The 124,659-nt window shown below is 36.4% G+C and overlaps 12 protein-coding genes and 3 long non-coding RNA genes across 28 annotated transcripts; 6 read left to right on the forward strand and 9 right to left on the reverse strand.

Moving 5' to 3' along the window:
• The first annotated feature begins 3,076 nt into the window (after positions 1-3,076).
• LOC128194006 (uncharacterized) lies at positions 3,077-3,633 on the forward strand. The gene is made up of 2 exons (XR_008245240.1): positions 3,077-3,248; positions 3,524-3,633. It is a non-coding gene; the product is annotated as an uncharacterized LOC128194006 (long non-coding RNA).
• Positions 3,634-12,838: 9,205 nt separating this feature from the next.
• Positions 12,839-13,395, reverse strand: LOC128194007 (uncharacterized). The gene is made up of 2 exons (XR_008245241.1): positions 13,224-13,395; positions 12,839-12,948 (listed from the first exon to the last, which is right to left on the reverse strand). It is a non-coding gene; the product is annotated as an uncharacterized LOC128194007 (long non-coding RNA).
• Positions 13,396-17,490: 4,095 nt separating this feature from the next.
• LOC128194008 (uncharacterized) lies at positions 17,491-19,439 on the reverse strand. Of its 2 annotated transcripts, XR_008245243.1 has the most exons (3): positions 19,014-19,439; positions 17,906-17,987; positions 17,491-17,815 (listed from the first exon to the last, which is right to left on the reverse strand). It is a non-coding gene; the product is annotated as an uncharacterized LOC128194008 (long non-coding RNA). The 2 variants fall into 2 exon arrangements; XR_008245242.1 differs by lacking the exon at positions 19,014-19,439 and having other exon boundaries at positions 17,906-19,005.
• A 3,275-nt stretch (positions 19,440-22,714) lies between these two features.
• On the reverse strand, positions 22,715-24,165 carry LOC108346831 (WRKY DNA-binding transcription factor 70). The gene is made up of 3 exons (XM_017585872.2): positions 23,845-24,165; positions 23,381-23,485; positions 22,715-23,300 (listed from the first exon to the last, which is right to left on the reverse strand). Exons 1-3 carry the CDS (start codon positions 24,117-24,119, stop codon positions 22,784-22,786), a joined length of 897 nt encoding a protein of 298 aa, XP_017441361.1. The 5' UTR covers positions 24,120-24,165; the 3' UTR covers positions 22,715-22,783.
• Positions 24,166-24,579: 414 nt separating this feature from the next.
• On the forward strand, positions 24,580-27,336 carry LOC108347175 (disease resistance protein RUN1). Its single transcript, XM_017586330.2, has 4 exons — positions 24,580-25,154; positions 25,258-26,341; positions 26,491-26,776; positions 26,912-27,336. The coding sequence occupies exons 1-4, from the start codon at positions 24,634-24,636 to the stop codon at positions 26,935-26,937; spliced, it is 1,917 nt and encodes a 638-aa protein (XP_017441819.2). The 5' UTR covers positions 24,580-24,633; the 3' UTR covers positions 26,938-27,336.
• A 3,406-nt stretch (positions 27,337-30,742) lies between these two features.
• On the reverse strand, positions 30,743-47,799 carry LOC108347639 (uncharacterized). Of its 3 annotated transcripts, XM_017587023.2 has the most exons (5): positions 34,952-35,635; positions 33,744-33,904; positions 33,422-33,455; positions 32,765-32,867; positions 30,743-31,099 (listed from the first exon to the last, which is right to left on the reverse strand). In XM_017587023.2, exons 1-5 carry the CDS (start codon positions 35,234-35,236, stop codon positions 30,993-30,995), a joined length of 690 nt encoding a protein of 229 aa, XP_017442512.1. In that variant the 5' UTR covers positions 35,237-35,635; the 3' UTR covers positions 30,743-30,992. The 3 variants fall into 3 exon arrangements, 1 of the variants encoding a protein (XP_017442512.1); XR_008245245.1 differs by lacking the exons at positions 30,743-31,099; positions 32,765-32,867; positions 33,422-33,455; positions 34,952-35,635 and adding exons at positions 46,220-46,650; positions 46,876-47,799 and having other exon boundaries at positions 33,773-33,904; XR_008245244.1 differs by lacking the exons at positions 30,743-31,099; positions 32,765-32,867; positions 33,422-33,455; positions 33,744-33,904; positions 34,952-35,635 and adding exons at positions 42,011-44,274; positions 46,220-46,650; positions 46,876-47,799.
• A 2,946-nt stretch (positions 47,800-50,745) lies between these two features.
• On the reverse strand, positions 50,746-58,777 carry LOC108346833 (phospholipid-transporting ATPase 1). Of its 6 annotated transcripts, none has more exons than XR_008245247.1 (9): positions 58,655-58,777; positions 56,842-58,543; positions 55,905-56,253; positions 54,945-55,734; positions 54,674-54,797; positions 54,256-54,475; positions 53,318-53,776; positions 52,924-53,233; positions 50,746-51,161 (listed from the first exon to the last, which is right to left on the reverse strand). XR_008245247.1 is itself a non-coding variant. In XM_052868374.1 (8 exons), the coding sequence occupies exons 2-8, from the start codon at positions 58,235-58,237 to the stop codon at positions 53,035-53,037; spliced, it is 3,537 nt and encodes a 1,178-aa protein (XP_052724334.1). In that variant the 5' UTR covers positions 58,238-58,543; positions 58,650-58,777; the 3' UTR covers positions 51,394-53,034. The 6 variants fall into 6 exon arrangements, 2 of the variants coding, with proteins under 2 accessions (XP_052724334.1, XP_052724335.1); XR_008245249.1 differs by having other exon boundaries at positions 56,842-58,546; XR_008245246.1 differs by having other exon boundaries at positions 58,650-58,777.
• A 943-nt stretch (positions 58,778-59,720) lies between these two features.
• On the forward strand, positions 59,721-63,131 carry LOC108347537 (serine/threonine-protein kinase STN8, chloroplastic). Of its 3 annotated transcripts, none has more exons than XM_017586844.2 (5): positions 59,721-60,412; positions 60,824-60,997; positions 61,201-61,605; positions 61,827-62,190; positions 62,617-63,131. In XM_017586844.2, exons 1-4 carry the CDS (start codon positions 59,813-59,815, stop codon positions 62,175-62,177), a joined length of 1,530 nt encoding a protein of 509 aa, XP_017442333.1. In that variant the 5' UTR covers positions 59,721-59,812; the 3' UTR covers positions 62,178-62,190; positions 62,617-63,131. The 3 variants fall into 3 exon arrangements, with proteins under 3 accessions (XP_017442333.1, XP_017442334.1, XP_017442332.1); XM_017586845.2 differs by having other exon boundaries at positions 62,623-63,131; XM_017586843.2 differs by having other exon boundaries at positions 59,722-60,412; positions 62,620-63,131.
• Positions 63,132-63,210: 79 nt separating this feature from the next.
• On the reverse strand, positions 63,211-66,192 carry LOC108347538 (mannan endo-1,4-beta-mannosidase 6-like). 2 transcript variants are annotated; one of them, XM_017586848.2, is made up of 7 exons: positions 66,071-66,192; positions 65,418-65,471; positions 65,058-65,334; positions 64,642-64,836; positions 64,396-64,518; positions 64,068-64,279; positions 63,211-63,879 (listed from the first exon to the last, which is right to left on the reverse strand). In XM_017586848.2, the coding sequence occupies exons 1-7, from the start codon at positions 66,091-66,093 to the stop codon at positions 63,447-63,449; spliced, it is 1,317 nt and encodes a 438-aa protein (XP_017442337.1). In that variant the 5' UTR covers positions 66,094-66,192; the 3' UTR covers positions 63,211-63,446. The 2 variants fall into 2 exon arrangements, with proteins under 2 accessions (XP_017442337.1, XP_017442336.1); XM_017586847.2 differs by lacking the exon at positions 66,071-66,192 and having other exon boundaries at positions 65,418-65,629.
• Positions 66,193-82,827: 16,635 nt separating this feature from the next.
• Positions 82,828-86,481, forward strand: LOC108347241 (alpha-galactosidase 1). Its single transcript, XM_052868180.1, has 15 exons — positions 82,828-82,958; positions 83,098-83,156; positions 83,476-83,532; positions 83,658-83,692; positions 83,801-83,904; positions 83,995-84,070; positions 84,433-84,491; positions 84,595-84,660; positions 84,733-84,816; positions 84,897-84,961; positions 85,052-85,134; positions 85,352-85,442; positions 85,540-85,589; positions 86,022-86,165; positions 86,255-86,481. The coding sequence occupies exons 1-15, from the start codon at positions 82,828-82,830 to the stop codon at positions 86,345-86,347; spliced, it is 1,197 nt and encodes a 398-aa protein (XP_052724140.1). The 3' UTR covers positions 86,348-86,481.
• A 1,073-nt stretch (positions 86,482-87,554) lies between these two features.
• On the reverse strand, positions 87,555-89,921 carry LOC108346962 (transcription initiation factor TFIID subunit 11). Its single transcript, XM_017586039.2, has 4 exons — positions 89,577-89,921; positions 89,415-89,502; positions 88,035-88,134; positions 87,555-87,878 (listed from the first exon to the last, which is right to left on the reverse strand). The coding sequence occupies exons 1-4, from the start codon at positions 89,873-89,875 to the stop codon at positions 87,751-87,753; spliced, it is 615 nt and encodes a 204-aa protein (XP_017441528.1). The 5' UTR covers positions 89,876-89,921; the 3' UTR covers positions 87,555-87,750.
• A 961-nt stretch (positions 89,922-90,882) lies between these two features.
• LOC108347029 (thioredoxin H9) lies at positions 90,883-94,096 on the reverse strand. 2 transcript variants are annotated; one of them, XM_017586131.2, is made up of 5 exons: positions 93,768-94,096; positions 93,152-93,220; positions 91,944-92,066; positions 91,392-91,514; positions 90,883-91,167 (listed from the first exon to the last, which is right to left on the reverse strand). In XM_017586131.2, exons 2-5 carry the CDS (start codon positions 93,170-93,172, stop codon positions 91,015-91,017), a joined length of 420 nt encoding a protein of 139 aa, XP_017441620.1. In that variant the 5' UTR covers positions 93,173-93,220; positions 93,768-94,096; the 3' UTR covers positions 90,883-91,014. The 2 variants fall into 2 exon arrangements, with proteins under 2 accessions (XP_017441620.1, XP_052724336.1); XM_052868376.1 differs by lacking the exon at positions 93,768-94,096 and adding an exon at positions 93,404-93,743.
• Positions 94,097-96,235: 2,139 nt separating this feature from the next.
• LOC108347081 (uncharacterized) lies at positions 96,236-99,624 on the reverse strand. The gene is made up of 5 exons (XM_017586201.2): positions 99,185-99,624; positions 98,932-99,031; positions 98,239-98,356; positions 96,896-97,666; positions 96,236-96,812 (listed from the first exon to the last, which is right to left on the reverse strand). Exons 1-5 carry the CDS (start codon positions 99,285-99,287, stop codon positions 96,420-96,422), a joined length of 1,485 nt encoding a protein of 494 aa, XP_017441690.1. The 5' UTR covers positions 99,288-99,624; the 3' UTR covers positions 96,236-96,419.
• An 11,247-nt stretch (positions 99,625-110,871) lies between these two features.
• LOC108347022 (acid phosphatase 1) lies at positions 110,872-113,503 on the forward strand. Its single transcript, XM_017586114.2, has 4 exons — positions 110,872-110,895; positions 112,243-112,692; positions 112,897-113,109; positions 113,186-113,503. The coding sequence occupies exons 2-4, from the start codon at positions 112,283-112,285 to the stop codon at positions 113,361-113,363; spliced, it is 801 nt and encodes a 266-aa protein (XP_017441603.1). The 5' UTR covers positions 110,872-110,895; positions 112,243-112,282; the 3' UTR covers positions 113,364-113,503.
• A 2,563-nt stretch (positions 113,504-116,066) lies between these two features.
• On the forward strand, positions 116,067-121,119 carry LOC108346909 (uncharacterized). 2 transcript variants are annotated; one of them, XM_017585973.2, is made up of 5 exons: positions 116,067-116,136; positions 116,298-116,326; positions 118,661-118,916; positions 118,984-119,105; positions 120,283-121,119. In XM_017585973.2, exons 3-5 carry the CDS (start codon positions 118,667-118,669, stop codon positions 120,436-120,438), a joined length of 528 nt encoding a protein of 175 aa, XP_017441462.1. In that variant the 5' UTR covers positions 116,067-116,136; positions 116,298-116,326; positions 118,661-118,666; the 3' UTR covers positions 120,439-121,119. The 2 variants fall into 2 exon arrangements, with proteins under 2 accessions (XP_017441462.1, XP_017441463.1); XM_017585974.2 differs by having other exon boundaries at positions 116,077-116,193.
• The last annotated feature ends 3,540 nt before the right edge of the window (positions 121,120-124,659 follow it).

Here is a 124,659-nt window from a genome sequence, read left to right on the forward strand (position 1 = left end):
TAATGAATTTAATTATGTCATACAAAATGGTGCGTAAAAGTCAGTTTTTTTTCCAATGGTGACCTGTGTTCACCTGACTGAGTACCTGTGTTGGACTTTCTGTACAAATTCCCATTTTATCTCGGGTAATCGTTTACAGGGTTCCTGTAAAAGATTACCAGCCCCATTTTTCAGCAGTCTCACTCATTTCTTGCACAGCTTGCTCCCCCAAGTCATGAGGGGTCACCCCACCCTCCTTGGCCTCACATCACATCACCATCCACCCTCTCCCACCACTAGAACACCTGCACAAGCCTCACACAGGTCCAGATTAGCCGAAAAGTCAGTTTTTTGTCCAATGGTGACCTGTGTTACCCTGACTGAGTACCTGTGTTGGACTTTCTGTACAAATTAGCAATTTCTCTCGGGTAATCGTTTACAGGGTTCCTATAAACGATTACCAGCCCCATTTTTCAACAGTCTCACTCATTTCTTGCACACCTTACTCCTCCAAGTCATGAGGGGTCTCCACACCCTCCTTGGCCTCACATCACATCACCATCCACCCTCTCCCACCACTGGAACACCTGCACAAGCCTCACACAGGTGCAGATTAGCCGAAAAGTCAGTTTTTTGTCCAATGGTGACCTGTGTTCACCTGACTGAGTACCTGTGTTGGATTTTCTGTACAAATTGGCAATTTCTCTCGGGTAATCGTTTACAGGGTTCCTGTAAACGATTACCAGCCCCATTTTTCAGCAGTCTCACTCATTCCTTGCACAGCTTGCTCCCCCAACTCATGAGGGGTCACCCCACCCTCCTTGGCCTCACATCACATCACCATCCACCCTCTCCCACCACTAGAACACCTGCACAAGCCTCACACAGGTCCAGATTAGCCGAAAAGTCAGTTTTTTGTCCAATGGTGACCTGTGTTACCCTGACTGAGTACCTGTGTTGGACTTTCTGTACAAATTGGCAATTTCTCTCGGGTAATCGTTTACAGGGTTCCTATAAACGATTACCAGCCCCATTTTTCAACAGTCTCACTCATTTCTTGCACACCTTACTCCTCCAAGTCATGAGGGGTCTCCACACCCTCCTTGGCCTCACATCACATCACCATCCACCCTCTCCCACCACTGGAACACCTGCACAAGCCTCACACAGGTGCAGATTAGCCGAAAAGTCAGTTTTTTGTCCAATGGTGACCTGTGTTCACCTGACTGAGTACCTGTGTTGGATTTTCTGTACAAATTGGCAATTTCTCTCGGGTAATCGTTTACAGGGTTCCTGTAAACGATTACCAGCCCCATTTTTCAGCAGTCTCACTCATTCCTTGCACAGCTTGCTCCCCCAACTCATGAGGGGTCACCCCACCCTCCTTGGCCTCACATCACATCACCATCCACCCTCTCCCACCACTATAACACCTGCACAAGCCTCAGACAGGTCCAGAAGTGCCTAAAAGTCAGTTTTTTGTCCCATGGTGACCTGTGTTCACCTGACTGAGTACCTGTGTTGGACTTTCTGTACAAATTGGAAATTTCTCTCGGGTAATCGTTTACAGGGTTCCTGTAAACGATTACCAGCACCATTTTTCAGCAGTCTCACTCATTTCTTGCACACCTTACTCCTCCAAGTCATGAGGGGTCTCCACACCCTCCTTGGCCTCACATCACATCACCATCCACCCTCTCCCACCACTGGAACACCTGCACAAGCCTCACACAGGTGCAGTTTAGCCGAAAAGTCAGTTTTTTGTCCCATGGTGACCTGTGTTCACCTGACTGAGTACCTGTGTTGGACTTTCTGTACAAATTGGCAATTTCTCTCGGGTAATCGTTTACAGGGTTGCTGTAAACGCTTACCAGCCCCATTTTTCAGCAGTCTCACTCATTCCTTGCACAGCTTGCTCCCCCAACTCATGAGGGGTCACCCCACCCTCCTTGGCCTCACATCACATCACCATCCACCCTCTCCCACCACTGGAACACCTGCACAAGCCTCAGACAGGTCCAGATTAGCATAAAAGTCAGTTTTCTGTCCAATGGTGACCTGTGTTCACCTGACTGAGTACCTGTGTTGGACTTTCTGTACAAATTGACAATTTCTCTCGGGTAATCGTTTACAGGGTTGCTGTAAACGATTACCAGCCCCATTTTTCAGCAGTCTCACTCATTCCTTGCACAGCTTGCTCCCCCAACTCATGAGGGGTCACCCCACCCTCCTTGGCCTCACATCACATCACCATCCACCCTCTCCCACCACTGGAACACCTGCACAAGCCTCAGACAGGTCCAGAAGTGCCGAAAAGTCAGATTTTTGTCCAATGGTGACCTGTGTTCACCTGACTGAGTACCTGTGTTGGACTTTCTGTACAAATTGGCAATTTCTCTCGGGTAATTGTTTACAGGGTTGCTGTAAACGATTACCAGCCCCATTTTTCAGCAGTCTCACTCATTCCTTGCACACCTTGCTCCTCCAACTCATCACCTGTCACTCCACGCTTCTTACATTCACATCAATCACCTACACCCATCTCCCCACTCAGAAATTTATCAAATCCTTCGCATTAATTACCATTAATTTTAGTGAAAATGGTCTCGTACTGTTCAAATTTTAATTATAATGCTGCGTTTATTTTTCAATCGCTAATTTTGTCATTATAACAAACACAAACGCAAAGTAAAAACAATTCATTTCCAAATCCAACCACTATTCTTATTACAAACACATAGTGTACATTGTCAAATAACATTAGGTACATATTTCAACATCTTATACATGTCAAAATTGTCAAATAACATTAGGTACATATTTGAACATCTTATACATGTCAAAATTTGATAATTTCTTAGCAATCCTAGACAATGCCGTATAGATGTAGGGCTTCCATTCTGCTAATGTTCTCATTGTCCAGGTGTAAGGCCCGTAAATTTTGGGAATGGTGGGGACGTGGTGGGCACCACCTTTTCATTTATTGAGTTGCATTATTGAAGGGGCAGGGAGGAAGCAATTAGAAGTCACGAGAGTTGTCCTTTTTTTGAAGTGGGGAGCAAGAAAACGTCTGTGATTCTCTTGTGTTTGACACCATGCAAGCTTGAAAGATAAAAGGAGGTACTGGTTTCTGAAATGGAGAAGAAGCCTTGCTACCTTGCTGCCATTTTTGTGAGAGAAGGAGAAGTTCAAAGCTTGGTGGAATTGCTTGGAGCTGCAAGTTTTGGAAGAGTTAGACTCAAAGAATTCACAAAGGAAGTCTTCAAGAGGTAAGGGGAGTTAGATTTTTCGTTTTGGTTAGTTCATTTTGCTGTTTTTGGTAGAAATCTAAAAGCTTTAGAGTTAAAAATGGAGGTTTTCTGGTTTTCTGGAAAACCTGCGATTCTGCAGAATCTGCAGAATCGCGTTCGTCCAATTTGGTTTCAAATTGGACGTTCGTCCAAAACTAGGTAAATTGAACGTTCGTTCAAGTGATTTGAACGTTCGTTTTCTTTAGCCTGACGAACGTTCGCTCATGCGTTGCTCATGCGTTCATCCATTGTAGCTTGGTTTGGACGAGCGTTGACGAGCGGGGGATTTATAGTGGAAAGGTGTAATTGTGTACGTCTGTGAACGTTCGCCATTTTCCAGGTAAGGGAAGCTTATTTGATTTAATTCATGTGGTGTGCCTAGTATGAACGTTCGTTAATTTACTGCATGAAATTAATGCATGATGTATGATACGTATGAAATGTTTGAACAATCGTTATTTGCTGGATGAATATAATGCATGATGTTAATTTGCTTGAGATGCATGAACGTTCGTTAATTTGGTAAAATGAAATATATGAATTTACGTGATATAAGTCGTATGAAATGTGAAAGTTAATGATGATATGAACTGGAATGAGAATGGATTGTAAGAGAATTTCCCATAAATATGTACGTTCCTACTGCACGGTCATTGACCGTTCGGTTTTCCAGTAAGTAACAGTGAAATGTTGATTCTCTCATTTAAATAGTAATCTAGTGGAGAACGAGCGTCCTCGTGTCAAAATACTCTGATTGAGCGTTCGTCCTTTAGGGTGCTCGGTTTTTATGATGAGCGCTCGTCCTAATTGGTGTTCGGTCTTATACCGAACGTTCGCTTTAATTGGTGCTCACCTTGAGCGTTCGTCCAAAATGGCGCTCGGTTTTGAATTGAGCGTTCGTCCAAGTAGTGTTTGGTTTGAGCGTTCGTCCTAATGTGATCTGTTGAAGCTAAGCGTTCGTCCTAAAGGGTGTTCGGTTTATACTGAACGCTCGTCCCAATGGTCTCGGTTTATACTGAACGCTCGTCCCTCTTCTGCGCGTTGGCGTCCTCTGCGAGCTTGACGAGCGTCCTCTCTTGCCGACAAGCGTCTGGACGAGCGTCCCCTGCCAGCTGGGCGAGCTTTCTCCGTTGAGCGTCCACTTGCTGGACGAGCGTCCTCTGCGCGCTGGACGAGCGTCCTCTGCGCTCTGTTCGATGGCCGTTTCGTTCTCTGTTCAACGAGCGTCCGTTCGTTATGAATCAGTTTTGCGCTCGCATGTTACGAGCGTCCGCTCACTTGGCGAGCGTCCACGCATCCTTCTAAGTCGCGCCCGGCGCCCATTTTCTCGCGTGAAACTCTCGGCAGAACTGCGCCCACGAGCGTGGTCCAAGTCTTTGATGGTATCCAATCCTTATTTTTCATCAAAATAAATAACAAAAGCATCAAAAACATTTAAATAGTAAAAATTATACTTATATCAACAATTATATACTTTTCATGAGAATTAACACTAAAACTTACTCAAAAGCACAACAATTTAAGCAACAAAACAAGTAAAGTTTACACCTATCATCTACTAAGTCCTAAGTGGTTATCTACTAAGTACTAAGTGGTTATTTCAGAATGGTGTTTTGTACAACAATAAAAGTGGTTTAATTCAATCCCAATGACCATATTTCTTTGGTGCAGTAAGTGGTTATCTACTAAGTCATACGTGGTGATTTCATAAAGGTGATTTGTACAACAATAAAAGTGATTCAATTCAATAGTAATCTTATTTCTTCAAGTAATGCAGTCATAGTAATCTTATTATTCTTACCGTCAATGTAACCTCTTATATGTTTGACGTTTGTAGTTTCAAATTCATATTTTAAATACAAAAATGTTGATAAAAAATTTGTGTTTGGTTTCACTGAATACGAAACCAAATATACACATTTAATTTAATATTGTTGCAGGGAGCAATAATGACCATAATCCCTCTTTAATTTGTAGACAACACCTCAAAAACCCATGAAAAGATTGGGGAAATATATGCAACGATTTTAATAGAAAGAATGATGGTTCATAGTGTTTCTTTAATTTACAGATCAAATTCTCCCAATCTATTCAAAAAGAAGTACTTTCAAGTATAAAGTGTTTTAAAACATTGAATCAGAACGAAATTGTTCCAAGGACATAAAATTTTGGTTAATTGGGTTTAAAACAAAGGATGTATAACATTGAGTAGCCATTTGCCAGCTAAGAAGCCAAGACAATACAACAGAATTGATCGTGAAGTACACCAGCTATGATCACAGCACAATTCAGATAATGCAAAAACTAAATTACAGATTCCAATTTCATAGACTGCTAGAATTTCAAGAAGGATCAAGAACGACACTAGGTAAATCAACTCGTCCCATCTTTCCTAAACCTTGAAGTATCATATTGTATGTAGCTATATCAGTATGATAAAAAATTTCTCCCATTTCAGCCACAACAGCCCAAGCCTCAATGAAATAACCCTTTTTGACAAAAGAACTCATGATAGAATTATAACAATAACTCACTTGACTCACACCTGCATCATTGAAAATCTCAAACAATTTGCAAGCCAAGCTCAACTTTCCCTTTGCCAAAAATATAGACAACAAAGTATTCACCATATCAACATCAAAAAAGCTGGGAAGAATAGCCAGTAGAGCACATTTGGAATTCTGTTTCTTTTGACTCCTGCAGCTTCTTTTTGGAATTTTGTTTCTTGTGAATTCCAGCCAAGTGTTCCCAAGAAAATGGAACACACGAGAATCTAAGGGGAGATGCAGCACTAAGAAGTGGATCCTCAGGAAAATACAATGATTCAAAGGAGGAAGATGAGGATGAGGAATGAGTCCTGCGAGATGAAACAATTAAATGAAAATGCAAAATTGTTTTATATAGATGATACACAAGATTTGTTCTCTGATTAGAAAAGAAAAAAGTAATTATATATTAATTGAGGTTGGAGGAAAAATGTGGTTTGTGGGATGAGAAGGAAAAAGAAGAATGATACCTATAACCCCAATTGCCAATAAATGATGATGCACATCACAAAATCCAGAAAAATCAAGTGAGCACATACTAAAAAACAAAATTTTCCACCTTTCAATCTTTAGAAGGCAAGGTAAATATGCTATTCTGCAATATTCCAATATCAAGTAAACAAAGCCAATAAAAAATCCTTGCCAAAGCCAGATGGCAGAAGACACATAGAAACATGGCTACTACTTACCTCTTGAATCTCACATCCATGGAAGATAAGGTCCCTAATGGTCATAAATTTCGTTAGTTTTCGTAGCATCAGTGAAGGAAAAACTGATTTCACAAGCATTTGTTAAGGTAGTTATGTACAAATAAAATATAATAAAGTAGTTAAATTCAATATCAATTATCACATTTATTAGTGCAGTAAGTACTTATGTAGTCATGCCTAAGTGGTATTTTACTCAATTGCTTACGAACAACAAATGTTTGTGGTTTTTAAGATAGATTTTATCAAATTTATTGGTGCAGTATGTGGTTATTTACTAAGTCCTATGTGGTTATTTTTGAAAGATGTTCTCTACAACAATAAAAGTAGTTAAATTCAATAACAATAATCACATTTCTTTGGTGCAATAAATTGTTATATATTAGGTCTTATGTGGTTTTATACTCAATTGCTTATGAACAACAAATGTTGTGGTTTTTGAGGTTAGATTTCATCAAATATATTGGTGCAGTATATGATTGGTAGGAGGACACAGTCTATAAAAAAGTAGTCAAATCTTACACACCAAGTAAAATCATTAACAATAATTGTTATGCTTATAATCATATTAACAAAAACCCAGTACCAATATTCTCCAAAACTTTAATGATGACATTTGAAATTCTATATCCCATAAACTACACTAAAACCCAGAACAAAGGGCAACGTAGGCTTGCAATTCTAATGAGTACATCCACTACAAGCAACTAATCAGACTCATTATATAATAGAGACCAACAAAGTACTTTTTTTTTCATGGCCATGTGTCAACATTTTGCTTTTGTAACATAAAAAGACAATCGTGGAATATTTCAAGACATGAAAAATGAAAGAACCATATAACAGTGGAGCTTTCTCAGTCATTCTATCCGCATCCAAAACTTTATTCAAATTCACAATACATTACAACAACAATAAACTGAAGAACTCGATTAAATATGTGTGCAACTAATAATCAAAGTAAATATTAAGCACGATGAAACTGAGGCGAAAAAAAAAACTAACATTTTCCTCAAGAAGAGTGTTGGCCCCCGCACGCGGGTTTTATCATCGAAATTCTTCGATGGATACTTCGCCATCACCATGCCGACCTCGAAGACGATATCGTCGGAGGAGGAGCGGATTCCGGTGATCGACCACCACTTGAAGAATGCGCGAACCCTAATTCCGTCAAGTTCCGCAATTTACCCCTACACGATTTTCCAAGAGATGGTGTCGGAGTAGGTGGCAACGTAGTTGTCCGCCGGGAGCTTGATTTTGCACGCGCCACCGAGCTTGACGGTAAACTCCCCGCTGGTCCGGTTCACGGCATATCCCAGGACGGTGGTGGCGGGAAGAAGACTGGAGGGTAAGCCGTAGCTGACGAGTTACACGTGAGCATGCGAAAGCGTGATTTTTGCCGTTTTAGGGTTAGGTTTTTGGAACGAATTGGCCACGAGATTAAGAAGCAGAGCGAGTACGCACAAGATTTTGAGAGCGAAACCTTCACACCTATCAAAAACCTTCACAATCGCCGATTGAACAAGCTTTTTTAAAAGGAAATCGAAGGCGCCAATGAAAAACGATGGAAAACAATACGCCAGAGAAAGCAAACCTAAATGGCCTAAATGGGATGTTCGAACGAACCTCGAAAGAAAACTTACCCAAATTTTGGTCTTTCCCCTTTTACCCTTACTCAGTCTGCAAGTTTTTTTCGAAAACGCTGACGTGGAGCGTGTCAAATGAATGTAAGTGGCACGTAAGCGTGTCATTGTAAGGGTAAAAGGGGAAAGACCAAAATTTGGGTAAGTTTTCTTTCGAGGTTCGTTCGAACATCCCATTTAGGCCATTTAGGTTTGCTTTCTCTGGCGTATTGTTTTCCATCGTTTTTCATTGGCGCCTTCGATTTCCTTTTAAAAAAGCTTGTTCAATCGACGATTGTGAAGGTTTTTGATAGGTGTGAAGGTTTCGCTCTCAAAATCTTGTGCGTACTCGCTCTGCTTCTTAATCTCGTGGCCAATTCGTTCCAAAAACCTAACCCTAAAACGGCAAAAATCACGCTTTCGCATGCTCACGTGTAACTCGTCAGCTACGGCTTACCCTCCAGTCTTCTTCCCGCCACCACCGTCCTGGGATATGCCGTGAACCGGACCAGCGGGGAGTTTACCGTCAAGCTCGGTGGCGCGTGCAAAATCAAGCTCCCGGCGGACAACTACGTTGCCACCTACTCCGACACCATCTCTTGGAAAATCGTGTAGGGGTAAATTGCGGAACTTGACGGAATTAGGGTTCGCGCATTCTTCAAGTGGTGGTCGATCACCGGAATCCGCTCCTCCTCCGACGATATCGTCTTCGAGGTCGGCATGGTGATGGCGAAGTATCCATCGAAGAATTTCGATGATAAAACCCGCGTGCGGGGGCCAACACTCTTCTTGAGGAAAATGTTAGTTTTTTTTTTCGCCTCAGTTTCATCGTGCTTAATATTTACTTTGATTATTAGTTGCACACATATTTAATCGAGTTCTTCAGTTTATTGTTGTTGTAATGTATTGTGAATTTGAATAAAGTTTTGGATGCGGATAGAATGACTGAGAAAGCTCCACTGTTATATGGTTCTTTCATTTTTCATGTCTTGAAATATTCCACGATTGTCTTTTTATGTTACAAAAGCAAAATGTTGACACATGGCCATGAAAAAAAAAGTACTTTGTTGGTCTCTATTATATAATGAGTCTGATTAGTTGCTTGTAGTGGATGTACTCATTAGAATTGCAAGCCTACGTTGCCCTTTGTTCTGGGTTTTAGTGTAGTTTATGGGATATAGAATTTCAAATGTCATCATTAAAGTTTTGGAGAATATTGGTACTGGGTTTTTGTTAATATGATTATAAGCATAACAATTATTGTTAATGATTTTACTTGGTGTGTAAGATTTGACTACTTTTTTATAGACTGTGTCCTCCTACCAATCATATACTGCACCAATATATTTGATGAAATCTAACCTCAAAAACCACAACATTTGTTGTTCATAAGCAATTGAGTATAAAACCACATAAGACCTAATATATAACAATTTATTGCACCAAAGAAATGTGATTATTGTTATTGAATTTAACTACTTTTATTGTTGTAGAGAACATCTTTCAAAAATAACCACATAGGACTTAGTAAATAACCACATACTGCACCAATAAATTTGATAAAATCTATCTTAAAAACCACAAACATTTGTTGTTCGTAAGCAATTGAGTAAAATACCACTTAGGCATGACTACATAAGTACTTACTGCACTAATAAATGTGATAATTGATATTGAATTTAACTACTTTATTATATTTTATTTGTACATAACTACCTTAACAAATGCTTGTGAAATCAGTTTTTCCTTCACTGATGCTACGAAAACTAACGAAATTTATGACCATTAGGGACCTTATCTTCCATGGATGTGAGATTCAAGAGGTAAGTAGTAGCCATGTTTCTATGTGTCTTCTGCCATCTGGCTTTGGCAAGGATTTTTTATTGGCTTTGTTTACTTGATATTGGAATATTGCAGAATAGCATATTTACCTTGCCTTCTAAAGATTGAAAGGTGGAAAATTTTGTTTTTTAGTATGTGCTCACTTGATTTTTCTGGATTTTGTGATGTGCATCATCATTTATTGGCAATTGGGGTTATAGGTATCATTCTTCTTTTTCCTTCTCATCCCACAAACCACATTTTTCCTCCAACCTCAATTAATATATAATTACTTTTTTCTTTTCTAATCAGAGAACAAATCTTGTGTATCATCTATATAAAACAATTTTGCATTTTCATTTAATTGTTTCATCTCGCAGGACTCATTCCTCATCCTCATCTTCCTCCTTTGAATCATTGTATTTTCCTGAGGATCCACTTCTTAGTGCTGCATCTCCCCTTAGATTCTCGTGTGTTCCATTTTCTTGGGAACACTTGGCTGGAATTCACAAGAAACAAAATTCCAAAAAGAAGCTGCAGGAGTCAAAAGAAACAGAATTCCAAATGTGCTCTACTGGCTATTCTTCCCAGCTTTTTTGATGTTGATATGGTGAATACTTTGTTGTCTATATTTTTGGCAAAGGGAAAGTTGAGCTTGGCTTGCAAATTGTTTGAGATTTTCAATGATGCAGGTGTGAGTCAAGTGAGTTATTGTTATAATTCTATCATGAGTTCTTTTGTCAAAAAGGGTTATTTCATTGAGGCTTGGGCTGTTGTGGCTGAAATGGGAGAAATTTTTTATCATACTGATATAGCTACATACAATATGATACTTCAAGGTTTAGGAAAGATGGGACGAGTTGATTTACCTAGTGTCGTTCTTGATCCTTCTTGAAATTCTAGCAGTCTATGAAATTGGAATCTGTAATTTAGTTTTTGCATTATCTGAATTGTGCTGTGATCATAGCTGGTGTACTTCACGATCAATTCTGTTGTATTGTCTTGGCTTCTTAGCTGGCAAATGGCTACTCAATGTTATACATCCTTTGTTTTAAACCCAATTAACCAAAATTTTATGTCCTTGGAACAATTTCGTTCTGATTCAATGTTTTAAAACACTTTATACTTGAAAGTACTTCTTTTTGAATAGATTGGGAGAATTTGATCTGTAAATTAAAGAAACACTATGAACCATCATTCTTTCTATTAAAATCGTTGCATATATTTCCCCAATCTTTTCATGGGTTTTTGAGGTGTTGTCTACAAATTAAAGAGGGATTATGGTCATTATTGCTCCCTGCAACAATATTAAATTAAATGTGTATATTTGGTTTCGTATTCAGTGAAACCAAACACAAATTTTTTATCAACATTTTTGTATTTAAAATATGAATTTGAAACTACAAACGTCAAACATATAAGAGGTTACATTGACGGTAAGAATAATAAGATTACTATGACTGCATTACTTGAAGAAATAAGATTACTATTGAATTGAATCACTTTTATTGTTGTACAAATCACCTTTATGAAATCACCACGTATGACTTAGTAGATAACCACTTACTGCACCAAAGAAATATGGTCATTGGGATTGAATTAAACCACTTTTATTGTTGTACAAAACACCATTCTGAAATAACCACTTAGTACTTAGTAGATAACCACTTAGGACTTAGTAGATGATAGGTGTAAACTTTACTTGTTTTGTTGCTTAAATTGTTGTGCTTTTGAGTAAGTTTTAGTGTTAATTCTCATGAAAAGTATATAATTGTTGATATAAGTATAATTTTTACTATTTAAATGTTTTTGATGCTTTTGTTATTTATTTTGATGAAAAATAAGGATTGGATACCATCAAAGACTTGGACCACGCTCGTGGGCGCAGTTCTGCCGAGAGTTTCACGCGAGAAAATGGGCGCCGGGCGCGACTTAGAAGGATGCGTGGACGCTCGCCAAGTGAGCGGACGCTCGTAACATGCGAGCGCAAAACTGATTCATAACGAACGGACGCTCGTTGAACAGAGAACGAAACGGCCATCGAACAGAGCGCAGAGGACGCTCGTCCAGCGCGCAGAGGACGCTCGTCCAGCAAGTGGACGCTCAACGGAGAAAGCTCGCCCAGCTGGCAGGGGACGCTCGTCCAGACGCTTGTCGGCAAGAGAGGACGCTCGTCAAGCTCGCAGAGGACGCCAACGCGCAGAAGAGGGACGAGCGTTCAGTATAAACCGAGACCATTGGGACGAGCGTTCAGTATAAACCGAACACCCTTTAGGACGAACGCTTAGCTTCAACAGATCACATTAGGACGAACGCTCAAACCAAACACTACTTGGACGAACGCTCAATTCAAAACCGAGCGCCATTTTGGACGAACGCTCAAGGTGAGTACCAATTAAAGCGAACGTTCGGTATAAGACCGAACACCAATTAGGACGAGCGCTCATCATAAAAACCGAGCACCCTAAAGGACGAACGCTCAATCAGAGTATTTTGACACGAGGACGCTCGTTCTCCACTAGATTACTATTTAAATGAGAGAATCAACATTTCACTGTTACTTACTGGAAAACCGAACGGTCAATGACCGTGCAGTAGGAACGTACATATTTATGGGAAATTCTCTTACAATCCATTCTCATTCCAGTTCATATCATCATTAACTTTCACATTTCATACGACTTATATCACGTAAATTCATATATTTCATTTTACCAAATTAACGAACGTTCATGCATCTCAAGCAAATTAACATCATGCATTATATTCATCCAGCAAATAACGATCGTTCAAACATTTCATACGTATCATACATCATGCATTAATTTCATGCAGTAAATTAACGAACGTTCATACTAGGCACACCACATGAATTAAATCAAATAAGCTTCCCTTACCTGGAAAATGGCGAACGTTCACAGACGTACACAATTACACCTTTCCACTATAAATCCCCCGCTCGTCAACGCTCGTCCAAACCAAGCTACAATGGATGAACGCATGAGCAACGCATGAGCGAACGTTCGTCAGGCTAAAGAAAACGAACGTTCAAATCACTTGAACGAACGTTCAATTTACCTAGTTTTGGACGAACGTCCAATTTGAAACCAAATTGGACGAACGCGATTCTGCAGATTCTGCAGAATCGCAGGTTTTCCAGAAAACCAGAAAACCTCCATTTTTAACTCTAAAGCTTTTAGATTTCTACCAAAAACAGCAAAATGAACTAACCAAAACGAAAAATCTAACTCCCCTTACCTCTTGAAGACTTCCTTTGTGAATTCTTTGAGTCTAACTCTTCCAAAACTTGCAGCTCCAAGCAATTCCACCAAGCTTTGAACTTCTCCTTCTCTCACAAAAATGGCAGCAAGGTAGCAAGGCTTCTTCTCCATTTCAGAAACCAGTACCTCCTTTTATCTTTCAAGCTTGCATGGTGTCAAACACAAGAGAATCACGGACGTTTTCTTGCTCCCCACTTCAAAAAAAGGACAACTCTCGTGACTTCTAATTGCTTCCTCCCTGCCCCTTCAATAATGCAACTCAATAAATGAAAAGGTGGTGCCCACCACGTCCCCACCATTCCCAAAATTTACGGGCCTTACACCTGGACAATGAGAACATTAGCAGAATGGAAGCCCTACATCTATACGGCATTGTCTAGGATTGCTAAGAAATTATCAAATTTTGACATGTATAAGATGTTCAAATATGTACCTAATGTTATTTGACAATTTTGACATGTATAAGATGTTGAAATATGTACCTAATGTTATTTGACAATGTACACTATGTGTTTGTAATAAGAATAGTGGTTGGATTTGGAAATGAATTGTTTTTACTTTGCGTTTGTGTTTGTTATAATGACAAAATTAGCGATTGAAAAATAAACGCAGCATTATAATTAAAATTTGAACAGTACGAGACCATTTTCACTAAAATTAATGGTAATTAATGCGAAGGATTTGATAAATTTCTGAGTGGGGAGATGGGTGTAGGTGATTGATGTGAATGTAAGAAGCGTGGAGTGACAGGTGATGAGTTGGAGGAGCAAGGTGTGCAAGGAATGAGTGAGACTGCTGAAAAATGGGGCTGGTAATCGTTTACAGCAACCCTGTAAACAATTACCCGAGAGAAATTGCCAATTTGTACAGAAAGTCCAACACAGGTACTCAGTCAGGTGAACACAGGTCACCATTGGACAAAAATCTGACTTTTCGGCACTTCTGGACCTGTCTGAGGCTTGTGCAGGTGTTCCAGTGGTGGGAGAGGGTGGATGGTGATGTGATGTGAGGCCAAGGAGGGTGGGGTGACCCCTCATGAGTTGGGGGAGCAAGCTGTGCAAGGAATGAGTGAGACTGCTGAAAAATGGGGCTGGTAATCGTTTACAGCAACCCTGTAAACGATTACCCGAGAGAAATTGTCAATTTGTACAGAAAGTCCAACACAGGTACTCAGTCAGGTGAACACAGGTCACCATTGGACAGAAAACTGACTTTTATGCTAATCTGGACCTGTCTGAGGCTTGTGCAGGTGTTCCAGTGGTGGGAGAGGGTGGATGGTGATGTGATGTGAGGCCAAGGAGGGTGGGGTGACCCCTCATGAGTTGGGGGAGCAAGCTGTGCAAGGAATGAGTGAGACTGCTGAAAAATGGGGCTGGTAAGCGTTTACAGCAACCCTGTAAACGATTACCCGAGAGAAATTGCCAATTTGTACAGAAAGTCCAACACAGGTACTCAGTCAGGTGAACACAGGTCACCATGGGACAAAAAACTGACTTTTCGGCTAAACTGCACCTGTGTGAGGCTTGTGCAGGTGTTCCAGTGGTGGGAGAGGGTGGATGGTGATGTGATGTGAGGCCAAGGAGGGTGTGGAGACCCCTCATGACTTGGAGGAGTAAGGTGTGCAAGAAATGAGTGAGACTGCTGAAAAATGGTGCTGGTAATCGTTTACAGGAACCCTGTAAACGATTACCCGAGAGAAATTTCCAATTTGTACAGAAAGTCCAACACAGGTACTCAGTCAGGTGAACACAGGTCACCATGGGACAAAAAACTGACTTTTAGGCACTTCTGGACCTGTCTGAGGCTTGTGCAGGTGTTATAGTGGTGGGAGAGGGTGGATGGTGATGTGATGTGAGGCCAAGGAGGGTGGGGTGACCCCTCATGAGTTGGGGGAGCAAGCTGTGCAAGGAATGAGTGAGACTGCTGAAAAATGGGGCTGGTAATCGTTTACAGGAACCCTGTAAACGATTACCCGAGAGAAATTGCCAATTTGTACAGAAAATCCAACACAGGTACTCAGTCAGGTGAACACAGGTCACCATTGGACAAAAAACTGACTTTTCGGCTAATCTGCACCTGTGTGAGGCTTGTGCAGGTGTTCCAGTGGTGGGAGAGGGTGGATGGTGATGTGATGTGAGGCCAAGGAGGGTGTGGAGACCCCTCATGACTTGGAGGAGTAAGGTGTGCAAGAAATGAGTGAGACTGTTGAAAAATGGGGCTGGTAATCGTTTATAGGAACCCTGTAAACGATTACCCGAGAGAAATTGCCAATTTGTACAGAAAGTCCAACACAGGTACTCAGTCAGGGTAACACAGGTCACCATTGGACAAAAAACTGACTTTTCGGCTAATCTGGACCTGTGTGAGGCTTGTGCAGGTGTTCTAGTGGTGGGAGAGGGTGGATGGTGATGTGATGTGAGGCCAAGGAGGGTGGGGTGACCCCTCATGAGTTGGGGGAGCAAGCTGTGCAAGGAATGAGTGAGACTGCTGAAAAATGGGGCTGGTAATCGTTTACAGGAACCCTGTAAACGATTACCCGAGAGAAATTGCCAATTTGTACAGAAAATCCAACACAGGTACTCAGTCAGGTGAACACAGGTCACCATTGGACAAAAAACTGACTTTTCGGCTAATCTGCACCTGTGTGAGGCTTGTGCAGGTGTTCCAGTGGTGGGAGAGGGTGGATGGTGATGTGATGTGAGGCCAAGGAGGGTGTGGAGACCCCTCATGACTTGGAGGAGTAAGGTGTGCAAGAAATGAGTGAGACTGTTGAAAAATGGGGCTGGTAATCGTTTATAGGAACCCTGTAAACGATTACCCGAGAGAAATTGCCAATTTGTACAGAAAGTCCAACACAGGTACTCAGTCAGGGTAACACAGGTCACCATTGGACAAAAAACTGACTTTTCGGCTAATCTGGACCTGTGTGAGGCTTGTGCAGGTGTTCTAGTGGTGGGAGAGGGTGGATGGTGATGTGATGTGAGGCCAAGGAGGGTGGGGTGACCCCTCATGACTTGGGGGAGCAAGCTGTGCAAGAAATGAGTGAGACTGCTGAAAAATGGGGCTGGTAATCTTTTACAGGAACCCTGTAAACGATTACCCGAGATAAAATGGGAATTTGTACAGAAAGTCCAACACAGGTACTCAGTCAGGTGAACACAGGTCACCATTGGAAAAAAAACTGACTTTTACGCACCATTTTGTATGACATAATTAAATTCATTATAACACACCATTAATTGAGATTCAGTTACACAACATACACAACAAAATGATACATTGTACGTTTCAAATATTACAGTTATCCATGAAATAGTGTTAAAAGAGTGTTAAAAATGTGTTGTTGGAATATCGCGGTCGTTCAGTAATTAACCGAATAAAGTTGTCCATATATCCAGTTACTGCATCAAAGATGTCCATATATCGAGTTAACCAGTAATATTGTTGTACAAAATAAAATTCAGAAATAACCACAAAGGTCTAACAACATAACCATTTATTGTAACCAAATCAGCGCCTATGCATTTAGTGAACGAGCGCTCTCTACACGTGACCGAGCGTTCGTTCTGTACAGCTGACCGAGCGTCCAGCGTTTTCGCCCATTTATTGTAACCAAATCAGCGCCTATGCATTTAGTGAACGAGCGCTCTCTACACGTGACCCAGCGTTCGTTCTGGACAGCTGACCGAGCGTCCAGCGTTTTCGCACATCACCCTGTCGCCCAGGACGGTCGTCACATAGCGAGCGCACGAACATTTCATAGCAAGCTGACGCTCGTCGCCCCCTGCACGCACAAGAGGACGGTCGTCCACAGAAGATCAAGTCCACGCTCGATAAGCTAGTGGACGCTCGTCCATACGTCAGTCGCTGGCACATGGACGGTCGTTTATAGGTCGTGCAGACGCTGGACCAGATGGACGCTCGTCCAGACGCTCATCCAGAAGGACGGTCGTCCACATGTGGACGCTCGTCCAGACGCTCATCCAGAAGGACGCTCGTCCAGAAGATCGTACAGAAGTGGACGCTCGTCCATAAAATTGGACGCTCCTCCAGAAAATTGGACGGTCGTTTATAAAATAGGACGCTCGTGGTGGTGTACAAAACCAAATTGCATAAATAACCACTTGTATTGTTGTAGAAAACCAATTCAATAAATAACCGAATAAAGTTGTCCATAAAGTTAAACACTTTTAATTTTCACGAAATGAACTTCATATAAAACTTATAACATAACGAACATTACATAAGCACTTAATGCAACAACAAATTGATCAACATAAGTTAAGTAGTTCACAAATTTTTCTAAATAACACATCCATGTGACCACGCACAATATTCGACAACAAACAACAACGATAAATCTGAAATACAGGCAAGGAAATTATGAAAGTTTTAACATAGGCCATTTATATTGTTCTTCTTTCATCCAGTGCCTTGAGGTTTGTGAAGAGGTGGAATCAATTTCGATAGAATGTCATCAACGGAGCGTGTTGGAGGCTTGTTGGTATCAATTGGTATTGATAGACGTACTAGGTCATCAGTTGGGCCCCCAATATCACTTCCAAAAACCTGCACAATCCGAGAGTATCATTTAAAGTCCTAGAAAAGTTTACAACATATATAATAGTACAATAGAAAATTGTTCACCAAAATCTTTACCTTGACAATATTCCTCAGAGTTATGTCATAGGGTAATACATGCAAAACAATTAATTTCGTAAGAGCTGATTCCACAAGGACACTAGAAACAGAAAAAATGGAGAAAGAAACTTTTGGTGTTAATCAAGCACTTAGCTCTATGAAAGAATAATCTATATTTAAATTCATAAATTAGATGAAACTATTCTCTACATAAAATCCAAGGAGTTATAAATAACAGTGGCCAAACACCATATACAAACCACAAACAACATAATCACGCAATATATCTAGGGGCAAACAGGGCACAATGCAAAATGCTAATACAACTGACCAAGAAAGGGCAACCTAGTAGTGATAGAAATAAAATATATGTGATGGATTCCAAAGCAAATTTATCACTGAGTAAAAAACAGTGGATGCAGGTAAATAACATATACAATACATAAATTAAAAATAAAATGGTGCCAGAAGCAAATGTATGAAAAATTCAGGACACCTTAAACTGATGTTCAACTCTCATGACAATATTTCCCTTTTTCTAACTCAAAAAAAATATCATCAAACAGATAATAATGAAGGAACACAGAGGGAGCCAATGCAGCATGGACAGGGAGTTTTCGGACTATAACAAAAAGGGGAATCATTTCAATCAGTTCATGGGAAGTAGCTCCAGCATTGGCGCGAAGACAGTTAGAAACGTTTGCGTTGCATTTCGTGCTGCTGCTGAGCAGAATAACCGTGCTGGGTGGGTGCCATTTTGCAAACTATTCCAATCACTATTCCCTCTGATTTCGTGGAACTTTTTCACTCTCTAGCTCTCCATCGACACTACCCTTTTTCCATTTCTTGTAATCATCTCACACTTTATCCATTTATTGCAATATTCCCTTTTGCAAATAAGCAAACCAAGCCCAAAAACACTAAGGACAGTAAATAATCCTACAGGTTTGCCCAATCCAGAATTTTATCTCTCACGACATTTCCCCCTTTAGTCTAGGGTTTCCGATAAAATACCAAAAATAAAAACAAAGATAGACAAATTCTGAGAAAAGAACAAAGGAACAACAGTATCATACTTTATATTATTCAAACGGTACAAAGGGGAGAAATAAGAAAGGGGACAAACCTTCCGCGCTCCACATCGATCACGTCCGGTACGAACTTTGCCTTCGGCTACACCTTCGCTGGTACAAACTTTTCCTATCACGTCCAGCCTCCGGTGGCAGCAATGGAGTAGGGTTTGTGTTTTCTCCCTCGATCTCTCTGGTTCTCTCGTTCTCTCTCAATCCTAACCCTAGCTCGAAATTTCGAAATTTGAAATCCCACACACGATCCTAAGCCAGCAAGTTAACTCGAGCGTTTCGAAATTTGAAATCCCACACACAGATCCTAAGCCACACAGTGAAACGCAACGTTTCATTTAACTTTTTTACCTGCCAACTCAGCACCAGCCCATAATGTCAAATGACCAAGCTATCCTTCATGATGTTGACAGTTTTCGGGGCCCACAGCGTGTCAAATGAATGTAATTTGCTTTAACCGTGTCAAAGAATCATTTTTGTTAGTTTTTAGGTAGTTTAGGTGTAGTATAAGAAACTCACGGTCTGGGAGGAGGCTTCTGCCTCTTCCTTTCCTTTTCCAGTACCAAGTTGTTTCAATTCTATTTTCAAATAGTGTATGAATTTTATTTCTGAAGAAGCGTGTGGTTCATTTGATCATTTGATCTTCATTTTATTTGAAGTTTTGAATTTTAATTTAAATGTTGAATCTTTGATGAATTTCATTTTCAGTAAAGTGATTTTAATTTTATTGTCTCTTTATTTTACCTTTTAATATTTTTCTGCACCGTTAAATTCTGTCATTGTGTTTTACTGGTCATGTTATTTTCAAGAGTCATTTTTACGGTTTATTTTCACTGAAGTTTTTATTTTTGCGTTTAATTTTACCGTTTCTGCATATTTACTGTTCTGTTTTTACCGTTTAATTTTATTTACCGCATTCAAACAAAATCACAAAAACACCCCCCACTTCGTGTCAAATATGAGACTTAACCACACAAATTGGTCTTTGAGAGACGACCTAGGAGTCATTTCCTAGTCTATACTGCATTATAATTCGTGCAATCAAATTTGTATGACCGCGACAGTCGTATCAACCGGTGACTCAGGGCCCCCCCGGAAGACCCAACCGCCTCCTCCAGAAAATAAGAAGAAACCGAGCTAGGAGAATCGCCGCTGTCGCCCCGCGCCGACCCCTCCCGGACTCCGCCCGACGACCCAGAACCTGACTCGATGGACACAGATGCCATTTATTACCTGAGGGAAAAAGAATCTTGAACTTTCGAGTGATGAAGATAAGTGAAAATGACATCGTCTAATCCGCTATTTATAGGAAAAAGTTAGTAACCGTTGGGTATATCCTGGCCGTCTAGATTTAGCACGACCAACGCTCCGGATTTGGCGACGCTTGACCTTCCGTCAATGGGAACGCGCCACGTGTTCTCCAGCCTAAAATCCAAATTCAAAAAGCCCACTGGATAAAGCCCAATTGCGGGTTCCTGACCCAAAGCGCGCCGTATCCAAAATCCTACGTTCACTACGTGCACTAGGACTTGGGGGGCTTGTGTACCAGGGAGAACCGGGCGCCGTACGAAGGACGCCCATGAGGCGACGGGCGCCGCCCAAAGGACGCCCATGTCACACCCACCACAGACGAATGCTCGACCGCCCAAGTAGGTACGGATTGAACCTAGACCGTACAAACTCTCCTACACCAGCTAATGTCCGGCGTCGCACGTATGGACGCCCACTAATGAGGTCGTCAGACCATCCCGATGCCTACGCCGACCACCTGGGTAGAACCTCTGTCTCTAAGAGAAACTTTGAAGAACTCACAAGGAATTCCATCACCACGAGACACCGCCACACTCTCCATGCTCACAAAAACTGTTCTACAGGATGACGCCGAGAGACGAACGTTTGGTATCATGAAGTGCCGGGCGACCGCATAGAAGATCGTCCGCCCAAAGAAGTGCCGGGCGACCGCATAAAAGATCGTTCGCCCAACGAAGTGTCGGGCGACCGCATAGAAGATCGTCCGCCCAACGAAGTGTCGGGCGACCGCATAGAAGATCGTCCGTCCAACGAAGTGTCGGGCGACCGCATAGAAGATCGTCCGCCCAACGAAGTGCCGGGCGACCGCGTAGAGGATCGTCCGCCCAATGTAATGCCCGAGTCGTCCATAGGAAAGACGAACGCCCGTATCACTTGGGCGGACGCCCATATCACACTGACCGGCCAAATCACTAATCACTGTGGCTCAAGTAAATTGACCTGGTTTAGAGGTAAGTAGAAATTAGGAGCTATTGGGCTGATTGGGCCATGATTAACCTTTCACTAATCCCAAAGCCCATAGCGAAAACTATAAATACAGGTTCACGGTGAGTGGTAGATAAGTTAGATTGAATGCATATTTATTGCTATCCCTTGAGAAAAGCCATTGCTCTGAAACTGACTTTGGCATCGGAGAATCTTTTGTAGGTCTCCACCCCTCCGGATCAAGAGGAAAGATAAAGTTCAAGAAGAAGATCCGCCGCTGAGACAAGATCGAAGGAGAACTGAAAGGTTTAGAACCACACAGCCCTACATATCCGAAACAACAAACATCATATTCTAGAAGTAGATAAGATCGGCTTGTTTACACTTTAGTAAACACGTAGGGTTGAATTAAAGTGTTGGAGATGATGCATCCACTAGAAATAAAATTAACTTATAATTTATAATTAATGGAGATAATTCTCATAAGTAATTTTTTTATGAAAAAAAAAGGTAGATAAAAATCCAATTTGTGCAGAAAGCACTAGTTTTTTAGCAGCCTAAGTAGTAAATTGAAATGGTTTGATGGTGATGGGGTTGTTGGTGCATCGCTTTACATCATCATGTTTATATCTTTATCTTTAAAAAGTACCCTCTTTTCATGACTCTTTCTTCTTTCATTTTATTGGTTTTTTCTGTGTATTTATATTTGGTGATAGATACGCATAGTACCATGAAGATCTTCTTTTCAAAGTTCTAAACTCATGCAAATTGTTCAAACATTGTCTATAAGTGGAAAAGAAAGTCCATTCTGGTCAAATTAATTTACTCCATAAATGTGCATGTGTATGATAACGACATATATTTAACAATTGTAGAAGTTTCCTAGATTTCACTTTCACCACAAATTAGTTAATTGATAAAAGATTCTATGTGATGTTAATCTTGCCTTCAAAGGTACATATTTTCAAGGTATATACTCAGAGCTCTCGTTCACATTGTCTTTTGCATAACTTTATGTTGCTTTCATTGGACTTTAATCATGGAGAATACCTAGTTGGGAATAAAATTCAAGCAAAATTTATGGCAACCGAGAATATTTTGATGGATGACTAGTTGTAAATTTTATATTGATTAGATTACACAAGTCTATATTACATAAATAAATGTAAATTTAATTTTATAAATCAATTTTATAAGATTAAGTTAAATTAAAGATAATAAGAGACTCTTTCAAAACTTATTCTAACAAGAGAATAATATGTTGGAAATCTTATATATTGTAGTAGATATATATATATTGCAACAAGAAGAGAATAGTATGTTGGAGATGTTATATATTATTATAGATATATATATCTCAGGCAATATGTTGGGGACCTTATTGTTAAAAATAAGATAAACTTGTAATATATAAATTTCATATTTTAACACAAGGGACAATTTAATGAAAACAAAACCAGTATAGTTGAAAATGTACGGTTAATCAAAGATATGTACGACAATGGAGCTAGCTTAACAAAACTCTCCCAACTTTCAAGAAAAGCATGAAGCAACATTTATCTAATTGATCTTTCACACTTTACATATAAAAAACACTAGTTTCAAAATGATCTAAGAAATTTGGCAACCCAATCAATTCGGAATCCAATAACAAACGTTTGATTTCTTCAATATCAGAATCACACAAGGTAGAAGGCATATCATCCCAGTGATCGAGTGGTGGAGTGACATTATTGTGCATTGAATAATCATCGAAAGTGGGTTCTGGGGGTAGCATGTAATCATAACATGATGGAAATATCTCCTCTGTGATCAGTGATGGTGAGGGATTGATAGATGATGATGATGATGAGGAGGATGATAAAAAGGGACATTCTTGCTTGGTTGGAGGGAAGCTGTTGTTAAAACTTATCAGTATGGAAGTGTCAGAAGGAGAATCATTGGAATCAAGTATGATTTCAGAACTTAGCAAGTCATTGCATGTGTGTTGGCCAAAATATGTGGTCTTGTACAAGGGAGGATTCTCTTGAATTCTTTGCACTTGTTTTGTTGCTTGACAATTCTGATCATACTTGTGAGTGCACCTGTAATAGTTCCTGCACAGGTTACAACACATTATTAGTTAAGGAAAAAGATGCAATTTATGTGAATGAAATTATAAGTTTGCTATACCTACCTTGAGTATTTGGCTTTGAGGATCTCTTTTTGGCCATACTTTCTCCACTGATGGCCATCAACTGGTGGAGCTTCTGAAATCTTCTCCCATTCTTGTGTATGTCTTCTGCATAGACAACAAATAATGCTGATTAATTTACACTAAAACTTGACAATAAGCTAGAAAAACCAAAAGGGTAAAAACTACAAACAATCAAAGACAAAAACAACCTTATATAGTATCAGAATAGTAATGCTAAACAATTTGATGGGGACCATCAAACAACCACCTTAGACAGAAGAACAATGACCATATTTAGGTTCCAAAGGGACAGTTATATGTTATCTTGGAGATCCAAAAATGTTGAAACTCAAATTAACAAAGTGAAATTCAAACCTAGCTCATGCACACAAACCGAGTCTAAGAATCAATTCTGTGTCACTAAAATGGAAGAGAAGCATTGCAGAAAAAGAAGAAATGATTACTTTCTCTTGTAGCAGCCTCTTCTGTTATTGAAACTGGTGAAAGTCTTGGAACTTTCTTGGGAGTCCTGAGATTTGGTGGGAGAGAGAAGATGAGAGAGATGATGGTGATGAGAGTTCAAGAGGAAGAGGGTGTTGGTGAAGGATCTAAGCACGTTCTTGGCAAGACATTGAAGGGTTCTTATTTCTGACTCATCTTTTTCATTCATCACTACTCGAAGTTTAGTAGCAGATTCATAACCTCTCAGAAGCTCCTCCAACACCTTTCTTTGATCCATTTTCTTCTTCTTCTTCTCTTAAACTATCTTAATTGCTTTCCTCCAAATATTCTTCTTCTTGCCTCTTACATTCATATATATATATATATATATATATATATATATATATATATATATATATATATGTATTGGTAGCTTTTGTTTTTTTTTAGATAGGTACAAGTTTGTTTATGCAAAAATGAAAACCAAAATGCAACAATGGAGGAGAATGAAAACAAAATGAGAGGAACATTTTCGGAAGCCAAATTCATTGTTAATTTTAACGAAAAAAAATATTTTAAATAATCCAATAGCTTTTTGATACGGAACGTTGTAAATTTTTGGTCAAAATTGCGTTGTTATTAGAATATCGCGATCCAATGAAGTATGCATACCGAGATGGGTTCAGGAGGAAAAATATAAAATATAAATGGTATTTGACTATGGGTGAGTGATAACACACATCGAGACTACATCTAAAACATATCTTTAACATTATCGCTTTATCTTTGAAGAGTTGACTTCAATTCCTTCGATGGAGTTTGCATCTTCTTCTTTATCATCATCATCTTCATCCTTCTTAACATCAGAACCCCATTTCATACACGATGTGTTCATCAACTTTGGTGGAGAAGAAATCGGTCGAAGGTTTGTTTCTCATCTCCACTCTGTCCTTTTACAAGCTCAAGTCAAAACTTTTATTAGCCAGGAGAATCTGCATGACGGAATGAAGCTGGAAGAGCACATGCGAGCAATAGGACACACTAAGATTACGATAATCGTTTTCTCCAAATCATACACTGAATCTGCTTGCTGTCTTCTTGAGCTTGAAAAAATCATTGAATGCCACGAAACATTTGGCCAAATAGTTCTGCCCGTCTTTTACGAGATTGACCCATTGGATGTACGTCATCAGAAGGATGATTTTGGAAAAGCGTTGGAAGACACTGCATACAGAACCTATTCGGGAGAACAACTGCAACATGCGCGGTCCAGGTGGAGCAGTGCACTCAATAGAGTTGCAGGTATGACTGGTTGGGATGACAGAGATTTCAGGTAAACAAATGAATCCTTCCTACTTTCTTTGGTTTGAGAGTGAATGAAGCATATGTTATGGTTTTGTTTTAATTTTGGTAACACATTATGATTCATCTTGAAGGTATGATGCTGAACTTGTAGAGCGAATTGTTAGCCGCGTTAATACATTACTGGATTATAAAGACTTGTTTATTACCGAATATCCTGTTGGATTAGAGTCCCGCGTGGAAGACGTGATTAAATGTATTGAAAATCAATCCACCAAAGTGTGTATGATAGGAATATGGGGAATGGGAGGATCAGGTAAAACAACCATAGCCAAAGCCATCTACAATCGAATTTATCGTGAATTCATTGGTAAGAGTTTTATTGAGAATATTCGTTATGAAGGGTATGTTGCTTTGCAAGAAAATCTTCTTTCTGATGTCCTAAAATCCAACTTGAAGGTGAAAACCGATGGGAGGGGAAGAACTATGATCGAGAATGGATTTTCTCGAAAAAAGTTGCTCATTGTGCTTGATGACGTGAATCACATTGGCCAATTTGAAAACCTATGCGGGAGTCTTGAATGGTTCGGTCAAGGAACTGTGATAATCATTACAACTAGAGATATTAGCCTGCTGAACCAATTCAGTGATAATTATGTTTATAAAATGGATCTTTTAAACGAAAATGAGTCACTTGAGCTTTTTAGTTGGCATGCCTTTAGAGAAGCAAAACCAAGAAAAGAAAGGAGTGAACTCGCAAGAAACGTCGTTGTTTATTGTGAAGGACTACCTCTAGCTCTTCAGTTCCTTGGTTCCTGTTTATGTGATAGGAGAATAGAAGTGTGGGAAAGTGTATTGTTGAAACTACAAAGAATTCCCCCGAATGAACAACTTCTGAACGTATTAAAAATAAGTTTTGATAATTTACGTGATACGGAAAAGGATATATTTCTGGATGTATGTTGTTTCTTTATTGGCAAAGAAAAAGACTATGTGACAGAGATATTAAATGGCTGTGGACTACATGCTGATATTGGAATAACAGTTCTCATAGAGCGTGGTCTCATAAAAGTTGAAAGGAACAACAAACTTCAAATGTGTTCTTTGTTACAAGATATGGGAAGAGAAATTACTTGTCAAGAATGCCCAGAGAAACCGGGCAAAAGGAGTCGATTGTGGATGCAGGGTGACGTAAAATATGTACTGAAAGAGAATACTGTAAGAACATTATTTTTATGATTTTGAAAGTGTTTTCCTTTTTAGTGTAATCCATGTGTTGTTAACTTGTTAAACTCAACATTAAGTCTCAATAATCAATAATTACTCAGGGATTTCTAAATTGTTTCTCTTTGCTATACTCATCACAGGGGACAGAAGCTATATTGTCCCTGAAACTTGATTCCAGCATTAGAGATTGCTTTGAAGCTCATGCTTTCAAGGAAATGCAGAGACTAAGACTGCTACAACTTGATCATGTACAACTTAGTGGAGATTGTGAGCACATTTCTAAACAACTGAGATGGATTTGTTGGCGAGGGTTTCCATATAAATGCATTCCAAAGAACTTTCATTTGGAAAATGTAATTGCAATGGATTTAAAGCATAAGTCATCTTCAACTCGTCTGGAAACAACCACTCTGGAAACAATCCCAGGTATTCTTTACGCCCTTTTCTTTTAAACTCATAGGTTAATTAAGATATAAATAGTATTATTGGTTCCACTTCTACCTATGGCATTCTGTTTTTCCTTTACTTCCCTAATCTTTTGTCTAAAAACTATGCTTTCAGATTTTAGAGCGGTTAAAATTCCTTAATCTTAGTCACTCCAAGTACTTAAGAGAAACACCAGACTTTTCCAGACTACCAAGTCTTGAACAGCTCATTCTAAAAGATTGTCCAAGTTTGATCAAGGTACACCAATCCATTGGTGATCTGTCCAATATAGTAGTGATAAATTTGAAGGACTGTACAAGTCTAAGCTATCTCCCAAAAGAGATATATGAGTTAAGATCTTTAAAAACTCTCATCCTATCTGGTTGTTCGATGCTTAGGCCATTGGAAAAAGATATGATGCAGGAGGAATCCTTTTCAACTATAATTACTGAGAATAGAACACTGAAACAAGCATCCTTTTAAATTGTAAGCTAACAAATTATCAGATATAAATCCCTACGTTGAATTTGAAGGATTATTGGTAAATACTTGCTTTTATACTCCACTTGTCATCTCTATTTTCTTTATTTTTTTGTTTTAGTTGTTGAATAAAGTTTTTTAGTCAAAATAAATGTTCCTAAACTTCGGCAGAATAATAACGGTAAATTAGTTTGCGAGAATCTCAATTAGCTTTTTTTTGTTACTGCAAGTATTGTAAGTAATTGACCGTGCATATTGAAAATAATAACTATCACTTTTATTTCGACTCGTATATTCTATCTCTTTCAGAATTTTATTTCCTCTGTTTTGTTTTGCTACCTAATATTATTCTGTAAAACTGCAATTGGTATCTTAAGAACTCAACGTTATTCAGAATGAGATCAACCAATATAATTACTATTGAATGATTTAACTTTTTCGCTACACGTACATTACTTTTAAATATGTTTTCTTTAAGCTTGAAAAATTATGTTTAGTTTCTTAACTAAATTATAAAATATTTAGTTATGTATCATAAAACATCATTGGTGGAAGTTATTATATTTTAGCAACCTCGGAACTTCCTTTGTCATGTGTGAAACCCTCCAAGTATAATTTAGTTTATTGAAAATAACTTTCTTAAAGGATAGGACTAAAATTTTATAATTTAATTTAAAATCAAACACAATTTTTCATTATTACTAGTTTTAAATTCATGTATGCACACAAGTTGATAGCTAAAAATCAAACATATTCATATATACGTGAAAGAAACCTTACTGATATCCATGTGAATAAATTGTGAGTGATGAATAATTTATTGTCCTTGGTTAATGTGACATTGCACAACGAATGTTTAAAGGATAGGTTCAATATTTTGCCAAGACATTAAAAAAAGTAGTCTCAGCAAACATAGATATGTTAGAAAATAGAACGCCATGAAACAACAAAACAAAGTAACGGATTTTGAACTTAGGAGTGTAAGGAAGGAAAGATGAGTAGTCCTGAATGATTAAGAGCATATGCTTTGTGTAGACTAATTATGTGTCAAGTGTTCATCTTTGGTCTGCACATTAGAAGGCGAGGAAAGCATTATGGCAAATTTTTCTTTAATGAATTTGAGTTAGGGACAAACAACCACTTTGAATTTGATTGAAATATCATGTTTAAACCTTGTTTTGGAAAAACACACCGAGCCTCAAAAATGTTTATATTACCTTCTTCACTGAAGAAAGAATTATCAAATAAAGATTGGAAAAAGTACAACAAAAATTCTTGAAATTTTTTTATGGAATTTTAGAAACGAAAATAAACTCATCAATAAATTTGAATTATTGACAGATTTTATTGTTGAATTTTAAAATTTTAATTATTGACCAACTTATTATCGACAAATTTTACATATAAATGTTTTTTTTATAATACATATTTCAATTGACAACAAATAATTTCAAAGGTATTTGTCTATAACTTTAAACCTTAAGGTTTTTGACATAGACTGATGTTGATTTCTTATATAGTTAGACTCATATCTCATTTGTATTGTGTCTCTCCGATGAACCCTCTCTTCGAAAGAGCTAACACAAAATACACTTAACATCCATCCACATTCATTAAACACAAAACACACGCCCTAACTTAAACATGTCTACTTGTCTCAAAGTACCATACTCATCTAATCCTATTAGATGAATTCATCTCGTCTAGTCCTCCATTAAATAACTTCATTCTCTTAGTCCTTTAGGTGGAGCCAACCATGAATAATTCAACATTTTATACTCTTCTTCACGAATGCTTCATGTTTAACGAGTATGAGGCATTCTAATTTTCTTACTCTTCCTCGTATATACTTACTCTTTCTTGAATTTAGCTAATAATTGTCTAGTATCCTTAAAATGACTAAAATAATTTCACAAAACTAATACCATCTCTTTCATTCATGTTTTTCTTCTATTATTCCAAATGCACTTTCTTTAAATATTCTCTCATAATCCCTCCTCTAATATATGAACCTTAAATATTATAGAATCTTATCTTATTTATAACACTTTAATAAGTTTTTACTAAGATAAACTTAAATTAAATGTCTGATTTTTCTTAATACATTATTAATACTTCATCGTATTACTTATTATTAACAACATCATTTCAAATAACATCCCTAAGATAAATGAATCAATTATAGTGGTTAGTATTTTTACCAACTTTCTTATCATTTAATTACACTATTCTAAGAAAATTTTATTCAAACAAACCTAATCTCGGTTCATTCATATAATATAGTCTACTGATATATTTTATAACTGAACTATTATTCTTCTACAAACTTTTTGTTTCTAGTTTTTTCGTTTCATATTTTACCATCAACTCTTTGTTGCTGTGTATCTTAATAATTCGTTAGATTTCTAAGAGAATGATAACGTGTAAAAAATGTTTAAAAACTAAAACTAAAACTATCATTTTATCACTATTCTTTTCATAGACGTTATCATTTTTACTTTACTTTGTTTTTCCTACTATGTTTTATTATATGTCCTTACTTCATTAGACTTTTAATATGCGAAAATTAAACAAATTGATAATAAAATTTGTCAAAAAAAAAATCGTAAGGTAATGATAATTGAGTGATGAGGTATACCATTAAACCTATGAGGATCCTGTTTGTTTATATTTATTTATTTAAAAAAGGTTTGTTTAACAAAATAAACAAATTTGTTTTCTAGATTATATGTTCCGAAAATTTTCAAAATAAGTTTTCTAAAATTTCTTTGAAAAGAATTTTAGAATAAAATTTTCTAAACGAATGATTTGCATTCTAAAATAAGATTGCTGGAATAAATTTTCCAAAATACATATAATACTACTAAACAAATTTTCGGAATATGAAATACATTTTAGAAAGTTTTAAGAAATAAGCTTTTTCTTCTTTTTTTCAGACTTTTTTCTTCTTCCTCAAACGTTCTCCTTTTTTCTTCTTCCTCTGCAATAGTGAAGATGATGAAAGGGACAACGGTGAAAATGTGGAAGTGATAGTGTTGTACAATGATAAAGGGTAATTTAGTCTTTGTCGACTAGTGTGAGGGTGCAAGAAGCAATAGTCATTTATGTTTTTGTATAGTTTTCAACCCATGTGACCCAATCCAAGATCACTCTTGTCAATAGAGTGGGTACTCTGTACAACAGCAATAGAGAAAAATGAAAATCAGAGAAAAAGTATTGTATAAATTGTTATCAGTTGTATGAATGATACAACTCTTATTATCACTAATAGACTGAACTAACAGTTATTAGAAAAAAAGATGCATTAACTAAATTATAAAATTTAAGGTGCAGACTAAACCATAAAAAGTAAATAATCACCACCATCACCAGGAAGAGGATTGTGAAGTATGCACGTTTTATCAATTAAGCCAACAGAGAGGTGTGCAAAAAGAAAATATATACAGATTAAATGAGTTTATCAGATAAAAAATTTCACCAGGTTCATTTCATGCTACTTCCAATTTTCTATAACCTTCTTAGAGTCAAAACTTTGAGACACAGAAGTGCAGGGTAAATGTCAGTGCATTAATACATTACATCTGTTCAGAGCACAACTCCTACATGAGCTTTAAACCAAAAAAAAAAACGTTTTCCTCACTGTAAACACTTCCTGGCACTAGTTATATTGGCAGCATCATATATAGCATTGAGTTAGTGGGAGAAAAACTACACTATCCCTTACAATATTGTTCTTTCAACGCCTTTCTGTTTGGCTAAAATATCGATCAGTATCTAGCGGTTGGTTCCAACGGTTAGAATCATGAGAGTCAGGAACAGATCCTCCATGCATGGGTCCAAATGCTGCCATGAAGTAGATAGTGATACATGATAAGTGAAGTATATATGTATAAAGAGAAAAGTACTGAAAATTGAATCTAACAACCAACAGAACACAATTTGCAACTTAAGCAGAAGATAGTTTGCTGGAGATTTTTCACACATCACACGGTCATTTCTAGCGATAGTTAAAATACGTTATTTGAAAGAATAATTTCTTCGTTACCAATTGCTAGATTTAAATTTTGATGACTGAGGATTTACAGCACATATAAAAGGGTGAAATAGGCTTGTAAAACACACTGACATCACTGCTATGTACAAACATAAGAATATATTGGATAGTGGTATTCACTTAAATTGCTCCTCCAGCACAAAATTTGAAGCACAAATGATATGATTGTTTCAGGAAAAGAATTATATAGAAAACTATTTTTGGTCTCTAAATTGCTATTGACAATTAGAATACCAAGAAAGAGATTTAAGCACATTCATAGAGATGATTTTTCTCATATTGACCAGCTTCTCTTAAATTAAAAATAAAGCCTAAGTGGTGAGCATCAACCAAGGAACTGGGACCTTAAAGCGCTAAGGACTTGGTAGACCAATGACGAGGGAAAAAGTACTAAGAAAGCAAATAAATCCACATTGGTTCAAATTCACATATAGAAGAATTGAAGTCCAAATTGGTCAACTACTTAATTAAACTTGAGGAATAAAGATGATGAATGGATTGATTTGCAGGACAGCCCATTTTCTATTTTTCCTTTCAAATTTTGTATGTAATTATTTCATGACTTTTGGTATGTTTTGGGTCAGCTTTTTTTTTTTTCTTTTTTTCCACATGCTTCATGAGCCATTATAATAGTTAGTGGGGTTTTATTCTAGTGGATAATTAATTCCCACTAAATTAAATATCTAATAGGAACTAATTCCCACTATCCACCAGAATAAAAGCCCCACTGAACACTATTACATTGGAATAAATAAATAAAACTGACCCAAAACACATCAAGATCCATATGAAGCTATTACATTGGAATAAATAAAAATGCAAAGCAAAAATAGAAAACGGGTCTTGTCTTGTAAATCAGTCCATCCATCATCATTATTCCTCAAATTGAATTAAGTAGTTGACCAATTTGGGCTTCAAGTCTTTCATATGTGAATTTGAACCAATTCGGGCTTCATTGGTTTTCTTAGCGCTTGCTTTTGTCATTGGTTCACCAAGTCCTTGTTGTGCTTCAAAGTCCGTGTTCCTTGGTTGATCCTCGTCAGAAGGAGAACAAAACATAAAACAACTATCAGACAAAAAGCCTAAAGCTCAATTTACAGGCTGGTAAACAAGAGTTGAGTTGTTTGAGATACTTCTGTCTTCTACTAGATTCCGTTAAGGATTGGCACTAACTTGATTTATGGCACATTTAGCAAAACATCCCCATTAAACTCAACCCACTGACTGAGCTAGCTGAAAACTCACATACAGAGTATACTCAGGCACACTGGCTAGTTAGTCTCTCAGCATGTTCAACATTAAAAAATCAAGAAATAGAATGGTTATGCACCATGATGAGGTAAAAGATACCGGTGCTACTGTATAATGCGTTTTCCATTTTAAGGAATTTCACAAAAACATTTCATTGAGGATTACTAGACTTCAGAATGGTGTGTAACCGTCTAGAAACTAACCTTTTTCTCTCATTCTTCTCTCTCGGTCATACTCAAATTTATCCCGAAGAACGCTAACTTTCTCCAAGTTATCAGGTTGTCTGTTTCTTCCAAAAGTCTGGTCCTGAATGAGAATCCAATAATCAGAGAGACAGTATCATAAACGTATACTAAACATTTCAATCTTAATGATTACGGCTATCTCAAACAAATAGATCTAAAATGGGAGATTGAGTTAGAGTCAACTAAAAGCAAAGTGAAAATCAAATGATGCAGAAGATAATAACAGTGTTTTAATATCACAGGGGAACTTGTCCCAGTTAACACAAAAAAGGATGGCCTGTGTATCATTCCTTAAAAACTGGATACCAACAAGAACAAATTTATAATTTATATAATTCTTTTCCCATCATGGATTATGTTAAATAAGATCCCTCAACTCTCATGCAGGGCTTTTTGAGTTGAAATTCCAACAGTCAAAGCCTAATAATCGGCAAACTTCAATATAGGCAAAAGAATTTCTTTTTTATGTAATACAAAATGGCAACATGCAATTTATTTCTGATGGCACTTTATTCTGCATAGCTCACTAATGGTGGAACAATATCCTTAGAATCAAAGATATATACAAAAGCAAGACAAAAAGGCAACTTCTATACTATATTTATATCATTGTACCTTATAATCCATCTGAGGCTGAGGTCTTCTACTCCTGAAATGCCATATAGCAGAAAACACTAATATTAGACAGCATCTCCCTCGCCCCCCACAAAATTTTGAAACAGAAAATTCAGAACCATAATAATATAGCTAACACAAAAATAGAATCTTCAGAATCTTCAAAGAATAATTGTTTGAATAAAACTGTGCAAGATGACCAGTTCCGTCCTCAACTTCATGCAAGTGACAGTTCAAGAAAAATATCATTTTCCCAAGACAAAAGCAGTCATAGGTCTTGGCAAGAAAGGAAAAGAGGAAAGAATCAATAATGGAGGCAAACCTGTATGGGGAGAAATCCCTATCATCATCTTCAGCAGACTCATAGTTCGCATGATCCTGAGCAAGCTTTTTGGAGTAACCCTCATCCCAATAAAGCCTCTCCCAGTTTTCTCTAAGTTCATTATACAGTTCCATGTACCTTTTACACCAAGGATCATGCTCCTTTCAATACAACGCAAGCAAGTTAGACAACAATCATGATTTTGAATTTTACATTTCTTGTTCATAAAAAAAGCATAAACTGACAACAACTACCAAGTCAACAATGCAACAGAATTATAATATCCATCACATTTTCGCTCATATTAAGCAAGGCAATAACCATGTAATGCAACTTCTTATTAGAAAAATTCAAATTGAAAAACACAAAAATACAAATGGGATAACAATGTCTTAGGTTTAAATACGTTGATGGTCAGTGAAAATATCACAATATCTTGTTTCAATACCTATAAAAAAAATTATTCATTTTCAGTCACTACATTTAACAAAATGAAATGATTTTTTTATTTCATTACACAAGTTTTTAACCCTTCATATGGAAACTAAGGGTTTGTTTGATTCATTTCTCACCTGTTGATTTTAAAAACTACTTTTCCAAAATAATGTCAGACAACTTGGCAATCAATCTCTCATCCAAAATCTGTTAAGCTTTGCACATTGCTTCCAAAAAGAACAAAAACAAGTGTTCAGAAAAAAAAAAAACAATAGAATCAGCTAAGAAATATTCTCTCACTTTTGGTCTAATTTCATCGAATTCAACCTCTCCCTCGATTCCACTCCTGCTTTGTGTCTTGCACCACCCTCCACTAACTATCTAGCAACTTGTTTAGTAGCATTTGAAAAATTACAAACAGTTTCCGGAAGTAAAACTCAAATACACTCTAAACCTACATTTTAAAACAACTGACTTGGGTTGCAACATCAAGGATTCTGAAGTCTCCACAACCACAATATCTATCCACAATGACAAAATTGCAACCAGAATTGAGACTAATATTTAAAACCATGAGGGTAAGAACTAAAAACCTTGTAAAGACCAAAACACAAAAAAGTAGCAAAACCTTGGTCTTAATCTCTACATGGAGTAACACACTCTGCAAATATCCTAATGCTGCACAATCCTTCTCAACAAAACTATTTTATCCTAAACAAAATATAATTATAAAATAAATAACACAAAATCGAGAGAAAGCGTAAAGGACTAACGGATTCCTTAAGAACGAGGCGTGTTCGGCGCATGAATTGTTCTCTGAGCTGCTTGCGGCGCTTGTTGGGGATGTTTTCTCGAGGGATCACGAAGCGCTCACGTAGCGGCACGTGATCGCCGATCTCGTGCATTTCGCCGTCGACCGCCCACCACTCCGACCGCTCCTCCGTCTTCCTCAGTGCCACCGGTGGCGACTTTGGTCGCGTTCGAGCGTACCGGAGCTGCCCGAGGAGAAACGGCGTCGTCAGTGGCCGAAGCTGAAACCGTTTCGCGACAGAGAGCATCGAAACAAAACCAAAAAGAGCAAAGAAAAAAATAAGGTTTATCAGTGGCTTTCCTTCTAGTGTTGTTATTTAGTTCGGTTCAGTGCAGGAGAAAGCCGCGCGTCAGTGGTTTGACTGGAGATCTCGAGGGGCCGCGACAGTGCTTCGCCGGAACGAACGAGAAGGTTTCTCTCCCGTGAAGAGAAGGAGGGAAGAAGCTTGGGGCGTCCTGGTTTACGGCTGGCGGCGGTCGCTTTGATGGTGACTCCGGTGGCGAACGACGGTGAGCGAGAGTGCTTGCACCGCGACCTGCGATGACCGGCTGATTCGGTGGTTGCAGCGGCGGGCATACCCATGGGAGGCAAATATTTCCCTGGATCGTGTGCTTCTGAAGAAGAGGAAACCCTACTCTGATTTGAAAAAGAGTTTGGGCCTAAGCCCAAAGGAGCTGGACCAAATGAATTTCCTTTACATCCCCGGTTTTTTTCTCTGCATCCCTACTCTTTTGGACTGTTTTTGTTTTATCTTATTTTGTTTCTTTTTATTTCTTTTAGTATTTGTTTGATTATTAGGTCTTTATTGCATGTAATCCCTTGTATGATAATCCCACATCCTTTTGGTTTATTTATATCTATTGGATTTGTTTGTTTTGTTTTTACATAAAAAACACAAAATAAAAAAAAGGGATAAAATTATAAAAAACAAAAATATCGTTCGTAGTGTTTTTTGTATTTGTTTTCTTTTTTTGTTAATAACTAAATAAAGTTTTTTTATTTCATTAAATTTATCATATTTTCTATCCCAATTTTATCCTATCTTTTTCACATTTTTAGGTCATCGATATTTCAACTCACATCTTTTTCTTAATGAAAAAATTATGAAAAAAATAAAAAATGATATAAATATCGGTATGAATACTTGTGCGATCATACGCATCAGCCTAGTACTCATTACCTAAAATATAAAATAAACAAAAAAAACTGTGTGAGTGCTCGTGCGATCGTACGCATCAGCCTAGTGCTTATTACACAAAATAATAAAAATAAACAAAAAAAGTCGTGTGAGTGCTCATGCGATCGTATGCATCAGCCTAGTGCTCATTACGCAAAACAATAAAAAATAAGAAAAAAGCCGTGTGAGTGCTCCTGCGATCGTACGCATCAGCCTAGTGCTCATTACGCAGAACAATAAAAATAAACAAAAAAGTCGTGTGAGTGCTCGTGCGATCGTACGCATCAGCCTAGTGCTCATTACGCAAAACAATAAAAAATAAGGAAAAAGCTGTGTGAGTGCTCGTGCGATCGTACGCATCAGCATAGTGCTCAGGAGTAAGAGGGTCTAGAGAAAGGGGTCTTTCTAGAACTGGAGCCTCCCCGGGATATCACAGGTCCACCAACCCTAAGTGGTTGGTTCTGCTGTCTCTGCGGTCCCTCTGGTTCTCCCTTAGTCTCTTCCATATCATGGGCCATCTCTACCAAAGCGGAGAATTCTCTAATGCGCAATCCTTTCACCAGTAACTTTATATCCTTTCTCAAGCCATTCTCAAACTTGCGACACTGCCAATCTTCATTTATTGACATGGTGTTGAAGCGAAGTAGGTGTTTAAAATGATCTGCATACTGCGATACTGATCTATTGCCCTGAGTCAACTCAAGAAACTCTACCTCCTTAGCAAACCTGACACTATCTGGGAAGTATTCAATGTAGAATTTAGTTCTGAACAACTCCCAAGTGATAGGAGTCTCGTTCCTCTCCAAGATCGTCTTCACACTGTTCCACCAATGTCCAGCTTCTCCTGTCAGCAAGTACTGGGTGTAGGCCAGCTTCTTCTCATCCGGACTCCCTTTGGCTTCATAGATTCGTTCCATATCTTGGAACCAATGATCGGCCTCATCCGGACTACACTTGCAAGTAAACCTGTCGGGATGATGTTGGAGAAAACTCTCCAAACTCCACTCCTTAACTAGAATGGCAATAGGGGCAAAAACACCAAGAGTAGGTCTTCCATTAGCCATCATTTCCATGATGTACTTCTGAGTGTCTTCAGCTGACACTCTTGCAGCTTCTAGGTTTTGAAGAGCGATGGTGTTTTGTTCCACCAAGGCAGCATTCTGAAGTTGCATAGCCTCAAGTACAACCTCTAGTCTTATGGTGTTCTCAGAAGGCTCGGGCTGAGAAGGAGGAGGAGGTGGTGGTCTAGGTGCCATTTTCTGCTCATACAGAGAAAACACCATTAATCCAACCCAAGGAAACAAGGACAACCATCCAACACAAGACTAAGAGTACACAGCACAAGCAGGGCACACACATACCCTACAAGATCCTCTAAGGACAGAAACTGCTCTGATACCATTAATGTAACATCCCAATTATATACGTCATGCATATATAATAAAGACGTCATCATGCATAATATAGGAAAGTAGTCAAGAGTTAATTAAGGATTACAGTCATCCTTAGAATAGTGCGGAATTTCCGACTAGAGTATTAGAATTTCTCCCTAGAAATTACGGAGAATTTAAAACTTTAAATACACAAAAGTTCTTCGGACATAATACGAAGTCATGGAATAAGAACGAGCAATTCTAAGCTGCAGCACTGCCATCTCCATCAAGAGTTGATCCCAAAGTATCCTTTCTCTCTAAGGAAACACTCGTTTCATCTCCTCCGATCATTATTCCGGTATCATAGAAGGACTCACGGCGTCAAGGGCTTCCAGAGAAACCGTTCGGTTTGTGAAGCTGGAATGGTAAGTCTTTCCCTTCATGCTGTCGATTGTTTTCCTAAACATGCAAACTCAGTTCTGAGTTCGTACGTTGATCACTATTCTTAAAATGAGGGGATCTGATAGTGTCGGGTATCACTTGTGTAGTTTGGTTTAACGAGCGGAGGATTTGTAGTGGAGAAGTGTATTTCTGCGTCTGGGAACGTTTGGTCACCTTTAGAGGTAAGGGAAGATTATTTGATTTAATTCGTATGTTGTGTTTTGTATGAACGTTCGTTATTTGATTACATGAGTATAATGCATGATGTTTGATGTGATTGAATTGCATGAACGTTGGTTGATTATTGAGTGGGAATGAAATACATGAATTTACATGATATGGATTGTATGAAATGTGGAAGTTGATGTTGATATGAACGAATGGAACTAGGAAGTTGTATGATGAGAAATAAACTGGAACGTAAATGAAATTGAATGTGAACCTTCCCAATGATAAAGTACGTTCGTTGCTGAACGGTCCTTGACCGTTCGGTTTTCCTGGTGAACATAGTTAAAATGAGATTCTTTCATTTGGATAGAACCCTAGTTGAGGATGAGCGTCCTCATATTATAATACTATGCTTGAGCGTTCGGCCAAGCACAGTTGTATCTGGGTGTCCTTTGATAAATTCCATTCTTTTATATATATATGTAATAGCATATTTTCTCTGTTCGTAAACACTACTTCGACAGTCTCTTAGAACTTCCCGGAAGGTCACCCATCCCAGAATTGTTCCAGGCTAAGCACGCTTAACCATGGAGTTCTTATGAGTCAGGCTACCGAAAAGCAAATGCATTTTGGTAGCCTGACTCATAAGAACTCCATGGTTAAGCGTGCTTAGCCTGGAGCAATTCTGGGATGGGTGACCTTCCGGGAAGTTTTCCCGAAAAGTGTGCGAGTGAGGACAAAGCACACTGGAAAGCCTGGTGGTGATCTGTGGGGGCAGTCGATGGTCCCTGTGAGTTGCCGGGACGTTACAGATGGTATCAGAGCCTAGCCTCTCCCAGTACGGTGTGGTTCGAGGACGAACCAGAGCAAAAACTGGTGGGCATGTGACACCCGGGCACGGAGACGAGGGCGGGGAGTGACGCCGGTGCAAGAAGCATGGTGCAGGGGGCACAAACAAGGAGCGGCTCCTGGCAGCTTCGGGTGGAAGGGGTACATGGATGAATCGAACATACACCGGAATGAGAGGGATCTGGAGACTGTATAGGTATGGGACTATACGGTTGAAGGATAGCTTAAAGGAATTGATTTGACTACTCATATCACCAAAATGCATTTGCTTTTCGGAAGCCTGACTCATAAGAACTCCATAGTTAAGCGTGCTTAGCTTGGAGTAATTCTGGGATGGGTGACCTTTTGGGAAGTTTTCCCGGAAAGTGTGCGAGTGAGGACAAAGCACACTGGAAAGCCTGGTGGTGATCTGTGGGGGCAGTCGATGGTCCCTGTGAGTTGCCGGGACGTTACAGATGGTATCAGAGCCTAGCCTCTCCCAGTACGGTGTGGTTCGAGGACGAACCAGAGCAAAAGCTGGTGGGCATGTGACACCCGGGCACGGAGACGAGGGCGGGGAGTGACGCCGGTGCAAGAAGCATGGTGCAGGGGGCACAGACAAGGAGCGGCTCCTGGCAGCTTCGGGTGGAAGGGGTACATGGATGAATCAAACATACACCGGAATGAGAGGGATCTGGAGACTGTATAGGTATGGGACTATACGGTTGAAGGATAGCTTAAAGGAATTGATTTGACTACTCATATCACCAAAAATGCATTTCCTTTTCGGTAGCCTAGTCCATATGAACTCCATGGTTAAGCGTGCTTAGCTTGGAGCAATTCTGGGATGGGTGACCTTCTGGGAAGTTTTCCCGGAAAGTGTGGGAGTGAGGACAAAGCACACTGGAAAGCCTGGTGGTGATCTGTGGGGGCAGTCGATGGTCCCTGTGAGTTGCCGGGACGTGCGCTCGTACTAAGAAGTGCTCGGTCTTATACCAAGCGCTCGCGCTCATTCTTGTAAAATCAGTCTTAACAAAATAGCGTTCGTCCGACTTCAGTATGGGTTTGAATTCCCGAGAGTCAGTTCATTCAACTGATTCACGTGGTAAATAACGTTCGTCCTATGGAATATGATATTACTCGGTTATTCCCAAACCTAATCGTGACTCTGTCGGTCGTATTCTGATCTGGAACGGGCGTCTTCTCAGTCCCGTCCATGGTGTTCGTCTTCGTTCTCACATAGAGGGGGTACGTCATGTGTGGGAACGACAGGAGGTCCTAGTCCTGGTGGTTAATTTGGACAGATAGGACTAACCTCGGGTGGCAGCTGATGAGGATTCCAGTTACTACATCACCCGGGTGCACGAACTTCGAAGCTACACAGAATTCATACAGTCCGGACGGTCGATCTAGTGATAGGCTTGGTGTAATGCGTACGTTGAAATGTGCATGTGTGATGAATTGTTTACATGAAGTTGTGTGTTGATGCATGAATTAAATTACATAAGTTTACCCTGCGTTTTTCCTTGTGTTGTCTCGTTTTGTACGTTCATCTTGTCGTTGCAATGATCATCCGTGTGGATGTGAGCAGAAGGAGACGAGCGGCTGGAAGATGCGCTGGAAGAAGAGAATTTGGTAGAAATTGAGGTGAAGACCGAACAGTAGGACGTTCGGCTAGTGGTATAGGTGTTTGATAGAGTGGTCGTTCGACCACCTTATCTGTTTCTTTTGTTATGATCGACCGTTCGATATTTTCTCCTGTAAACCGTTCGGTCAGGTACTACTTATGTTCGGCTTAAATTTTGTAACTCTTATGTAAGGACGTTCGTCTTTGTGTGTTCGTTCATTAGTGAAAAGACTGTACTGAATTATTATTAAATGTGATTATTCTATTATATAGTTGATGACTGTATATTTGGGATGTCACACCCTGCATTGTAATCTTGAGCCAATCGAAAATGTAACATCCCAATTATATAATAACCAAGATCATAAGGACATCAACATCCAAATAAAGAGAACAGTCAGATTATGACGCGTAATTAAGTGCGGAATTACAGTCATTCAAATAAAAGACGAAATTTTAAACTTTAAACAATTTAAAGTATTTGAACACTACAAGCATTCAAATAGGAAAATTCCTAAGTAGACTACACCGCAACATCAGCATCCTCTAGCTCTTGCTCCAAGGGAATCTCCACAACAACATCTACTCCCATCCAAGTAGATGATCATTGGCACGCGGGTCGCACCGCGTACAAATTCGATGCACGAAAATAATGCAGTATAGCTAGGAAGTGACTCCTAGGTCGTCTCTCAAGGACCAATATTGTGGTTCAGTCTCAGATCACACACGAAGTAGGGGGGGTTAGAAATGGTTGTTTTTGCGATGAAAATTAAATTACGGTGAAAATTAAACTAAAACAGTAAAACAAAATTTAAATAGTAAAAATTAAACTGCTACAGTAAAAAAAAACGAAATTACAGTAAAATAAAACATTAAAATTAATTCTGGAACAGAAAACTAAAATACAGAAAATGAAAATACAGTAAATAATAAATACAGAAAACAGTAAAAACAATAAAAACACTAAAACAGTAAATTTTAGAAAACAGTAAAAAAAACGAAAATACAGTAACATGAAACAGTAAAAATTAAATCTGGAACAGTAAAAACGAAAATACAGTAAAATAGAAAATACAGAAAACAGTAAAAACAGTAAAACAGTAAAACAAAAAAAAATGAAATTACAGCAGTAAATAATAATAGTAAAAACAGCAATTACAGAATTTCAAAATCAGTAAAACAGTAACAGAAAAATACAGAAAACGTAAATACAGAAAACAGTAAAAATGAAAATACAGTAAAAAGTAAAAACATAAAACAGTAAAATTCAAATCTGAAAACAACATCAACATTACGGCGGCAAAACATTTAGATCAAAACTACAGCTAATAATTTAACGTGCAATATTCAACAACGTAGTGCAAACAACGGTAAAAATTAGACGACAGGTAAACAACACAGGAATTAAATTGCTACATAATTAAAATTACAGCAACAAATAAAACAGAGACAGTAAAATGGAATTGGCATTTGAGTATCAGGAAATTAAATCACATTTTGCATTGAATGTAAATTCATTACAACTAAAAACATAAAATTGGAACCTAGGAGCGTGTACACCAAAATCAGTTATTGTGCGCATCAACAGTAGCAGTCCTTCACATCGGTTCCAGCCTCTACTGTTGCAGCCAGCTTCTGCCGTGTCCTCCTCTGCTGGACAGGTCCAGCTTCTTCTTCCAATGGTCTCCCACACGGCTCTCTCTACCAAAACTCTTTACATCACTCTACATTCCATACTATTATGTATTTCTAAGAGGGGAAGACTCCCCCAGACCGTCAACCCCCTGCAGAACCGGGACTCCTCCTTTTATTCTTGGAGGTCTTTTCTCCCATGGCTGGAAGTGCAAATGCAGGCTGGAAGTGAGTGTATCTCCCTCTGTCAGTTCCACCTTGGTCTCCCATTAACTTCTATTATATTCATTTCTTGCATTATCCATTATGTGAAGAATAAAATAAGGTGGGGCCTTCCATTTTTTAACTTCTGCATGCTCTGCACCGAGACTGAGAACATTGCCACTCCACCTAGTCTTCTCTTTGTTGAATTGCTGGACCCGTGATGCTCCTGGACGTGGCTGGGAACGTGAAGACTCCTCTGCTGAACCGTGAAGGCCTCCCTCTCGGTATGCTTCTTCTTCATCTCAGCTAGACTGGACGGTCTCTGCTGTAGCTACTCCAAAACCGTGTGAATCAGCAAGCAAAAGGGACCCTCCTTCCATCAAGGCCATGCCTTTCTCCATACTGGATACTCAGAGTTGGCTGATCGTGTTGCCATCTTCTGGTACTGGATTTACTACTGCAATGGAGAACGTGAGCTTCTCCATCCTCTGCTGCTGGATGTGCTCCTTCAACTCTGAATCACCACATCTCAACGCTCCTCTTTTCTTCTCTCTTTCATGCTTCTTTCTTCATTTCCAGCAATGAGTGAGCTCTACTGGACATGCATCTCTGCTGCCAACGTGAGCTTCCTTTCCAGCCAGCCGTGGTTCTTCACTTAGCTGGAATGTAACTCTGGTCCGTGTCTTCCTTTAATGTGTGCCACCTCCAGCTACTTCCCTTAGTTTCTTGCTGCAATCGCATTCTCCAAGCAACCTCCTAGACGCTGGATGCTTCATATGTGCACACCTAAGGTTGGATGGTAATGCTAGCTGGAGCTGCTGGACCGTGATGAGTGCCTTTCATTCTAGCTGCTTCAACTCTTGCTTGCTTCTTTCCAACCGAGAATCCCCCATGGCAGTCACTCTTCTTGCCTCACACGTTGCAGCTGCACCTCCATTCTTCATCATCAATCACCGTGTTCTAGTACCAGGAAGTGTGTTTCTTTCTCTCCATGCTGGACCGTGACTTCACTACTGCTGCTGTTTCCATTTCCAGCAACTCTCCAATGGTGACTGCCTCCTTGCTTGCTCCAGCCGTGACTTATTCCCATCCGTGATGAACTCCATGTAATCTCCCATGGCAGTCACTTTGCTGGACATCAAATTGAATCAACACCTTTCTTCTTCATGCACACAAAATACCAAAATGAAATCACTTGCTGCTTTGGTCGTGACAACCTCTAGCTTTCTTCTTCTCATTCATCATCAAGCCATGAGCTTCCTTGAGCTTCACTTCTCTAGGTGGCTACTGCACCTTCATTCTTTGCTGCCATGGTGGACGTGTGAGAGTGCTGGAAGTGGAAAACCGAGACACCTTCTCCCCAACGTGCTGGACTGCTTGGACGTGAAGCTGCTGGATCAGTATGCTGCTATTCTCCCTCTGAAATGATCGCTTCAGCTTGTGCATACCACTACTCCTTGCGGCTTCATTCTCTGTTGCTTCTTTTCCAGCAATCCGTGCAACATTTGCTCCATCAATTCTTCATACATCAACTAAGGTGGCGGGTGAATGGTCCTTGAGGCAGCTGCTATCTTCAAGTTTACTGGGTGCTTCTGGAATCAACACACCGTGCAGCTGGAATTAACTCTTTCTTTTGAAACTCTCCATTCCAGCACGTCACCAAGTGCTCTCTGTAACGAACGTGTGTAGCTGGCTTTCTTTTTCTCATTACAACACACTTTTCTTATTCTCCTGTGCGCATCTTCTCCAAGAAGAATATCACACTTTTATTTCTTTTGTACTGGACACGGGACGTGATGTTTCAAAGCCCATGCTACTCTTGCACTCTTTGTCTCCTAAGAAAACAAAAGTGAATATAATATAGATGTGGCAGCAAGTAACGTGCATGGGTGCACTTTATTTTTCAGCTTATTAAACTTTTGAGCTAAAACTTCCACCAACGTAAACATCACTCTCCAAGTGAATCCACTTCATTTTGAATTTTCTTCCAACTAAACCGTGAATGGCCGTGAGATGCTCTGAGTTTAATTTCCATTTTTCATTAAACCTTCAAATGTCACAAATTGTAATTCCACAATTTTCCTGCAATTACTAATGCAAATAATTCTCTCAAATAATTCAAATTAATTAAAATTAGAATTAATGATCAAATTAAACACAATTAGTAAAAACAGGAAAATACCGGACATTTAAGCACAATTTCCTGATTAATTCTAGCACAATAAACAAAGTGAAGTGAGAAAATATTGATTCATCAATCATCGCCAAAGAAACATACCCAAACAGCACACAACAAACAATGCAAGGGTGAGCTAGATATAAAAAGCATGTTATACATATAGTACAGTTAATTCAGCTGTATAACTGTCGAACTATCAGTCGTCTTTGCACTTGCATAGTTCAGCTGGCACTCCCCAACACTAGCAAGGTAAATCCCCCACTTGTCTATGTCTACCATCAAAGACTATGGACGAGGACCTCCCTCTACTCTCACCACTTACACTGTTCTTCTCTATGTGAGCATGAACAATGCTTTGAGTGTACGCATAGACAGAACGAATCCAAAGTTCAATCCAAAGTTCACTACAGTTATACAGAACAACCACAACACCCCAGATATCACTTTCATCCATCTCACCCTAAGATGTCCAATTCATACTCAAATTCATCATTTAAATTTGCAGCCATATCATCACAGTAATTTAACATATCACATGCATTTACATACTTTCACATAAATCACATCACAGTATACATTCCAAACATTTTTCACACTTAATCCAACCCAGTACAAGAGCAAACGAAACTTAGAACCGAACACTATTTGCCGAGCACTATTTGGCCGAGCACTATTTGGCCGAACACAATTTGCCGAACGCTATTAGACGAACACCATTTGGCCGAACACTATTTATTGCACTATTAGGTCGAACGCTATTTTGGTCGAACGTAAAGAGATCAAACGCTATCAATCGAACACTGTGAGGTCGAACACTATTTGAACGAACAGTGTGAGATCAAACAATACTAGGCCGAACGCTCAAAACCGAACACCATATTAGATTGAACACAATTGGCCGAACACTAAAACCAAACATCATAATGGATCGCATATTGTTTGGACGAACGCTCAAAGATCAAGCCTCATCAAGACCGAACGCTACCTATGACAAGTACTACCTGAGGACAACCATCATCGAAAACGATCACTAACTGAGAATAAACCTCATCAAGACCGAACGTTCAATAACTGAGAATAAACATCATCAAGACCGAACGTTATCCATCACCAATACACCAAGACCGAACGCTAACGATCATTAGCACATAATAAGACCGAACGCTATCAACCGAACACTATTAACCGAACACTATCAGGTCGAATACTGTTTGTGCGAATGCTTATATATCAAATACTTTTGGACGAACGCTTACTGACCGAACACTCTCAGGTCGAATACTGTTTAGACCGAACACTATCAGATCGATTACTGTTTGAACGGACGTTTACAGACTGAACCCTATCAGGTGGAATATTTTTTTGGCGAACGTTTACCTATTTAAATTACCATTTGGAACGAACGTTTACATATTTAAATTACTATTTGGACGAACGTCACTTTCGAATTCTGTAGAATTTTGCAGAATCACAACCACGTTTCCAGAGCCCCTTTTTCATTCCCCTTTTTCCCAGATTTTCATCAAAGAACAGAATATCACAGATCTCAAACACAGTTTAATATTTCTACAATCTATGGAAACAAATCTTGCTCCCCTTACCTCTTGAAGACTTCCTTTGCAAACCTTGAATCAATCTCTACATTGTGTTTCTCCTCTACCGTTCCAGCCCTCTGTTACAGTGTCTAACTTATTCTTTCTCTCTCCTCTTCACCTCTCTCAGATTTTGCAGCAAGGCTTCCACTCCCACAAATACAGAACCCAATTTCTCCTTTCAACCCATGGGCTCTTCCCTTAAAGGGAAAGAAAAACCGTGCACTGGTGCCAGCTGGACGAACCTCAGCCGTCCCCTTCCATTCCTCAGTGCAGTGTCCATTAAGAAGATGATGATGATATTTCCTGGTGGTTGGAGCACTTCAAAGTGGAATGACCCACCACCCACCAGCTGCTGTTGCCACTTCTTTGTTGGACATGAAGCCCCTTCCCCCACCACTTTCTTTTAAGAAAAAAGACGAACGGTCCTTACAGAAAACCTCATCCAAAAAAATTACGAACGTTATAATTCTTTCTCAATTCATGTTCAAAACATGGAAAATAACGCAAAAATTTATGATATAATCACTTACGAAATCCTGGATTGCAATTTCAAAACTTAAAAAAATTGCCATCATTCATTATCAGCTTAGAAAAAAATCAATGCAAAAACACCAGGGCAAAAAGTAAAAGTAAAACCTTTACAAAGAAACTTTAATACGCACCTCCCAGAATTTCTCCAGATCGAATCCCAGATCAAAGTATACAGCTGCTGCGACGGACTCTACGATATCCGAAAGGACCTTGGGGCCCCCCACGGATCCACCGTGTATCCCAACGAGGTATTTCTCTAGGGTGACAACTTTCTCAAATTGTTCGATCTCATCCCTGAGCATAGATGAGAAGCTTTGGCAGATGAAACGGTGGAGGCCGCGATGGATGACAACTCGTGCCAGCTTCTCTTTGCTGACGTTGGCATCAAGTAGGTCAGATAGTTGGCCAGGATCGAGCTGGGGGTAGGCGAGAAAGAGGTGTTTGCTGATGGCTAGCCCTATAATGTGATCTCCCACGAACTCAAGTCGCTCATAAGAAACACCTGTGGAAGATGAATGGGTGAGAGCTTCTTCTAGAAGCTTCCGATCTATGAATCCGTAGCTCAAGATTCTCTCTACCTCAATCACAGATGCTTCCATCTCTCTCTGATCTCTTTCAACCCGTTTTCTCTGCTAAGGATAACTCAGAATCTTATTCTTTCTAGACTTTTTCTCCCTACACCTCACCGGTCTCACCCTGCACCTCCTTATTTTTCTATTATTCTAACCGTGCCCCTGTGAGAAGCACAGACAAAGGTCGAAGTCTTAATTGTAATGGTTGAGAGGACTCCGGACTAGGTTGAATGCATTTCTGGGTTGGATAAGATGAAGGTTGAGACGTAGTGATTGAGAACACGCAGGCGGAAGAGCAGTTGCATAGGTTGTCACACTTGAAGTGTGAGCTCGCTAGAAATACCGTAAACACAAGCGTTTCATATTGTGTCGCAGTTGGAAGCGCGATTCAGACCGCACCGTAGTTGGAATTGCGGTAGCCGCTCTAGTGCGACTCATTTTGGCCGTAGGTTGAATTGCGGTGAAGAGATTTTGTATTCTTTTTCTTTAATTTATCATTACAGTATAATACACACAAAGTCTTCTTTCTTTGCCTTTTTTCCCTTTGAGATATATTTAAGTATACTATAATCAATTTTTCTTTACTCCTGTAATACCAATCACTATAAGATAATCACATCAATGACAACAAAACATGCTTTTTGATTCAATAAAGCTCTGATACCAATTGTTGGAACAATCGGTACCGTTATAGAGTTGCGCAGCGGAATAAAATATTCGGAAAGCGTGTTACGGTCACAAATCAAGTTTTGATGGTTCGTTTTAGAAAAACAATTTTCTTAGAGAAAATTAATCAAACAGTTAACATGCGTAAAAGGTAAAGAGTATAGAGAGTAGAAAAATTGATACACTGGATTTTTATCCTGGTTCGAATCAAAAGATTCTACGTCCAGTCGTTAATCACTATAAATAGTGATTAACCTTTTTCACTAAAAATGGTTTCACAGATTACAACTAATAGTGAATAAAGCAGATAAATAAACCTTCCTTCGACGAACGAACAGGAAGAAGAACACTCTGCCAACTCGAAGAGAAACGCTCCGAATATCGACAAACGAAACGCGAGCTTCTCCTATTCACGAGACCAGGCAGAGCACCTTGCTAACTCGAAGAGAGCTTGCTTCGACTATCGACACACGACACACGAGCCTCTCCTGTTCACGAGACCAAGCAAGGGAACTTGAACTATAGCTTCTGATAACTTCCTCTAACAAACAGTATTCTACAAGAGCTTCTGTTCAACAACGTTATTATTGATCTTCACAGAAACCCAATATATTGCTAGCTGTTATGAATATCTAAGGTTAAGTCTCAACTGCCACGAATAATCGATTATTGTAAGTGATAATCGATTATTTAAGTCCGTTACAGGGTTTTCAAAATGTGATAATCGATTATATGAAGTGATAATCGATTATTCCTGTATGACTCTGTGATAATCGATTATTGTCATTCCATAATCGATTATTGCAGTTAAAAATGCAAGTTTACAAGGTTTACAAGAATTTCCTACTACATTTAATTTCTACAAATTGCTTTTAACTAATTCTAATATCTTCTTCAACTAAAACTTCTTGTAGCATCATCAAAACAAATTTCTTCAAGATTTACCAATACTCCTTATTGGTAACATAGGTGTGGTGGAACTCGTGTTGGTGTTTCATGGTGGTTTACGTTTCAAAATGGTGAAGTTCAGGTTATTGGAATTCGGAGTCCGGAATATGTGTTTCCGGATTGATGTTTCACGAAGTGTTAGAGGAATATTCCAGATAAAAAAGAAAATCTAGAATAGTGATGTTATCTTGTACATTCTGAAAACAACATCCTGAAGTATATGTTCAATGTTCAATTTCTTCTTCCAAGAACCAATCCAGAATACGGAATACCCATCCCGAAAATTAATAAAAAAAAATTGGAGCCACGTCAGCCATCAAGAAGATTGTCTCTGATGGTGTCAATGCAGAGATGGAGGAGAAGGAGCAGATGAAGAAAAACGAACAAACGAAAGGAGAAGTGGAGAACCGGAACGGCTGTGCAAGGAAGAGAGAAAAGAAAAAAGTAAAATTATTATATTAAAGTAATTAGATACATTATTCAGATTATTCAAGGGGTGCTGGGCACTGCAAGTTTTGAAGGAAGAGACATATCCAGATATATTGGGTTGACACTCATTTGATAAGATGGCCTGATTTCTAAAGTATTTATGAACATCGAGTAAGCACGCTTAGTAAACGCATTGGAGTGATAACAGTAAAGATTGTAGAGGTGTACTGTGATTGATAAACTTCTAACATATTCAAGTATCTTTGGTTTATATAGCGTCTTATATTAATTATACTGTGTGTTAAGTTTCTCGATCTAGGACTGGTTAATATAGTTTGTTACACTAGCTCTCATGCATTATGTCTTATAAAACTCAATAAATTTTCTTCTTTTCTCTTTTTCAATCTTTGTTTCTTATCTTTTGCAATATGCGGGATAAAAATTGAATATAATATTGTAAAAATATCTTGTTTCTAAACATTGACATTATTTTTTCTTCCCGAAAGTGTCGTTTCAGTTTTCTTCCGCAAGTGGAGGTTGCTTCTCTTCTTGCAAGGCTGAGAATTGAGTTGGCTGTTGCGTTCTTCCTTAAGTTACAAGATTTCTCCTTAATCAGTGGGAATCGTGGCTCCCTTTAGCTATATAAGTAGTGCATTTTATTCACTCCAAGGAATACACAAAAAAAAGAACTCTCTCATCTCTCATTCTCTCATTTCTCTCATTTATCTTTCTTTCTAGTAAAATCTCGAATTTTTCTTATACCCCTTTAGAGTTTCTATGAGATTCTAAAATATTTTTAAGAAGTTTTTGTTGTATCGTACAAACTTGTACAACACACACCATATAAGTTGTTAAGAATAGTAATTTACACATCTCAACAAATTATATTCGTGATTTTATTAGTGTTTCGGATGTTTTGGTCCAGGAGGATCCTGTTAAAACACAAACTTACTTGTCGAAGGCGGGCGGGCGATCACGAACGACAAAGGCGGACGGGGGACGACGAAACTGCTACGGACCGGGCGGACGCTTTGTCAATCTTCGTTTTAGAACCATATCTGTACATACTTCTCTTCTAGATCTATAAGTAAACATTTATTATAAAGTTTAAGTTAGTTTTGTTAGAAGTGTTGCACAAGAATGTAAACAGAATAAATGAATTTGCTTGGTGTTTTCAGTGTAGCTCAGTTCCAGAACAAAGAGTGAGACTTGATTTCTCATGTGCCTCTTGCAGTCTTAGTGAAGCATTTTGCAGGGTTGTCTGTTGGTTTGACTATAAACTGGAAAAAGGGACTGTACGGATTGCAGAAAATTGCATTATTTTATTTTATCTTTTGTTGAGACAGTTTATCTTTTTTCTTTTCCGTTTCAAAAAGGGGATTATAAGGATAATACAAGCTTGATTTTTACATGACTTTTGTACATCTGGTTGCTCTGTACAGTAACCATTCTCTCAAACAAGTGGATCATGATCATGATGCCCATGCCCCATTTTTTAGATTTCACCCACAATCAACTGCTGAGTATCTATTTAACAAGTCATTAAGTAAATTTTTATACTTTTAGAAGAACAAAGAGAGTAAAAAAATTAGGAAAAGTAGTGTGAAATTAATGTAAAAAATTTGTGGGTGAAAGTATCATTTCTCCTCTTTAACTCTCTTTCATTCTTCCTCTCCCTTTTCCCTTCATTATGTGATGCATTTACTAAGCTTGGCTTCATATGTGATTCCCCACGACATACTTGATTACTGTGCAGGATGAGCACCTATTTTGAGTTGTTGCAATTTGCTGATGCTACTCACCTGAAGAATTGACCTCACAAAAGATTAGGGCCAAGTACAAACGGACCTAAACACTTGACAAGAGTGCTTATTTTATTTCTGTAAAAGAAGGGGTCAGCACAACATTTTTCCATCTTCATCCATGTACATATGCATGCATATATATATATATATATATATATATATATATATATATATATATATATATATATATATATATATTCTGGTACAATAACCATAAAAGTCACTCGAAAATAACACAGTAGAAAATAGCAATTGGTGACATTCAATGCTGAGCTTTTAACTCGTTTGTCAGTTACAAAACATAAACTGAATACATGTTTCCTCAACTGTTTGCTAAACCCATGACCATCCAAGGAGTTGGCAAATGTAAACAAAAACCATCTCAGAAAGCGTCCAATAAAAACCATTCTTAACCAAAATAGCTTAAATAACTGTCCAAATTTCATTGCCACAGGATATTTTAGCAGTAAACAATGCAGACAGTGTGGATAAGCATTGCAGAGTCGCATACATCGAGCATAAATTTGGGATTTATGTTGTCAAAGAACTCAAAATGCCAAAGTTTGGTTTTTCTAGTGCGGGGAGAACTCCGTGCCATGGGAGATTCCTCTATAAGATTGACCAACAGTACAGAACCCAAAGCAAGCCAGATTTTTAGTTAACAAATTAATAAATTCTCGTATTGCAGAGAGGAATCCTTGTTGCTGCCAAATGATATCCATTCTCCCTTCAGAAATTATATAATTGAATATTTTAAATTTGAAGATTCATTTTGATGAGAGAGAACCACCCATCAAATCCATCGTTGTTTTTTCATGCAAAACTATTCCCAAGGCAATTATAATATACTCATCTGACTGTTGCCCAAATCAAAGGCTCATGGTGCCATTTGATAGATAGGCTGAGTTGAATGAAGTTGCAACATGCAACAAGAGCTTTTAAACCTTTATAGAAACAAAAAGAAATAAAAAATACTACTTGAATATCAAAAAGTAAAAGAGAGACAATGTAACTGAATTTTAACAATTGCAACTGAAAGTGTAACTGAATTATTACATCTTAAGCATCTTACAAAGAGAGGAATATATAGCTGACTAAAAAACAGAGAGGTTCAGCATACTATCTGATACCAATGATTATTGAAGGCCAAGTCCCAAAAAAAAGACAGACAGCAAAGTACAGAGTTTTGTATAAAGAATATCTAAATATAATGCTACAAATAAATATTATAGAGAGCTCTCATTTTACCCCTAAAACTCCAAAATAATATCTCCCTTATCTATGTTGAATATTTGTCCAAATTTTGACGAAAAAAATCAAATCGTAAATTCAATATTTAACGAAGATTTTGGTCCTCAATTTCCATAAATATGATTTTTGGTCACACCTATAGATGCTATTATTGGTAATTATTGGTCCTTATATTTTGACACCGTTGAGTATTAGCTACTCAAGGACCAGTACCTAAAAGCCTATAAGATACAATTTCTAAATTCTATAAAATCTGAGTAACAGCATTGCTATTTCGTCATTAGGGATAAAGCGCTATCATAAACCATTGAGAGATCTCCGTCTCTCTTAACTACTTATTCTAAGATAGCTTTGGACTATTAGTAATACATATCTAAAACTATTAAATTCACTCTCCGTTTTTGAAAACCACTGCGTTCAATGAAATTAAATAAAATATCAATAGATAACTATAAAAGAACACCATTCAAAATATGTTTTGGATTAAACAGAGAAAGCATACACTTGCCTGGTCACTTGTACAGCCAACTTCCACAAGAATGCAATGTGATGGAAAAATTACAGTGGAAACCATTCCAATGAGATTCTCTAGTTTCTACAAGATTGATAATAACTCGAGTTATTTGGAAACTGGACACTTTGGTTGCAAATTATCATGCTGTTTTGTCATTGTCTCAGCTTCTCTGGCTATCTGGATATCTGAAGGACAAAAGGCTTGATAAAAGGCTTTGCAAGAAAAGCGAGGTAGCAATGCCACGATTATTATAAGAAAAATTGTCATCCAATATGTAGGGGAACTTGCCAAATGATAAATAGTCCTGAAATTATTAGAGGCACATTAGCTATATATCCCACAGTACTAATCTAAAATATAGTATGCTAATAGGAAGACTTTGACTAACCCGTAATTGGGAAAGACAGGTATAGAATCCAATATCACCACGCAGCCATATGTAACGATTATTGATCCCCATACAGCAACATGACTAACCAGTGCCCACTGGTTAATGTCCATAGCCAGGTGTACATTTACAAGGATAACAACTGAAATTGTCCATAAACTGCCCATGCTCCATATATCAATTGTGCTGTCCTTATAGATGAATACGGGAATGTAGAAGAGAGCAAGACTCTGCCATAACGTGTCAATCATTGTAATCCAAAATAATTGCAAATTGTAAGCCTCATGCCTGTGACCTGTACCATATAATTTTGGATACAGCAAGAGTGTACTATGACTCAAGTCTTTGTCCAACACACCAACAATGATAGTGGGGATAGATGTGTATATAACAGAATAAAATACACTACTCCACTCTGTCAATGCAGAAGTTGTAGAAAAAGCAGTGCATAATATATACCTACGGACAAGGAAGACACCGTGATAGAATCAATAAAAGTTTTATAAAATCTCATTATGTAAAACTAAATTACTTCTACCACCAAGCCAAAGAATTGGCAATACATCCTCCAACATATTACAAATTTGAACATGGATAGCATAGCATACAGCCAGAAGCAGACTATTCTTAATGGGGAACTTCACTGACAAGTGTTAACATACAAACTTGGATAAATTCCTTTTCCCAGTTGATGTAGGAAAAATAATGAAAAGGAAAATTTTCAAGTTCAAGTTCAAGCCTACAAATATTTAAAGAACAAATAACAAAATATATATATATATATATATATATATATATATATGTACATATGTATATGTATGTACATATGTGTATATATGCTGAGCACAGGAATGAATCAACAAGTTAAAAGAAAGACTAATTATATTGAATAAATAGGTGGAAGTCAACCAGCAGTATGAAAAGAAAGCTATACATACCAGAATAGCATCAACACAAAGACAGCATTGCGGTAAAAGTTGTACAGAACAAGATAACCAACACGCTGATAATTCCAGTGTCCGTGAACCAGAAGCAATTTTTTCAAGAACTGGAATTGTGCCATGGCAAAATCTGATGCCATCACAGCTTGGCGCCCTTCCTGCCCACATATTCCAACACCAACATCTGCCATTTGGATCATCGACACATCATTTGCCCCTGTCCAAAGTAGTAAAACACAAACAGAAGAGGTCATAAGTTAGACACTGAAAATCTTCGTTTTAAATGCATCTGATCATACAAATAACAAGTTACATGCAAAAGAATCTTGATGACCTCAACTATTAGCCAGATTCGGGCACCCAAAAAAGTACAAATGTAAAGTATACTAATTTCATATCATTATGAAGAACTTACCATCACCAATAGCTAATGTCAGATCATCTGTGCGGCTTTTTATCAGATCAACAATTCCTGCTTTCTGCAAGGGTGCAACACGGCAGCATAGCACAACGGTACAGGAAGTTGCAAGTTTGAAAAGCTGTAGAAAGGAAAATGGAAAACAGTAAATATTTGCCATGAAATTATTGATACCAACATAAACAGCACTTAAATAAATTAAGCTTCAGTTTTCCAATATATGTAAATATTCCTAATGAAAATTTCAAGTGAGCAAGGTTAATCTTGCCTCTGACTCCAGTTCCTTCTCCAAAATATAAACTAAACTGGTTCCATCAATTATGAGTGCCAATGGAGCAGTAGTTCCTTCTTTTTTCCCTGCATTTGACTTGGGCAAGCCCAATGATTTTGTATTATCGTGAATATCAGGGCAATCATGTCTAGAATCAGTTTTGCACTTCAGATTCTGATGTTCTCTACTTGAAGATTTCAATCCATACTTTGCTATAGCATCAGTCAAGAGCTTTCTGCACTCAACCTCTGAAGTGCCATTTATAATGATCTGCTGCATATCTCTACTCAGAAGTTTACAAGAAAGACCAATTGAAATTGCAGTCTCCTGCTTATCACCAGTAAGAACCCAGACCTTGATTCCAGCTTGCCGCATGGACTCAATGGCTTCTGGCACACCCTCCTGCAGCTTGTCCTCAATTCCAGTTGCTCCGAGAAGCTTTAGGTTGCATTCTATCAGAGCCGCTGTTTGACGTAGTTTTGCAGCTCGATCAGTCAATGAAGTGCTTGCATCTTCATACATGTTTTGCCACTCCTCAAATTCAGCATCTGAAAGATCCCTGGAACCAACTACAAGAGTTCGTAAACCTTCCATAGAATATTCACTTAAATGACTCTGAGTTTCATGCTGTATTCCGTTGTTTCCTTCTTTGTCAGGAGCTAAAATGCTAAACATTGAACTGTCAGCGCCTTTAACCAACACCTTAACAACATTATCAGGAAACCGGAGAATAACTGACATCCTCTTTCGCACACTATCAAACTCATGCAGGCCCAATACGTCCAACCTACAATAATGCACACAGAAATGATTAATTGAATATAAACCACACAAAACATAAAAGGCTGCATTTCTAAATGCTATGTAAATAAAAGTCAATTTCATTAAATACAAAAGCCCAAAAACATTTGGAAAGCAAAACATATAGTTTCGCGCCAAATGGAAGTCGCTATTTACCTGAGTTTCTCACCATTGACATCAAGAACAACATTTCCAGATGTTCGCTCAAATAGAGTATATCCATATGCAGATGCAGCTGAAACTAGAGCTTGTTCATCAGGAGACTCTCCCTGGTAATCAATACCTTCTATTTCATGATTTGATTCATCTTTTCCACAACTGGAAACTTTACCACTACTGATAATGGGGATCACAGTATTACAAGCAGCCAATGTGAGGAAAAACTCATGAGCAGCAATTCTTTCATCTAAATTTGAGTCTTTCCGCAACAATGCCATTAGTTCAGAATCAACAGGAGTTTCAGATTTGAGTTTCCATTTTCGTTTACTGTTATTGGCTGCTGCTTCTGCAAAACATTACCAAAATTCGGTTTGTGATACACATATTCACCATCAAATTTTCATTGCATCATAAGCTTATAGATGATTCTAAAGAGAAATCAAGTAGTCATTCAGCTCAAACATACAACATAATCAAATGGTGGATGATAGAAAAACTTATTGAAGGGTACGGACATTTCATCAGACAAGTCTAAGATGAGGCGGAAATTTCGAGACAGAAAGTCAGTCCTACATATATACAGATCTATAGATATGAATGAAACATATTCCACAGGTCAATCCCAGGATTTATTTAGGTAAACAAACAGAAAATGAAAGCCCAAGAGAACATCGTGCTACTGGGAAATGGTGGTGTATTTTACGGGCACCAGTAAAGCACTCATTGTCATATACCAAAAATATCAAAACTAGCGCACCACTGAAACTTCCATGAAAACCAAAATTTTTCTAATGATCTCAGTGCAACACACAAAGCTTTTCAGCAAATTTCAAACTATATCAGCATGACAGAGATCAACGCATCGTTCCACACCTTTAAGCAAACTGGAATTACATAATGACCTCAAGTGAAGCTCAAATAAAGAAAAAAATACCTGTACTTTCATCATCTGTATGCAAGGAGCTCCCGTAGCTCTTTCCATGAATACTGGCTCTCTGAAACTCCATTTTGTTTTCTGTTAGAGTTCCTGTCTTGTCAGAAAACACGTAGCGTATTTGACCCAAATCTTCATTTATATTTAATGATCTACACTGGAACCTTGATCCAGATTTAGAATCGTACATATCCTTGTCCTCTATCATGAAGTATGACTGGCCCAATCGAACTAACTCCATTGTGATATATAGAGATATTGGTATCATTATCTGAAACACAATAATAGAGCTCAAAAAGGAGAAGAAAGTTTCCATTGTTATCCCATAGTACCTGTATTTCCTTCCCTCATTTGGCCCTTTGTTGAAGAATTTTTTTCTGTAGTAAGGCAAGGTATCAAGCTCATGCTCATGGCGTACCAGCCAGAGACCCATCCCTAGGGAAACAACTGCGCACATGATAAAAAGAAAAACTGACAACCACAAAGTTTCTCTATTCATGTAACTTTCCAGTTTGCTTCTCTTGGAAGGGGAAGCTGCACTGTTCAACATTGCTTTTGTTTGCTGTCCTGCATAGACCACAACACCAATTATCCAATCCGTGTTCTTCAGCATGCAACCACGCAGAACAATGTTTGACTGGTTAAGGGGAATCTTATGGCCATTTAACTCCATGGTGGCAGTGAACTCATAGATATTCCGATTAGGTGGTTCACATCTAATAACTCCAGAGACAGCACAAGCATCTTGCAAAAACGCTGAAACTGTTTCTTGCTTGGCAAACCGTGTCTTCAAATTCGATTCACCATCCAGATTCATTGTTTGAATATAAGCAACCCCACTAGGATCGCTTGTCCCCAGCAAGACCATGTCAGCAGGAATCATCTCATCGGCTAAGATTTTAATCACATCACCAGCCTGCACATTTTTCCATCTCTTAGAACGGAACTGAGCCGATTGAAGAACCAGACACTCACGATTGTTTTCATAGCAATCTGACCTGTGCCTGCGCCAATCCTCGTAGGCATCCTTGATAGCAGTGACGCAAAGCACAAACAATAGGGGGAAAAGGGACACGGTTCGGCCGAAAACAGCTAGTGGAGGAAGCTGATTCAGGGCAGCAATGGCAAGGAAATAGAGATAAGCGACCCGGTGGAACTGAATGAACAGATTCTTGGGCAAGAAGTTGAGAAGAGTGTATCTGCTGGTTCGGATGTCATTCCCACAAAACTCATACTTTTCATTAGTCTTGGTGGGATCATTAACATAGATGACGTTGCCATTGTCATAATGAAAGAGGGTATTATCATCAAATTGGACGCTGCTTTTGGGACGAACCCTGTTGCGGCGAGGATGGGAAGTTTCAGAGGGGGGAATGTTTGGAGCATTACGTTCCATAGCACTCCACGATCCCCCCCTGACGCGGTGCACTCAAATTCAAAACTTGTTCAGTACATTGGCAAGCCAATCCCTGAACAAGGCTATACAATTCCAACCAGATTCAAAATAGAATAATATCAACAACAAACCCTCTTCTTGTCTCTTCTTGTATTGCTTGCAATCTAAAAATCAACCAAATAGCAAAAAGGTAAACAAATGATGCAACGTGATGGGCCTTTAAGCCCACATTGGTAGAAAAATAATGTCATTTCATTGCACCGCATATTGCATCCATGTTGGCGATTGTTCCTCCCCCTCCCCCTCCTGCTGCAACAACAACAAACCATTCAATTGAAGGATGACAACAACAATCATACAATAAGCAAATGAACGAAGAAATGTAGAAACCAAAACAGAAAGGAACCCTAACCTGACCTTGAAGAAACAAACACAGTGTGCTATTGAGGAGAAGAGGAAAGGGATTGGATCGAGGTGAAAATGCAAATGCAAATGAAATGGTAACGCAGAGAGAATTTCCCCGCGGAATGGAACGGAACGGCTAAAGAAAACCGTTAGTTGGAAGACAATAACTTAAAAAACGAATAGTATAAAAATGTAATAACAAATTAACAAATAACAATAATGATAATAATAATTAATAATGATATAATAATACAATAATGTAATAATTAAAATGATAATATTAAATAAATTGTAAGATTAAAGTTTGGCAATTGAGAAAGAATCGGAGAACCACCAATTCCGTTTCCCACCAAACCTTATTTTTAATTATTCAAGAAAATATTTTTTTAATTATTCATTATTTTAAAATGATATTGAAAAATAATTTTTGTTACATTTTTATAAACAATATATATAGTAAGACATGTTCCATGTAAGAAAAATACAAGCAAGAATACAACATCTATGTGATGAGTATGATGGTGTTTGAAACATTAATAAAATTAAAATGAATTATTTATTTATGTTTATATTATTATAAAGAATTTTAATTAAAGTGAAGATCGGCCTTCATACTTAAATTCTAAAAAAGTATTACTTTTAACCTTAAAGAAAGAGAAAAGGAAATAATAAATGATGTTTTTTGTCACTCAATTTTTTTTATGGTCGGCAAATATATTTTGTTGTGTAGAATTTAAGATCACGGGGTATTCATAGTTAAAGAAAAAAAAACATCAAAGATAATATTTAAAGAGAAATGATAAAATATAAGAATAATTGTAAGCAAAATATAGAGGAACTAAACGCATTTTACTTTAAAATATTATAAATTTCAGACTGAATTTAAACAAATGTATGTATATTATTTTTTACAAATATATTGTTAAATTGAGCATATTTTATGATGAATTAAGATCATAAATTGTATTAAAATAAGTTTAAAAAATTTATTTTCCATAATCTAAAGAAAGTGTTACACGTGTTTAATATTTTTCTGTGGCTCCAAGTACGATGGATGAGGCATTAAATTTGGACCAAGAGAAAGAATGGATGAATAGGAAGAAGAAGAAGAAGAAGAAGAAGAAGAAGTGGCAAAAGTGGTGCCTCTGATCTGAGAAGCATCATCATCCAATGGCTTCTCTGCTCCCTCCAACTCCAACTGCTACTTCCACGCTCAAACACAGCCAAATGGCCTCTTCCATGAAGCTCACAACTCCAAACAATGCTTCTTTCTTGCAAAACTCAAACCACCGTTTGAAGAGCAACTCTGCAAAGTGCCATGCAGTGTTTGGTGATGTGGCCAAAGGGTTGGTGGAGAACAGTGTTGGCATGGACCAGTTTCAAAGTATCCAATCGGGAATAGTGCAGTTTGAAAGAGTGACTGAAGGGTTATCTGACATGCAGAGGTGGGCGGTTCTCGTGTTTGGTGGGTTGACGTGGATTTACCTGACTGCGAGGCCAGGTGTGCTTGTTGGTGCCATTGATGCATACCTTTTGGCCCCTCTTCAACTGGGGTTGGACAATTTGGTTGGAAGGAGGAACTTGAAGAGGAGTGACTTTGTGGTTGGAGAAAAGCTTGGTGAAGGGTCTTTTGGTGTTGTCTATTCGGGTGTTTTGGTTCCGAAGAATGGGAATGGGAATAGTGGGAGTGTTGATTTGGTGCAGAAGAGGGGAAGAGGCAAGACAACGCAGGTGGAACCCAAGTCTAAGGATAAAGTCATTCTTAAAAAGGTACTATTGTAGGAACTTCTTTAAGGAAGGAAAGAACAGTGATCTTATGTTGGTGTTTGTTTGTTCTATGCACAAACTTAGATAGAGTTTTACCTTTGGTAAATTTACTGATTCTCAACACATCCCTTTATTATGCAGAATATTGAGTTGAAATTCCAATTCTGATTGGATAGGAATGCTTAAAGAACTATATCTGAACTTTTTTACTAAACCTTTGATGATTAGGATTCTCATTCATTCTGTCTTTTTTCTCTATTATAAACTCTTGTTTTCTGATCAAGAGAAGGAAGATGTATAATTCAAATGTTTAAACCAGTAAATTGGATACTTGATTTGCTGAATATCCATTTTCTACTTTTAGACTATGTAGTCTAAAAAAGGTATTTTGCATCTGATTAATGGGATGTGCAGGTTAAGGTGGAAATTCAAGGTGCTGCGGAGTTTGGTGATTATGAGGAGTGGTTCAATTACAGGCTATCTAGAGCAGCTCCCGAAACATGTGCCGACTTCCTTGGAAGTTTTGTAGCGGATAAAACAAATTCACAGTTTACAAAAGGTGGAAAATGGCTTGTTTGGAAGTTTGAGGTGCTCTAGCTTGTATTTCTATTGCATCAACAATAGCCATAGATGAACTAATCATGCCTATTTAACTGTCAGTCAGGAGTTTTATAAAAAAAGTATTTTTCATGGTGTTGAATGCCATCTTGTAAATATAAATTAAATTTTCCATCTTAGTCTCGTTTAGTTCTCCATTTATTTAACTAATTGGAAGGTTGCTTGTGTCACAGGGGGATCGCACTCTTGCTGATTACATGAAGGATCGAAACTTTCCTTCAAACTTAGAACCTGTGATGTTTGGACGTGTTCTGCAAGGTGTTGACTCTTCAAAACGAAATGCATTGATCATCAAACAAATACTGCGCCAGATCATTACATCTCTGAGGAAAATTCATGATAATGGCATTGTTCACAGGGATGTAAAGCCAGCCAACTTAGTGGTTACTAAACGAGGGCAGATTAAACTCATTGATTTTGGTGCAGCAACAGACTTGCGGATTGGAAAGAATTATATTCCCAACCGTACCCTTTTGGATCCTGACTATTGCCCCCCAGAATTATATGTACTCCCAGAAGAAACACCAAGTCCACCACCAGAACCAATTGCTGCTTTCCTTTCTCCAATCCTTTGGCAGGTATACTACTTCACTCCATTCATGCAGCATGTTGGCGAAGATCAGTTCACAAAAATAGGATTGTTCTTTAAATTAAAATTTGAGGACTCAGTTAAGAATCTTCCGACTTAGTTAAGATATTAACTAAAAGATTTGTTTATATCTTAGTCGCGTACTGTTTATTCCACACATTTGTTTTTTTGAGGAAGTGCTAAAGTGGAGTTATGTGATTATTGTTGCAGTTAAACAGCCCTGATTTGTTTGATATGTATTCAGCTGGGATTGTACTTCTTCAAATGGCTATTCCATCCTTGAGGTCTTCTGCTGCTTTGAAGAATTTCAACTTGGAACTAAAAAACTGTGGATATGATCTGAAAAAATGGAGGGACTATACTCGCAACAGGCCTGACTTCCAAATTCTAGATGGTGAATCTGGTAGAGGGTGGGACTTAGCTACAAGGCTTGTATCTGAGAGAGGTTCCCTACGAAGAGGACGTTTATCTGCTGCTGCAGCTCTGAGACATCCTTATTTTCTTCTGGGTGGTGATCAGGCAGCTGCAGTACTTTCAAAACTAAGCTTAAGCAGAAAGTGAGCTGCATAGCAATGTGGGTATACTGTTTCATTTTTTAAATCTTTCATTTTTTTAATCATTGGTTATCTATCAGATTTGTATAGTCAAGTTTGATCTGATAACATTTCTATTTCCTCATGCTGGTGCCCATGTTTTCTTCTGAAACTGTATCTAGAGTTATCTACTGTTTCCTTGGAAAGAAACCAAGCAAGATAGTTTAGAATTAAAGAAAATCACTTTTGTGTGTAACCTGTACCTGTGCATTCTCTTTTTCTTCACAAGGTGATGTAAAAATTACTGGTTAACCTGAAAGGTAGTTTCTCACTGTACAAATGACAGATTTCTTTAGTTTTTGGGTTACTGGTGACAGTTCACTCATTTGTTTGTTATTTTGTTGTTAAGAACTATGAATCATATCACTTTTTATTGAAGTCCTCTAAGGTAATATTGTTTTTATCAGCAGCAGCAGGAGGAGGAGGAGGAGGCATTTGAATTCAAAGGTGTTCCACAGCCAGCCAGCCAGCCAGCCAAACATGTGAATTGAGTACCATCAAATATAAGATTTTTTTCAGTTTCTTTCTTTCTTTTTTTTTGTGTCTGGGTTTTCCTCCCCAAGTTTAAATCAAGGGGAAATTTTCTACTCAATTTCAGTCATTCGATAAGCCTGAGGATATCAAAGCATACAGAGGGAAAAATTATTGCTACAGTATACATTTATGTCTTTCATGTTACGTATATGACAAAAATTTCAAACAGGATCACATAGTGCTTGTGCGAGCTTAATCAGTTATCTCCTATGGTTTCTTTCTACAAAAGGTGAATTCTTGAAGATCGGTTGAACCTTATCTCTAAGACCGTAACTTTGAGTTATATGCTTGAAACAGAACTTACAGCCAAGTAGTGCTGCATTCTATTGACACTTACCAGATGAAGTTACTTACTTACATCCAGGATGATATTATGTATTTAGTTCCATTCCGTATAGTTCTATCATCTGAATAGTATTCTTGTACGAAATTGTGCTTCTTGTTGCTTACAAGAGTTGACACTGATATAATAACATAGTTCTTCACACCAAAATTACTAGCTTATTTTACAAATTGCCACACAACTGTCAGAACATACAAAGTATAACTATTGGCATCAATACAATGGTATGCTGCATACCCATATTTATCTCTTCTCTTCACTTTTCTCTGTAGTATCATTTTCATACTGAAGCTATTATCTTGGATGCACCAGATACATGTTTTTTACATAGCAGAAGTTTGCAACTTTCCTCATATGGTATTAGAGTTCGTCATGATAGAGTGCTGTTTCCAACACATTTCGCTTCTTACAACCCCAACGACATTTTGTAGAGCACAAGGAATTGAAGAGGGCTAGCCTTGTGGATTGAAGGGATATAATGCTTGATGTGGAAGGTGATTTTGAGAGAACAATTGCATACCCATCATCCATGTAATCCGTTCCATCAGGAAAGAGCTGCCACACAAGGCTTCCAGCTCCACTGCCTCCTTTCTTGGTAGAGTTTAGGATTGTCTTGTACACAGTGTTTATAAGGTTGTCTCTGTATGATGAATTGAAGCCAGGAGCTTTTGCAGACACACCAAACTCACCAAAAACAACAGGCATTCCGAGATACTTTTCAGCATCCTCTATGTGCGCTTCCATCCAAGACTTTATAAATGGGAGGTGTGAATCAGCAATTGATTGTGAAATCCTTTGGCAAGGTAGTCAAATAATAGTTAGAAACTCTCACAATCATTTTGGATTTCAGATAATCAGATGAATGGTAAAAGCAGAGAAGACACTTATGGCATAGTACATTAATGTATCAGCAGTAGTTCATTTTTATGATACTGTACATACTATTGCAAATGTCATCATTGAATAAACATAGTAACTTACCATGAGTCTGGATATATGTGAACAGAAGCGAAGTCAACACCTAGAACCTGGTGGTTCCTGATAAAATCAGTTCCGACCTGGTGAGCATATGCATTTGGGTTTAACTGATATCTCTGAGGTGTCGAGGGGCCATAAAATCCTTCCAGTCCAATCTCCACCAGATGTTTTGTATCAATGCTTTTCACATAGAATGCCATTTCTTTTATCCAATCCTATAATGTATTCAGTTGGACACAAGATGTGATATCATGGAAGGAACTGATTAATTGAATGCAATGATTTTATGCATTACAAACTGAAAGAATAGTTCCACAGGACCTGGGCAAACCTGTAACACATCACCTGTAGAGTCTGAGTTGCACCGAGGCTCATTCATCAGTTCCCAAGCAAAAATGGTTGGATCTTCCTTGTAAGTGATATTTGTGAATGTATTAACTCTATTGAGCACAGTCTACACAATTAAAAATAGTACTAAATCCAATTAGTTTTTAGGTTGTTAAGCATTGCAGCAAATAACAAAACAGGCTTTACAAAAGGTGGTATTTTATCTACTGGATTGCAAGAAACTACATGCCTTAACATGAGCCTTGTAATAGCTTCTGAGAGTTGGATGTGAAAAAAAGGCATCATCAGAGGTCAGGTTGAGGCCAGCTGCATTGCCCCACTTTACATACTGTGCTTTGCCACCGTAAGCCTCCCAGTTGTTAACCAGTGATAATATAAGCCTTATTTTGTATTTATTTGCTTCACTTACCACGAAATCCAACGCCTATGGTTCAAACAATGAAATGGAATTGCATGAGGATTGATATTTAACTGCACATACAACTAGAAAATTGGCAGTATCATCACTTAAAACATTAATAACTACTAACCATAATACAACAGTGAAGAAAAAATTGACTATACAAGAGAAGTAATCGTGATACTGTTTTCAGTAGAACATAAAAAGTGCTGAAAATAACAAGCAGATAAATCAGAAGCACTGACCTTGAACACGTCTTCATCATAAACTGATGGAGATTTCTGAAGAGCACGCCATTGGCCATCATTGAAGGCCCAAGTCCTACAAACTGTCATGCCCACAGAGGATGCATGTTTGAACACCTCAGTGACCTTTCCTCTGGTGGACTCATCCGCAGCAAATACCATCAACCAGTAAGTGTTGAATCCATTGACATAGAAAGGTTGGTCGTTCACCACAAATTGGTTTGCTTTAGTTTGCACCATCTGCCATTCGTTTTCTTCCATGTCTTCCATTTCATTTCTTAACCCCAACAAATATAGTTAAGTACCAAAAGTTAAAAAGGACAGAAATAAGAATTAACAAAAGGGTTTTCTAATACATACCCAAAACTTAAGATAAAATCTGCTATATCAACGCTTTCCCCATCTTCATATTCACTGACATCAAATGCAGTTGAGCTTAAACTTGTAGTAAGAGTCAGAAAAAGGACCAAGGAAATTGTACGTAATCCAAATCTCACGTGTGTTTCCATAGAGTTGGTTACCTAGGCACGATGTCTTATGATGTTTTGGACCAAATTATATAAGTGATCATCTTAAATTTTCTTACATAGAAGTGGATCAAAGACAGAAGAGTGGTGTGCAAGTAGATACCGTGTCATGTCACTGCTCTAGCTTTAAAGCCAAGAAAAGCTTCTATTCTATTATATTATCTTCCATTGCTTAGCAATGTATGGCAAAGTCAGGTAGGAGTAAAGCAGCAAAAAATGTGTGTCCTAACTCCCAAGGTACGCTCATGTGAAGTGGGCTCCACAAACCATAATACAAGAAGTTTTGTTTGATTTTAACTTTAAAGAAATCAAAGTTAAGGAATCCTAATACAGTCACTTCTCAACACAAATATATCAAAGTATAACACCGGGAACTTTGTTCTAATTGTATCTTCTTAAGGTTTTCAGAATCGATTCTGTCAGATAGGTATATAATGACCAGAAGAATTATTTCAAAAGAAAAATTAAAAAGAAAATCATATATACCTATTTCTGTGTGTGGAGTCCATGTACCTGCTATTGATCCCTTGATAGGGAGAAAAATAGAAAAGATAGATGGAGATGAGAGAGGCAATTGGCAAAAGAAGAAGAGGGTATCGGTTGGAACTGACACTTCTAGCATTGTTTGTGATATTTGTACTTTACCAACAACGTATGATGTTTATGTTTTATGAGAATGGCAATTAGATATATTAATGCCTGTCTCCAAAGTCAACCATCATCTTTTTCGGACTGGTGTTTGAGCTTGTTAATTGTTCTTGTTCCATACAATTTATGTTTGCTTCTGTATACCAAGGCCTGCTCATATATGATTCTTGTTAAGTCCTTTATTTATGTCCTTACCGAAAAAATGGAGTGAATCTTATAAAAAATAGAGTGAATCTTATAAGGTGGAGAGGTTGGTGCTTCAAGGTGCCGAGTTGATAAGAGTTGCTAGTAAGATCCTAGTGTTAATGTATTTGATTATGTCTTTAGATTATTATTTTTCACCTTTGATATATTGCTGTTAAATAGGAAATTTTGTATAATACTTCCCTTTATTTGCATATCTCTTGCAATTTCCATGCTACCTATTTAAGAGAAGAGGACTCGAGAATACAAGCAAACAATTCTAAACAAAGAAATCTCTCGTATGCTCTTTCTTGTTTTGATATTTTGACATGGTATTGGAGCTTGGTCTTAGAACCGTGGTCTTCTCTTGATTCTAGTGTTATTTCTTGTGGGTATCTTGGAGTTGGAATAAACACTCCTAAATCATGGTCTTTTATTAGGTTTTAGTGTTGTTTATTATAGGTATCTTGGAGTTGAAGTAACCACCTCTTGTGGATGATCAAGATCTTCTGTCGTCATCTGTTTTTTGTCTTGATCCAAAAAGTTTTGTGAATTCGCTATGTCGTCTGCATACAAAAAATCCGCGCCCGCAGATATTTGCAGATAAAATCCGCGACGGATAATTGATACCCGCGGATATTTATTACTCGCAACCCACGGGTAGCGGATATTTTAATACCCGCTTATAAACAGATCGGGTGTGGGTATTATACTATCCGTACCCGCGGATACCCGCTACCCGCAAAAAATAAAAATAAAAATTTAATTTATATTTTATTAAGTTAAATTTAATCAAAATTAACATTAATTTATATTTTACAAGATTAAATTTAATTAAAATTGAATTTAAATTTAAATTTAATTTAATTTATATTATATTTTATATATTTTTTGTAATTCTATTTAAATTATTTTAATCATTTATTAAAATATATATTTTTTAAAATATTTGCGGGTATCCGCAGATATCCGCGGGTTTTAAAATACACACGGATATTTTTTAAGCGGATATCCGTGCGGGTAGCGGGTGGATTTTTTTTGTCGGGTCGGGTTGCGGGTAGGCACTATCCATGCCCGATCCGACCCGTTGTCATCCCTATACGAAGCACACATGTTTGTGAGGTGTCTACTAGGCTTGTCAAGCTCCTTTAAGGAAAACCAAGCTCCTAGCCAACAGACGGAGCTCCTTCAAGGAAACCGGAGCTCCTACCTGATAATCCGAGCCCGAGCCCAATAGTTTGAGGTTCTACCTTGCAAGATGAGCTTTTATCTTGATAGGTCATGCTTCAACCCAGAATCTCGGTAGGCTGAGCTTCAACCCGACAGCACACAATTTTTCTCTCTTCTTTCATAATCTCTTATGATAAATCTGAATCATATCTTATTCGTTTTAATGACAAAAATATGTTGCTTGAAACTTCCAATTTAACCTTTTTGTTAAAGGAAAATAATTATGCAAAGACGAAGAGATTCATCTTTATACTCTCCGTACAACCCATGTAAGGACCGCATATTCTTTTAGAAAAGAAAATGTGGTGGAGGTGGGCCTCATGTGGACAGCTGAGCATGTGAAGTGGTGGGGACGTCCTTTGATGATTGGTATGGTAGGGAAGGGCTTCACGGGGGAACATGATTTGCAAATGGTTTGAGAGAAACATTCTTGCTGCTACAGAGCAAAACTCACGGCTGCCACATTTGCTTGGAATTCTTCAAGAAAGAAGATCAAATGGAGAAGAGTGGCTGTGACATCTCGGCATGGCGGCAGTGGCATTGAGGGAGGAGAAGCTACCGAGAGATAGAGAGTGAACAACAGCCGCCACTTGCCACTTATTTTGGAGAATGATGGGGATGTGTTGAAGCAGCTCCAGCAGAGTACAGAGAGGGTCATGGATGAAGGCAGCAGAAAGCATGTCCAGCAAGCAGAGAACTGGGACGTTTGGGACCAACTGCAACGTGATTGCACGGTGAAGCAAGGAAGATGAAGTGGTGTCATGATAGAAACTTGACAAATGAAGCTACGGTGGTGATGAATGGGAGAAGATGGCACGTTGATTCTGGACCGGAGCTGCACCTAGCCGAGAAGGGAAGCACCGTGATAAGAATGGAGGGCCCCCCTCCATGTACAATGTGGTGATTAATTAATTGAATGAAGTCACTAGAGACAAAACTGTATTGAAGCTGAGTACATTTTATTAAAATATTGGAGCATGGAATGCGGGAAAAGAATGTATCAGAGCATGACCCACACACACATTCTCGTTCCAGTGGGCAACAAAGAAGGAGCGTTGATTGAAGAAAATGTGCTGAAGATAAATGAAGGAGAGGTCACGGGAAGCAATTAGGAAGTCGCGAGAGTTGTCTTTTTGGAAGTGGGGAGCAAGAAAACGTCCGTGATACTCTTGTGTTTGGCACCATGCAAGCTTGAAAGATAAAAGGAGGTACTGGTTTCTGAAATGGAGAAGAAGCCTTGCTACCTTGCTGCCATTTTTGTGAGAGAAGGAGAAGTTCAAAGCTTAGTGGAATTACTTGGAGCTGCAAGTTTTGGAAGAGTTAGACTCAAAGAATTCGCAAAGGAAGTCTTCAAGAGGTAAGGGGAGATAGATTTTTCGTTTTGGTTAGTTCATTTTGCTGTTTTTGGTAGAAATCTAAAAGCTTTAGAGTTAAAAATGGAGGTTTTCTGGTTTTCTGGAAAATCAGTGATTCTGCAAAATCTGCAGAATCGCGTTCGTCCAATTTGGTTTCAAATTGGACGTTCGTCCAAAACTTGACAAATTGAACGTTCGTCCACGTTGTTTTGAGCGCTCGTCTCTTTTTCTCTGTCGAGCGTTCGTTTCTGAACGTTCGTTCGTCTTAGTAACGAGCGCTCGTCCAAACAGTGTTGTCGAGCGTTCGTCCTTAAGTTACATGTTGAGCGTTCGTTCTTAAATATTCTGAACGTTCGTCCTAACAGTATATGACCAAATATAGGTGGGTTTCTGAGCGTTCGTTCATATATAGTGGATTAACGAGCGTTGGTGATAAGGATTTGAGTAGAAAGCGTCTGTGTGCGCCTGTGAACGTTCGTTCATTCCAGGTAAGGGAAGCTTACTTAATTTAACTGTTTTTGATGTATGTTATTTGTAAACGTTCGTTATTTTGACTGTATGAAGTTGTTATGATTGGGTTATGTGAACGTTCGTTTTTATGGAATGAAAATGATATATGACTATGTTACATGTGATGCATGAGATGTTGGGTGGAATAGAATATATGAAATCTGAGATTTTGGGTTGATATGAAAGAATGAAAGTATGTGATTTCAATGAGATTTTGAACTGGAATGTATATGGAATGAAATAATAAAACACTCCCCTGTAATTACGTACGTTCATTGCTGAACGGTCTCTGACCGTTCGGTTTTTCTGATGAAAATAACAGAAGTGGGATTCGTTCATTTGGATCGATCCCTTGTTGAGGACGAGCGTCCTCGTGTCTAAAGTCTACTAGCGTTCGGTTTCACACTGAGCGTTCGTCCTAGTGCTCGTTTTCATATAGAGCGTTCGTCCTGGTGCTCGCTTGAAATATAGAGCGTTCGTCCAAATGATGCTCGGTTTTGAACTGAGTGTTCGTCCAAATGATGCTCAGTTGTCAACACTCAATTTCGTCCGGGTTGATTAATAATTTTATTTTCATAATAATATAAAAATAATAATAAAAAATAAAAATAATAATAAAAATAAAATTAAAAATAATAATAAAAAAAAAAAAAGAGGTATCAGACGTTCGTCCCAGTTTTACCGTTCGGTTTTTGTATGTAAGCGTTCGGTTTTCAACGCTCGTCCTATGCACTGTTCAGCCGTTCGGTCATAATATTTTGATGAACGCTCGGTCTCCATGAAGATTGTGTTCAGCGAGCGTTCGGTTTTGAGCGCTCGTGCGAACGTTCGTCCTCTCCCTTACGCGACCGTTCGTCCTTTTTCACTATTCGACCGTTCGGTTAGTATTCAAGCTTGCGAGCGTTCGTCCTCTTTTGAACGTTCGTCCAAACAGTGACCAAAGTAACCGTTCGTCCTTTCCTTTTGTTGTTCAACCGTTCGTCCTTTCCCACTGTGGCCGCTCGTCCAAACAGTGAGCGTTCGTCCTTCTCCACTGTTGCTGAGGCCGTTCGTCCAAATTGTTCAACCGTTCGTCCAAACTGTTCAAGCGTTCGTCTTTCTTCACTGTTTCTGAAAGCGTTCGTCCTTCCCTTTGTTGCTGTGACCGTTCGTCTTTCCCAACTGTTGTGACCGTTCGTCCTTTCCCACTGTGGCCGCTCGTCCAAACAGTGAGCGTTCGTCCTTCTCTTCCCCACTGTTGAACCGAACCGTTCGTCCTTCCCCATTGTTCAGCGTTCGTCCTTCCCCACTCTTGTTCAACCGTTCGTCCTTCTCCACTGTTGAACCGTTCGTCCTTGCTCACTGTTGAACCGTTCGTCCTCGCCCTCAACCTCTCATGTTCACCGTTCGGACATTGTGTTTTTTAAGCGTTCGGTTTATATTGTTTATTGAGCGTTCGGTTTTTATTGTTTAAGGAGCGTTCGGTCATCACTTGGACGCTCGGTTTCTCTTTTGAACGTTCGGTCTCCTCCAGCGTTCGTTTTCCCTGCATTCGGTTTTGAGCGCTCGTCCTTTGCGCGACCGCTCGCCGAATTCGTTCCCCCTCATCTACGCTCGTTTTTCTGACGCTCGTCCTTATCACTCCCTTTCAACCGCTCGTCCATCACCTCCCCTTTTCTACCACTTGTCCATCACGTTACTTTTGCCACACATGTGATATTATTGAAGAAAGAGAGGTGCTAGGCCAACTTTGGAAAGCAGCTGCCATTGTCCAGCAAGCTCCAACACGTTCAACTCCAGACGTAGCGTCCAACAACCGTCCAGCACGCACGGACAGCAGCTCCAGCTTCAATCAACTCATCTACACCAGTTCACGGTCGTTCAACAGAAGCGCATCTCCAAAATTGCAACCGCAGCTCACGCTTCCAGCAGTTTGGGAAGCATTTTCGGTCCACCATCCAGCAGCTGTGAAGCTCACGGCCTGCAGCAATAACTCCAGAAGCAGCAGCTTGGCAGCAAAGCAATAAGCATGGGCAGTAACACGTGGAGATGGGAAGAAGCAGCATTGATTTAGTCTGAGTGGTGTAATGAAGAAGTGGGTTGTCTCACACACTCACTAGGCAGCAGCACATGGATAAGACGAGCAGCCATCTACATGGGAATTTATTTTTAAATGGATAAAAGAAGAGCGCTAACGGCTGTCCCAACTACATAAGAATTTATTCTGAATTTGAATTGATTAGCTGTTGCCACATACATGAAGGAGAAGTACATGTGTTTCATTGTTTTAAAATGTATAAAAATGCTGAAGAGTGCAGCACCACACGCACCTAGTCAGGGAATAGTTTTTTTTTCATTAAAGAGGTGGGAAGCATCATGTCCCACATGCATATGTCTCAGCAAAATTCAGAGAAAGGGAGTGAAAGTCACGGCTGCAGTGAAAGTCACGGCTACAGCAGGTCATCCTTGTTTAAATTTTAAAGGAAATGTGTGCTCATTTTACTTTGACAGAAGGAAGAACCCGAAAACAGAAGCAATAGGCATCCAGAAGCTTAGATTGGCTGCACGTCTTGGAGGCATTCTCGGTCCAACACAGCTAAGGTGTGCAATTAACAGCTGCTCACGGCCTGCACCACAGAGCTACTATTTCCAGAAGATTCAACAAAGGTGCAACAGTAGAGAAAAGAGAAGCAAGATGAGATATCTGGTGGGTAGTAGGGTCAGTCATTCTTGAGTGCTCTGACCATTAATCTTAAGTGCTCCAACCATCCAACCTCCAGTGCTCCACTCATCACCACCAACAACTTCCACCATCCCACTGAAACTGCCCACCAACAATTTCACCAATCAAACTTACCGACACTAGTCTCTTTCTGACAATAAAAACCATCCGACACCACCTCCAATGGGGGATTTTTTTTCATTATCTTCATCCATATACCATTTCGAATATCATCATCTTCACCTAAAAAACGGCCAACATCTATCTCTTCCCGACAGCTCACGGTCAGATCAATATCCTCCTAATACCACCTCCAGGATTCATCTTCAACCTATCCTCACCCTCCAATACCTCACGGCCAACACCTGTAACCTCAACAAACCACTTCCTTTTCACTCCCAACTTCATTGCCTTCAACCCTTCATCCATTACTTTCAGCTCCTTACACCGTCTGCAACACCTATAATCTTCATCCCATCTCTTCCTCATCACTCACAGCCAACCTCATCACTTTCATCTCCAACATTGTTCCACCATTGAGCCTTTAACCCTTATACACATCAATACCATTATCTTCATCCTGAGACGAGGAGGATCGTTTTTTTTTTTTTGGAACAAGAAAGATCAATCCAAGAAAAGAAGAAGAAGAAGAATTTTCGTTTGAAGCTGAAAAGGTAAGTTATTGTTTACCTAAGCTCTTTGGTCATGCTCCTCATAGACATGTTTTCCTTATGCACGCGTAGAGATGAATGATTGATGTCCAAGCAATGTATATGGTTAAATTTGTTTGCCTTTTCTCTGTTAATCAAAACTGCACCCATAAAGCACGCAAAGAAATGCAAATAGAAGCAAACTAGAATAGCAGACTCTTTTGTCATAAAGCAAGCATTTTCATGAAGCAAAACGGACCCCAATCTCACTTCCCTCTGCATGACTCCATCATCTCCTCAAACTGCTTCCACCATCTTTATATTCACTTCATCACCTTCAACTGCCGCAAGCCGCCGTGAGCGAGGCAAACCGTTGCCACCGGCTTCATCACGCTCACCAGCAACCACTACATCATTCATGCATCCCCCCCTGCAAACAATAAATCCAGGAATCCCATTCACCCATTCACTCTCTGATCATCAACCTCATCACTGTGAACGTAGAAAAGCCACCACCGAGACCACCGCCATGTGAAGCTCGCCCCTCTTTCTTTTCCGCAAATGGTGAAACTCTCGTTGCTGCCGCGTTCCAAACCTCACCCTCGACGCGCTTCTCTTCCCTCACCGTTCCCTATACAAACCGCAGATCCATCTTCTCCTCCACGCCATTAACCAACCAGCTCACTGCTTCTCAACCAAACCCGACACCATCCACCTTATTCGACCAAGCCTAACGCGTGTCTCGGCCCGTTTCTGACATGAAGAAGAGTTTGGGCCCTGGCACGTTCATTTTCATAAAATAAAAATCAAAAATAATCTTTAAAGCTTTGATATTGTTTTAATTTTGTAAATATTGTCTTTCTTAAATAAAAAATTCATAAAAATAGTTTTCTTAAATTTTATTGACATGTTTGCTTTTATAATATAATTTTTCTTAAAATCACAAAAATAAACAAAAGTACCCAAAAAAATATGTTTTAAAGGTTTAGGCACATGTGTGATCGCACGCATCGTCCTTGTGCCAAAAACCTTTTCTCTTTCTTCAAAAATACCCAAAAAATATGTTTTAAAGGTTTAGGCACATGTGTGATCGCACGCATCGTCCTTGTGCCAAAAACCTTTTCTCTTTCTTCAAAATACCAAAAATACGTTTTAAAGGTTTAGGCACATGTGTGATCGCACGCATCGTCCTAGTGCCAAAAACCTTTTCTCTTTCTTCAAAAATACCAAAAATACGTTTTAAAGGTTTAGGCACATGTGTGATCGCACGCATCGTCCTTGTGCCAAAAACCTTTTCCCTTTCTTCAAAAATACCAAAAAATATAAAAATCCTCAAAAAAAACCAAAAACATCTACTTTTCAAACTTAAACAATATCGCCTTCCAGAACTACGTGATCCTTGATTCTCCATCAAAAGTGAAGATACGTAGGAGCAAGGCCAGTCCTTGTCAGGCTCATTCTCCCAAAAATCCAAATCATTATCCATAACAAGTTTTCAAACAATTTTCCAAACAAATTTCTCAAACAGTTTCTAAAAGAACTACGTAACCCTGATTTCTCATTCTGCATGAGAATACGTAGGAGCAAGGTCAATCCTTGTCGGGCCCAAAAAACTAAAAAAATATTGTTTGTTTCTTTAGAGTTTTATTTCAAGGGAATGTTAAACACTTTGAAAAATCACATCCACATTCGCGCATTTAGTTAAAGGTACTGCCTTAGGGCAGGCGTTGTAGGGTGCTAATACCTTCCCTACACGTAACCGACTCCCTGATGAGTCAATATTTGGTTCACTACATTTAGTCTATTGTACCGGATTTAATCAGGAAATTGTTCTTAATTGTCCAATATTTTCCTGTTTTTCATAATTGTGTTTAATTTAACCAGTAATTTTTATTTTAATTATTTTGAATTATTTTAAGTTAATTATTTGTATTAGGAAATTATTGGAATTACAAATTGGGATATTTTGGAAATTCATTTAGTATGCATTGGAGATGTCTTGATTCATTGGGTCAAAAAAATGCCACGGCCTACACCTCTAATACGTCAAGTGATGATTCATTTTTTTTTATGGTTTGGAATTTTTTTTACTTTTAGTGATTGAAGCAAATTTGCTAAGGACAAGACGTATGACACATACGGTCAGCACATGGTTTGGGAAACATGTCATGGTGGGGGCTGAAAGCTTCAACATCTTCACGGCCAGGAGCAACCAACCAGCAGCTCATCCGCGTTCCACCATCCAAGCTCCATCTTCATCCGCAACCAACCAGCAGCTGCCGCGCTCCAACAATCCAGCTCCAGCGCCGGCAGTCCACGTTCCAGGTCCAAAGCCAACATGTTGAGAAGGAAGAAGGCTGCAGCTGAAAGGAGTTCACGGCCTAGGAGGAATGGAGAGCTCCTTGCTTACTTTTGGCATATCCAGTAGTGATTAATGGTGGACAAAATATGGAAAGTTGGCTGGAAAAGGAAGGGAAGAAGGTGCTGTCACAGCTGGAACAAAATGCAGCAGTGTAAGGAAATAGCATCCAACTTGGATTCACTGTCTAGCAATTTCCAACCAGTAAACATGGAGAACATCCAGCATGGAAGACAAAATGGTGATGTCCAGCCCATGAATTCACTAAGTGTTGCTGACCATATTTCTGAGCAACAGTAAAGGCATGGGAGAAATACATTCTTAAATTGTAAAGAAAAGAAAGTGAGTGCCAAAATATTGGAATATTACACGGCCAGAAATTGGGAGTGAGAGAATGCAGCTCCATGATTTTCTAACTTTAGTGAGTGCTGACATGTAAAGCATTGGATGGAAAAGAGGGTCAGCAGAGAGTTTGGTGGTGTGCGGCTGGAAAACAAAAAGGGGAGCTGATTCACAAAAGCAACACTTAAAAAATGCACACGGTCAGGAAGGGAGAAAATAAAGTATTAAATTTGGGAAGTGGATGTGGAGTTCACGGCTGTATGTGCACATTTAACAAACTTAATTGAAAGACATTCACGCTCCACTTAGAAAATAAGACAAGCACATCAGCATCTTGGTCTAGTAAGGGCAGCAGAAAAAGAGAAGCACATGGAAGGAAAGCAAATCTTATGTTCCACCTTTAGTGCAGATTCAATATAGAAGAAAGTAGATGCACAAGTCTGAACTAGTATCTTGGATGGAAGCATAACAACAACACGAAGACCTCACGGTCCACATAAGAGGTGAAGAGTCCACGACAATGAAGAAGTGGTTAAACAGGATTTAGTGAAGATTCACGTTTGTAATAGGAATATGATGGTCCATCATGTTGAGCTCTCAGACAACCACTCCTTGATGGGAAGTGGGAACCACACACATGGAACTCACGGATTCTTTGAAGTAGCTCACGGACATCCATTCTTCACGAGCTCTACACCGTCCAGAAGTAATCACACATGGAGTACGTGATGACAAAATTTCAATCATCTTTTGAAAGTGAAGTGGTGGAACCAGAAACGGAGGGGCCTTACATTTTGTTTTGGATCATCAAAGAGCACACAGATACGGCTCTTACCACAATATAAAAGGAGAGCTTTGGCAGAAGAAACGGTAGTAGGAGTAGGAGTAGGGGTAGGAGGCAGATTCCAGTAGCGTAGGAGTAGTGTAGTCTGGCTTTCAATTTTTCCCCCTCCCCCTTGGGGAGGTTTTGGGTTTGTTGTTCTCTGTCAGTGTTGAATGTAATTTACAGTTTCTGATTTTTGTTGTTGAATTTTATGTTCATTTGCATTACTTCTTGTCTTCAATCAAGTTTCATGTTTAATTTCTGAAAGCAATTATTGTCATCTTCTTTTCTGCTGCGAACATCATCTCTGCTTAATTTCTCTGTTTAATTCAAATACTCCAGTTTCTAATTGTTGCAAATTTGAAGTCTTGTACTGAATCTTAATTTTCCAGTCTGCGTTTTTCAGTGTTGTTGATGTTTATTTCCAGTGTTAATGTAATTTCCAGTCTGCGTTTTTCAGTTGATGTTTAATTTTCATTTTCATCTCCGTCAATTATAATTCTGTTTTTGAAGTTTAAATCTTTATTCTCATCACTGCCATTTTCCAATTCACTTCAAATTGTTGTATTTCACATTTCTGCTCAACTCATTTCATCAAGATGTTTCCTATTTTGAAGTTTGATCCTGTCAGTTTTCATTTCCAATTTACAGTTTTCATTTCCAATTTACATTTTCAACTGCAATTTAAGTTTCTCTGTTTATTTTTTACTGCCCAGTGATTTTCGTTTTCCTGTAATGTTTACAAAAGTCAAATTTCGTTTTTACCATTTTCGGAATTTATTGCTTTTAGTTTTTACTGTATTTTGTATTTTTGAGGATTTACTATATTTATGTTTTCTGCACCATTTTAAATTTCGTTTTTACAGTATGTTGATTTTATTTCAGCTTTTAATTTCTGAAAACTGTTTTTAAATTTTGATTTTAATTTAAATTTAAATTTTCTGCAAATAAAAAATAATCAAACCCCCCACTTCGTGTTAAGATCTAAAACTGAACCACACATAAATTGATCCTTGAGAGACGACCTAGGAGTCAAATCCTAGTTATACTGTACTGCATTAATATCTGCAATCAACTTTTGATGGGCCGCGACAGCCTTCATCACTCCCGAACCACGAATCTGGTTCAATTTGACCATGCTTTATCATTTTATGGTTTTTCCGTAGTTTTCCAGAATAAACTATGGTGGCGACTCCAAAATCTCTTTTTCCAAATATTTTTATATCTTTATTCTTTCTTTTATTGGATCGTCGTCCCGTCGCGATTCCGGTTGCGACATCAGTTTTGAACTGAGTGTTCGTCCAAATGATGATCCGTTCGAAATGAGCGTTTGTCCTAATAGTGCTCGGTTTTGAGCTGAGCGTTCGTCCTAATAGTGCTCGGTTTTGAGCTGAGCGTTCGTCCTAATAGTGCTCGGTTTTGAGCTGAGCGTTCGTCCTAATAGTGCTCGGTATTATTTTGAGCGCTCGTTCTCTGAACGTAACTGTTTCTCTGCCGTTCGTACTTTAATACGAACGAGCGTTCTTTTGGTCTCGCTGACAGCGTTCGTCCAGTGAACAGTACCTGACTTGCATTTTTCTGAACATAAACCGTTCGTTCTTCGATTCGAACGAGCGTCTTTCGGTCTCACTTTTGGCGTTCGTTCTTTGATCCGACGAGCGTTCTTTTGGCCTCGCGGATAGCGTTCGTCCTCGTTCTCCTTGTGATGGAACGTTCGGTATTTAAATGATGAATAGTTCATGATGAACAGTAAATGATGAATAGTAAAATGACAAATATTAAATGATGAAGATTGCATGAGATGAATGGAAATATTGTGACTTTTGAAAGAACGTTCTTTTTTAATGGCTTCCTTATGAATGATGAAAATGATTATGGAATGATGACTAGTGAATTATGAATATATGATCAAAAGTGAATGATGAACTATATATGAGATGAAATAAAAGTATGGACGATTAAGTGAGCGTTCCAAGGAGGAACGACTCAGAATTTGATTATTGAGATTTGTAAAGTATGAATGTGGTAAGCTTAGCCGGTTGTTCATCCTGATGTTCCGTGAGTACTCGTCCTCATGTAGAGGGGATACGTCATGTGTGGGAACGGCAGGAGGTCCTAGTCCTGATGATTATTGGACAGATAGGATTAACCTCGGGTGGCAGCTGATGAGAGTTCCAGTTACTACATCACCCGGGTGCACGAACACCGAAGCTACACAGAATTCATACAGTCCGGACAGTCAGTCGTGTTGAGTTTAATTTGTGAATACGTTAATGTGGGTTGTTGTTTAATGAATGTGTATGTTGAAATATGCATGTATGTTGAATTGTTTACCTAAATTTATATGTTGATGCATGAGTTAAATTACGTAAGCTTACCCTTTCGTTTTCCTTGTATTGTCAATTGTCCTTGTACGTCCGTCTTGTCATTGCAATGATCATCCGTGTGGATGTGAGCAGATGGAGACGAGCGTTTGGAAGATGCGTTGAATGAAGAGAACCTAGTGGATGCTGAAGTGAAGATCGAGCAGTGAGACCGCTCGGCCTGTATTGTATTTAGTTGAATTGAATGGTCGTTCGACCATCTCTCGTTTTCATTTAAGTTTATTTTGGACCGTTCGGTAAACGTTTTCTGTAAACCGTTCGGTCAGGTTTTTATTTGTGCGTTCGACTTCAGATTGTGATTCGTGTTGTAAGGTGTACGGCTTGGCTTTTGTTTTTAGTGAAAAACTGTACTGAATTATTATTAAATGTGACTTTCTGAATTTATTGTTATGACTGTATTTTTGGGATGTCACAGGAAGCAATTAGGAAGTCACGAGAGTTGTCTTTTTGGAAGTGGGGAGCAAGAAAACGTCCGTGATACTCTTGTGTTTGGCACCATGCAAGCTTGAAAGATAAAAGGAGGTACTGGTTTCTGAAATGGAGAAGAAGCCTTGCTACCTTGCTGCCATTTTTGTGAGAGAAGGAGAAGTTCAAAGCTTGGTGGAATTACTTGGAGCTGCAAGTTTTGGAAGAGTTAGACTCAAAGAATTCACAAAGGAAGTCTTCAAGAGGTAAGGGGAGATAGATTTTTCGTTTTGGTTAGTTCATTTTGCTGTTTTTGGTAGAAATCTAAAAGCTTTAGAGTTAAAAATGGAGGTTTTCTGGTTTTCTGGAAAATCAGTGATTCTGCAAAATCTGCAGAATCGCGTTCGTCTAATTTGGTTTCAAATTGGACGTTCGTCCAAAACTTGACAAATTGAACGTTCGTCCACGTTGTTTTGAGCGCTCGTCTCTTTTTCTCTGTCGAGCGTTCGTTTCTGAACGTTCGTTCGTCTTAGTAACGAGCGCTCGTCCAAACAGTGTTGTCGAGCGTTCGTCCTTAAGTTACATGTTGAGCGTTCGTTCTTAAATATTCTGAACGTTCGTCCTAACAGTATATGACCAAATATAGGTGGGTTTCTGAGCGTTCGTTCATATATAGTGGATTAACGAGCGTTGGTGATAAGGATTTGAGTAGAAAGCGTCTGTGTGCGCCTGTGAACGTTCGTTCATTCCAGGTAAGGGAAGCTTACTTAATTTAACTGTTTTTGATGTATGTTATTTGTAAACGTTCGTTATTTTGACTGTATGAAGTTGTTATGATTGGGTTATGTGAACGTTCGTTTTTATGGAATGAAAATGATATATGACTATGTTACATGTGATGCATGAGATGTTGGGTGGAATAGAATATATGAAATCTGAGATTTTGGGTTGATATGAAAGAATGAAAGTATGTGATTTCAATGAGATTTTGAACTGGAATGTATATGGAATGAAATAATAAAACACTCCCCTGTAATTGCGTACGTTCATTGCTGAACGGTCTCTGACCGTTCGGTTTTTCTGATGAAAATAACACAAGTGGGATTCGTTCATTTGGATCGATCCCTTGTTGAGGACGAGCGTCCTCATGTCTAAAGTCTACTAGCGTTCGGTTTCACACTGAGCGTTCGTCCTAGTGCTCGTTTTCATATAGAGCGTTCGTCCTGGTGCTCGCTTGAAATATAGAGCGTTCGTCCAAATGATGCTCGGTTTTGAACTGAGTGTTCGTCCAAATGATGCTCAGTTTTGAACTGAGTGTTCGTCCAAATGATGATCCGTTCGAAATGAGCGTTCGTCCTTTCGTGTGCTCGGGTTGAATATGAGCGTTTGTTCAAATTGGAGTTCGGTCTCATACCGAACGTTCGTTCAAATTGGAGTTCGGTCTCGTACCGAACGTTCGTCAAAATTGGCGTTCGGTCTCAGATTGAGCGCTCGATCTAATTGGTGCTCGGTCTCACACTGAGTGTTCGTCCAAATGATGATCCGTTCGAAATGAGCGTTTGTCCTAATAGTGCTCGGTTTTGAGCTGAGCGTTCGTCCTAATAGTGCTCGGTTTTGAGCTGAGCGTTCGTCCTAATAGTGCTCGGTTTTGAGCTGAGCGTTCGTCCTAATAGTGCTCGGTATTATTTTGAGCGCTCGTTCTCTGAACGTAACTGTTTCTCTGCCGTTCGTACTTTAATACGAACGAGCGTTCTTTTGGTCTCGCTGACAGCGTTCGTCCAGTGAACAGTACCTGACTTGCATTTTTCTGAACATAAACCGTTCGTTCTTCGATTCGAACGAGCGTCTTTCGGTCTCACTTTTGGCGTTCGTTCTTTGATCCGACGAGCGTTCTTTTGGCCTCGCGGATAGCGTTCGTCCTCGTTCTCCTTGTGATGGAACGTTCGGTATTTAAATGATGAATAGTTCATGATGAACAGTAAATGATGAATAGTAAAATGACAAATATTAAATGATGAAGATTGCATGAGATGAATGGAAATATTGTGACTTTTGAAAGAACGTTCTTTTTTAATGGCTTCCTTATGAATGATGAAAATGATTATGGAATGATGACTAGTGAATTATGAATATATGATCAAAAGTGAATGATGAACTATATATGAGATGAAATAAAAGTATGGACGATTAAGTGAGCGTTCCAAGGAGGAACGACTCAGAATTTGATTATTGAGATTTGTAAAGTATGAATGTGGTAAGCTTAGCCGGTTGTTCATCCTGATGTTCCGTGAGTACTCGTCCTCATGTAGAGGGGATACGTCATGTGTGGGAACGGCAGGAGGTCCTAGTCCTGATGATTATTGGACAGATAGGATTAACCTCGGGTGGCAGCTGATGAGAGTTCCAGTTACTACATCACCCGGGTGCACGAACACCGAAGCTACACAGAATTCATACAGTCCGGACAGTCAGTCGTGTTGAGTTTAATTTGTGAATACGTTAATGTGGGTTGTTGTTTAATGAATGTGTATGTTGAAATATACATGTATGTTGAATAGTTTACCTAAATTTATATGTTGATGCATGAGTTAAATTACGTAAGCTTACCCTTTCGTTTTCCTTGTGTTGTCAATTGTTCTTGTACGTCCGTCTTGTCATTGCAATGATCATCCGTGTGGATGTGAGCAGATGGAGACGAGCGTTTGGAAGATGCGTTGAATGAAGAGAACCTAGTGGATGTTGAAGTGAAGATCGAGCAGTGAGACCACTCGGCCTGTATTGTATTTAGTTGAATTGAATGGTCGTTCGACCATCTCTCGTTTTCATTTAAGTTTATTTTGGACCGTTCGGTAAACGTTTTCTGTAAACCGTTCAGTCAGGTTTTTATTTGTGCGTTCGACTTCAGATTGTGATTCGTGTTGTAAGGTGTACGGCTTGGCTTTTGTTTTTAGTGAAAAACTGTACTGAATTATTATTAAATGTGACTTTCTGAATTTATAGTTATGACTGTATTTTTGGGATGTCACAACCCAAATTATAGAAGTATAGACAAAAAAACATAATAATTAATAACCACCATTATTATTATACAAGTATAAAAGTCAACCAAAAAAAAAAGTCCATGCTTTATACACCTCCCCTTTTTACCATACAACTTAATTCATAATAGTTTTTCATCCCACATCAAAAGTGGTCCCCACATATCCACCACTCTCTCTCCTTATTGTTAATTTACTTTCGTCACATGCCAAATACCATGTATCTCACTAGCCATCACATAATTGCTTCCGTAAATTCATATATACATATATAATATACCATAATTACTCCTAAGTCCATGCATCATATTTTCATGGAAATAAACCCTTACGTGAACTACCATATAAATCCCACCCTAATATATATAAACCATAATATATTATTATACAAAACTTTTCCAGTGCAACCCATGCCAATAAATTTCTTTCATTCACGTTCACTGCATGAAACATTTATTACATAATTTCCTCCTCCTTTCTCTCACATCCCAATGCCATAATACTCCTATACCATTTAGTTTCACGCGGGCCCAAGCGCACTTAATATATTCAAACTCAACTCATACACTTATTTTCCCTCATCACCAGTAAATTGATAGAATGAAGAGAGGAAAAATGTTGGTGTTTGTTGTGCTGACACTATTGTTTTGCTCTTTATGTGATTCTTCAAGGTTGATGAAGAATGTTGAAAGCCAAAATAGGAGAAATCTTCTTGCGAATGGCCTTGGTCTCACTCCTCCAATGGGGTATGAAATCTATGTATATGCAATTATTAAGTTCTTTTATCCACTTGCTACAATTATCACATCACATACAAAAAACATCACAACATACAATAAATTACTACTGATTGATGCATTCAAACATTTATGATTTGTGATTCAGGTGGAATAGCTGGAATCATTATCACGAGAATATAAATGAAACCATCATCCGAAAAGCAGGTATCTAATTTTAGCAGATGATAAAAGAATCACTAATAATTATTATCTCAATAAAGCATGTTACTTCCAGGTACCATAAACACAACATTTGTTCATCTGGGACAAACATTATAGCAACTTTAAAACTTTAAAGAAAGGATTTTTAGTGGAATCAGATGGCCCATTGAGTTCATAATTTTTTATTTATTTTTACCTGTAACCTTTTTACTGAAGACAGTAAAGAATTGTGGTTCAATGTAGTATGCATGAGTACTGTATATCTAGAATATTCAATTCAACATCACAGTCTAATTGCAAAATTGTTCATATTGTTTTGCAGCTGATGTCCTTGTTTCTTCTGGTCTTTCTGAGCTTGGGTACATTTACGTTAACATAGGTAAATGAAAAAACATTTTTTTTCCAGTGTTGATAGCCAGCTTTATTTTTATTTCACTTCATTTTAGTTTGCAAAATGACATAAGAACTGCAAGTAACCTTGATCAACAATTCTTTACATTACAGATGATGGCTGGGGTGAAATGACTCGAGATATCGATGTATGGATTGTATTGATAGTATACGTTTTGTTTCTTCATCTCTTTAAACCTAATTAAAATGATTTCATTGAAATTAATAAAGTATTTCATCCAAATTGTCTGTTACAGGATAATTTGGTACCTGATAAAAAACATTTTCCTTTTGGCATCAAAGCCCTAGCAGATTATGTTCATGAGAGGGGTCTGAAGCTTGGCATTTATGCAGATGCAGGGTACAAGATATAATAAAAAAAATACATATGTTGTTCAACTCTTTCATTGTTTAGGTTTATGTAGAACTGTGTTTGAGGGTAATTTTGCAGGTACTATACTTGTGAAAAACGTATGCCTGGTTCACTTGGCTATGAAGAGCAAGATGCCAAGACTTTCGCATCATGGGTATATTATATACACACATATTTATGACCCTGATTATCAATTAACGATGAATGTCAACAACACTTTTTTCTATAATTAGCTAAAGTTTATTAGAAATTAGAAATTTTGGCATGTTCTGCTAATCACTTAGCAATTCCCCTCTTGATTTAGCAGTAAAGAGTGATAGAAAGAATGTTGTTAATGGTCATTAGTGTGTCATGTTTTGTAATGATTAGCAGACTTGAAGGCTTGAAGATGAAAAGCCAAAATTGAGACTTATAGTGTTTGATTTATTACAACAAGTGTATGACAAGTATTTGAATATAGAAAGACTTGCTGTCAATTGAACAAACTTTTATTAATATCATTGTTTCTTCTTGCAGGGTGTTGATTATCTCAAGTATGATAATTGTAACAATGGTGGAATAAAGCCTCTTCAAAGGTAGCAGAAGCTAGTTACATATTTAATAGCACTTTTATGGTTATTTTTCAATCTTATCTTGGTACTCAAAAGTGAAAATTGTTGTGTTCTTTTGATATCTTAGATATCCTATTATGACTCGAGCTTTGATGAAGGCAGGCCGTCCAATCTACTTCTCATTATGTGAATGGTAATTTTGTTTACTTTTAGAATGTTGATTGTTTCAAATTTTTCCCTCTGATTACATGTTCTTTGTTCTTAGGGGAGACATGCACCCTGCATTATGGGGTTTTCCAGTGGGAAATAGCTGGAGAACTAGTGATGACATTGATGATAACTGGGAAAGGTAAGCAAGAAATTGTAACAAAGTTTGGTTTATGCTTAGTGATTGTAGAAAATATATGTAAAATTGTTCACTTTTGGCAGAATGGTTTCAAGAATAGACAGAAATGATGTTTATGCTGATTTTGCAAAACCTGGTGGTTGGAATGGTATGAATTTCACTGATAACTCATGAGAGAGTATCTCTTTTGTATTCATCTTACTGTGCACCATTCTTTAATAATCCTTAAAATCAATAGATCCTGACATGCTGGAGGTAGGAAATGGAAAGATGAAGAAACATGAATACGTTGTTCACTTCAGTTTATGGGCCATTTCCAAGGTACCATCCATCTTAAACATTGTCTTGTCATGCTTGTATGTAACTTCTATGAAGAGACATATACTTCAGATTAGATTGTTCATGCACTGAATTGCAAGTCGTGTGAATATTGTCTTCTAATTAGAAATAGATACAAGTTTTGTAAGAGCTATTTAAAAGCCATGCTTAAACACTGCACTTTGTAGATTCTGTTTTTTCATGCAAAGACTTATTGCAGGCTCCTCTTCTTATTGGCTGTGATCTTGGAAAAATGGACGATGACACTCTAGAGATACTATCAAATGCAGAGGTTATTGCAGTTAACCAAGGTGGAGAGATACTATACTATCAGTTCTGCATTATACATTAAGCTATAATGACCTTTTATGTGTGTGGTTTTTTAACATGTTTTTGTTCCAATTTCAGATCCACTTGGTGTACAAGCTAAAAGGGTTAGGATGGAAGGAGCACTCGAGGTAAATTTCACTTAGAAATAATCCAAACGTGAGTTTAAGTCTTGTCGATAGAAATGACAGTGAAATATCATATAAAAAAAGACTCAGAAGTTCATTGTCTTGAACTTTTGAGTTAAAAGTAGTGTTGATGTTTTATGTGGATTAGACTCAACCTCACATATTTATAATCTCTTCCTAATTTAAAAAAAACTCATCAATGGTATCAGATTTTCAGGTCCATTGAACCCCTTTGGCAACAAATTTCACCATGTAATGTACACACCTTGGACTCAATCCTAAAACAACACCACAAATTCAACCTAAACACTACTGTTCAACTTCAAATAACACCACACAGTTGAAGGTGCATGAGAGCAATGATTCCATGCATGCATGCGGTTGAATGAGAAAGAAAAGAAACAAGTATGTAATGAAAATCTGATTTTTGATCAGGTTTGGGCAGGTCCTCTTTCAGAATACAGGGTGGCTGTTCTCTTACTGAATAAATGCAGTGATCGCCTTTCAGAGATGACTGCAGAATGGGAAGATATCGGCCTTGACCCTTCAACTGTTGTTCAAGCAAGAGATCTTTGGGAGGTAATACAACAATTTAGTCACAAATTCTACGTTGTTTTTCAATGGATACTGATGCTATAATGACACATGTTCTTTTCTGATGTATGCAGCACGAGACATTGGAAAGACAGTTCGTGGGCAAAATGACTGTCACTGTTGAACCGCATTCTTGCAAGATGTATGTGTTGAAGCCAATAGCTTGAATTTCAGAACATGTTCTTCTCAACTTTTTATTCATAGAGACATCATTCTACCTTTTTCTTACTTTATGCAATGCTATTCTTAGTTATATTTATGTTGTTTTGTCAGTGTCAGTGTTTCTTTAATATCTTGAGTGCTCATGGTTAGGATAATCCATACTTAACCATATAACTATTCTTCTATGAGAATCGGAGAGAGAGAAAAATAACTATAATCATTTGATAACTATATATAATATTTGAAACATGGATATTATATATAATCAAATCATAATTCGTTTTGGTGTGATAAAACTGGTTTTATTTGTATTTTTTTTAAATTAGTCACGTAACCTATTATAACCAAAATGTGTTATACCAATTATAATACTCAGAATTGATTCTGAAAATAAATAATTTTGTTTTGAAAATTGATTTTATGGTTATTATTACACCTTAACAACCTATTTTACTTTTTATTTAAAAAAGAAAAAAAAAACGACAAATATAAACATGTTTTATGCTTGAATAGTTGAAACATATTTAAATAAAACTGATTTTAAAGGTTAAAAGTATTTCTAAGGACTAAAATCAATTATTGATCTAAAATATTTAACTGTCAAATTAATACTTGTGGAGAACCGATTATGGTTTAGTTATAAGATTCACATATCAAATATGATTAATATTTATAATCGGATTCTTCTTTTTCCTTACACAAAGAAAAAAAGGTCCATAATAATAATTTTATTATAAAACAAATACACATGTGCCTATTACATATATTTTTTTTATTAATAATTACTAGTGAAAACATGTGAATGTATCTTTCTTTTTTGTTATAAATAACAATTAATCTAATTTTAAAAACAATTAAATTCAAGTAAATAACCATTTAAAAGGATAAAAAGAACAAGTTAATTATCATTTTAGTTTTAAAAAAAGTTATTTAAAAAGAGAAAATCCTCTTTATCATTGATAATTATCATCAAACCATTTTAAAAACTTGAATACCTATTTAGTTTTAAAAGTGATACAAATGTATTACCTCAATAAAGATGAATAATAAACCGTGGGACAATAAAAAGAAAATTGATTTGGTAAGTTAAGGGAATTAGTTAAGTTTATGTAATGAAAACAATGCGCCATTATTGGAAGTAATGTGATTTTTCTTTAGATTGTAAATCATAGCGAGATACTGCAAAATTGAATCTGTTGCAAAGGAGTGATATCATATACAGTATTCATATTTACCACAGATCATGTACAACATTCACATTGAAAATATTTCTGTAATATCTTTTCATTTAAATTAGTGTTTAAAATTAAAAATGTCTTTGGATACAACTTCCTCCATATATCATATCTTTCATATTTTCAAAACATATTTTGAAAACTCTCAAAATCTAAACACATATTTGGTCCATCTACCGGAAGAGCCTTGAGGCTGATCTCTTAAAGACTTTTCCTTCAAGTTTTAGCCGTCTATATGCTTCTCTCAGATGACAAGGCCGAATTGGTCCAGATTCCTTCCTTTCTTTCATAACTATTCTAGCTGCAAAATATAGTACAATTCATTAACATAAAAAACTGGAATTATGCAAAATGTGTGCTTGCACTGAATAAAACACAGCAACATCGTTAAAATCTGTAGAAGTAGATACTGTGATTTTAGAAGTGTATCAAACTTACAAAGAAGAACTAGCCTTACCTGTTTCAACAACTTCACCAACAAACATTTTTGCAATGCCTGATACTACAATCGTCATTGGCACTGAAATCTTCTGGGTCCCCGTGATACTAGCCAATAACTGATAGGGGAGGGAGAGGAGAAAATTTCAGCAATACCGACGCAAATTTGGATATAGAGAATGATAATCCATAAACACGCAAAATCATGAGTTGAATCCAAAAGGAGCAGCATGCACACACCCAGCCAATCATCAAGGAGAAAATGCAAATGTTGCCTCAATCAGTTAAAAGCAGGACAAAGTCCAGCAAATAATTTGACAACTTTAACTTTTTACATTTGACAATGTCTTGTGTCTAAGGTGGTGGTGTAATCTAATCCTCTATGAGTGTTGACATTAATTCTCAATCAAGAAACAAACAAGCCTACCCGGCTAAACCATAAAGCTTCAATTCTGATACATGATCAATTTCAGTATTTACAGCAGCGTATTGATCTCTTTATGATTGTTTGATGCAATGATATTGATGCCCTTATTCTTTTTCTCCCATCATATTTTCATTGCACCTATTAATTTCCCGTGGAAAATTTCCTTAACATCAACAAACCACCAATCCAAAACCATACTTGTTCTTTATTTCCAGAGTAAATTACACAACCCTAAGATTTTATCAAATCTACCCTCTCCCTTTCTAATCCCTACCCTACACCAACTCCTCTTGTTTATAATTGTTTAAAATACATTACGGTCACTTCCTCTATACAATACCAATAAAGCACATTAGACAAACAAACGTTAAACACATCATCGACCTAATACTCAGGAGGAAACACATTACAAGGTGCAGCTCTGTAGGAAAGATCACTAAGGAACAATTACACGATGCAACACTGCAAGAAAGGTTACTGTAAACGTTGAAAAAAAGAAGGAAAGAGGGCTCATGTACAATATCAAACAAGAAACCTCAGTATTGTCAATGTAATTTGCTCTTGGTTCAATCTTCTATCAAAACAAACGAAATTCAGATCCAAAAAGTACGTTAACAGTAAAAATCAGTATAATGTTTTTTATCTAACACAAAAACCATTGAAGTTGCTTCAACTCGAAATTCATCCATGTCACAGTTCCTCAATGCAAAGTCAAACAAGTGTACATTTTCCTATAATATCAAATTAACTGGATTAACTCAAACAGGTGAATATACACCTAAGATGATATTAATTGACGTTAAATCAAACATGTGAATACATATATAGCTGAAATCAAATTAAGTGGTATTTCAACGTGAATACAAACACGCTTCTTGGAAAGTGAGTAACCCAAAACAACAGCAGCTGTTAATTAAAGCAAAGCAACGAAACACAAATGGAATAATACAAGAAGAGAAGAAGGGCACATACCCTTTTCATGTTAGCTCTCTGAAACCCAGCCCTCCGGAAGGACTCGTATCTACTCATCTGCTCTTCGCTGAACTGAAATAAAATTGTCCTGAAGAAGAAAAAGGGGAGAAATTGGTAAATGTGAAAAAAGGTAACGAATTTGAAGTGAAGTGATTTACGAACTGCATCTTGGCCATTTTGTGAGGGTCGCCGGTGGAAGGGAGCTTGGAAAGCTCAACGTCCATGTTGTCTTCTTCTTCCTCCTCTTCATCGTCCTTGTCTTTGTCTTTGTTCTTGACCACCGTACTCGCCTTCTGCGGAGGCCCTGGGTTGAGGGGTAGAACAGAAGGAGAAGGAATAGGGTTTTGGTTATGATTATGGTTATGGCTATGGTTATGGATTGTGTCCGCCTCTATCTCCGTCGGAGATTCTGGCGGCGATTCCTCGAACGCTGCTTCGAACGGATCCTTCGATTGCTTCATTCCGAACACACTAAGGTTTTGTTTGAATCTGATGTCTCAAACGCTATATATATATATATATATATATATATATATATATAGTTACAACGATCTCTTTATTTTTTATTTTTCAACACATTTTCCCCAAAAATATTTAAACATTTTAAGAAAAAAACTATTCGTTATTAGGAGAATCTTATTTTAATGTGCATATCTGTTATCTATTTCAATGTTACCAATATAACTCATTTTACAATAAGTAATATTATCCTAAGATAATCTATAATTATAACATTATAAAAATTAATAAAAATATTTACTTTATAATAACTCCTATGATATCTAATTTTTCAATTTATTATTAAGGGTAAAATATGGTACACAAACGTCTGTTTCCGTTGGTATTGTAGAAGTTTTTTTACATTATTAATCAATTAAATTATTATAGTATGAGTGTTAAGCCAATGGAAAAAAAGTTGACAAACTTTATATATTTACACTATCAATAAATTCACAAAAGTAAGATATTATCTCCTTTAAATCAAGTTCTCACATTTGTTTTTAGTAGTATTTTAAAAAATTCTTAAAAAAAAATCTTATATATATATATATATATATAAATTTATGTTTATATCTTATTTTAAGCAACATGGAACTTTGTTTATATTTTAACATATTTTTCCCAGTTTTTAGTTATTGGATATAGTTCTATCTTTATGGCAACCTGCATAGTCCCAAACTCAAAGAAGAGCAAGAAAACTAATTTGGATTCTCTGCAGGATTGTTTAATGTTGTTCCTCTGCTCTCCTTTCAAAATACACTGATAGAACTAATTTTGATGTTTTAAAATATATCAAAAAGAATTTCAATATACCAACAATATAATATCAGTGTATTTTTAATGTTCAGCAAAAGACAATACCAAAAAATCCAACAGAGAATCCTGTGACTCCTGAAACATAGTTGGATAGTTTTAGGAAAGTGATGGAGAATTGTGACATGTGAAAGGGGGTTCTGGTAACAGTATATCAATATTCTGTAAAGCATAAAGCACACATATATTTACATTGAAGAAAAATACAATGACAATGTCACATGAAAACATGTTCTGAAGAGAGAAGGGAAGAGCACAGGTTCTACAAATTGACATGAAACAACAATCACTGTAGATGATGAGGAACTCCACCAGTAATCGCAGCAATCCTCTTCTCCAGCTCTGGCTTGTTGGCTCCTACAAGTTTGTCAAACTCTTTTCCATTTTTAAGAAAGAAGAAAGTGGGTGTGGCTTTGATGTCCAAGGAAGTGCTGAAGTCCTGCAACATAACCATGTTCATTACTGTCACACAACTACAAGACAATAATTTAGTCCCATAACATCCCAGATATTTTCATCTTTGATTATTAATTTTCCATACAATTTAATCACTGGAAGAACTTCTAAATGTTTTATGTTCATATAAGGGCAGTACTAGTCAATATATTTTTGATTCACTTCCAGATAAATAATAATAATAGTATATGCAACTTCTCTACTTACAGTCATTTCATCCACGTCCACTAATAAGAACATGATAGAGGAGTGCTTCTCGGACAAGTTGCAGAAATATGGAGCAATCATCTTACAAGGACCACACCATGTTGCACTGAAATTTGCAACAACCTGTTAAACATGAAGCTTTAGAATTAGATACTGCACCCAAATGATATAAAGTATACTCATGAAGAAAAGGGGGTCTTGAGATGCAATAAAGTTAGAGTGAAAATACAAGCTTATAAATCCTTTAGCAGAGTTTAAGAATAAATTATAGGATCTGCCCATGATATTCAATGCCTCCATACTCCCACTTTTCTACCCAAAAAGTTTCTAATCATCAAAGAAGCATGATAGTAACTAAAGAAATTGAAAAGAAAAACTAGGTGGAAAATTCAGTTTCTGTAGTGGATTGAATGAGAACTTTTTCCTAATGTTACTGATAAAAAGGTTCACAAAAGGATTAGGGAGGCTTTGCTGTCAAGAACTGGATACAAAGTTTTACTCGCTACACACAGTTATAATTATTGTGCTATGAATTAAATAAGTAGAACTTACAATTTTACTATCCCTATTTGCTTGTTCCAAATGTTGGTCCCAAGATTCTTTGGTAGTAATAAGTTGCACATTCCCAGAAACAAAATCCACATGATGATCAGAATCATCATCACTATGATAACCCTGCAAACGTTAGAAACATGAAACTAAAGTCAGTCTAAGTATTAATGAACGATATACAAAATTGTTTTAGAAACATTGAGGTGCCATGAGGCTTGCAGAACTATTACAGAAATTAAAAAGTTTCCCTTCCACTGAGGAGGAAAGAAAAGTTAGGAAGATACTATGCTGAAAGAAGGACAAACCTTCAGGCTACAGTTCAAGTAAAATTGCATTCAAGGAAAAAAAAACTGCAATCTCAGAGATCTTTTGAGTAAAGATGAGAGCCCTTCAGTAACATTACAAGCGTATGGAATTCAAGAAAAGCAAAAAGACAGAAAAGCACGAAAAACAGAAAGAAACAAGCCAACATTGTATGGATAAGCTATTAGTAAAGGCAGCTTAATAGACCAAGATTAGATTAATTAGAATATTACTGCCTGATAGCATTGGTTAATGATATTCCATCATCAATAAAACATAGATTGCATTAGAAATGCAAAATTATTTCTAGGCTTCTACCAAAAAGCTTAAGCTCTAAGCAAAGTAGGTCTGCTACATATTATTAGAGCCTCTATAGCCAGATGCACAAAAGTTCAAACCTTGTCACCTCCATTCTTCTACATTAAGTTGAATATCACCAGTATAAGAATTGCACAAACTTAAACTACAATGGGATTTTACATGAAAATGTACTAGAATCTAAAACCATTCAGGGTATCTACCTAATAGCTTTAACTTTTAAAAATATAAGTTGGATTTAGACAAGACGTAACAAATCATCTTTTAAATAAACACGTTATTTATTGTTAATCCCATTGTAGCTTGTTACCTCATGTTAATATCGTTTTCATTCTTGTAGCTATCCATATTCACAAGTTATGTCAATTTGACATAGATTGGCTAAATAAACCACAAATTTATGACTTCACTGCGAGGAGCTTTGGTTAAGTTACATTCCAAAATATAACCTACGCTGGAAGTGTATATGATCTGTTTTAAGATAACACTTCAAAAGAGAACAGCATGAAAACCTTGCTTGGGCTTTCAAGTTCTTATGGAAACAAATAACTAAAAAAATTCCAATAGAAGCATTCAATTATTCTCACCTTATGCATACAATTGCCCATGTAATTGTTTCAAAGCCACGACACTCCAAATCTTCAATAAAATGAACCCTGCAAACAGAATTTCGGCACAACAAACCTCAAAATCCATAAAACTCGAAGAAAGGACAACAAACAACAGTAAAGTCAAAGACTAAACAAGGAAATTGGTCTGGCAATTACGGAAGAGTAAAAATGACAATAAAAAGAGGAGGGGATACAATATGAGAATTACAATGCCTATTTAGACTCTACCTTCCTACTTAAAATTCTAAAAATGGTTCCAAGCATTCATTAGCAAAACGAGGAAATTAAATGACTAAAATGATATGATGATGATGGTGACGGTGATGACGATGCAAGTGGGGTCCCATCATTCGGTCAGAGAACTGATTTAGAAGCTGAAAACACAAGATTTATTGCCTCCAATAGCACAACTTCTATATCTGGGAATAAAAGCAACCAACTTTCAATCCATTCACAAGCAGAAAAAGAAACCCAATGAAAAATTAACCAAAACTGAAGGGACAAATTGTGGAATTGGATCACGAGTCTGATTGAAAGAAACCCCACAAATTCAATTTCAGAGAAACAAACAGAATAAAAATAAAAAACAGACCTTTGGGGAAAAAAAACCTAATTTGCAGATTGGGGGCAAAAGCAACCGCTCCTTCAATTGAATCCGTGAATTGGGACAGTGAGTTGAGGTATTAGCTAAGAGAAGATAAAGCGTTTCGATGCTTGCCAGGTTAATAAATGAAAGTCTTTTTGGTTCCCAACACAGAAGGTTTCTATTTCATTTTCAGACATGAGCTTTTATTTACAGTAATTACTTAATTATTGATAACTAACTCCGACTAATCAATTCATTCTATAAACAATTACGACAAAGACTTTGAAAAGTTTCGAAATTTCGCTTTTCTCATGTGTGAAATGCTAATTATTAATCATTAAAACCGATTGGTTCCTTAAAGAGAAGTAAAGGAAATAAGGTATGAAAATGGAATATGAAATATGAATGCGGTGATTCAATTTTGACCTTGACCTTTGAAGACGACTCAATACCAAGTTTTCCACGTTATCCATTTTCATAAGTGTGTATTGTCCTTTATTTTATTTTATTTTATTTATTATTGTATTTTTCCTTTTTTAAAAAATTAATTTTATGGTATTGTTTTTATGAAATATCTTTTCTTAGATATTTTAGAATAATTCTTTTACAAAATTGACTGTAGTATTTTATATTTAAAATAGCTAATGTGCTTGACTAAATATTTATTAAAAGTTGGATCAATTACTTTAATTCTCAAAATGAAATAGAAATTAAAAGTCTTGCACTAATTTTATTCTCATTGTTTCAAGAAGTAAAATAGTTGACATGTTATTTGCTCATGAGAGTGGCTCCCTTCGTCATTCCAAATATTTCGTACACCTCTCTATTATTCTTTTTATTTCAAAAATACTCTACGTTAATTTAATTTTTATCATCTAACTTTATTTACCTTTTTTAAAACTCTAAATCTTCCGACACCTCCTTCATTTTATCTTTATTTGATTGCACACAACCTATTTTCTCTTTCCGTGAAAAACTAGATTCTGCTCCTTTTAAATCCTCCCTTATTGTAGCATAGACAGAAAAGAGAAGAAATCAATTGGTGAACTTGAGCAGGAATTTCTTCGGACACTACAAGTATGGCCCCACAAGTTCTGAGTTTGTTTATGTTTTATTGGTTATTATATGTTTTTACATGTGATCAGCGATGATTGTACAGAAAACAGGAATTACCTTTTCGTGTATGTGAATTAAATTTTTTATTAGTTTCGTTTTCTGTATTCGATAGGCATTATATTACGAGGAAAAGGCTATATCATGTCTAATGAAGAATTTGATAATCTTAAGGAAGAACTCATGTGGGAAGGGAGCAGCGTTGTCATGCTAAGTATGAGACAACTTCGACCATAATAGTTGAAGCTGATGTTATCATTGAATTTGTGTTAACACGGGAACTCTATTTTGAAGTGTCTTTATTTGTTGATTGTAGGTATTGATGAGCAAAAGTTCTTGGAAGCTTTTATGGACTATGTGTCTGGAAATCCAATTATGACTGACAAAGAGTTTGATGAGTTGAAACTGAGGCTAAAGGTTTGCCATTTTTTTCATCGATCAAAATTTGAAAGTCTTTTTATATATAGCAGATGGTGCATCTATGAGAATGTATAAAATCATCATCATCTCCCTGATAATTTAAGGTAAAAAGAAGTAAAAGTGTATCATCCAGGTCATATCAATGGTTAAGAACTTTGGGTTGATACTATAACACAAATTCGAAAAAAGGAGAACTAGTACAGCAGTTCATGAAATTTTGTCACGTGGGTTTCATTTTGGTAAGTTTTCACATGAAATGAAATTGATCATTGAAATTAGGGAATGCAATTGGAATGAGTTTGTTCTTCAACGGATGTCAACATCCATTAACGGATATCGACATCCATTTGTCCTTCAACGATATCCGTTTAAGAATCTAACGTATATTCATATCCGTTTAAATAATATTGAAGGATAAAAGAAAAATAAAGAGGTGCAAGGAGCACTGTGTGGTGGTGGAGGGAGTAACTCTCCTTGCTCATTCCCAGTGCAAGCCCATTTCTGTTGGGCCAACACGTTCGAATGTTCTTTTTGCACCTCCGTTATGTCATTTTTAATACAAATATTGTCCTCTATGAATCCTATAATACATGCATAATATATTATGAATTACATAATCTAAAAATTCAAAAATGTATCTTAAAAATGCATTCTGGATTAAGGAATATGAAAATCCATAAATATATTCTACATTGCATAATTTAGAAATCTAAAATGTTATTTAAGATTATGTAATTTAAAATATATTTTCAAATTACACATCTAAAATACATTTTTAGAATCCATAAGTATAGTATGGATTGAATAATCCTCATTTCTATTATCTAAATTTTTTTCTAACTAAGATAATTTGGAGTTTTCCTTAATATATATACACACACTATAAAATATATACACATACACTACAAAATATATTTTAATCTAAGTTTTATGTTTGTTTTATTTCATAATTTGACTATGCATAAGATGAATATTGATAATTTTTTGCATGGTATTCACTTGTATTGTAAGATCGAAGTTAATCCATGCATTTCATATGCACCATGTTCACTTCCCCAGCTCTGAGACACGATAATGAAGAAGTAAATAGCATATTACAAATTACAGTGAGAAGAAGAAAGAATGCTAGCAGAGTCCAAAGGGTTCTGGCAGAGACTCAAATCCATTGTCAAAGATATCACATTTTTCATCAACACTATGCAGCAGCCAATTTGTGTTGTTCAAATCTTCTTTAAGCAACAGTGAATCATAAGGATAACTCTCATACAAATCTACCACTGCATTCAATTTTCCCAAGCACTGTTTTTGCCTTTCACCTTTCTCTCTGCCATTTTTCCTGTTAGTGTTGTTTCCATTGTTTCTGCTTTGGAGGCTTCCATTAATGTTCATTGAAGATGGAACACTCAAACCTCGAGTGTGGTGTGTCTTGTTGGGAGTTGAAGAAGTTCGAATACTCTGAGGGTAGAGTGTGGCACTTGAAAGTGAACGAAGAGTTCCTGAACCGTTCCTCACAACATCCTGAACGAAAAGGGTTCATTGCACCATTATGATACAAAATGGTTAAGTTAAGGAGCAAACTGTGATTGCAGAAATGGACTTACCATGTGTCTGATAGCCATATCCAGTGATTTCTTTGAAATGGTTCTTCCCAGACCATTGTTGTCTGTGGCAGGAGTCGAAGACTTCACAGATTTCCTTGCAGATACCTCAGAGGGGTCACCAGCATTTGCGTGGCCACGGCTTTTTGATGTGAACTCAGAGAGCCTCCCCCTGTTGGGAATAGGAGACTGCTGTCTCCTTGACATGGTAGTAACAACTGGGGTTTGCATTTCAGAGTTTGGTTTCAAAGGAAGAGTAACAGCAGCACCAGGACGAGACCTTCCTGCAGAAACAGGTCTATCAGAAGGCAGTGTTGTTCTGAGGTTTGGTGGTGTTTCAAGAGGAAAATCAGGTGGAACTATTGGCTTGCGTGCAACACGCGTGGGTGAAGGTAATTGAGATGGCAGAGAATGGCGGCGAGAGGGAGTAGAGGGCCGTGAAGGAGACCTTGAAGTGGCAGCAATGGTTGGCCTTGGAATTGAGCTTGGAGTGGATGGCCTTGAGCCTTGTGATGTTCTAGTTCTGTTGGTGTCAGATGATGGTGATGAGTTGGTAGAACTGGGAAGTGAGCGTGGTAAAAGTGTTCTTGGTGTTGTAGTTTGGCGTGAGGTTGGAGTGGAAGGCCTTGCTGCAGATGGACAGCGAGTTATGGGAGAAGATGGCCTTGTGTTAAGTATGGAGGAGGATCTGCTTGGACTGCGAGTCACTGAACCACTTCTTGCTGGTCTTGAGTGAGAGTGATTGTTGCTGTTCTCTGATAGTGAGACTGAAAGCTGAAACACATGAACTGTTATAAGAATTTATGCATAAAACTCTGGCTGAGTTATTCTTTTGTGCTGTGTTCATATAATGTTAGAATACCAAATTGTGTTTCAAAGCTGTAGAAAGAAACAGTAAGTGGATATAGAATTCAGAAGGAGCCAACTTTACTTTCTTATCTTCTATAAATGTTTGTTGGAAGGGTTATGCAAAAAAGTCTGAGTAATTATCACAAATGATGCACCATCTAGTTCTTTTGAGAGATTGAGTGTGCTTGAATTTAATTTTTATGAGTTGAAAGCAAACATAAATTCAATGATAGCACATTGGAGTGCAGTTGAAGTTACTCAAAGGGACCGCTGAAAGGCATGTACAGAAGCTGCACTAAGTAATAAGCATCACTCTAAGAAAAAGCCAATGCTTAAGCTTGGGATCTAGTATCTTGCTGCAATTGCAATTACTTCATTTTATTGATAAAGCACTAACAAATTTTGAAGCAAGAAAAAAGAGCACTGAAATAACTGTGAGCATCGGTGTGCTTGTGCCTATGGAACGTTTGGAAATGAGAATTTATTACAGGACATACCCTTGAGGCATGAGTGTTTGACATTGGTCTACCCAAACTGCTTCTTGGAGGCACCAAAGCTGGTTGGTGTAAACCTTCTGATGATGGTAAATGGGGGGTCTCCGGGGGAGTAAGGAGCCTACAACACACAATAGCAATGGTTACAAATCCAGTAGAAAAGATTACAAATGCATGTGCCAACATTGGGAACTATTTGAAGTTGCAGTGTGTCATTTCAAAAAGTGAGAAAACATGAAGCCAACCATGTTGGAAGTCTAAATCGACTAAAGATGAGACGAGTTAATTAAGCTTAAAGTCCATTTCTTAATAAACCATAAACCAAACAATGTGTGAGTTGAGTTGATATGACATTGAAAGTGTGTGCGTTGTTGTACTAGTTTGTTTTACTAATGCGGGAAGCAAGATTCAGGACAATTGAGTATCAAGCTTTGGTTTTTGGTATGCTTGTAATTATTGATCTGTGACATTGAATTGCAACTCACAGTAATCTGAGTCTAACATGAGACTGAATGAGAATGTGATTTTGTTGATCTATCACAGTAATTAATCAGTGCTCGCTTATGGTATTGGTAAACAATCTCATACAATAAAAATAACATACAAGTTACAACCAAAAAGGCTAATTAACTGATTACACACATCTAAATGAATATTATCCAATGTCTGGTATGATAAACAGTGACAGAATGTTACCAATCATAGTCATGCTTTCCTCCTTCGGTGGATGACAATAGATCATCAATCTCACTTGTAGCCAGTTTTGCTGATTCAAACGAAATTTTCCCCGGTTTCCCTATCAAGAAATAGCTAAAGCAGTGATAAATGACACTAAATTGCAAAGTCATACAGTGATTAAACTCAGGAAAGTTGAGTTTATCAGTGCAAGAAACAAAAACATGATAAATGGAAGAGAAAGTGTTGAGTAGTGAATGAGGATAATAAGGACCTTGGGAATAATTTGTGTTGGAGAAGGGATGGATGTTGGCAAAGCCATTGAAGCTGTGACCTCTTCTGTGATGATGGTGATTCACATTCCTGGTGTTGTTCATGATGCCAAAAACTCAAGTATGCATTTCATTCATCCCTCAAACTCACATGTGTTGATATAATAATATGGTATGAGAATTTGAGCTTAGATATGATGAGTTGTGCTGGTTGGAATGGATTGAGAGAGTGCATTGCAGTGTTGTAGATGGCAAGCAAAAGCATTCACTTGTTTGTACGTCAACACACAAAACTGAAACACAAACAGAGAGTGAAGGAGGGTACAATTCAATTCAATGCTCTAACTTTGTGATTCAGTTTCTTGCTTTGTTTCATCACACTTCATTCAGTGCTTCTTTCTCAAGTTTAGTTGGCTTCTGTTGTCCATTGGGTGGGATGAGGTGTGTCAGAAAATGTTCAATGACAGATCATGATCAATTTCTGGACATTGTCACGTGGCCACTTCCTACTGGCCCACGTGTCCACTTCTTTGTTTCATCCTTCTCACTTCATTCACTCATGGCAGCTTTGAAGTTGAGTTTGAGACAAACAAATTGGGGTTTACATGTGCCCCAATTGCACATGGTATCATATAATTAAAGGGCTTCTTTTTGGAGTTTGTTTTGGACCTTCTCCTTATGCTCATTCATTGCTCAAGAATCAATCTTCAAGTACTTTTCACATACCTTGCAATTTACATTCTTAGGTTTAGATTAAATAATTTATTTTTTTGTTGATGATCTCATTTCTCCCATAAATAATTCAAAATTTATAATTTATAAGTGAATATAAATTTTAATTTACAATTTAATTTTATAAGATTGAATTAAATTTAAAATCTATCTTTTTTAAATTATAATATGAAATTTGTCTAATAATATTTGTTGTTTATTAAATATATTAAATATTATTAATATCTAATTTCATATATATATATATATATTAATTAATATAAGAAATATATTGAAAATTTCATCAACTAGAAAAATTTACCATAGTGAAAATTAAATGTTTCAAATTAATTTTATAAAATTGAGTTAGTTTAACAAATAATATCATTTTTCTTTAATAATAAAAATATGTAATTGTAATAATATATACTTTGAATCACATGTAAACTTTATATATCAAGACATTTTTTTATCATTTTCATATTAAATTAAAAAATAAATTATAACAATAGAAGAAAAATAATTACTAGCTCTAAATTTTAACCATAATATGTAATAGAGAATGAGTTAAAAGTTTAGTATATTACTCATTGCACATGATTCTAACTATGCTTTCTTTAAGTCAAGTATTTGGTTATGTAAAGTGAAGGAGACTCTTAACACACTTCCAAGGCATTGTGTTATTATTATTATTATTATCATTGTTTGGGGTTATGTCAGTTCCTTAAGATTGGGTATTAATTGATGAAGCAACCATGAAAGCTTTCAACCTCGGTTACATCCTCTCTCTACCATTCAAACATTATTACATGATCTCATGCTCATAAAATTTGTTTTAGTTCCACCCAAAAAAGTTAACTTTAAATTTTCGTGATACTTTTTTTTTCTTTATCGTAATCTTAAAACTTAATGTATAAAACAAAGTATTTAATTTGATAAATGAATAACAACTGGAAATTTAAATCAAATTAAATTTAAATAATAGTGTTTATTAGAATGAAAAATATTATAATTACAAGATAAAATTATGATCAATATAAAAATATCATGCGAAAAAATAGAATAAAACTGAAAAGTTTTATCTTATTTTTAAGAGGAAAATATAAATCTATAGTATAAAATTAAATTAGACCGAAATTCCAATATACTATAAGAGTATATATATTAATTTCGCGAATTTAAGAGGTTATTTTTTTTATTATCTCTATCATATATAACTATATGAGTTTGTTTTATATACGAGTTCGTTTAATTTTTGGGTGTGTTTGTTGAATTTAGAGTTAAATATATTTTTAATTTTTAAATTATTGTAACATAAATTATGTTTTATCTTTAAACTAAATTATATAATATTTGATCTTCTTATGTTATGTTATGAAAGTTATATAAAACATTTTTTTTAATAAATTAAGGTGATTTAGTGGAAAAGTTATAAAGAGTGTGTGAGTTCAATTTCTTTAACTAATATGTGAGAGTTATAAGATTGATTTAAAGAATTTAAAATAGATTGTGAAAAAAAAGTTGTGGGTTAAAAAATATATATTAAGTATTTTTTATATGACATCCAAATTTTACAATACATTATAATATAACATATATATAATTTTCACAAAGTATAAGTATAAAATACTTTATAATCTAATATAAAAATGAAATATATATTTTTATAATAGTTTAAGAACGAAAAGTATATTTAATAGTTAAATTTATATATGCATGGTTTTCAATTAAATAAGGCAAAATTGTTCTTTAAAATTTATATTTATTTTTTTGTGGGCACAAAAAGGTGTTGGCCTAACACCATCATCAACCTTCAATGGTTGAAGTTAAGGTGGAAAGAAACAATTATGGAAGAAAGCACATTATTAAAAGTGGTGCACCATAATGGAACAAGAATCTAAGACCTTATTGAAAGTGAAGTTATGTGTGTATGTATACTTGGAACCTAGACACTTTTGACATTAGGCAATGCCATGGATTTATACCAAAAAAATCAAGAATAATTCAAATGGTTGTGTCTAAACAGATAATGGAATAGATTCTTTGAAAAGAAAGAAAAAATCCAACAAGATTTAGGCATAAAACCTTCAACCCTAATGTCAAATCACTATTTGAAATAAAAACATTGAAGTTCAATTTAATTAAGACATATGATAAATAGAAATCAACAATGATAACCACGTATCCAAATGTTAGTGGGGGCATTTAAATACTTAGATTACAAGAGGTATGGAAAAAATTGGTTTTTTGATATCCACCATAATATAAAATAGTATTTTTGTTGGATATTTCATGTGAACAACTTATGATATGTGAGTTAGAGATGAAGATCCTAGACCACTATAAATTAGATAATTTGATTTTATGTATTTATAAATTTTATATAAATTATGAAGTTAAAATTACTTATATAGGTATTAAAATTATCCAAGTTTATATTTTGCAATGCTTATTTTTCTAATATTTTATTTTATTAATTTGTATTGATATTTGGTAATATTTTTTTTTAATTTACATTTAAGATAAAATACAGATATCATTAAAGCATAAAATTGACATACAATTAAAAGGGTTTTCTTTATTACATCATGAGGGTTACTACATACACGTTAAACTGTTAAAATCAAATACTTATAAAATAGATATCAATTTTAAAAATGACGAAAGATAACAAAAACTATTAAAATGTAAGATAAAAAATATTTTGCATCTAACATTGTCTTCATGTGAAGGGGTTATAAACAACATTACTTAGAGAAATATTTTGAAGATATATTTCTTCACGTAATTGTTTATGGTTGTAGTTATAACACGTGTCTTGTTATATACAAAATGTTTTAATGATGTAATTTTAAATGAGTATCTAATATTTGTAAGAAGCGTTTAATACATCATTTTTAATTATTTCTTACATATTATATATATATATATATATATATATATATATATATTATAGATAAATATTGTTTTTAAATATGTTTGATATATTGTAAGTTTTTAAAAAGTTAACATTGATATATTAGAGCAACAAATATTTCATCTAGTTTTTTATTATCCTTCTAGATCTTATATCATCATCTTATTCCTTGTATTGATGATATCATCATCCCATCCATTGTATTGATGATGTTAATCAGTTGTTGATGGTAAAATTACGACTTAAATCCAATCTTACTTTTATTAAAAGAATTCACTCTAGTCCATATAACAAGGGTAAATTTCTAGAAAAGATTAGTCACCAAGCCAAAATTGTTGAAGTCACAGCAATAACAACCTCATTGATAATCTTCATCCAATCAATCAAACAAAAAATTCTCTAAATGTCATGTATTAGCTACTTCTATTATTGAGCATTCGTTCACTTATGGAATCACCTCTCAAATAGTTGATCTTGCATAACAATTTCAAAATCTCTAACTACTCAATCACGTGTAATGTCAACCTTTTCCTTGAACTTGTCTTCACATCTACTTTGTCCACTTTAGATGTTTACTATTGTTAAAATTGAAGCCCCTATGTCTCAATTCCAAGAAGGGGTGAATTGAATTTGAACCAGTTTTTGAAATTCTTTAAAAAACTTTAAGTTTTTAGAATTTGTTTTCAAATAATTTTCTAATCAATAAAGGAAAATGCAGAAACTAAAAAAAGGGACACCACAATTTTATATTGGTTCTTCTCAATCGAGTCTAAAATTAAATAGATTTTTTTAGTATCGTTAAGAAATTCTACAAACTTCATGGTAAAAACACATATTTGGAAAGAAAGTTTTGTTACTTAACCGAACTTCCATTAAAAGTTAGATTGGATTGTAATGATGATAGTTAGAATTCGCTACTTTTAAATGAAGGCAACATTACCTTATTCTAATTTGACACGATCAATGATAGAGACGAGTTCGCTCGACCACTTCCGTGCATACTTAGTTATGAGTGGGTGACTCACGTAGTCGATTAGTGAGTATCTTGTTTTGTAAGTGTCATTGCGAGAAGTCTTGTTAATAATCAAACTTCTCTTATTATTTTCTTTGGCACTACGACTTGCGTACACTCTCGCACGAAGGAGACAAAACAACTTTTTTGACTGTGAGAGCAACTGAGAGAAAAAGTTGTGCATCTTGAGAAACATTAGGATAAATAAATTAAAACAAGAGATAAGTTTTTGCTTCTAAGTATACATGGATAAACTCACCTACGGTGGCAGTTTTCAAGGTACCATAGCCATCACTCACATTTTTAGTTACGATAATGACAATGATACCTATTCTATCCCCAACAAAAAAGAGGTTAGTCTTCTTAGGAGAAACTACTAGATTCTTCTGATATATTCCACCTTTTATTTTTATAATAAACCTTCTGGCACTAGGAGCACCTTGTATTGCTTAAGAGATTGTAATGAAATTTCCACTTCTATCTGAAGGTACTACTAAATCTTAGCTAAGTCCTGACAAGGTTTATTCGTCTTGCAACAACTCCCGTTTCCACTTTGGCAGATTAAACGCATGGGCTACGATGAGGGATGTGACCAAGATTATGAATGAGTTCTTCATTTTAGGCTTAATAGATGTTACTTTGTAGATTTACATAAAAACAAACACATATAAATAGAAAGTACAAAATGATCTAACAATCAGCATGTGAAGAACTAGCCTAAGAATTAAGCAAACGTTAAAGTATGTTTTGAATAACTTAACGTAATTCTAAAATTAAATTGATTTTTTGCGTATCGTTAAGAAATTCTGCAAAACTTCATGGTAGAAACACATTTTTCGAAAGAGAAGTTTCGTTAGTTAAGCGAACTTCCTTTAAAAGTTAGATTGGATTGTAAATATGGTAGTTAGAATTCTTTGCTTTTACATGAAGGCAACATTACTTTATTCTAATTTGGCACGATCGATGACAGAGACGAGTTCGCTCGACCACTTTCGTGCATACTTGGTTATGAGTGGGTGACTCACGAAATCGATGAATGAGTATCTTGGTTTGTAAGTGTCAGTGCGGGAAGTCTTGTTAATAAGCAAACTTCTCTTATTATTTTTTTTGGCACTGAGACCTACTCACACTCTCGCTCAAAGGAGACAAAATACCTTTTTCGACCGTAGGAGCAACCAAGAGGCAAAAGTTGTGCATTTTGAGAAACATTAGGATAAATAAATTAAAACAAGAGATAAGTTATAACTTCTAAGAAGACATGGATAAACTCACCTACGGTGGCAATTTCCAAGGTACCATAACCATCACACACATTTTTAGTTGCGGTAATGACAATGATGCCTTTTCCATCCCCAACAAAAAAGAGGTTAGTCTTCTTAGGAGGAACTACTAGATTCTGCTGATATATTCCACCTTTTATTTTTATATTATACCTTTTGGCACTCAATGTAGGAGAACCTTGTATTGCTTCAGAGATTGTAATGAAATTTCCACTTCTATTTGAAGGTACTACTATATCGTAGCTAAGTCCCGACAAGGTTTGTTCGTCCTACAACAACCCCCGTTTCCACTTTGGCAGATTAAACGCATGGGCTACGAAGAGGGATGTGACCAAGATTATGAATGAGCTCTTTATGTTAGGCTTAGTATGTGTTACTTTGTAGATTTACATAAAAACAAACACATAAACAGAAGATATAAAATGATCTAACAATCAACATTTGAAGAACTAGCCTAAGATTTAAGCAAACATTAAAGTATATTTTGAATAACCTAAATGTAATTCTAAAATTAAATAGATTTTTTGAGTATCGTTAAGAAATTCTGCAAAACTTCATTATAAAAACACATTTTTGGAAAGAGAAGTTTCGTTACTTAACTGAACTTCCATTAAAAGTTAGATTGGATTTTAACTATGGTAGTTAGAATTCTCTACTTTTACATGAAGGCAACATTATTTTATTCTAATTCGACACGATCGATGACAAAGACGAGTTCGCTCGACCACTTCCATGCATACTTGGTAATGAGTGGGTGGCTCACGTAGTCGATGAGTGAGTATCATTGGGTTTTAAGTGTCATTATGGGAAGTCTTATTAACAATCAAACTTCTCTTATTATTTTCTTTGGCATTGAGACCTGTGCACACTCTCGCACGAAGGAGACAAAACAACTTTTTTGACCGTGGGAGCAATCAAGAGGCAAAAGTTGTGCATCTTAAGAAACATTAGGATAAATAAATTAAAACAAGAGATAAGTTGTAGCTCCTAAGTAGACATGGATAAACTCACCTTCGGTAGCAATAACCAAGGTACAATAACCATCATGTGCGCATTTTTAGGTGCGATAATGACAATGATGCCTCTTCCATCCCCAACAAAAAAGAGGTTAGTCTTCTTAGGAGGAACTACTAAATTCTCTTGATATATTCCACCTTTTCATTTTATAATAAACCTTCTAGAAGTCAATGCAGGAGCACTTTGTATTGCTTCAGAGATTATAATGAAATTTCCACTTCTATCTGAAGGTACTATACTGTATCGTAGGTATGTCCTGACAAGGTTTGTTCATCCTACAACTACCCCTGCTTCCATTTTTCCATATTAAAGGCATGGGCTACGATGAGGAATGTGACAAAGATTATAAATGGGTTCTTCATGTTAAGTTTAGTAAATGTTACTTTGTAGATTTACATAAAAATAAACACATATAAGTAGGAAGGATAAAACGATATAACAATCAACATGTGAAGAATTAGCCCGAGAATTAAGCAAACATTAAAGTATATTTTGAATAACTTAAACGTAATTATAAAATTAAATCGATTTTTTGAGTATCCTTAAGAAATTATGCAAAACTTCATGGTAGATACACATTTTTGGAAAGAGAAGTTTCATTAGTTAATCAAACTTCCATTAAAAGTTGGATTAGATTGTAACTATGTTAGTTAGAATTCACTACTTTTACAGGAAGACAACTTTACTTTATTCTAATTTCACATGATCGACGATACATACAAGTGCACTTGACCACTTTTGTGCATATCTGATTATGAGTGGGTGGCACACGTAGTCAAAGAGTGAGTATCTTGGTTTGTAAGTGTCATTGCGGGAAGTCTTGTTAATAATCAAATTTATTTGATTATTTTGTTTAGCATTGAGACCTGCACACACTCTCGCACACACACGCAACACAGACATACATGAACACACACACTCATATACAACACACAAACACATACACACAAACACACACACACACACACACACACACACACACACACACACACACACACACACACACACACACACACACACACATATATATATATATATATATATATATATATATATATATATATATATATATATATATATATATATATAAGTGATCAACCCATGGTGAGCCGGGTCGGGTTGAGTTGGGTTACCCGTTTTGACCGCTCTAATTTTTTTTTATGCATGGGTATCATCTATTGATGGTCATAGTCGTTATTACATGATTTATCTTATGAAACATCATTTTAAGTATTTTTTATATATATTTTTATGTTTTGTACTAAGCTTAAACCTTAAAATAATATTGTTATTGAATGTTTTCAAAGTAATTTGGGTGTTGAGTACACTTTTAATAGACTTTGTGAATTACTTGTCAACTCTTCATCTTACTTATATTAATACTCTTAAAAAAAGAATGAAGTTGTTGAAAGAAAACATTTTCACATTCTTGAAAATTGGACAAAACCAAATGAACTTTCTACTTTTTTAGATTGTTGTGTGAAAATTGAATTTTTTTTATTAGTAAGAATTAAACATGTCTAAAAAATATAGAATAGTAAAAACTAGTTCATGCTTCGTGCTCAATTAAGTAAATCAGATCTATTGATTAACTTGCTAACTAATATATAATCTACCTTTAAATATAGTAGCTAGTGAGTTAAATATATTGATTAGTTTTTCATTATTGCTTGAGAATTTTGATTATGAAAGTTGAAAACTCTAATTAGTTTAATTTGTTTTTGGAATATGATTAGGTGATTAGTGATTTTGATTAACTATTCATTGATTACCCTATTATCAAATAACAATATATGTCAAAAATTAGACAATAATAGGTATTGAATTATTTTATGGATTGAAATGAATCCCTTTCATAAATTAAAACAATTGTTTGATGAAATGTTTAAACACTCATCACACTCAGATGGAGGTTGTGGTTGCTTTTGACCTTGTATTGTGATATGCTTACATAAACCTTTCGTATTAAAAATAAGAAAGAATTGGGTGGAATCCAAGAAGATGGTGCCACACAACATGTTTAAATGTCAAACACTTTCTTTCTTAGGAACTTTTTAGGTGTCGTGTCCCTCCATAATCATTGGCATAGAGTGAATCCGTTACCCACTAGTAATATAAATCTCTACCATTTTTATTCTAAACCAATGTCAAAGCTTCCAAATAGACCACTAATATTCCAATACCGACTTTAGTTGGTTGTTGAAGATCATACGAAAAAGAAGACAAGGACTTTTCTCATTGATTACAACCTATTTGGGATATACGCATGATCTTTATAATTTGGTCATCATTCGCGATAATCTTCATCACATGAAAATTCATTTCTATTGGTTCTTTCTTTTCATTTCTTTCTTATCTTAGTCAACTATAACCATTCACTTTTTTTACCATAAGTTGTTGGTTCAAATAAGGTACTTAAACTTGGATAAATTCATCAAACAAACTACATAAACATTTGTTAACCATGTTAATAATATGGGACGAGTAAGAGGTGTTGGAAGTTCCATTATCTAGTGCAAACTTCACTTTACATTTAATTTTGAGGTTGAATAAAGATAAATTTCACTTCTTAACAAGAGAATAACACAGTAGAGTTGGCATGATGCATTGCCCATGTGGCTTCTGACGCTATATCCACTGTCTAAACCAATGGTTAATATAACAAAATATGTTAACCTTACATATATGGAATACGATAAAGACATTACTATGGTGGGTTCTAGGAAGCCAAACGACATGTCTGGGGTGGTTGTTGACAAAGTCCATTGTCCCAAGCATTGAAATTCGCTTGTTTTCTGTTATTTACAGCCAGATACATGTCACTACATTCAATAACGCACTATTGTGTGGGAAAGAAAAAAGGACATGGAAAATGTGCAGAGAAGGTGCATTTCTGAGTCCATTTTTTCCACTGCCATAGGATTCTTTCATATTCCAACTCTGCTATTGCCTCCTTGCACATAAATTTCACAACCATATCAAATCACGAAACCAGCCCTTAACCACAGACACCAAGCAAATAAAATTTTAAAAATTAGTGAACAATGAATGTGTGTGATGACATTAAAAATATTATATCAAAGTGCACGTAATGTCATGCCATTAGGAAAGAAAATAGCACATTAAAATTAGTATCTGTGTTTTGAGTGCTTCTGTAATGTCCACCCACTGACTAATTTAAAATGTTATTTACTAGAATCATTATGATTTAAGGTACACTTAACTGTTTACTGAAAAACTATGTTGTGTTCTTTTTTTCTAAAAAAAAGACAGAAATATGTTATATATCTTTCAACAATCGAAACCTCTGTTATGTGGGTGTAGCTGTCAAATATATACCTGGTGCTTCAAGGTGTTTGATAATTTTGAAAAAGAGAGTGAAAAGTTAATTGCACGTTGCTGATTTAAAGGTAACAAAACTGTGTTTGCTATATGAGTTGAAGACCTAATCACTGATTGAGTTAGTAAAATAAAAGTAAAGAAGGAAAAATGATGAATGGGTATGTTAGTAGAATATATATATTAATGATGGTAGCTGTGGTTGAAGTCAATGGATTTGATGGTGTGATATGGATGAAGAAAAAAAGGCAAAAGACTTGGTCAGATGACACTTTTTTTCTCCGTATTGTCTGGTCAACGTCCATGCAGGCAAAATCCATAAAGAAAGCTTCCTCTTGATTTACTTTTCGTCTTGGTGACATCCAAGAACAAACAAACGACAGAGATATCCACCACCACTTTTGCTGGACTTGTCCTCGTCAATGCAAAACTCTTGCAACACCTCCTCTTAATGTTTAATCATTAGTCATTGAAGACCTTTAACAAAATGACTTGCTAAACTGCAAAGGGTGATCAGTAACAGTCCACAATATCAGAAGGAATCAGTCTTTCTAAGTTGAAACGACTCCTCCTCTTCGATATTCCTTCAGCCAGCAAGAATGGCACATAAACTTCACAATAGCTCGGTTGTTTCCTCAATATAGTATACGATTTGAAGAACAACACCCACAAAGCGGTGTTGATGCCAACAGACATCAATAGTGCGGACACGATCATGTTTTCAAGGAAATCTCAGAAATCAAGACAATGGTAAATAAGCTACTGCAGGAAACACAAACAATGAAAACAAATAATAAAATCTTTTTCAGATTTGAGTTAATGGTGCACAAAACACAACACGACAAAGAACAAGAAACAAACTTCGTAAGTAAACTAATTAAGGTTAAAAAACCCTTTTGGCTCATCACTTTATTTCTTAAATAATCTCTGTTAAGCCAGGTTAATTATCCCACTAGTTTAATTACCATGCTATCTTAGTCAAGTTGGTAACAAAAAATGAAAATTTTCACATCAGTCAAAGTTATCAGGGTTATGCAACAAAGAGAGCAAGTTCACGCCACCCTTGTACCTGTTGGTAGCTCTTCTGAAACGCCTTTACCAGCCCCACACCGGCGACACATTCTTGGTGAGAAGCAACTCCCGGAAATGCCGACGCCACCGCTGGAGTCGGAATACGATGAAGACATTAGTATAGTGGGTTGTAGGAACCTAAACCCAACATTTTCCTTTTCCTTCTCCACCATGGTGAAGAAGAGTTTTGCTCTCTGACGCCAACCCCACCCAATGAAAAGGAAACATATGTTAGTGGAAATTGCATATGCATGCATAATACTTTTCTACGCTTCTCTTCCCATACTCTTTGTCCTTTCTATATAAACACGTAAGATAGGTTTATCTTTGGTATCAAAATGGAGAATTTTGTCACACTTTGCAATTGTAAGAATCTTTACCTTTCTTTCTCCTTTTCTTATCACTGTCTGCTATAGCTCGCTCCCTTGCTTTTCACTCTGGTGTGGCTCATATTTGGCCACACACTTCCATTCTGTTTTCAACTCATTTCTTTAATTCCAAATGCAAACTGTCTATTGTTTTCTTCCTTGCTTTCAACTTGAATCATATATCTATTTTTTAGAAATATAAATCTGAATTTAAGTTTCGTGTTATACTACGCAAAAAGTTAATATAAAGACCAATAAATTCATTTATTTAATGTTTTGGGTTACAACGATGTCAATCACAGTGTTCTCTATAGTTAATCTCTTTGAAAAAGAAATCATATAATTTTTTTTTAATTATTATGTAAAAATGAAGTTTATATAATCTTATTACGAATTGAAGAATTAATTATAAGTGATTATTTGGTTGGATAAACGGGATAAAAAATTGATAAAGCAAATAAAGAATGGCTACAATATTTTTACACATCTTAATCAATTATATTGTTTTTTTTTTGTCATTGTCATGAGATTTTATTTATTTTTTTGAGTTTTTATATAATAACTAAATAATAAAATAAATATAATGATAATATATTTTTATCGTTCATTTTATCAACTAAATAATTTTCAACTAAACTACGAAGAAATCTCTTACCAACTTAATGCATGTTAATTGTCCAAGAATATATCTATCTTATTCAATGATGATCCTTTCTTTCTCTTTATGTTTCCATAAAAACTTCTTATTCCAAAATTATAAACAAAAAAGTTAATTTTTAAGATTGTTTCAATATGTAATATGACTAGTGTAGTAAAACATTAAAAATTCCATTTAAAAATCCAAACTTTACACTTTTACAACCTTACCCTGTCTTTTCAATAAACCATATTATTATTATTATTATTTTTTTTTTTTGAAGAAAAATATGATGTTCCTTGCACTTGTCCCACAACCTCAAATTCGGGGTCACATTGCATCTATGTGCATGTATTAATGTGTGTATCATCTTGAACTTCTCCCTTCACCTAATGTTGGAATCCTGACACACTTGTTCTATACCTAGTGAAATTCCCCCTCCCAACACCAAACAATCTAATTTTATTTCTTCAAGATACGGCCATGTTTGCTGAAATGACATGGCATATATTCTCTTATAAAAAATAATCTCATAACATAAACAAGTAATTCATTATTTTGAAGTGTTCTAAAAAAAGGAACTTCTATATATGTATATATATGGTATTGGTGGTGCTTCTACTGCAAGCCATTATCATGAATAATATTATATTGAGTGTGCACAAGAGATGTTTGTGGAAAAGCTGAGAAGTGTGTTGAAAGTTCCAGGTATAGTGTGACAGAGGAAAAAACACAGTGAGGTGGGTGAATGGCCGAGAGAGCAATGAGAGAGTTGTTGAGGGTGGTGATGGTGTTGATGTTACTGATGTTGGCAGCAGAGACAGAGGCAATGAGCAGCAGAAGAGGCAACAAAAGGGGTAAAGAAGAGTCATCTAGGTCTGGTGAAGGGGATTCAATGAGCTTTTGTCTGAGTTGGAGATTGGCAGTGGAAGCAAACAATGTGGTTGCATGGCCAACAGTGCCACCACAGTGTTCCCAATATGTGGAGACTTACATGATGAATGGACAATACGAAAGGGACCTGGATTTGATAGTGGAGGAAATATTGGGATATGTCAACCAAACATTGCTCCCTCCAGATGCCATAGATGCTTGGATTTTGGATGTTGATGACACTTGCCTCTCCAACATCTTCTATTACAAAAGCAAAAACTATGGGTATGTGCAGCGATTCTTCAATTAGTTTCATTCAAATTTGTGTTTCTAGCATACCTTTTTGTTTTCTTGCAAACCAGATATTGGTCTGTCTGAGAAACTAGATAAATTATTTCCTTTTGTCTTAACTTTGTAACCATCCATCAGTCAAAGCATGGATTTTTATTGATTCAAGGCTGGTAAAACAAGAAGTGGGTGTCTGTGCAGGTGTGATCCGTATGACCCATCTGCCTTTAGGAAGTGGGCCATGACAGGAAGGTCCCCTGCAATTTCTTCTGTGCTGAGATTGTTTAGCATTTTAGTAGACAGAGGGTTCAAAGTGTTTTTACTCACTGGAAGAGATGAAGAGAGTCTTGGTGAAGTTACCAAGAACAACTTGCAGAATCAGGGATTTGTTGGCTATGAACGGCTTATTTTGAGGTAAGAGAAATTGAATTTGCATGCATGCATTTGAGAATGTTGAGGCTAACTGAGAAGGTTGTGAAAAAAATTGCAGGAGTGCAGCATACAGAGGGAAAAGTGCAGTGAAATACAAATCTGATGTAAGAAAGCAGTTGGAAGAGGAAGGTTACAGGATATGGGGGAATGTGGGAGATCAGTGGAGTGATATTAAGGGAGACTATTTGGGGAACCGTACTTTCAAGCTACCAAATCCAATGTACTTTGTTCCATAATCTTACCATAATTAATTTTTGCATGTTTGAAGATGCCTAATGTTAAGACCACCCTCTTTGTTCATCTTTGTGATTACATCAAGTCTTATGTATAAGTTAGTAATTAGTATCTATGGAACCAAGTGTTCATTATGATTTTTTTTTTCTAGTTTTTCGCACTTATCTTTGATATTCATCTTCTGCTCATCACCAACTAATATGCCTTCAAAGGATCTACAAAGTTCAAAATCTTGAATGCAGAGTTAAAAGCATGGTGAATGAGACAGTGAAGTTATTTATACATTTTGGCACGTTATTGCTTTAATGTCAACTATTTTTAAGTTTTTAGACCAAAATAATTAAAGTTTCCAAATTTTAATTTTAATTTTGCATTTTAGATTAAAATTAAAATATTAAAAACATATTTAACTCGTTAATAAATTTATTTTTCATATATATGATATGCGTAATATTCCAAAATATAATATTAAACTATACATGAGTCATCACAAATTTAATAAAATAGAATCGTCAACAAGACAGAAAAATATAAAGTTAATTATAGTCATCTAAAATAACAATTTGAAACTATATACATTTCCACACAGTCTAAAAAGACCAAACATTTGTTGGTCCTCCCTCTAGACCCTGCTCTAATAACATCTCATCACTCTTTACTCATACCCACCGAAACTATATACATCCACACCGTCTAAAAAGACTAAACGTCTGGTGGTCCTCCCTCTAGAGTTTGCTTTACTAACACCCCATCACCCTTTGCTCACACCCACGTGATGATCATAACTAAATTAGAATAAGGAAACATAATAACAAAAACAAACAAAAGGGTAAGCCATATACAAAACAATTCATATATATTACATTTTAAACATTTCATACATAAATCATATATATCATAAATTAAACCAAATATCTTATCATGCAATGACCAAGACTGGACTATCTGGATTTAGTATGAATGCTAAGCTATGACAGGTTGTGCACTTGTGGTGGCCTTTATTGCTTTGCAAAGCCGTTGCCAATGGATTTCACCCTACCACACTCATAAGGTTAGTCTATATTGTGTCTTAGGTCATACGGGAAGCACCTCAACTAAGACCTCATGTTATTCTCACCACATGTGTCAATATTATACTTGAGAATGAATGATTAGTAGAGTGTTAGGATAACCCCCAAGACTAAGCTACATGCATTCATACTCACAATACTTGAAACCATCCAATAATAGGTTCCTCGTTAAAACCCATTTCCATGACTTTTCCATTCAATAAACAAGTAAACATACCACTTCATATATCATCATAACACTCCTAATAAAATATCACACATGCATCATACAAACCAAATCAATGCATCACAAAACACAAAACAGTCCAAAAATGAAAAACCCAAAAACTGGCTAAAGGGCGCTTAGCTCCCAAAAAGGGGCACCCAGGCACTGAACTCACTGGAATAGGGTGTTTGGGGGCGCTTAGGGCTAAACCTTGCGCAAAATTGGCGCCCAGTGCTACACCATGTTCTAAAATACTTTTATTTTGACTTTGGTGGCCCCTACACAAGTTTAAATGGTTCTTACAACCTCTTAGGCACTGAGAAACATCTAAAACTAGACATCTAACTCAATTTGACCACTCCAAACCCAAATTAGCCATTCTAAATTACCTAAACTCACTTCTACCACTTCCTACACCAATTTCAGCAAACTAAAGGCCTAGACAAGTCCTAAATGACTCAACTACAAACCACAAACTCTCATCTTCAACACAGAACTTCTACTTCACAATCTCACTACTCCAAACCTAAAATTTTATACTTTAAACAACCCAAAACACCATCAATGAACTACCCTTAGTTCTAGATCAGCTTTCAATCCATTCCCACTTCTAGTAAGTCTCAAATGACTCCGTAACAAACCTAAAACAGTTGTTTTCTTACAAACATGCCTATTTCACCAGCATAACATAAATACTAAAATGAGTACTTAATCAAATTAATACACATACAATCCCTAAACTTACATGACAATTATAAGTAAGGAATAAACGTCTAGGTTCCCTTACCTTAAAAGAATGCTATCGAGCTCCAAGAACACCTTGTTGATTGCTTGAAACATAGAATTTCTAGAAACACATACGAAACACCGAATTGGAAACGAAATGAGTCCTTAGAACCTCAAATTACAAGAGAATTAGGAAGGGAAACAAAAAGACGCATGTGGCGAAGAATCGCTTAGCAGAATTTCAAATTTGGAATGAAAAAGAAAAATGAGTCGAAACTTACTTGTTTATTCTAGAAATTGATCGGATAGATGTGAAGATTAGGAGTTAGAATTTTTAGAGAGAAGTGAGAGGAAGTTAAGAGAAAGAGTTGTAGAGAGATAATTAATGTTTTAAGTAATGAATAAGGTTAAAAAAATTTATTTATTTTATTGAATTATTTTAACTTAAAACATTTAGTCTTATTATTTTGAATCAATTATCCCTTCTAATACTTCATTTTCCAAGTTTTTACAATATTTTAAGACAACATAATATAATAATATATACAAATTTTCTTTAAATGCCCAATTTTCACTAAATATCGTAAATTAATTTTAATAATTTACTTTTTTTTTATAATTTATAAAATTATATATATATATATATTAAGCTTATAGTTTAATTTTAATATTCTAGTAAAGAATATAATTGAAATGAATAGATTGTGCAGTTCTAAGTTCTACAGAACAATAAAAATAAAAAGGAAGGCGAAACAAACAGTCCTTTACCTACAGGCAACAATTCTCTTGTTATTTCCTTCTTCCATCTTCTTCGCATTATTAGCATTCACAGTTATAATTTCAGTTACCCATTTTCTTCTTCAGTATCATTCTGCTATTTTTGTGTTTGTTCTTTTTGCTGTAACCATTTCGTCAATTTGATTATTGCACTGCAGCTACCTGATTCGCCACCCTAAACCACCAGGTAAATTCCTTTCATAAGCAATTTTGGTTTCGCTTTGCTATTGTAGGATGCTAAGCGAACCGTGAAACAAATCAAACGTGTAACTCTCTGTTCCTTCTAAATTCCAATGTCATGAATCTGTCGTTTTAATGTTACTTTCGTACTTCTCCCGTTCTGTACCGGTTCCACCTTCCGTTGCTTTCACTACCTCATTTATCACTTTTTTGTTTACTCTTAGAATGATAATTTGGCTGCCCATAAACTGTTTGATTAAATGCCAGCTTGGTTGACTGATTCAATGTAGTTGTTTTCTGCTCATAGTTTCCGGGTTTTTAGATTTTTTAGATATTTGCCATTTGTTTGGTGCTGTAATGTCAGGGCAGTTTTGTTAATTGTTCACTTGTTCCTCTGGTTATTATTACTTGGTGACTGTTTTCTGTTTTCTGTTTTCATACAAGTCCTCGTAACGCATATGCAACTTATTTTTTATTTGGTTGTTATTCTTTCTCTTTTTTTTTACACCAGTATATCACGTGTGTTTTATTTGTAAGTAGTATCCAGTTATTGTGAAAGCTGAAAATCTAGCTGTTTGGTTCTTTCATTAACTCGAGCAAATGGGCATCATCTCACAAAGCTATTCGTTTCCGAGTTCTATCCGAAGCTGTGTACCTGAACCTTTGTCTTGCACCCATGAAAGTTGAAGACATTTTCCATATTATTTGACTTATGATGAATAATTCTAACACTTAAACAAATTTGGTACATGCACATATTTTCGAGAGAGGAAATGTTTCTGTTATTTGGTATTGTTGTCTGTGATAGCCAAATGTAATGGAAATTTTCGAAACTATGATTGTGTGGTGTGAAATTATTGCATGGTCATTGACTCGTGCAGATGTTCTGAGCAGCATTTTCATGCACACTCTCGATAGCGCTGAATTTTTAATGATATTTATTGATCCATATAGCTTCCTTTCTATTTAACTTGAATATGGATGAATTTGGGAGATAACTGTCAGAGTTCTCTTTATTGTTTTTGGTGCACACTTTTCTTAATGGAGCTCAATTTCTTTCCCTTTCTTGCCATGGTTGCTATAATGTGGTGTACAATTTTACTCTAGGAAATGGAACTAGTGGTTATATATGATTCAATCTTTTATGTTTATGGTATGTTGTTGCGATAGTTTAAGGTGTTTCTAGTTGTGCTAAGGAATACGTAAGGTTTTGCATTAATCATCCTGGGAGTAAGTTTATGAATTGATCTTAGAAAGTAGATCTAGGCCTAATTTAACCTTACAAAACTAACTTGTAAAGTGAGGTTAACATTCATTTATATCTTATAATTTAGGCATATTTCTAGTCAGTGTGAGATCTCCAACACTCTTTTACATCAAAGTTTTGATATCTTGAGCATGGAACCAGATAATTGTAAGTGGTCCAATAGTGGTTGACATGATAGAGCCAACAAATTTTGTTAGGATAGATTATGATATCATCTTAGAAAGTGAATTTAGGCCTAACATAACCTAGTAAAACCAATTTGTTAGGTAAAGTTTGCATTCACTTATGTATTGAAATTAGACTATATATGTAATTGATATGAATCTCCAAAAGTAAACTTAGAACAATTTAGTGGTAATAATGCCAATCCATTTCCTTCTGGAGATCACTTTACATGTCACTAAAAAATAATTACAACCTTTAGAAAGGAGAAAAGATGAATTTGCTATTACTTGCTCCCAGCTGCCATTTCATGTATGCTTAACAATTCAATAATCTGCTACTATCATTGGAATTTGACTGCAATTGTTGGTCATTGCTGATAGCAGCACATAATTACAAGGAAATGTATCATTTCCTTTTCATACCCTTCCATATATGTTTTCTGCAACATAGACTTTCACAATCATATTATTTTCCACTGAACGAGCATCACTCAGTATCCCTTTGTGTTATTGTCAGTTATTCTAATTGGACATAAAATGTATTTATAGTTTGATGCGTCATGTTGAACACTTAAAAAGCATTGTAATTATTCTAAATTGGTCTTAAATAGTTTTGGTGCAACATTATATTTTTCGATTGCACTATGAAATTAGCATGTTTAATGCTGAAATTTTGCATTGTTGTATTTGTGTTGTTTACTATCCTGTAAAATTTCACTAAAATTCTGAGTATAGCTAGCAAAGATCTTGTTTTCTCGAATTATGATTGCAGTCTGCATCTCTGATAACTCAGAAGTTCACTATCTGGTGCTTTCTATGGATAGATTTATTTGAAGCGTGTATTATTAAGAAGAAAAGTACATGGGTTTCTTTGCTCTGCACGTGAATTAATCCTTTCTATTAAATGCAGAGAGAAATGGGAATTGCAGGAGTGCTAAGGAACATTGTTCGCCCTCTATCACTTGCATCATCAAGAACCTTGACCTCTCGAATGTGCAACAATGCTTCGATGGCCTTGTTTTGTCCTGTTTCGCCATCTCCCTGCAAACCTCCCCAGTGGACTCTTCCCCTTTTGAATCACTTCCATAGCTTGACAGACACTCGCTTCCCAAAGAGACGACCCTCTGATAAACCTCGTCGAAAGAGGGCCAGCCTGAGACCGTCTGGTGTGTGCATTTTTATGCTTTTGATTTTGAATTTGATTCAAATTTTGAGACAATTTATGTGGTTCAGGGCCTTACGCTTGGGTTCAACATACACCTGGCGAACCCATACTTCCAAATAAGCCCAATGAGGGGAGTGTCAAAAGGAGAAATGAGAAGAAACGCATAAGGCTGCGCCGTGCTTTTATATTGGTGCGCTCTCCCCTTACCTTGTGCAAATTGAATTTTGGAGACTTCATGAATGTTGAGTGTGTTTTTTGTTTACATTTGAAGAAAATGAAAACTCTTTTCTAAACGTAATAATGCACTGAAAAGAGGGAGGGGGATGGGCAATTGGAAATGAAGCTGGATGACACAGGATAGGAAAATTCATGGTACTTGCTGATTGTGTTAGAAATTTGTTATTTTGAATTAGTTTCATTTCATGTTGTAGGAGTCATCTTGTTTAATGATGAAGAGAATAAACCTAGTTGGATAAAGCTACTCTGTTTGTTGCTATGAGAGTCATCTTATTTAATGGTGAAGAGGACTGTTCAATATTCAATAAGTTCTATGGGATTTCTAGCAACGTAATTTTTAAATGTCTGTGTTAGAACTTCGTGAATGTGTATAGTATTGTTAGGTGAGTGAACAATTATGGGAGATATACAGGATCTAGTCATTTGTCACTAAAGCTCAAACAAGTCCATGTGAATCCAGTAATTCTTAGCCCTTGAAATTACTAACTTTTAGCCCTTGAAAGCATCTGTCTTTTTTTTTTTTTAATTCATGGACAGCACATTTTTTTAACTATATCCCTTTAGTTCTTTTGAGGACTCCATTCTGTCATTTAATCTTTTAACCTTCACGAACATGGGATATGAAAGGTACTATTATATTGTGCTAGAGTAGACTGTGTGCAAGTCTTAAGTACAACTATATTTGGTGGCAAGTTTATTGCTATTGAATGTCAAACAGAGTTCCATGGACAAAAACTATAGCCATAATAATCACCATTTGGAAATTCAAATTTTGTAAATGAGGTGAACTTTTGTCTGTTTAACTGTATTAGACCATCATGTGCTTATTCATTGAAAATAACTCTGGAATTTATCGGGATTCTTTGGCAAATAATTTACTATCAAGTGTCAATCAAAGTTCTAAATTTGTTAACGCTAACTGGAGTTGGTTATGATCGTTTTTATCTGTCAGTAGGTGCTTATTTTTAGCTATTAAGGAGGTTTGAGCGGTTTTTTTTCAGAACTTACCAAAATACCGGTGTTGTGTTTGAATTGATTTTTTGTTTTGTAAACTAGAAGTTTCTCTAGCTATGCTATCAGTCCAAATATTTGTATTGGAATAAATGTTGAATGTGAACTCTTGCATACAGGCGGAGAGGAAGAAAAGGAAAGCTCAGCTGCAAGAGGCTAATAGGAAGAAAAATATTCAGAGGGTAGAACGTAAAATGGCTGCAGTTGCAAGGGAAAGGGAGTGGGCAGAAAGACTGGCTGAGTTGCAGCGACTTGAGGCACAGAAGACAATCTAATGGAATTTGTTAGGACCTATCTGCATTTGGTAACACTGGTTGTGCACTCTATACACTATTTCTATATTTTCATTATGTTCAGAAACATGAAAGTCTGAATCCCCACATTTTGTTGTTGAAAGTGAGGCTGACATTTTTTTCTTGAAACAAAGATGAGAAAAATAAAAGAAACCTGGTGTGGGTAGATCAGTGTGCACATGCTAATAAATTTAGAGTCTACAACATTAGGGTGGAAATATCTGTTGGGAAGAATAATGAGAAGGAGCGAGGAAAGTAGAACTGGATTTGGTGTGATGAAGGGCATCCAAAGGAAGGTGGATGGAAGGGGAGGGCTTATCCAGAATGTATTATCCATTTTGGCATATACCTGGACCAAGTCTCTCCTCGTGATTTCATTTAGGTCTGCTCAGACCAACCACCATAAAAGATTGAAAGGAATACAAAGAGAGATTCAGAGCGAATATTCAAAGGAAAGGAATAGAAATAGAAACAGATTTTGAGTTCCAAGGTTGAAATTATTTAGATGAAGGGAAAGAAAGTAGAAAATAAAAATTTAAAAAGTAACAAAAAAAATTCATACATGCATTTAATATCTGTATGAAACTAAATTCCATCGGTCTCTTACACTGTAGCAGCTTTACATTTTCCAAATTGGAATAGAAATCTTTGAAGGATAATCAATTACTATAATTATTGAAAATAATAAAAGAATAACTTACTAATAACCAGAAATCAAACTTTTCTTTCTTGTGGATTGGATTCTTTTTTTTAACAATCATTTTTTTTTCTTCACAGGAAAACTAAAACATGAATTCAATAATTAATGATAACGTGTGCGATCAATTCTAGACAGACAATTGTTATTATTATTATTATAACTAATAATTGACTAATTATTGTGAGTCATGAGCTTAATGTTGTTTATCTCTGCCCATCTGAGTTTTCTATTTTAGTGCCTCATTTTCTTACGGATTTGTGTTTCTATTTTATTATTATTTTAAAGTTGAAGATAAGATTAATTGATTTTTTTCTCATTTGTACTATTATTAGTTACAAATACAAAAAAAAATTGAAAATTAATAAATATTATTAAAGTGTTTTTTTATTATTACATTTCTTTCTTTATCCATAAGAACCGTAAACTCATCTAAAAAAAGAATTAGTAATTGATTATTGAATACATGGTTGATTGTTTTTAAGATTTTCCCATAAGATTTTCTTTTCATAACCAAAGTCTGAGAATTTATCATAAGAGGACGGACTTCTAACATTATCACTTATATTAATATGAATAATTAATTTAATAGTTGGTAGAGACTAAACTTTTAAAATTATGTTCTCATTAATCATGTGTAAAAACACAAATATTTTGAATATTTAATAGACACAAAGAAGGAAAATAAATTTAAAATTATATAGATTATAAAATGTATTATAAAGAAAAAGACTAATATCATTAGTCTTATAAAATATGAGTCAACTAAAGCATTGTAATTAAGTGATTAATTTTTAGTTTTAATCGAATATTATATTCCTATAAGCTAATTTATTTAAAAGAAAAGAAAGGAAAAGGATAAAGATAGAGAGATTGGGAGAAGTGGAAAAATAGAAGTATAGTCTTGTCTTCAACAGTTAGGTATTTTCCATTATTATAATGAAAGTTAAGCAAATTCTTCTTCTCATTTTCTACAAAAAGAATACTTTAGTGGAAAGATTAAGAAATGTAAGAGATTAATAATTATGCATTAATAAGTTTTACTTTAAAAATATGTTGTGTATTATATAATCATTGAGATTTACTTTTTCAAAAAAGTTTATTTTACCTTATATATATAAGTTGATTTAAACAAAAACTTATAAAAAGGTCGTGGAAATAAACTTATTGAGTTGAAATTTGTCACAAAAAATTGGTAATACTATTTTACATTGACAGATACTTAAAATTATTTTAATTTATGATGCTTCAATATTTTTTCTAGCAATTAGGTGCCATATGAATGATGATTCATAGTTGTTTAATTTTAAGTATTTAAAATAATGAATATGAAAATAATTTTTTATAAAAATTAAAAGTAGTTATTAACGCTCCATTTGTTTCTGCAGATAGCAACGAAAGCACACAAATCAAGATAGAATAAACACAAATAAAAAAAACTTTCTATCCAAAATCAATAAGAAGCATATTTCTCTCGTGTTCTCCGACCAAAATTTTATATTGTATACATATGTTTGTAGCATTTGCCATTAAAACATTTATTTTTTGATGAATTTGATTTTTGTTTTGTTTTAATAATCTAAGTGTGACTGCTAAATCAAATTTTGCATTTTGACCAAGTCCAATGCCAAAAATTGCTTATATTTAATCATATTTTTTTTAGAACTAATGTGTAATTAAATGTCATAAATGTGTAGTGAACAAAGAAATTATTGAAAATAAAGTTAAATTGGTATGACATAGAAGATGCTATTTTAATCCTTAAATTAGTATTGAGTAATTTACTTTTACTTTTACAATCTTAAGAACTAGAAACCTAGTTTTGGCAATGTGAAAAGTAAAGCAATAATAATATTCTACTGGGATAAGAGAAACTTCTTTAGACACAAAATACTGATAGCAAAAATTCTATTTATATGACAAAATGAAGTGATGATTTTAAGAGAGATTATGATAAATTGAGAGATAAAATACATCTTAAGTTTTGTCATATAAGTTTTAACATACTTTTCCAAATTATATACATCAAAATAAATATTAAGTTCGGATTTAGAATTCAGATCAACGGTTTATTGTTATATGAGTTGTTAGTTATTCAAATGCTCATCTTCATGTTATCATTTATAGTTGTCGTTTATCCGTTATGCTTTGAGGTTACTTGGAGAAGATACTCCAATACCAAAGTTAATAAAGATTCGACCGTTTAAGCTATTAATGCATATTAAATGTCATCATCCACTTCTTTATCTCAAGTGTATTTATAAACTTCAGGTGAGTTTTGGACTAATGACAACATAATAATGGTCCAATTGGTAATAAATTATACTTTGTCTTAAATTGATCAATATTAAAGGTAATTTCTCTATAGGTTGATTGTTTGGCTTTTGGTCACAGTCACACAGTTTTAGGAGTAGTGTGTGGTCATGTTTATGGCATGACTGACCGTTTGGACCATTAGGTCCAAAGGTCACACAGTCATATTGTACAATAACGGTTTAATAACAGTTAATAGTATAGATTCAATAAATAACAATAAAATAAATGTTTAATGATTATAATATCATATTAAGAAATAAATTTTGAAATATAATATAATTTTATAAAACTGATTTATAAATTAAGATTCGCATAACATAACGAGAGATTAAGCTTATACAGATTGTTTCGGGGGGTCCTTGACTGGACGAGTTGTGTTGTAGACTGAATGAGTTGTGTTGTAGACTAGACAGGTTGAGTCACTCATCGAGTTGTTTCTACCACTTGGTTTCCATGATGTCCACAACACTCAGTTTGCATGTTGTCTACATTGCTTGGTTTCCATGTCCATAGTGCTCGGTTTCCACACTACCCATAGTCCATGATTTCTAGGTCCATAATCTGCTCGAATGGTACCTGTAGAAGGTACTTCGATGTTAAAGTCAGTAGATGATTTTTTTTTAGCAATTGATGCATATTTTATTCACATAATGTTAAAGTCATACTTGAGACCTTTATATATAGTATTTGCGATGAATCTTTACCTTTAGTAGACGATCCAATCATACATTAATCTACATTATGAACATGCTCTGATTAGTTGGCCATGTTGTTTAATTATGATCATGCTAAGACTGGTTGGCCATGTTGTGACCAGTCGATCTAGAGTGAGGCTTTTTCTGGAAGTGATTAGTCTTTGAGATTAGCTATAGGAGAGCTCAGTCTTGGAGATTAGCTAGGAGAGCTTGGTCTTGGAACTGTGTTGAAGTTTAGGTGGAGGAGGAGCTCAGTCTTGAAAGAGCTCGATCTGAGAAAAACAATTTGGAAAGCTTGATCCAGAGAGCTCAGCTTGAGGAGGTCAACCTATAGAGATAGACCTAAAAAAAGATAGTCTAGAAAACTCAATCTAAGAAAATCCACTTGAAAAACTCAACCTAAAAGAAAACGACTTAATCATATCAATATGAAAAAATCGATCCAAAGAGGTCAGTCTTAAAAGTCAACTAAGTGAACTTGGATAAACTCTCAAT

This window comes from Vigna angularis, chromosome 9 (assembly GCF_016808095.1).
Source record: "Vigna angularis cultivar LongXiaoDou No.4 chromosome 9, ASM1680809v1, whole genome shotgun sequence".
In the NCBI taxonomy this organism is placed as follows: Eukaryota; Viridiplantae; Streptophyta; class Magnoliopsida; order Fabales; family Fabaceae; genus Vigna; species Vigna angularis.

Excerpts from the sequence above, each read along its gene's own strand:
- LOC108346831 (XM_017585872.2), bottom strand. The coding sequence starts at position 24,119 with ATGGATCAAAGAAAGGTGTTGGAGGAGCTTCTGAGAGGTTATGAATCT. Across the intron at positions 23,486-23,844 it reads AGAGGCTGCTACAAGAGAAA|AAGACATACACAAGAATGGG; the intron begins GTAATCATTTCT and ends TTGTCTATGCAG. Across the intron at positions 23,301-23,380 it reads CTCAAAGCCAAATACTCAAG|GAACTATTACAGGTGCACTC; the intron begins GTAGGTATAGCA and ends TAACCTGTGCAG.
- LOC108347175 (XM_017586330.2), top strand. The coding sequence starts at position 24,634 with ATGGAGTTTGCATCTTCTTCTTTATCATCATCATCTTCATCCTTCTTA. Across the intron at positions 25,155-25,257 it reads TGGGATGACAGAGATTTCAG|GTATGATGCTGAACTTGTAG; the intron begins GTAAACAAATGA and ends TTCATCTTGAAG. Across the intron at positions 26,342-26,490 it reads ATGTACTGAAAGAGAATACT|GGGACAGAAGCTATATTGTC; the intron begins GTAAGAACATTA and ends TACTCATCACAG.
- LOC108347639 (XM_017587023.2), bottom strand. The coding sequence starts at position 35,236 with ATGCTCTCTGTCGCGAAACGGTTTCAGCTTCGGCCACTGACGACGCCG. Across the intron at positions 33,456-33,743 it reads AGGGATTTCTCCCCATACAG|GAGTAGAAGACCTCAGCCTC; the intron begins GTTTGCCTCCAT and ends ATGGCATTTCAG. Across the intron at positions 32,868-33,421 it reads AGCCTCAGATGGATTATAAG|GACCAGACTTTTGGAAGAAA; the intron begins GTACAATGATAT and ends ATTCTCATTCAG.
- LOC108346833 (XM_052868374.1), bottom strand. The coding sequence starts at position 58,237 with ATGGAACGTAATGCTCCAAACATTCCCCCCTCTGAAACTTCCCATCCT. Across the intron at positions 56,254-56,841 it reads TACAGATGATGAAAGTACAG|AAGCAGCAGCCAATAACAGT; the intron begins GTATTTTTTTCT and ends AATGTTTTGCAG. Across the intron at positions 53,777-54,255 it reads TTTGTGTTGATGCTATTCTG|GTATATATTATGCACTGCTT; the intron begins GTATGTATAGCT and ends CCTTGTCCGTAG.
- LOC108347537 (XM_017586844.2), top strand. The coding sequence starts at position 59,813 with ATGGCTTCTCTGCTCCCTCCAACTCCAACTGCTACTTCCACGCTCAAA. Across the intron at positions 60,413-60,823 it reads ATAAAGTCATTCTTAAAAAG|GTTAAGGTGGAAATTCAAGG; the intron begins GTACTATTGTAG and ends TGGGATGTGCAG. Across the intron at positions 61,606-61,826 it reads TTTCTCCAATCCTTTGGCAG|TTAAACAGCCCTGATTTGTT; the intron begins GTATACTACTTC and ends TTATTGTTGCAG.
- LOC108347538 (XM_017586847.2), bottom strand. The coding sequence starts at position 65,566 with ATGGAAACACACGTGAGATTTGGATTACGTACAATTTCCTTGGTCCTT. Across the intron at positions 65,335-65,417 it reads GATTTTATCTTAAGTTTTGG|AAATGAAATGGAAGACATGG; the intron begins GTATGTATTAGA and ends GTTGGGGTTAAG. Across the intron at positions 63,880-64,067 it reads CACATATATCCAGACTCATG|GATTTCACAATCAATTGCTG; the intron begins GTAAGTTACTAT and ends ACCTTGCCAAAG.
- LOC108347241 (XM_052868180.1), top strand. The coding sequence starts at position 82,828 with ATGTTGGTGTTTGTTGTGCTGACACTATTGTTTTGCTCTTTATGTGAT. Across the intron at positions 84,962-85,051 it reads AAAACCTGGTGGTTGGAATG|ATCCTGACATGCTGGAGGTA; the intron begins GTATGAATTTCA and ends TAAAATCAATAG. Across the intron at positions 86,166-86,254 it reads AAGCAAGAGATCTTTGGGAG|CACGAGACATTGGAAAGACA; the intron begins GTAATACAACAA and ends TGATGTATGCAG.
- LOC108346962 (XM_017586039.2), bottom strand. The coding sequence starts at position 89,875 with ATGAAGCAATCGAAGGATCCGTTCGAAGCAGCGTTCGAGGAATCGCCG. Across the intron at positions 89,503-89,576 it reads CACAAAATGGCCAAGATGCA|GACAATTTTATTTCAGTTCA; the intron begins GTTCGTAAATCA and ends TTTCTTCTTCAG. Across the intron at positions 88,135-89,414 it reads AGAGAGCTAACATGAAAAGG|TTATTGGCTAGTATCACGGG; the intron begins GTATGTGCCCTT and ends CTCCCCTATCAG.
- LOC108347029 (XM_017586131.2), bottom strand. The coding sequence starts at position 93,172 with ATGGGCAATTGTATGCATAAG. Across the intron at positions 92,067-93,151 it reads TGGGCAATTGTATGCATAAG|GGTTATCATAGTGATGATGA; the intron begins GTGAGAATAATT and ends TAACGTTTGCAG. Across the intron at positions 91,168-91,391 it reads TGGACGTGGATGAAATGACT|GACTTCAGCACTTCCTTGGA; the intron begins GTAAGTAGAGAA and ends GTTATGTTGCAG.
- LOC108347081 (XM_017586201.2), bottom strand. The coding sequence starts at position 99,287 with ATGAACAACACCAGGAATGTGAATCACCATCATCACAGAAGAGGTCAC. Across the intron at positions 99,032-99,184 it reads CAACACAAATTATTCCCAAG|GGAAACCGGGGAAAATTTCG; the intron begins GTCCTTATTATC and ends ATTTCTTGATAG. Across the intron at positions 97,667-98,238 it reads CAAACACTCATGCCTCAAGG|CTTTCAGTCTCACTATCAGA; the intron begins GTATGTCCTGTA and ends CATGTGTTTCAG.
- LOC108347022 (XM_017586114.2), top strand. The coding sequence starts at position 112,283 with ATGGCCGAGAGAGCAATGAGAGAGTTGTTGAGGGTGGTGATGGTGTTG. Across the intron at positions 112,693-112,896 it reads TACAAAAGCAAAAACTATGG|GTGTGATCCGTATGACCCAT; the intron begins GTATGTGCAGCG and ends GTGTCTGTGCAG. Across the intron at positions 113,110-113,185 it reads TATGAACGGCTTATTTTGAG|GAGTGCAGCATACAGAGGGA; the intron begins GTAAGAGAAATT and ends AAAAAATTGCAG.
- LOC108346909 (XM_017585973.2), top strand. The coding sequence starts at position 118,667 with ATGGGAATTGCAGGAGTGCTAAGGAACATTGTTCGCCCTCTATCACTT. Across the intron at positions 118,917-118,983 it reads GGCCAGCCTGAGACCGTCTG|GGCCTTACGCTTGGGTTCAA; the intron begins GTGTGTGCATTT and ends TATGTGGTTCAG. Across the intron at positions 119,106-120,282 it reads TGCGCCGTGCTTTTATATTG|GCGGAGAGGAAGAAAAGGAA; the intron begins GTGCGCTCTCCC and ends TCTTGCATACAG.